Source organism: Athene noctua, chromosome 23 (assembly GCF_965140245.1).
Source record: "Athene noctua chromosome 23, bAthNoc1.hap1.1, whole genome shotgun sequence".
Taxonomy (NCBI): domain Eukaryota; kingdom Metazoa; phylum Chordata; class Aves; order Strigiformes; family Strigidae; genus Athene; species Athene noctua.
Genome location: NC_134059.1, coordinates 5,254,203 through 5,365,480, shown reverse-complemented (window position 1 = coordinate 5,365,480; position 111,278 = coordinate 5,254,203). Strand labels below are relative to the sequence as shown.

Sequence of the window (111,278 nt, the reverse complement as noted above, 5' to 3'; positions counted from 1 at the left end):
AATTAAAAGAAAAAAAAAAGGCTGCGAGAACAAACAAACAACCACCCGCGGCCGCGGCGCTCCGCGCAGCAGGAGGGGGAGGAAAAGTTTCTTTTGGGGGCTGGAGCAGAGCCGGGGAGGGGAGAGGCGCAGGGCAGGCAGAGGTTGCTTGGCTCCCAGGGCCCGCCGCGAAACCGGGATTTCTCAGCTTTGCTCAGGGTTTGTTTCCCGCCCCCCCCCCAAAAAAAAAAAACAAACCAAAAAACAAAACCTTTTTTAGGGGAAGTAGTGGGGATTTGTGAGTCTGGGAGCCCCCCCGGCACCACGCTCAGGCCCCTCGAGTGGGTGCTCCAGCCTGTCCCCTCAGCACCCACCCGGGTGCTTTTGTTCCTGACTCTGCTGGTGCGTCCTGGGGGAAACCTCTGCCTCCCCCACCCCGCCCTGCCTCAGTTTCCCCAACTGGTAAATGAGGTTGGGCTCCCTGGGGCGATGCTGGGAGGTGCTGGGATCGGAGGTGACAGCGTCACTGGTGCCACCAGCCCCGAGAGGGACGGCATGAACCCCAGATTCCCGAGCAGGCCAGCCCGGGGTTTGCTGTGTTCGTGTCCCTGCAGGGTCCCCACGAGGATTCAGCCTCGTACATAACGTCATGTAGGACCCGGCGGGACATTTTCAAAGTTGTTTTTTTTAATAACACCGCTCTGTTTTCCTGCATTTAAAAAAAACCAGCATCGCACAAGCCTGCAAAAAGACACTGAGATCACTCCGGAGCTGGGCTGGAGCCACGCTGCCGACAGCCTGAGCCTGGAGCTGACCCAGCTGCCCTGGGGGGGTCACCGCAAGCTGCCCCCTTCCCTCGGTCACCGCTTCCCGGACACACTGGGGATCTGGGCAACAGCTCGATTTTGCCATCCAGAGCTACGGCTCCAGGTTCCCAGAGGAGGGCTGAACCCACGGGACAGCCCCGGGTGTCTCCCCCCCACTCCACGTCTAGCTTCTTTCCTGCCCAGTGATGCCGTAACCCCGCTGCCATCGGGGGGGTCTCCTACGCTGAGGTGCAGCATTTAGTGTGGCGAGGGATGAGGGGAAGGCGCTGAGACGTCACCGCTGCGGCCACATGTAAAGGAAACAAGGTTGGGAGGGGGGAAAGAGGCAGCCTGGGGCATGGAGAGGGACTGGAAGTGCTCAGGATCCTTCTGAAAGCTCCAGCCTGAAGCCAGGGAGATGGAGAGGATCGTGCAAGACCTGAAGAATCGGTCTGTTTTAAAACCAGCTTGTCGCTACGGTTTGTGCCTTTTAAATAATCCTTCCGGGAGGAGGATTTGTGCCTGCAACCTGCAGTGGCCCTAAAATCCTGCTGCTGGAGCTGCATCCTCCCGAGAGCCAGCCAGCACCATCCTGCCCATCACGGAAAACAAGGACCCTGATCCGGACAGAGCCCCGAGCGCTCCCTGCCCAGTGGTGGGTGTGTGGGGAGAGCAGCGTGGGGCCAGGCACCCTCCTTCCCGGCCACAGGGACCCTTTTTCTGTGCATTGTTGTTACTGAGGGTGAAGCATCAATTGACACCGTGACATCTTGCCCCCAGTGGGGCCACCCCAGCGCAGGTCACCCCACCAGGAGCCGGCGGCTGGATCATTTCCTTCACCTGACAGCTCTCCGCTGCCCGCAGCCCCAGCAGGACCCAGCCAGCTTTCCACAAGGGTTCATTAAAAGCAGCGTCCAAGCGCAGAGCTGGCCGTGCTGGTGACGGCGAGCGGGGCCGTGGGGTGTGCCGGCACTGCCGGCCTCTGAGGCAGTGTCTGTGAGTCACACCGGGAACACGCCAGCCCCACGCGCTGCCGCCGCACATTCCTCCCTGTTTACCTGCTCAGACACCCGTGAGCCCGGCCCTGCCGAGGCAGAGGCACCCTCGCTCCTCCTGGGCAGTCCCGAGGGCCTTCGTCCCACAGGACAAAGGTGCTTGATGCAAGAAGGACCCAGCAGCCCTGGGCTTGCCTTGAACCTGGGGAAGGAGGAGGGTGGCTGCCTGGGCGGGTGATGCTCGGCCTTGGGGAGGATGGAGCCGGGAATCCGGGTGCCACGTGCTCAGCTCAGGCCATGAGGCTTCACAGCCAGAGGGGGATTAGCTGCACTTTTCCTCTATGCTGACAGCTTGGCTTGATAACCCTCAAAAAAAAAAAAAATTAAAGTGTATTTGGGAAGCTGAGGCATGACTTTGGCGACCCAGGATCTCCCCCTGTGCTTCCTTGGCTTTGGAGGGGGAAAAAGGTCTCCCCAGGGCCCCCGGGCTGGCAGGCACCCAGGCAGGAAAGTGCTTTGCAGGGTGTTTGGGGCTGGAGGGCAGCAGGGCTCTACCCACAGCAACGCCGGGGCCATGGGACTGCCTGTCCATGGGCCACCCTGCGCCCCGAGAGGGGACAGCCCTGGCCTCAAGGTCAAAGCACCGCTCCCCCTCCGCCGGAAAGGGATTACCCCGAAGCCAAAGGCAGGATCCAACCCTGCAAAATGGGTCTGCGCCCTCCTTTCTTTCACCACCCGTGTCCTTTTGCTGTAAGGCAAAACGCAGCCCCTTTCCCTGCTCCTGGTGTCCTGGGGGTCTGCGAGCCTGGGCAAGATACATCCCCTCTGGGCACAGCATGGCGAGGGCTGACAGCGAGCCTCCTTTCTGCTGCCAAACACCTCTTAGCCCTCCTCCGCTGTCCCCTTGCCACCTCCTCCCGTTGGGGTTTCCCTCCTGCCGCGTCCCACGTTCATTCAGAAGCAGGAGGTGAAGTTTGACAAGCGCAGACCCAGCCTGCCCCGACCTCTCCTTCGCGCTCTGCGTCGCGGGGACGGTTCGAGCACGTCACGGGCAGCATCCAGCGGGGCGAGCGGCTCAGCCGAGCCCGCCGGTGCTCTCCCATAAAAAGTCTCTGGAAAAAAAACTGCTGGTGCTTTGCATCGCTGTTGCCCCATGTGATGAACCAACCTCCAACGCCCTCCCTCGTTGCGGGGCTGCTGGGCATGAGGGTCCCACGGGGGCTCCAGCCCCATCCCTGTACTGGAAATCTCCAGGGATGGAGGCGAGCAGGGAGGTGAGAACAAGGCCAGTGAGGTCTCTCATGGGGGTTACAATTTGCTCAGCTATGCTGGGTACCCAGCATGCCGATGAGAGTGTGTTTTCCACAAAAACAAGTATTTTTTTTCCCCAAAGCGTTGTCCCCTCTAAAGAAAACTCCCCCCAAACAGTTTTAGCAGGGTGCTGGGGTGGGCAGGAGAGGGGCTGGGCACATCCTGCAGCGGACAAGTTAATCCTGCAGTGATTACACCCGGATTAATCCTGCGACAGACACGGGACTGCTGCACCCCGAGGAACACTGTGGGAGCCGGCTGTATTTTGGAAAACAAGGCCATTTCTGTAGGTGTGTGACTGCACTGACCCACATTCACAAACCCTGGCATCAGCCACCGCTCTGAGCTCCTCTGCCGCCAAAGTAAATCCACCCGAGTCCTCCCAGCTCCCGGCTGGCCTCGGGCTCCTCGGGGGGAGCAGGGTCTGCACCCCATCTCCTCCCCAGGTCTGCTGCTCCCCCTGTACCCCATAGCTCCCCACCGCCTGGGCTGGGTGCTGTGCGGAAAAGGGGGGGGTGCAGAGATTAAAACCTCCCTGACCTTTCCGACTCCGGCGAGGATTTAGTACTAAAGCCTCGACTTTGCAGTTCAAAGAGTGTTTTGCAATATTCCCGGCATCTATCCCTCGGCAAGCCCTTTGCCGTTTTAAAAGAAAAATAAATAAATAAGAGAAAATGCATGCCATCCGAAAACAAAAAAATAAAACCACCCCAAACCCTCCAACCCCGAGCCGCAGCATGCGGTTAACCTGCCATGAATGGGACTGTAGATTTCGGCTGTGTCTCAGCACAGAGCCGGGCTGTGCAGGCTGAGCTGTGTTTGCTTAGGGTCCGAGCCATAACCCCCTGATCTGTCTAGTATAATTACCAGTCGCTGGTCGCACACAAAATCTCTAAACAAAATAACCTTCTCAAATCCTTCTGTGTGAAGCAGGCGGGGAGGGGGGGGGGGGGGAGGAGAGGCGCTGGCTCGCTGGGTTTGCAGTGAATGACCCCACTGTTTTAGATTTTCTGCTAAAAGATTTTGATGAGTCACGAGCTATTTCTGTAAATAATAAAAAAAAAAGAAAAAAAAAAAGGAAATGGACTTTTAAAAAAAAAAAAGGGGGGGGCCCCCATGAACATTCGTCTTTTTGAAGATGGAAAAATTAAAGACTTCCCCCCCCTCCCCTCCGCGCCACGCTCTGTCCCCGGGGGGGTTGTGTGCAAGTGTTGTTACTGGGGGGGGTAGAGGCACATGAGCAGTGGTGGGAGCATCGGGCTGTGCACGTCAGAGCAGCCCCACTGCTGCCACCCCCCCACAGCTGGGGACCATGGCCTGGGGGGGCTCGCCAGCCCCCCCAGAGCTGGGGGGTGAGTGAGCCACGTCCCACCATGCAGGGGACTGAGCATCGCCACGGCCTTTGGCGAGGAAGGAAACTGAGGCTGAGGGGGATACGGGTGCACCCAGGGATGGTGACGCTCGGCAGCACCGTCCGTGCGCGGGGCTGGGGTCAGCGTGTCTCTGGGGCTCACGCCGAACACGTTTCTGGGCAGAGGCAGCAAAGCAGATTTGGATTTGGGGTGACTGCCCTGCTTCGGCTGCCCTGGCCCGAGCTGTGCCGGGGCTCCCCGCCACCCCCGGGGCACCGCAGGCAGCCGGATCCCCCCGCGGGCAGCGATGCCGTGCGCTCACGCTGCCAACAAAGTCCCCTTTGTCCTCCCTCCCCGTCCTGTGCCGGGGGGACCTGCAGGCCTGGAGTTGATGTTCCAGATTTCTGCACAGACCAAGGCTTTTGGAGAGGCTGGGGTGGCAAAAGCGGGTGCTTACACCCAGCCAGCACCCGCTCCCCCCATTCCTGGTCTTTTCCTTCTTGCTATGAAAGCTGCAGTTACTCTTCCTACCATTTTTTGAGACCCCCAGTGCAAGGGGCTCAGAACCCCAGGCCGCAGCATGTCACAGCTTGTGCCTTGCTCCGGGCACAATGTGGCGCTGGTATTAAATCAGCCACGGTCTCTCCGCAGGGAATACATCACTGTCTGAGTGGTAAGAGAAAAATAAATCAGCTGCACACAGTTGAAGGGCTGTTCTTACAGGAATTCATCTCTATCCAGGCCGTAGGTGGGACGGGACCCCCCGGGTGCTGCCCCTCCTGCTGCAACCTCCAGTTCCATGAACAAACTGGAGAAGCAAAATGGGTGCAAGAAGGGAGACTAACGCAGGGAGCAAACCCACAGCGGGCCATGGGTGGGGGCCACTGCAGAGCTGAGGGCTCTGTGGGTGCCCTCTGCCTGCACGTGCTGTTTCAGGACCCCTTCTCAGACCTGGTCCTGGGGGGGGGATACAGCCACATGGGCCAGAGACCTCCTGAGACAACAGCAGCTCAGGAAGGGGAACAGATCTTGGAGCAAGAACGCTTTGGCCACATCCCTTTCTGGCCCCAGTTGCTGCAATTCCTTAATGCTCATTTCAGAAAAAAAAAAAAAAAAAAAATCCAAAACAACCAAAAGCACTCCCTCTTTTTTTTTTTTTTTTTTTTTTTGTTCTTTTTAACTATTTGAAAGTCACGCTGGCTGTGTGCATCTGAGGCAGCCACTTGCCCCCAGTCAGGGGCTCTGCTCCCAGCAGCAAACCCCACATCGTGCTTCAGGGGTGTGCAAAACTCCCACCAATTTGGGGCAAAACATTGAGCTAGTCAGAGAGGAGAGTGGTATCCTCATGGGTGCGGGCTCCAGAGCACCCAGAAGGGAAGAGGAGAGGGGTGGGTGCCTCCTGCTGCCGTTTTCTGGGTGTATGAAGATGCTCTGCACCCCAGAGCGGAGGGAAGGGAGGGACTGGTCCCAGTCTGTTTCCCCATCCACATACTGGTTTAGCAATCAAACCAAGAAAGCTTTCATGTCCATAGCACAAAAAAAGAAAAAGAAAAAAGGTTTCTAGTTTAAAAGTTAAAAGCTCTTTCTCCAAGTGTTAAATCAATCAAAGCCACATGCTCCCCCAAGTGATCGACAGCCTGCGCCCAGCCGCGAGCCCCCACGCCCTCCCCGTGGGAGCTGAGGGGCCGGGAGAACGGGGACACCGGCCGCTCTGCACGGCTCAGGCACCCATGGGTGATGGCTTGGGTCCCCCAGGTGGACGGTGAGGGGCTGCTGGAGGCACGTTCAGTGCTCCCCGGGAAGCCACTGGCAAGCTGGCCGCGGTTCAAAGAGCCCTGGAAAAGGGCCACTGGAAAAAAGATTAAGCAAGTTTGGCTGAGACAGAGCAGCAGAGGGAAAGGGGATATAACAGTCTATTAATATTGGCAGGGTCTAGACACAGATGGGAGCCAGCCATTTCACTGGGCTGCGAACCGCGGGGCTGCGAGGCGGCTGGGGGCCGCAGCGGCGGCCGAAATCTGCTCTCTGCCCTCTCCCGTCCTCATCCCTGTCCCCTTTGCTGCTGCAGCTCTGGCCGGGACTCAGAGGGAGGATATTCAGGAAAAAAAATAATGCAATGGCCAAAAATCCCTGATGGCGAAGCCCTGATGGCCTGGGAAGTCGATTCTCAGAGGGGAGTGCCAAAGCCTCGCTTTTTTGTTTTTAAAGAACAGATATCAAAGCTGCAAACCTGGCCTTGCTTTCAGAGCCTCGATGAGCACCGAGAGCTTCTGACTAAACCTCCAGTGCTCCGGCTGCGGGTGCCGAGCCGCCGGGAAGCCGCCTCCTCGCTCGCCGCTGTGCCGGGAGAGCCGGGCTTTGACCGGGGCTGAGCCGTGGGCTCGATGGTGCCGGGTCTCCGGCTGCCCGTGGGCCCCACGGCACGAGGGAACGCAGGTGGCTGCTGCTGGATTAAGAGGCCTCTGAAGAACAAGGACACGGAGGTGTTAAATGTGCCGTGGAGGGGCTGCCCTGCAGAACTGGTCTGAAAAAATAAAAATATAAATATAGAGGGAGGAGAAAAAAATCCCTAAGAGCAGTGGCAAAAATTGTCTTACGTACTAATCACTAACTTCTTAATAATTAACTTCCTTTTGTACAAGCAGATCTCCTACTGCAGTCACTCCAGCGAACAGCCAGCAGCTCCTCTTCACCGCAGCTTTTAGGAAAACCCATCCCATAAGGATGGAGCAGGGGCTGTTTGGTGAGGAAGAGGAGGGATGGTCCTGTCTGAGCTGCTGTTGCGCTTTTCCAGGGGTCACTGCCACCCCATCCCACCCCACCCCATCCCATCCCACCCCATCCCATCCCATCCCATCCCATCCCATCCCATCCCAGCTGCAGGAGTCCACCAGCCGGTGCTGCGGGGGGCTGGCAGGGCTCTGCCCTGCAATCAGCACATCCAGGGAAATTCAGGCACTTCCCAGGTTTCTGGGATGCAGGGAGCAACGTGTCAGCGCCCGGGGAGGTTTTGGGCACTGGGTGGGTGCTCCCAGTCTTCTCTCTGTGCCTCTGCCCCTCTGAGGCTCAGAGGGGATTGAATTTAGAGGAAAAAAATGAGCATCTCCCAGCTCCCCATCAGCCAACGCAGGTCTACAGTGTCTGCTGGTGCTGGCAACAGAACCCCTGGGTTTGGCAGCTTATGATGACTCTACAGCTCCCAGCACCACAACCGTACAGCTCCTAGCACCCACAGACACGGGGCTCCGCTGCTGGGACACCACCAGCAGCATCAGCAACACCCCACGGGCAGGATGTGACCCCAAGGCTGGCCAGCTCAGCAAACCCACCCGAATGAGGAATTTCAGCCAGTCCCCCGAGTTCACGTGGTGGTGCTGGAAGGCACGAGCTGGTGAGGGGTAGATATAAGCCCCCCCCCTCAGCTACCCCAACACTGACAGAGCAGAGCAAGTCACTTCTCTCCCCTCTGACACCCAGGCTGACCATCGCTCCCTCATGCTGAAGAGCCTACAAGGATTAAAAATGCAGATTTAAAAAATAAAACCAATAATCATAACAAAGCAGCCAGCACAGCAGCATGATAGGTAATTTATTTTATTGCATTTTATAATGCCATTGTCCATACAGATTACATGCAGCTAGATCTACTGTACAAGGGTTTACCGTCTGCCAAAGCAGACACACGGAAGTTCAGAGTACAAATACACAGCAATGCTATTTCCTTTATACAGCACGAGGGATGCGGCAGCGAAGGCGGCGGCGGGAGAGAAAGGGTCACTTTATACACATCCTCCCTCCCCTCCACCCTCCGGCCCCCTCGGACCTCGTCTCACCTCCCCAGCATCACCTTCCCACCCAACGCCAAAGAGGATGGAAAAAAAAAAAATAAAAAAAAAATAAAGGGGTAAATAGGAAAAGATTGTGGCAGGGCAGGGGATGGGGATGTCCCCAGCCTGGGTACCCACCTGGGTTCCCCCAAGGCCACCGTGGGCAGCTCTGGGGAGTGGAGAGTCCCCGAGTCCCTGGCTCTGGCCTGTCCCTACCTTCCCCAACGCTTCCAGGACAAAAACCTAGATCCAGGGACATCCTCTCGGGCGGTGAGGCTGGCCAGGCGTGTAAACAAAGCAAAGAAACCCTTTGGTTTAATGCAGGTTCAGCTGCTGCTTTCCCTTCGCCTCCGCTGGCTTCCCCAGCAGCCCCCCAGTGCTACCAGCACCCCTTCCCTTCAAGCACCCGTTTCTGACCCTGCCGGCTCCACCCATGCTAGTTATTTTTTGGAGGGGGAAATCTTTGACCAAAAAAAAAAAAAGGAAAACACGGAAAACTGAGTAATTCCTTCAGTGAGAGATACCAGAAAAATGCCTTTACTTACAGAGAGGTGCCCACACCTTCCCCTTGCAGAACTGCCCCGGGGAGAAAAGAAACAGAAAATAAAACAAACAAACAAACAAAAAATCCAGAAAAAAAAAAAACCAAAAGAACAATTCGTGTTGGTAGGTTTAAACCCAGTATATATATATCTCAATATATACAGACATACAGTTCTGCCACACATTGCGTTTGGTCCTTTATCCTTCTTTCTCCCCCTCCCCACCTCTGGTGTGTGTTTGAGGTAAGACACGCAGAATTTTGTAAAATTCAAACCAGCAAAAGATAAACCAGAGAGGTGAGAGGGGCGGGTGCAGGCGAGGCTAGGAGGGGACAAGGTACCTGGGTTTGGATGGGACCCTGCAGAGGTGGCCGGGCTGGGCGGGGGGTAAGAGAATGAATTAAATTTACCCCTGAGTATCAAACCGGGCACGTTTCCCGTGAAATCACCCACCGTGATTCCCGCGTCAGCAACGGCCGGGGAAGAGGCATCACCTGGAGCCACAGGACTTTCCAAACCTGTGCATGTGTTTAAAGAAAAAAACTCCTTTATATTTATATATTTATTTTTATATATATAATATATATATATAGTGCTCTTCGGAGCCAGGATGGTGGCTAAAGACCTATAGGAATATACGGCGCAGAGGGGAAGGCGCCAGGTTGTCCTCGTGGGGCCTGGGGGTTTTGGTTGGACCCCTGGGGAATCTGGAGGCACGTGGCTCGCCCTGGCCCTGGGAGGCATTTCGGGGATGTCTGTACCTCTGGAAAAGCTTAAAAAAAAAAAAAAAAAAAAAAAAATCACACCCCGAACAGGAACCGCAGCGGGCACTGGAGGCCTCGCCAAGGCTGGGCACGCTTCGTGCCTTGGATTTTGCTGAACCAAATGGAGAAACCAGGGGGTTGCAGAGCTGCTAAAAAATAAAATCTGAAGAGCACAAGGAAGGTGAGGGGAAACGCCCCAGGAAAAGCAAAGGAAGGGGGAGCAGCTGCTGAAAGATCCCCCCTGAAGCAGCGAGGGGGTCTGAACCTGCGCCGAGCTCTCAGCCTCGTGGATGCAGGGCAGGACCCGCCAGCAGATCAGCCCCAGCAGCGGGGGGGTGCCGGGGCCCGCAGCACCCACCGCCCGCCGGCACAGCGGCTCCCAGCCCCCCCGCACCCCGGGGAGCCCCCGCGCGTCCCGGCTGCAAAACCTCCCCCTCTGAGCAAAGGACAAACTACACCAATACGAGGCCAGGTCGTTCCCAGTACAAGGCCAGGTCGTTCCCAGTACAAGGTTGCTCCCTCCCCAGGGACACTGGGGTGTCCTGGATACGCTGGAGCAGCACTGAGGGGTGACACTGGGTGCTGGTGCTGCTCTACCCCCCCCCCCCCCCACACCCCAGGGAGATGCAAACCAAAAACCCAAAAGCCTGGATGGAGGGAGGCGATTCCCTGCCGAGGGTGAACCGTGGCCGAGCAGCAGCGGAGGAGGACCAGGGGCTGCACCCCAACATCCACCCCACCCCTCCCGTACAAGTAAAACAGCAACGTGCAACGTCGGCCGCCCTCCAGCAACACCCGCCTGCAGCAGCTGTAAACTTGTTTAAAACAATAACTTAAAATTGGAAGACTGAAAAATAAAAAAGCAAAAAAGAAAAAAAGAAGAAAAAAGAAAAAAAAAAAAGAAAAAAAAGAAAAAAGGGAAAAAGAAAAAAGAGAAAATTAAGAAAGAAAAAAAATTCTTAAAAAAAGCAAGCGGATGGGAAAAATACATGGGGACTCTGGCCTCGCAGCTCCTTTGGAGGTACAGAGTGGGGACGGGGCTGCACCCACACAGCAAGAGAACGGGTTTGGTTTGTGCCCCCCCAGCCCGGGCAGGGTCTTTGGTGTCCGGCAGAGCCCCATGGGAGCCGGCGGCGGCGAGGACGAGCCAGGAGAGGCCGGAGGGCGAGGGGAAGCAGCGACCTGGCAAAGCTCCTTGTTCTGCTGTTTCAGCAGCAACGAGGGAGCGAGCGAGGCGGCGGCGCGGGGAGAAACACGGGTCGAGTGGAGACACCTAGCGAAGGCCGGCACGGCACGGCACGGCGAGCACCCCTGGGGCTGGGGAGGGCAGCTTTGGTGGCATTTTCTGGGGTTTTAGGGAGGGGAAAGGGCCCCTCTGCAATGCCAGCCAGGGGGGGGATGCTGGTGACCCGTTAATAGCCCCACCAGGCTGTGCATCCCTCATCCTGGGCGGCTGAGGCTCCCCGAGGGTCTTGGCATCCCCTGGGTGGTGCTGGGGTGGCCCAGGAAAACAGGGTCAGGGTCGGGGGGGTTCACTCAGCTGCACCGATGGCTGCAGGGGGGAGCCAGGGACCCCCCATCTCTGCAGACACTTGGGTATCGAGGATGCAACAGGCAGCAAAATGGATTAGCCGAGGCACGGGCTCTCCCCGGGGACAATGCCACAGTGCCAAGAGCCCCTTGGGGATGTCACAGAAGTGATGCACAGGGACAAAAAAGCCCCCCCTGCCCCGCCCCACAGTCGTGTGTTGCATTTACAACCCGAAATACACCTCCCAGGGTGCTGACACCAGGACCCTGGCATGGGGCTGGGGGCCATGTGCTGTGACACAGCCCCCACCGGCGCCTCAACTCGGGGTACAGGGGACAGGGAGGGACGCAGCAGCACTCAGGGTTGCTTCGGGAGAGCCCGGAGCTGGGCTCAAAAATGAGAGCAGCTCCACGTCCATCACAGCAAGTCCCCCAAGACCCTGCTGCGTGCCTGGACAGCCAGTGCCAGCCCGGCTGTGCCGGGGAAGGTGATGGTCCCCAAGGAAGGTGCTGGTCCCCGAAGCCAGCACGGGGCACCGGGGAGGCTGCGCTGGGTACCCACATCACCACCACAGAAAGAAAGAGCAGGGAGAAGAGGGGTGTTTGGTTGTGTTGTTCTCGTTATTATTAATATTTCTTTTTGTTTCTTTTTTTTTTTTTTTGGCATTAATACCATCTGTTCACCTGAACTACGGACCTTCTGTCTCTAGAAATCTTTTGGTATCTTCCCATCTGGATGCACACAAAAGGATAACAAAAAGAAAAGAGGAAAGCGGGAGCTGCGGCGGCAGCAGGCTCGGCTCACTGGCCACAGCCAGGTTTGGCTACCACGGGGGTTCACCCGGGTTGGCTTTGCTACCAGCAGGACGGCCGAGCAGTGGGTCACTGCGGATGCCCCCCAGGAGGAGGCTCGGTGGTGCTGGATGTTGCCTTCCCGCACCACTGCCTGTCCTTGGAGACCCTGCCCCGGTTTTGAGGAGGAACCGGAGTGCGCAGGGGGCCAGGAGACTTTCCCTGAAGTTGAAGTGGGGCCACTGGCCATCCCGGCGTGGGCTGGCAGAGGTGTCACCCACCGCAGCCGACGTCAAGAAGGAAGCGGGAAGCCCTGTCCTCGCTGCCCGGCGCTGGTGGTCGGCTGGGGACGGTCATCACTGCTGGGTGCCACCAGCCCCCTCCTCCAGCAGGGATTGGGGGGCTCGGGGAGGGCAGCTGCTCTGCTCGCCAGGCAGTTTAGCAACTTGCCAGAGGTGACAAGGCAAAGGGGACACAGTCCCACCAACACGCCGGTTCTCGTCCTTCCCCAGCTGCAAGACAACGGTGCAAACCCGACATCCAGATGACGGCAGAGGATTTGCCTCCATTTCTGCTGTTTCTTCCCCCAAAGCTGAGCAAAGGCAGCACATGCGCAGGGTTCACGGTCCCTCCTAGTGCAAAACCCGCTGGGGGACGGAGAGCTGACAGCGGGTTCCTGCCATCGCCTCCCCTCCCCGGGGCGGTCGCTGGCGGAGGCTCGAGCATCGCTGGGCGGCAGAACACCGCAGGAGAAGAGGGGACGGAGGTGCCTTCCCTGTGCCCACTGCGCACGGGGAAGGCAGGAGGGACCATTTCGGACAGAAACAACCTACCATCCTCGTTCACCAGTCACTAACCAAGGGAGGAAGGGAGAAAAAAGTCCAGCTCTTGGGTTTTTTGCTTCTCGTGTCGCGGGATGTCCCCCACGGCAGAGGTCGGTCAGTCACCGGGGCTGCAGCGCGGGGCAGTGGGGAGCGTGAGGGACGCGCCGTCAGCAAGTTGTTGCACCAAGGAAACCCTTTTGCTTTGTGGAAGTGCCTTTAAGAAAGAGGTTAACGCCGAAGGTCACCTTGGGGAGGTGGGAGCCCATCGCTTGGTCTCCGGCTGGGAGGGTGGGAAGGGTTTGCCCCTCGGTGGGGAGGAGGAAGGTGTCCTTAGGACAAGTCTTCCACCGGCAGCTCCTCCTCCAGGTCCCTGTCATCGGGAATCGTCACATTCTGGTTGGTGGTGGCCATCAGCGAGACGGGTCTGCTGTCGTCCTCCGCTTCGGCTGGTTCCTCCTTCACGTGCACTGGATGGCTGCGGGGAGGGAAGCCTTCAGCCTCGCGGAGCTGGGCCCGCTGGATGCAACCCCAGGAAGCTCTTGGTCCAAACCCCCTCCATCCCTGCGTGGTCCCTCGCCACAGGAGGCAACGAGCAGCTCCCAGTGCCCCATGTGCCACCATCCCTTAGCCCCAAACCCTCCAGCAGCCCAGTAACACCCACCAGCACCATCCCTCGTCCCCTCGCCCCCGGCCAGGCTGACCTGTACTGCTGCGGGGACAGGCGCGGGCTGTTGCTGCCGTTGCTGTTGACCTGCTCCACGGTGCTGCTCACGTCGTCGTGGCCCACGTGCAGCATCCCGCTGGCGGAGCTGGTGTTGATCATGGTGGGGCTGTTCAGCAGCGGGAAGCTGCTCTCCGCCAGCGCAGCCTGCAACAGAGAGAGGCTTGAGGCACGGCGGACGCGAGACCGCGATGGGAAACGCGAGTGCAGGATGTAGTGCCCCCACATCCCTGTCGGGGACGGGACTGGCTCCTTACCTGGTAACTTGCGTTAAGTGCTCCATAACCGAGTCCTGAAATCATGTTTTTGACTAAAGTCGGACTCCTGCAGAAAGAGAAAGCAGAATGATGCACGGCTGAGCGCTCCCGGCCTGAGGACGGGGGGTCTGGCAGCAGAGCCAGGTCCCGTGGGAAGGGAGGACCCACCCTGTCATCTTTGGTGGCCTTCGCTTTTGGTACTCGTGCTCGTCGACGGTCCAGACGGCTCCCTTGACGTTCTCCACGCGCACGAAGCACTTGTGCAGGCTCAGGTTGTGGCGGACGGCGTTCTGTGGGCAGAGCGGGCAGGAGAGCTCAGCGGCACGGCCCTCGCCCCGCTGCCTGGACCCCTCCTCTTCCTCCTCATCCTCCTCCTCGCCCAGCCCCTGCAGGTCCCCACGGCTCCGGGCTGTCCCCGTCGCGCTCGGCTTGTCTACATCCGCCCAGGGATGCTGCAAGTGCTCACTCGCCCCATCAGCACCGAGAGGGTTTAGGAGCCGAGCCCCCAAGCCGCACGTGGGACATGACCCCATTTCGTGGGCCTTGGCCAGATGCCGAGGAAGATGAGGACAAGGGACAAGTCACACCAGCAAGGACCCAGGAGCAGAGCCACCCTCGCCGCCGCAGCTCACTCAGCGATGCTCAGCAAAGCCAGCTAATCTTTTTCTTTCTTTTTCTTTCCCCCCACCCTCCCTTTTTGGTCCTTTCCCTCCCTTTCTTCTTTACATCGACCATCTTTACATTTCTAAATGTAAAATAAAGAGACACACACGTAGGCAGACAGCGCAGCCCCGAGAGATACCAGCTCCCTTTTCCCCTTCCAACTCCCTGCCATTTGCTACTGCCCCTATTTCATTACCAATTTTAATTTGCCTCTAATTAAATCCTGTGTATTTTTCCGACTCACTTGCTAATCCATGAGGGAGGCAGGAGGCTGGAGTGGAATCTCTCCGAGCTATAATTACAAAGGGCCTAATCACGCCGGGGCTCTGCCTTTGAATAAATTTCCTTGCATTAAGGTTCTCAGATTCTCTGCCTTGCAAATGAGAATGACCCCAATTTCAGGAAGTTGGCCTCGGAGGGTTTTTTTTTATATATTTTTTTTTTTTATTTCGAGTCCTGATTCGTGATGAGAGACTAATTCGTTACGCTAAAACATTAACAGCAATTTAAAAGGTCGAACGGGGGCTGTATAAACAAAGGAGCTGGCCAACACAACAAGGCAAAAGGAGACACAAGGACTGAACCCCCCCACGCTGGAAAGTGTTAAGAGTTTCTGGAAACTCATCATATTGCACTGTCCCCCTTTTTGCTTTTTAATTTAAGGACAAAACCAAACAATGCTAGGGTCCTTCCCTTATCCTCCATCCATCCATCATCCATCCATCCATCCATCATCCATCCATCCATCCATCCATCCATCCATCCATCCATCCATCCTCCAGGTGGTGGGGACAGGCAGGCTCCTGCTCCTCTTGCCATTTGGCAGAGCCAGCCCGAAGGGGAAACTTTGCAAGTGGCTCCCAGGAGCCAGTTCCTGGAGATTCAGGCACAGTTGGTGCTGTTTGATGTGTTGGGGGGAACTGGGAACCCCTGGGTCTCAGCAGGAACGTGCTGGTGAGCAGCTGGCCCAGCTCCTCAGGTGATGCTTGGTGCAGAGCCAGGTCCCTGGGTGCCAGATCGGTGCCATCGCCGCTCTCACCCAAAGGATACGCTTCGTTTGGGAGATGCCCTGCCTGAGGGCTGAGCCACCCCTCATCCTCAAACCCCGTGCTGGCACCACGCAGAGCGGAGGGTCCAGCTGTGCTCAGCCCCACGCAGAGAGATGTCCAAGGGGGACTCCAGACACCGCCGTGCTCGTGGGCCAGCAAGGAGCAGGAGGAGCCCCCAGCCCCCGCTCTGTCCTTGCACCAGCTCTGCAAATACCCGGCTCCCTGCCCCAGGTCCGGCCGGGGCTGGGTCCTGCTGCTGCCCTTGAACCCCTGTCCCTTGGCGAGCAAACACAGGACTTCCTCCCCTGGCTGGGGCCGGATCCTGCCCCGCACTCCCCTTCCTCCTTCCTGTGGGCACAGGGGACTCCTCATTCAAACAAAGCCCTGATTAAAGGCAAGAAGCGTGGCAAAGCCGAAACCTTTCCTGCACACGGAGCCGCAGCCCCGGCCCAGCAGTGGCCACATCCCCCCTCTTCCCCACTGGTGACTCCCCCCTGCTTCGAGGCACCGGCAGGTATGTGTTTGCAAAGGCAAAAGTGGATAAAATAAATCCTGGCACCGGGCAGGATGTGATCCAGCATCACCAGAGCCTGGGATGCCCCGTCCCCAGTGCTGGGTGGCGGGCAGGGTGCTGGTCCCGGGACACCCCCGCCATGGGAATCCTCCTACCAGGAAGGGGGGGTGGGTCCCCTGCCTCATCCTAACGTGGCTTTTGCATTTTGACAGAGTATTTGTTCAGTGCCAGACTTGGCTGCTCTGTTTGCTTCTCATCTTTGTCTATTCTAATGATGTTTGCTTTACGCCCCCAGCCCTGCTCCCCATGCTGGGGGGTCTCTCCGTGGACCCCCACACTACACCATGGTTCTGCCCCACTGTGGGGATGGGGTACCCACTTTGGCCCCCAGCACCCCTGTCCCGTCCTGGGGGGGAGCTACAGCTGGAGACGAGGGAGAAGCCACAGCAGAAAACAGTTGTTTTCCAAAGAGCGGAAATACATTATTTTTTCCTGCGTATCCCCCCTCCTTCAAAAGAAGCCTGGCCTTGGACACTGAAAGTTGTGAAGGGAATAATCCCCCCCTGGCTTTTTTTAATCCCCTGCCATCCCTTCTGGTGGTGAAACAGGAAAAAATAAAGAGCAGCAAAAAGGGAACCAGAAGGGCTGGGGGATGCCCCTCTGAGACATCAACTCTGCCCCTGGGTAACACGGGGTGTGGGGGAGTCGCAAAGAAAAAACTTCAAAACATTTATTCCTGCCAGCTAGTAAAAGGGAAGCAAAAAGGTATTTTCACGTGTCATCTCATTGCTCAGATGGGGAAACTGAGGCACGGAGCAGCTAAAGTGCTGCCCTGGACAGCCCCTGCTCTGCCCTGGATGGCAAAAAATCCATCCTGGGAGCAGTGATGGCCACACTGGGATCTCTGCCCCAGGGCTCCCCACCACTCCCCAAACGCGGGGTGTCCCCGTGGGCCTGGCCGTGGCGGGGGCCAGCGATGCTCCCAGCGCCGTGGTGCCGGCTTGCAGTGCTGCTCGTGTGCCGTGAGGGGGACTCCAGACCGACGCCGGGCCACTGCCAGCACCAAAAATGGCCCAGACACCTCCGACTGCCCTTGTCCTGCTCCTTCCCGCTGCCACCCTCCCGCTCGGCGCGCGGGGATGTTCGGGATGGGCCGTGCCGAAGCCTGGGGCCACCCAGAAAGCTTTGGAACCAAAATGCAACTTATTCACCCAAAGTTTGCAGCAGAGAAGCGAAACCCTGCTGCGGTCAGCTCTGATCTGCAGCAGCAACACACGGGGGCCCTGGGCTCCAGAGTAACCGATTCCTCTTTAACTCTTTCAAAATGCACCATCTCGCTGGCAACTCGCTCATTCTCATTTTTTCTTTTTTTTTTTTTTAAGTGTTAGCCTCCCTCTGTCACTCCACTTCTTGCTGCCCTGAGCAGGAGGAAGCTCTGTCTCAGTAAATACACGCAGCAGCAGGAAACAACAAATAAATCTGCCCCGGTTGGGGCAATACCTGCTCCTTCTCACAACCTCTGAGACGCATTTTCTCACTTCTCAATTTCTAAATAACCACGAGGGGAGCAGCCATGGCACCCGCGCGCTGCCCCAAAATTCATACTCATCAGCCTAGACCAGTGACAAACCGCTCTGGGGTGCCAAAAATTTTCAATACCTGCCTGTGCAGCACCGTGCACCGGGTGGGGGGAGCCACTGGGCACAGGCCGAGGGTCCCCCCAGCCACCACCGTCCCCACGGACCACCCCCAGCCACCACTGAGACAGGGCTGCTGTGGCTGCAGCCCCCCCTGCTCGCAGCGTGGCACCCAGCCCCAGGTTATCATTAACCTTATTTGCTATTATTTTGCTCTTTTCTCTGCCCTTCTCTCGGCGCTGCTCCAGCCCCAGCTCCACAGAAAGCCCCAGGTTTCTACAGCGCAGCCCTTTGCCACACCCGATGGCATGAACAATGTACCCCCAGAGCCCACAGATGCATTTTGGGGGGAAAAGATGTGGGATTTATCCACAAAATCATTTCCTGCACCATCTCAGAGCTTTGCAATGAACTGGTTCTTTACCATAGCTGCCCATATAAACTGGAGCATCTCCCGCAGCAGGTAGCCCCGAGTGGGCTGGGGTGAGCCCCGCGGTGCTGAGCAGGGCTGCTCTCACCTTCCAGGTGGCCGTGTTCCTCCGGAAGTAGGCAAACATCCGCGTGAACCAGTTATAGATTTCGTTCAACGTTAGCTGCCTGTCGGGGGTCTCCAGGATGGCCTGAGAAACCAGAGAGGGGCCAAAAGCATCACTCGCGCCGCCCCGGCAGGGTTCAGTGCAAGGCAGGAGGGGAAGAAATGGGGTTTCATTGAGTGCAGGGGCTCCCCCAGGACCAAGAAAGTGGAGGAGAGCGTGGTTTTGCCTCAGGTACCCCACAGGCAGGTCTTGGGGTGCAGAGCTGAACCCCACGGCGCGGGGAGTCACTCACCTGCCGGATGAGCGAGGCGTACGTGAAGGGCGGCCGGACGTCTGCGTTTTTGTAAAACTCGTGATTCTGTGCAAGTTCTGAAAGAGAGACAAGAAACGGAGGGGGTGGGGGGGGGTGAAGAGATCCTCTTTGGGTCCTGGAGACCGCACGATGGAGGGTGATGAGCCCCATCCCGGAGCTCACCTGAAGATATTGGGGTGCAGAACTTCTCCGAGTTTCTCCTGCGGATGGGCCCCACGTTGTGTAAAGTGGAAGAGCTGATGACGGAGGGGCCCTGCCGCAGGGGGGTGATGGGCGCCGTGGCGGAGGTGGGGGGATGAGGTAAGCCGTCGGGGAACGTGTCGGAAGTGCTCTTGGAGAGGGTGGCACTGGAGACCAGGTTCAGCTGCACAGAGAGGCGGGAGGGAGGACGGGAGGTTGGGGACTGGCGTGGGGAAGGTTGGAGCTGGGAGAGCCCCCGGCACACCGGCAGCTGCGCCGGATTGTGTCACTGGGCTTGGCAGGGATGGGATGCACCCACGGGATGGGATGTAACTGCAGGAGAGGATGCAACCACAGACCGGGCTGCGGCCACGGGATGGGATGTACCCACTCCCTGCCCGAGCTGGCGCAGCAGCACCATGTGCCGACCCAGGCTGCGTTTCACTCCTGCCTGACGCACGGGGACCAGGCTGCGTGTGCCGGAGTGTGGCCAGGGCGTGCCCATCCCAGGGAGCCCGTCCAGCCGGCAGGGAGGGGACAGCAGCCAGTGGCGAGGGGACAGGGGAGGAGAGGGGGCGGATGAGGGGACATACAAGGGCAGGAGGGGGACGCACGCTTACAGGTTGGCTGAAAGGCTTTGGCTCTGAAGGTCTCATGTGGAGATGGGCCATCATTGCTTGGAGACGCTCGCTCTCCTTTGCCAGCTGCAGGAGGCAAGAAGCAGAAGGGAGACGGTCAGGCCGTGCTGGCAGTCACTGCAGAGGTGCTCATGGCAGGGAGGAGCTGCCCACTGAGCCCTCAGCCCTGGCTCTAGGCTGGCAGCATCCTCCAGTGTCCCTGCAGGAGCCACCTCCAGCCTGGTGCTGAGCCCTCCCAGGGCCCCCAGTGGGGCCGTGGCTCTGTGGGGGGCTGCGACACCCATCGTGGGGGGCACAGGGGCTGCCGCTGCTCCGGCTCCGTGTGTGCAGTCAGATGAAAAATCTATGGTGAAACGGAGTCATTTCCCACGCCTTCAGGCTGCCAGCCACCAGCACGGCCCCGGCCCGACCACCCACCGCAGCACTCGCTCTCCTTCCCGGGTGCTCCTGTCCCTGTGCCTGCCGTCCCCGTCCCCTTCGCCCTCCTCCAGCCCCTGCTGCCTCCCGCTCACCAGCAGCTCCCTGCCCATCTACCCATCCCTCCGCCCGTCCACCCATCCACCTGGACACACAACATCGCTTTAATTGCCCACTCCGGCCTGTTTACTCCCCGGAGTGCGGAGAAGGGTGAAATATTCACTGTGGCACCAGGAGAGACTTTGAGCCCGGCGGAGGCGATGGGATGTGACACCCGCTCTCTTCCCGTCACCTTCCCTTTCCACCACGACCCCTCAATCTCGGGGCTCGGGCACATCCCGATGTGCTGCCCGCTCCCCACCAGCCGAGCCCCCTCCCCGGGCAGGCGCCCAGAGCCAGGAGTCAGGCGAGGAAGGAGTTAAAGGCAGGAGCCAGAGCGGAGTTTGCTGCAAGTTTGGAGCAGCTCAGATGCTTTTGCGCTGTCGTGGTGCTCATTAGAGCTGACAGGTCTCCCCTCGTGATGCAGACGCTCTCCGCCGGCACAGCGGGAGCTCCGCGCTGAAAACTTTATAATTGGTAGCTCCGGTGGCAGGTTCTCCTCTCTGCACACGCAGCTTTCTGCTCGCCCTTCAGCTTTTTTTTTTTTTTTTTCCCCCCCCCCTTCCTTTCCCTCCCCTCTTTAAGCCCCAGTAATTGCTTTCAACCTCTCTCTTTAGCGAGGGCTGGGGAGCAGGATGTGATCACACTGCTTCGCCCAGTCGGCTCTGCAGCCTGCCCAGCTGGGAAGGTTTTGTTGTGTCCCCCCTACCCCACAGCCCCCATTATTCTAACTCTGGGCAGAGGCTCCCAAAGCTCCCCCGGGGCCGGCGTCCCCCGCGATGACACTCACCACCACGCACCGCGATGGGCACAGACCATGTGGAGCTCCAGCCAGCCCCTGGCCCAACAGCCGGGCCCCCAGGTCTCTGACAGAGACCCCTGCCCCATCCTGCTTTCCCCCTCAACCACTTTCAAGTCTCAAGGTAAAAATCCTCCTTTTCCTCCCATTGCCCCCCTCCCCCATCTCTTCTTTATTAACTGAATTACGCACAACACGCTGGGGAGTCGAAGATGCTGGGAAAGGCACTATATAAAGAACTGCCTTTCCAAAAATAGCACCCCAAAGTTGGGCTCCAAAGACCACGTTCAGCCACCAAAATAAGTGGCCTGATTTCCAAGGAGCCTGGTAGCCCTGTGGCTCTCGCTGCGGTGGCGTGGCTGGTCTGCAGCATCCCCTTGTACCCACAGGGACCCTCTGGGCAGGAAGGATGGCTCATCCTTTCCTCCAGCCCCATCATAACCAGTCAAGGATGCTGGTATTGGAGGGGGAACCAGTTTGAGGGTCTCCCAGGTCTTGATCTCCACTAGGACACAGCCTAGGGCCATCACTTTTTGGCTTAAAATGAGCCCTTGGGGTGGCTGGTTATGTCACTACAGTGCCCGACCTCACTAACACCCTCCTGCAGAGAGCAGCCAAGCCACAGCACAGCAGAATTGGGGAGGAGTTGGCTTTCTAACCCCGTGTTTTTTGAGGCTGGGGCGATACCCACCTGTATTTCCAGCTGCTGTACCACTTGCATCTGGACTCGACACTGGGCCGTGCTTCGGTCATCAAGTGCATGTTCTGTATTGAGGTGTCTGGGGAGGAGAACACGGGGGTTTATGGCTGGACGTGCCCAAAATACGGCCCCTCTGCCGGGACCACACCTGGGATCAGCAACCTGCAAACTGCTCTGTACTGCAGCAACACCCGGGGACACCCGCGAGGTGCTGCCCGCGCCGGGGCTGCTCCGGCACTGCCCAAAGCTCGGCGAGCAGGAGGGAAACTGAGGCACAAAGGTGGTCAGATGAACTGGGCTGGGCCTCCTCCCCAAACCCAGGCTGGAGGGCGGCTGTGGACACCCAGCCCTGCCCGGGACAGCCCTGTGGTGTTGAGGAGCAGCCCGGGGCTGATGGAAAGTCCTTGCAAAGGCTGCTGGCAGGAGGCACCCAGGAGGACCTGAGGAGCAGGTTTCCAGCACAAAGGTGGCATTATGGAGGTTGACTTACACCCTCTAAGGAAACCCCCGAAGGCAGAGGTGACATTTCCAGGGTGCTCACCATCCTACTGCTTTTGTGCCTTATGTTTATGTTTATAAAGCACAAGGACCAACCGTCCCTCCTTCTCAGGGAGGGGAAGGGCTCCCGCCAGAGGCAAGTGGCCAGTGACAGGGACATCACTTGCTGCAGAGCTGGGGACATCCCAGCATTGCTTTTTGGGGGTCCTCACCCCCCAGATACAGCAAAGCAGCAGCCTGGGGACCTAGGCCCAAAGATGTCACATGGCCAGGCCACGTCCTTGCTGGGGTGGGTGCAAACCCGGGTGGTCCTCACTGGAGGAGTGGCACAGGTCACACGGGGGATGCTGGGCAGCAGGGCAAACTGTCCCAGGGTCAGTCACCCTGGGAACGCCCCAAAAAGTGGCATCTGATACTGGGAAACACACAAGCATCCCAGGGCCATGGGCCAATGCTCTCCAGGACCAAGGCTGAGATATTTCTGCTGAGACATCCCAAGGAGAAGATGCCTCAGGAGTATCTACCCTTGGTCTGGATGGGGAAGACAGCGAGAGTCTCACCCGGCTGTTTGTGAGAGACTTCCAGCCCCAACTTGCAAAAACAAGTTAGGTAACTGGGACCGGCTGCCAAGCCCAAATGTGAGCAAACCCTGATGGTGTCTCAGCTCCGCTCTGCAGGGCTGCAGCTGGACCCGGCCACCCGCTCCTCTCCCCGCACGGCAGACTGAGGGCACGGCTGTTTCTCCAGGGAAAAAGCTTATCGAGAGCCCAGGCTGTGCTGAGCGGGGACAGACATCTCCCACCGACCCTCACAGGCTTTTTATAAACCACTGCTCAAAGGACGCGCTGCCCCTTCCCACCCCAACGCTGAGGCTTTCTGAGCTGCTCCATGGAGGTGATGCTGGGAGGAGGCTCAGAGCCAAAGCAAGGTCCACGCTGCAGCTGGGCTCAGCCTTTGGGAGCTGGAAGTGTCTGTCCCACACCCCGACACATGCTCATGTTGACACAGAGGGGACAGAAACACTGCACTAGTGCTGTCGGGGAGGCTGCCCCTTGGGAAGTTTGCTCCTGTGAGCACCAGGTGTGCTATGGGGGGCAGGCCGGGGGGACACAGGGACCCTACAGCCCCGGTCGGTGCAGCAAGGCTGTCCCAGCACCGCGACCCAACCCTGGCCATCCCCTGCCAACCCCAGCTCCAGCTTCCAAAGTGGAGCTTGCTGATCTGCCCCGTGCCATGGAAACATGCCCGGAGATGGGAGGAGATGCCTTATCGAGGTTCACCCCATGAGTCAGAGGAAAGAGGACGCAGGAGCCTGACTCAGTCACTCTATCACCACCCGGCAACACTCCCCCGGCCTCCCCAGGCTGCCTTCGCACCTCCTCATCCTCCCGAGCAAGGCCTCTGCCCAGCTCCTTCCCTGGGAATGAGGAAGCTGGGGCATCTGAAGGATGTTCCTACCGGAGCCGGCCCTGAGTGCGTGGCAGCGGACAGGATCGGTTTGTAAAAAACCCAAAACTCATCAATGCAGAGCAAAGCGTGCGCCGGCGCGTCTCGGCCGCTGCGCCAAGCAGACAGCCGGAGAGGCGGGGGGGGAAGGAGCAAGCAAGCCCGTCAGTTCCTTCTGATGTCTTTGCTAAAAATCCTGGCTACAAAGAGATCTAATTGCAAATGAACTAATTAAGTAAACCTCTGACGAAGCGTGAAAACAATTTGTTTGACCCTGACGCTAGCAGAGGGCTCTTCGACAGCGGAGTTAATCAGTCAGCGCCGGAGCCCACAAGCAGTGTCAGCGGGCTGCCGCGCCGCCATCTGCTTCCTCCCCTCCTCTCGCCCCCCAGGAGGGGAGCTGCAAACTCCCCTCGTCTGCTGCCTGCGCCTGCCCGCTCCTGCCCACTGCACTGGGTCTCTTCTCCTCTAGCAGCAATCTCTGGTGTTTCCTCCTTGTGCATGGAGCCCCCCTGGCTCTGGGCAGACAGACTTTGGGGTGTCCAGACCCATTTCCAAGGGCTCCCCCTCTGGCAGCCCGAGAACATAGGCTCTCCGCTCCTCCAGGAAAATCTCCCCCAAAGAAGGGGGGCACTTACTTGACAAACTGTCCCAAGTCCTCACAGAGGGTTTCGCAGCCGGGCCACTTGCACTCTCCGTGGCCGTAGAGTGGGTGGGAGCCGGGGGTCTCTTCATGGGAAGAGCTGCAGAAGAGGGAAAGGAACTGTCAGACAGGGCAACCGTGATGTTCCAGCATTCCCGTGCACGGGGCCAGCTCTGGGACCCGTGGGGCACCCCACAGTGACAACTCCCTCTCCTCCATGGGCACGTGGGCACAGCAAAACAGCAACAGGACTTGTTTATAGGATGGGCAGAAACCCCCCCCAACCCTCCCAACCCTGTTGCCAGCCCTTCAGGTGACAGATCCTGGCCCCTTCCACCTCTCCGGGGGTAAAAACACAAAGTGCCAAGGCCCGACCCAGCCCTACCTGTCCCTTCTCGGCGTGTGCATGGTGCTCTGTCCATTGGGCAGAGGGTGATGGGAAATGGGAGGCGAGACCTTGGCGGCGGAAAACGAGGTAGAGTTGGAGGTGTTGGTGGTGAGGTCGAGACCTTCTTGCTTAATGCTGTCCTCAACGGGCTGGGCAGCCGTGACCTCCTTCCAAAGCTGCTGGAGGTCCGAGGGGCACACAGCTACAGCACGGGGAGAAAGCGCCCGCTGTCAGCAGGGAGAAGGAGCAGCACCCGCTGGCACCCATGCACCAGGCTGGCGTGGGACCCCATGGGCTCCCTCCCTGACTGGTGGGCACAGCCCAGCTCCCCCAAACTCAGGAAATCATCACCCCAAGGTGGGCAGAGCCCTCTGTGACAACACCCGGGAAGGAGAGGCTGCCCAGCCCCATCGGGAGGCCCAAAACAAGGCACCCGCAGCACCCAGGGAGCCCTGCAGAGCTGTCCCCGGAGGGGAGGAGACCCCGGCTCCCCGCACCCTGGCACCCCTCTGCAAGAGGAAGCTGGGGGCCCAATCCCGCGCTTCAACCCAGCTCAAACTCTCCCAGGCTGCTCTGGCTGTTAACACCATCAGGCCCCAAACTTTAGATGGGTGCATTAGGAAAAGCAAGTCCCCAGCCCCCTCCCCAGCCCTCCCTCGCTAGGAGCAAGGAGAAGCTGCAGCGTGGGGGCCCCTCAGTGCTCTCCCCACCCTCGGGAGGGGTCCTTACCTTGGGGCAGGGTCTGGAGGGGCACGGTGCCCTGCCCCGGCGGGAGGCTCACCAGCCCCTGGCGCTGCAGGTTTAACAGGTGCTGCTGCTGGAGCTGCTGCATCTGCAAGAGCTGCTGCTGGAAGGCCAGCTGCTTGTTCCCCAACGGCTGCTGGGAGACAAAAGGGAGAAATCAAAGCGTGTTATTTCCAGCCTCACAGCAGAAAAACCCTTTGCAGGGGAGGCAGGGGCCCGGTGGCAATGAGGGATGCCCGCGGCGACAGGCCCACGGCTGTGGGTGCCTCCGTCCTGCTGCTGGGCCTGCTCAGCTCACGGCGGAGCCGGACGGAGGCTTTGATCTGTCGGAAGAGGAGGGGAAGGAAAGGAAAGGGGAAGGGAAAAATAAAGCACTGAAAAAGAGGGAGTGAGCGGAGCTGGGGGCTTGCTCGCAGCAGAGACCCAGCTCTGCCTGCGAGGTGGGTGAACCCACAAACCCGAGCCGCGGGGTGTCCCACATGGGGAGGCTCAGCCGCAGGGTGAGCTCCCACAGGCATGGAGAATCACCCAAAAAAGGGGGCTCCCGGCACCCAAACAGCATCCTGGATGCACAAGACCCTCCTTTAAGCAGGGAAATGGTCCCTATTTGCCAAAAATTACCATTTCAAGCCCCTTCTTGTTGGGGGGCACAAAACAACTGTCCGAAGGGAAGCAGGTGCCCAGTGTCAGTACAGGTGCCCCCACCCTGACCATGAGCATCCCCCAGGTAGGCAACTCTCCCACCTGTCCCCAGGAGCTGGCCACGCTCTGACAGGCATAGCCAGCCCTAAACTAGTTAGGCAGGACGGGTCCCTGGGGAGGCACCAAGAAATCCATGAGAATTAACTGAAGGGGAGAGAATTCAATTAGGGATGGGGACAAGCAGCTGCTAATCCGAGTCGGCCACAAGAGGGGAGCTGCCCCGGGCCTGCCCAGCCTCATTAGCAGGGCAGGCATCTCTGTAACCCCTTGAACCCCTCTGTTTGTGCAGACATTGTTTGTGGGCTGTGAGGAGCCGGGCTGGCAGGCAGCGTGAGGCGGCTGTGCCACGCTGACCAGCGCCGGCAGCAGCCCGGCCCCTCCACGCCAGCGCCCTTATCGTGAGCAAGAAAAGTGCCGGAGCCCCTCTGGGCAGAGCAAACCCCCTGATCTCACCGCGCTCCTGAGTGGGGGCACTTTGCAGCGCCATTGCTTGGCCCCAAAAGAAGCATTTTCATGTCCATGTGCTTACTGATGAGCACAGGAGCTTTGCAATAGGAAATGTCCTTTTTTTAATCACCTGGCTGGGTCTGAGAATCGTGGGGATTCAGGCTCCTGGTGCACTGGGCATCCCAGAGACCTGGCACAGACCCTCCTTGCTCTCAGTGATCCCCGAGGCTCCCTCTCACTCTCTGCTCAGCAGGGCACAGCAGACAGACTCTGTGGCAAACCCAGTTCACAGCTTAGTCTGCAATCAGAACTGCTGTAACCCAAAGCAGCACCCCAGGCCTTGCGGGACACAGACTGTCCCCTGCAGATGCTGATGATGCTCAGCCGTGGCTTTGTGAAATGGAGGGTGAGGATGAGCTCCAGGCACTGCCCAGCAAAATCCTTGTGGTCTGCAACATCAGGGACAACTGTGAGTTCTGTCTAGGGCACAGGGAGAGTTTAAATTTGGTTTCTCAGCCTCAGAGGGATGTGCAGACTCCTCCCTGTCCTGTTCACCTCACAGCCATGGCAGAATTGTCCCCGCAGAGTCAGGTCTGCATCCTCTCTGGCTCTGCCTGTCCTGCACCTCTGATGCATGAAGATAAAGGCACAGATCAAAGCGATTTCTGCTCAGTGAAGAGAAATCCCTGTGCTTGCCTTCGCTCCTGAGCAAGGTGCTGAGCCAGGAGGGCTTCAGGTCACGGGATCTGAACAGACCATGGACCACGATGGAGGAAAAAATGCAGGACCAGGCTGCGCACCCGAGGGCCTTAGCGGAGGCAGCGCTGTCCCCCATGGTGTCCTGGTCCCCTGTGAGGGAAAGCTCTGCACGATGGACATGCATGTCCTCGCCTTGGTTAGAAATAGCAGCTGGGACGGGACAGGATGGGATGGGACGGGATGGGACGGGCTTCTCCTCCTCTTCCCAGCCCCGCCACCGCCCTCCCCGGGGGCCCCAGGGCGAGCCCGGGCTCTGTGTGAACACAGCCTCATTCATGGCACTTCCAGGCTGCGGAGCAGGCGGAAATTGGGAGTGGATGAAGTCATGAGGATCCCCAGGGCACGTTGCCTGTGCCTCCTAGCCCAGCTGGGCTCTCCCAACCCGGCCTCCCCAGAGCTGCGGCCGGCAGAGTCAGACCCCCCCGTGGCAGCAGCCCAGCCCTGCCCCGTGTGTGGTTCTGGCACGGACCACGCTGTCCACGTCGAAGCTGCTCCTTCACATGCTTCAAACCCACGTGCACATCCTTCCAGCTTCACCAGACTGTGAACACAGGGACCAGCCCTGGGAACACAAGCCCTGGTTCCTGGTGGATACACAAACGCGTGGGCTAAGCCAAAACATGGACCAGTTCTCTGCGGGGAAGCCAATCTGCCAGTCCCTAGACAGCAACCGCTGCGCCGCAGAGCCAACGAACCGCACAGCTCAGACCCACCGAGTGCGATGGGCGAAGAGGGACACCCACCTGCACACCCACCCAACAGCACCCACCAGCCCGGGGGCTCCGAGCCCAATTTGCCCTGGAGGAAGCAGGGTGGTGATTTCAGCCTGGATTTCAGTCCCAGCCTTACTGAAAACCTCTCTCCTCAGCCATCCCCCCACAAGCTTCGCTCAGCTCCTCTCCCCTCGGCAAACCTCAGCCCCACAATCACCAGCCAAGTCCCTCCCAGAGGGGACCCCCCAGCACCCGCCAAAGGAGCTTGCTCTGCGTTAGGGCCAGATCCTGCGTTTGGCCCCCACACCCCCCCATCCCAGCGCGGGGGCTCGGGGTCCGGAGCTTCGCCTACTCTTGGCGTACATTAGACGCAGATGACTGGGTGCAGCTACCGGGGTAAGAGCTGCCGTCACTTTGATTTATGAGCACATCAGGAGGAGTTTCGGCGTGACACACGGGACTGACAGGAGCAGTTCATTAAGCTGACACTGAGGTTAGGAGGCAGGCAGCCCCCTTCCCGCGCCACCCCCCTCCCCTGCCCCACCAGACTCAGGAGAGGGCAACCCCCCACTGCCACCCCAGCAGCTCTGGGGGCACACGGAGACCCACTGGCCTCACCCCCAGGGGATACTGGGGTCTCTGCACCTGGATGCCACTTGCAGCAGCTGGGCTTAGAGGGGCAAAGTGGCTGGGGAAAGAGCAGGACAGCAGACACCAGCTTCGCTGCCTCTTGCCACGAGGGCGAGGAGCTGCCCGGAGCCATCCCAGCCCTGCGCTGGCAGCTCCTCGCTCCCCCTGTGCCCAGGATGCTGATGGGGGTTCACCCTGACACCCTAATTCAGGAAAATGCTCTGGGCTGGGCTGTGCTGCAGCTCAGCCCCATCCCAGCGGGACGCATGGACGCTCGGATCAGCCTCCTTGCTCGGCCCCTTCCTCGTGCCTCCCCGCGGCAGCGCAGCCCCTCGCAGCCCGCGGACACAAAGCACCCCCCGCATCCTCTGGGACAGGATGCTGCCGACAGGCGCTTCCGACACGTTTCCATCCTCCACGCTTCCTTTTTTTTCCCTGCTCTCCCCTTCCCTGCAGCCGCCGGGGGACCTCCAGCCGCGCTGCTTCTCCTGGGGAGATCTGAGCCGCTCCTCCACGAGATGCTGCTCCCTGCTCCCGGCACCGCGGCGGCACAAAGCCGTCCCCACCTGCTGATCCCCCTCTGCGCTCGCAGACGAGCCGCTGACTTACAACCACACCGAGGCGAGTCCTTGAAATCAAGCAGAGGGAAAGCAGAAGGCGCTCGGTTTACAAACCTTGCAGCGGGGCCGTAATTAAATACCGCCGTGGATTTCCATGAAGGAGACGACGCTGGCCAAGAGCGGCTCTGTGGCGGCATCCCAGACACGCCAGCTATTCCCCGCGCCGTCGGGGGAAGCGACGGCATCGCCATTCCCGGCAGGCAAGCGCCTGCCTTATTAATAGCAGCCGCCCAAATTCATGGGGTGAAGCCAACACCACAAAGCCTGGCCGAGGGTTTTAGGGAGGGGAATATACTGGTGGCATCCCCTCGCAGGGACCCCCTCGCTGGTTTTCCCGGCCATGGGTTGGTGATGCTGCCAGGAGCTGGATGCACACCCCTGCAGCAGCATCTAATGCCCTTTCCCACCCACCCCCCGCTGGCCACTCAGACTTTCTTAGTGGATAAATTTCTCATCTCCTCTGTACCATTTAATTAAAAGTTAACACGCGCTTTTTAAACCAGAAGCCCGCTAAGCAAGCCCTTTGTTAAAGCTTAATTATATCCCCATTCGTTGTCGCAATATAACATTGCCACGGCCAAGAGGAAAGTCCTTGAGGAAGCTCAGATTTATGCCTCCCCCGTTCCTGGTGCACGAGCAGCTACTCCAGCTCCTGGAGATGGCTCTGATAAAGCCTGACCCTGCACACGCTGCGTAAATACGCCGACATCCCGCAATGAAAGCCCGGGTCAAAGTCTATTGAAGGCTCGAGTGGGTGCCGGCCTGACCCCGAGCTGCTCCAGCTGCCCTATTCCCCCAGCGCCGGCGGGTGCTTTGCTGTCGAGCCCCCACTGCAGCCACCCAACTGCACAGTCTGGGCTTAAATGCTTTCTCGTTCAAAAGAAAGCTGAAGTGCTGAGAAGTGCTGTAAATCAGGGTGATGGATTTCGGGAGGGGTGACTGCAACAAACACCCCCAGCACCCCATTTTTCTATCATCAGCTATCAGCTACTGATGCTCGGCCGGGGACAGGGACTGAGCAGCTCAGCTCCACGTCCCTCTGTGCCGGGAGCCTACGGAAGGACAGCAGTGATGCCAGACATAAAGCAGCAACGTGCAATGCAAAATACGCCCCCCGTGCACTGATCTGGGAAGATTGAGGGGCAAAAATATATTTTAAAAAAAATGGGAGTGATGCTGTCTGCCTGATGCTGGTCGGGGTTGACCCTCAGCCTCCGTGTGACCAGCACATCCCCAAAATTAAGCATTGTACGCCTCCGAGTGTGTTACTATGGGAAAGGACAGTAAAAACTGTTGGGTAAAGGGAGTTATACAAGACTGATGCAATCACACCAGCATAAACACTTCACCATGCAGCCACCTCCCCAGCAAAGGACCCACCACTGCTGACCCGGTCGCGGGGGGCAGACAGCATCCCCTGCCTGAGCAGCTCCCATTGGAAAAGTCCTTTTCCTGCATTGCTGCTATTTCACACAGTTTGGGTTTTGCAGAACCACCTTTCCAGGCAGGAAAAGTCCCGGTTTGGGTTTCCACCTGCCTGCCTCCTTGCCAGACTGGGCTGCCCGATCCGAGCTGTGCCGAGAGCCTGGCAGGGCCAGCGAGTCAGGCAAGGGCTGAGCCAAGCCCCCGCTGCGAGGAGGATTTGGGGAGCCCTCGCTCTGTGCCAGGGGAGCCAGCGACCTGTCCCTCCCACTGGGGAGGGTCCGGCAGCGCTGCCAGCCCACACCCAGCACCCTCACTGCTCCCCACACCCGCCCCAAGTTTCTAGATGCGCCGACAAGGACGCGGCGCTGAGAACGATGCAGCTCGGTGCATGTGCCAGATCGCAAATAGGGAGGAGAAACAACAACTCCCAGCGCCCTGACTGGCCACCCTGGCACCCCCCCAGGAGCAGGATGCCCCCGTGTCCCATCCCTGCTGGCTCCCAGCCGGCTGCCCTGGGTGCTGGGATTCACACACACCTTGTTTTGTGCTGGTCCCCCTTTTATTTGCTGCCAGATCTGATGGCCCAGAACCCATCTGCGTGAGCTCACCTCTTTGGGTTGCTGCTTTCCGGCTTGCTGCTGTGTCAATAGCTGCAGGTGAAGCTGCTCCTGTTGCTTCTTGTAGTATTCCTGCAACTGGGAGGGAGGGAGGGAGGGACGGGAGGGGAGAGAGAAGCCAGATTAGCAGCAGAAACACCCCGTTCGCATCTCCCTGCCCAGCACTACCCCGTGCCCAGCACCGGGCTTTGCCACAGCCATGCCAGCTCCTGACACCGTGCCACCAGGGCAGGCTCTTGGCTGCAGGTTAAGAGGAAAAACACCCGCTGAAGGTGTCACGGCTGTAGAAGAAACCTTGGGCACACAATCCAAAGGGCCCTGGATCCCCACAGCAAGTAAAATCTCCAGACATCACCAATGCCAAACCTGCTGTTCGTTTTCACACCGACACCCTGCCCTGACTTTTTACCACCAGCCGGTCCGGGAGCTTCTGCCCTGCCCAGCCCCAGGAAGGAGGGTCACAACCCCCCGGCTCAGTAATTCCTGTGTATCCTGGGGATTTTGCAGCTGCACTGGCGGAGGTTTTGTTCAAGAGGGGGATATGAAACACCAGGAGGTGGGTGAGCCCCTTGAGCGAAACAGGCCCAGGCGCTCTGGCACGTAACACAGCGTTTCAGCCGCAGACAAACCCCATTTTCAGTATGGTGGGACCCCAAAACACTCCTGGAAAGTGTTGTGAGAGCCGGGGGGCTCCCAGCTGGGAAAGGGCCAGGAGCAGCCCCAGCCCCTGGTCTGGCCGGTGCAGCACCACGATCACCGGGGGCTCAGACTGGCACCCCCCTTCACTGGCACCCCGGGAAAGCGCAGGCAACCCGGCTCCTCACAGCACCCCAGCCAGAACAGAGGGGTCACGAAAACAGAGAGAAACACCCCAGGGCCGCGATGAGCCACCAGAGAGGGTCCCAGTCTGCAGAAGGCAGCGCCGGGACCTGCTGGCGTTTGACGCCAGCTCTCGCTCCAGCCCCTAAATAAACTGTTGGTGATGGATTTGCTGCACGCGGGGGGGGCAGAGGCACGGGGAGGTCAGCGAGACCCAGCAGCCCCCTCCCACCCGGCCCGTACCCCTGCGCAGGGGCGACGGCGGCGGCTCAGGAATGCCCCTTTGGATGCCGGGAAGCCTTTATCAGCTCGGGGCTGACAGCGCTGACAGCAGCAACTTTGCTTTTTCTGTCGGCGAACAGGTTTGGAAAGCCTGGGTGTTTACCCGAAAGCCAATCAAAGCCAGGTCTCTGCAACATGGTCGAGCGGGGCTGCGGGAACATTGGGTCAGGGGTGAGAGGTGTGATGTTTGGTTTTCTTCTGGTGGAGAATGCGAGCTATTCCGGCCTGGGTTGTTTAATTTGCAGTCAAACGTGTTTCTTTATCCGGCTCCAAAGAGGCTTGGAGAAGGACCCACCCAGGGTAGTGTTTACCCTTTGTTCTTTCCCTGGGGCCAACCTTGAATCCTTATCAGCCTGTTTGGAGTAAACAGGTACTGGGGGCAGGAGGAAGGGTGTGGAGGATGCTTGTGGGATTTCTCCTTCTCTCCCTCCCGCCGGCGGGAGGTGTTTACCCAAGCAGACCTGTTTTGTTTCGGAGTTGAGGTTTGTTTTTTTTCTTCTCCTCCTTTTTCTTCCCTCCCTGTTCGTTTTACATTTGACAGAGCGCTCCGGAAAAGCTGAGCAGGGCCGTGAGAAACAAACCCACGCGCTCAGGTCTGGAGCCGGACCCAGGCACCTGCCCCAAAGCCCAGGCAGCGGCTGTGAGCCGTCGAGCCAAGAGCATCCACCCCTGACCCCAGCTCTCCCCAAAAGCTGGGCAGCCCCAAAGCAGCCCTTAGGCAGGAGCCTTCTGAGCTCCGAGACCCTGACTCAGGGCAGCAGCATCTGGCTTTGCCGGCACCGTTAGCACCCTCAGCTCTTTTCATCTCTTGGTGTGGACGTGCTGGGAATCCCCAAGGAAATAAATGTCGGGGGAAGCCAGGAGCTCGGGGAGGAAAGGACACGTCTGCCTGCCCACAACATGCTCCAGCGGGAAAGGATCGAGCTGGGCTGGATCCAGCCCACGCACAGCCAGCCCGGGACCAGCGTTACCTGTTGCAGCATTATCGCCTGCTGCTGCTGCAGGAGGGCCTGGAGCTGGGGCGGCGAGAGGATCTGCTGCATCTGCTGTGGCGTGATCATCTGCGGGGACATCATGGCCACGGACACGGGGACCTGCGGAGAGGAGGGACACATCACCACTCCCAGTTCCAACCCCGGAGAACCCTTCTACAAATACTGACAGCCTCCAAGTGCCTCCCACCCCCCAGGCTCTCCCCAGGTATCGCCTGTGCCCCCTCAATCCCTGCGTCACCTTTGGGTGAAGCCCTTGGCCACTGGTCTGTCCTGGCATGCTGAGGCCACCGCTGGGGACACGGTGATGGCAGGGAGGTGCCCTCCAATGCTGCCGGCACTGGGGTGGAGCTTTCTAAAAGCACGAGCTCCCCAACCCTGTGAGCAGGATGATCTCTGCCCGTGGGGTCTTCTTTAAACGCCGCTTAGCTGGGGGAATTAGGCATCGAGAGGAGCCAGCGGTGCATGGGCAGCCAGCTCCAAACCACAGCTCCCTCCCCTCCTGCGAGGATGGGAAAGGTGCCGGGCACCCCTCCTTCCCTCAGGGTCCCGGAGGATGCAGGGAGGAGGGAAACACCAAGGGAAGCCGGGAAGATACCGATCACCCAAATAACTCTGCAAAGCAGAGCACGGAGGAAGAGGTTACCAGGTTTTCCATAGACACATCAAAGCTTTACCTCCAGATGACACCAGTAACTCACATAATTACCATGCCAAGTGGAGGGAGGGCTGAGAAAACCTGCCAACCCCTGCCTTTGGTTATCATAACACGGGTCCACACCCCCACAGCACAGCGCCAGAGAGCCGGGGAAGGTGTCAGTGATGGATCCCAGCCCCGGTCCTGCCCAGGTGGAGCAGTGCCGCCTTCCCAAGCACGGCCATCAAGAGCTGCCCTGTGCCAGCCCTCTGCCCACCCCTTCCCCAGGCTCTGGGCAGGGTTGTGCCTCTGTTGTAATTAAATAACCCTTCCTAGATGCTCCCTTATCCTACTGCTGCTAGCTGGGGGCAGGAGAGTCAGTGGGCCACCAGCAGCCTCCTGCTGGCCCCTGCCTGGCACCCTCAGGCTCCTCAAGGGGACCCCAAGGAGGAGGGAACTCCTTGGTGTGTGGGACACGGCAAAGCCCAGGCCAGGCTCCTGGTGCAAGCCAAGGACCCAGTTTCAATCCAGAGTAGATCGACTTCTCATGCCCTCACTCCAGGGTCTTGGGACCTCAGAGACCAAGGGACAGAGAAACAAAGCAACCGGCCTCAGAGCACCTGGCAAAGTCCAAATGAGAGCACGGAACCCGCCAGCCCCTCCTGCTCAGGACCCCCAGCAATGCCCAGACTCCCAGTCCGGACCTGCTGCCCACCCTGAGGGCTGTCTCCCCGCCACCAGCCACCCTCAGTGGGACACAGAGCGGTGACAGGACCCCGGGGGTGGCCCCACGCAGTCCCTCCCATCCATGGTGGGCGTCCGGCCGGGCTGGAGCACGCTGACCTTCAAGGGAGATTGCAACGGCTTATCTGTTTACTCAGGCATTTTGCTGGAGGGAGGCGTCGCAAGCGGCCCGAGTTTTATTTGTCGCCGGCGATCCCCTCTCAGCTGCCTTCGTGTCAGAGTTATTGATTAATTGCTGCGTGTTCACACCCAAGGGCTGCTGCTGGGGCGCCTGCACCAGCCTGGCTGGCGGTGGAGGGCCCGGGAGGCTGCGGGAGCATCTCCAGCAAAGACCTGCAAAGCTCCCGCAAGAGAACCCCAAGCTCCCCCCCAGCAGCACCAGCACCGGTGAAGAGCTGCTGTTTCAGAGCTCAGGTGCTCGCAACCAGCTGTGCAAAGCCCTCGGCGAACATCTGGGAAGGAGGGAAGCTCGCGAAGATGGCAAGACGAGAGCGAGCGGGGTGCGCGCCCGCTCGCTGGGAGCTAAGCATCCTGCTAATTTCCCTTTGCCAATTCATCAGCTGGCAACGTGCTCGGAATGAGAGCCCCTAATTAATTGCTCATCCGCATCCCCCATCCGGGCGGCCTCCCCGCCCCCACTGCCGCCGTGCGGCCTCTCGTACACGTTTGCTGGCATTTTCAAATCGGAGGCATCCTAATTACCGGAGAGTTATAACACCTTCCATTTCTCGCCCAGCGGACTGACACCCTGTCAAGAGCAAAGAGAATTGCCAGAGGTTTTGACAACACTAATTGCCCCTATAATCTAAAAACACAAAGGAGAGGCGATTAGTCGAGAGGGCCCCAGCTCTCGATCCGACACGAGGTTTTCACAATGTTACAAGAAAACAAAAGCGACGCTTTTTAGAGTTTGATGGCTGCTAACAAAAGCAGAATTATATTTTCATACAACCTTTGTCTGCATTAAATGGCTTTTTCTTCCGCGCTCGGATGCGGAGCTGACACGGGGAAATGGCGACGGCTTTGCGAGGGGATGAGGTGTGAACGGGGTGAAGCGGTGCCGGCCCTTGCGAGGGGCATCTGGGCTTTGCTGCCTGCCCAAGCCTTGACGGACGCCAAAGTCCTATGAAGAATTTCCCCCCAGCACGGAAAACATCCCCCTCTTAGCTAAGGTTTCCAGGGAGGGCAGGAACTTTGGAGAAATGCCCATTTAGAGCAAGTTTTGCTCCCACTGTGGCCATTCATCCCACGCTGGTGCCAGGGAGGCTGCAGTGCTGCCCTGGTCACGGGGCATCCCCCGATAACAGGGGGGCAACGGTCACCTCAAAAGCTCAAATCCAGGTGCTCACAGCGGTCAACACCCCAAGCACGAGCAAAGCAGCCCAGGGAGGTGACGAGGGGTTAGCTGCCTCCTCTCCATCCCATGCACCCCGCAGCAAAGACCCTCCCCAGGTGCCAGCGCAGCTGGGGACCGTCCCGCAGCGCAGGCAACAAACCCCTGGGGAAGCAGGTCCCGGCAGCCGGCCCCGCAGCAGCGGCTGGTCCCCGGCCGACGCGTCACGAGCTGGCATCTGCCAGACACCGAGTCAGGAAGGGTTTGACTCACTCCTTGGCCGGCTGCCACTCCGCAAAACTGCTTACTAACAGCTCCGGCTGCCTCCCAGAAAGCCCCGGCGCTGCGGCTCCGACCGGCGAGCGGGATCTCGAGGGGGTGATTTTCCAGGCGGTCCCGGTTGTAATCCCTCCGTGCCAGAGGACGGGGCGGACGCGGATCATCAGGCAGCGGGTGGAAAACGAGACGGGTATTACAGGGGAAACTCGGCGCTCAGCGTAAGCGTGGAGCAACTCTGCCAAAGCTGGCTGAGCGAAACAGGATTTGGCCAGGCGTAACGCAGCAGGATGGGGGAGCGATGCTTTTATTTAAATTTTTCTTAGATTTTTTCTTTTTTTCTTTTTTTTTTTTTTACGGGAAGCACAATGCAACTCCCAGCCACGAGGCAGAGCGGGGAAAGCCACGGCCTGACGGCCCGTCTTGGCTCTCGGGGCTGCGGGGCTGCCATCAGAGGGACGGCCGCCCTCCTGACCCCTGAGACAGCTGGCTTGGCACAGCGTGGGAGCCGGGACATCCCTCATCAGCCTGGGGCGTGTGAGCAAGCCTGTGGTTTGCTCAGCCTCAAAGCATCCCTGCACCGACCTTCACCTCCCCGCTGCGCCATCACCCACGCCGGGACGTTGCCGCAGGAGCCGCCGTGTCCCTGGGGAGCTGGGGGCAGCATGCCACAGCCGCTACGGGAAGGAGGATCTCCATGTCCCCACCTAAAACCCCACGTCCAAGCTCCTGCGTGAGGGCAGGCGCAGCCCACACATCGTCCTTCCCCATCCCCACTGACTTGGGGGGGGACTCTGGGATGGGCAAACCTCTCCCCGTGGTGGGTGCCCGCCAGCTCCTGGGGTGTTCGATGCTTCCCGCAGGGCCCGAGGCACTGTGCGTCCTTGTCTCTGATCTAATCTCGGGTTTTAACTCCCGATTAAAAACAACAGCAAACATGTTTGCGCTGTTTTTCTTTTTCTTTTTTTCTTTTTTTTTTTTTAAACACCTTTTTCAAATCCAAAACCAACAGAAACAAACCGAGGTTGGCAAAGGAGGCCGGGAGCCGAAAACAGAAGTGGGGAAACAGCCACCACCAAGAGCAGCTTCAGGTCTGCTGTTTTTAGGGGCAGGGGTGAGCAAATCCCCCCCTCCAAAGCACCCACTTCTAGCTGCCGCAGCTGGAGCAGAGCAAACCCTTCCCTTTGCGTCCAGCCAAAGCGTGCAGGCACCTCCACGTGTCCCTCCCTGTGCTCAGCATCCCCCGGCGAGCTCAGAGATTCGTCTGGCTCAGAGCGTCTGCAAGAGCTTCCAACGCCCGGGGCCAGGCAGCAATGCCACTGACACCAGTGGAGCCCCAGCCAGGGTTACATGTGCCTTGATGGGTGGCCCAGGGCCACCCAAAAACTGCCCAGGCTCTACTCCCCGCTCACCCCACACCATGTCTGGACCTTACCAACACACGACGGAGACGACGGACCAAAATCTACCCGGGGTCAGAGGAAAAACCAAACCTAGCTCTGCAAGGGAGCTCCTGCTCCATGTGCCAGGCTGGGTTTTGAGGCTGTGGGGTTATTTTATGAATAATTTGAACAGCTTTAAAACCAAAGGATTAATTGCCCTGGGTGGTGGTGTCGGGAGGAGGGCAGCAGCACAGGGTGAGCAGGTGAAGGGGCACCAGCGTAGCTGCGTGGAGGACAACCAGCCCCTGATGTTCAGCTCCACGCAGAGAAAAGGGGGAATCAATCCCCTGCGTGTTCAACCCAAGGTGCCTCCTCGTTAGCGCAGCGCGCCCCGCCGGGGAGGCACTAATCATGCATAATCGGGCTGCCAGGCGCTAAAAGTGGAAAGGGAACTGGCTGGGGGATGCTCGTGGTGGAGGAGAGGGCTGGAGTGCTCAGTGCCTGGCAGCCCCTTCCTCAGCACGGCCCTGCCGCGGCGTGGGGTGAGCTGCTGCCCCCCAGCATCGCTCGGGCAGGACCCTCGGGGGGGCACGTCTCCTCCACAGGCACAGGGTGCTGGCACAGCTCATCACGCCAATGAAACCTGCAGGGATTGAAGTGACTTTTTCACGCTGAGGCGAATCCTTTGCTCCCCCGTTAATCCAAACCACCGTTGCGGGGATGGTGGTGGTGGCAACGGGCTGGCAGAGTTGGGGGCTCCGGGAGGAGGAGGGGGAGCAGCAGGAGGAGATGGGGGACGGACAGCGGTGCTGCAAGTTCAAATAGAAAAATCTAGCACCGCGTGAGCCGAGACGGACAGGCTGCTGTATTTTTTCCTGGAGAGGGAACGTAGAAGGGCTGGTATTGATCTGTCTTCATTACCCATTTCACTCAAGTTTCAAATCAACAAAATACACTTTTCTGCTCCGCTGCCCTCCCCGCCGCAGCAGACAAAAGAAAAGCAATTTCCCGCAGTTTGCTCCAAACTCCTCTCCCCTTCCCTCAGCGCCCTTCAGCCCCTCTCCCATTTCAGAGGCTTTTTAACCTCAGCAAGTCGCTCCCGCTGGAGGCTGGGAAACCTCCAGCTCTGGGGGCCGAGCTGGGGAAGGGACCCCGAAGGGGCCACCCCATGATTCAGCTGTTCCTCCAAGCCAGAAATGCCCCAACACTGAAAACACGGGCTGCTGCCTTTCCAAACACGCTCCAGCACCTCGTACCGTGGCAGATACCGGCAGCATCTCCCCACGCTGGCAGGATCCCGGGGGGGGAATCCACTGCTCCCAACCAGCCTAACGGAGAGGAGCACCCTGCAGACCATCTGCGGCAAAAGGCCTCAAATGCAACACTTTTTCGGCAAGTTTCTAATAGTTTTAAAGATGCAAAGAAGTAAAATCATTCTGAAATGTTTCAGGGAGGGTTTTTTTGGTGGGTTTTTTTACATGCAGCTGTAATTCCGAGTGTCAGCTGTGAGGCTCTCCACACGCACCTCCAGGCATTTGGGGGGGTGAGAGGGTTTCATACTCAAAAAAAAAAAGAACCCCAAGATCCCTACCAAGCCCAGCAGCTCCTTGTTTGTTTTTACGAGCGTGCTGTCACCCACTGTTGTTAATATTCGCACTGGCTTGGTGGCCCACAAACGTCCCATCCCCATCAGCAAGGTGGCAGGGAGCTGCTCACCACAAACCCAAGTGGGTGGTGTTGGCAAGGCCGGGGAATTTGCAGCGCTCCTGGGTGTCGGGTGCTGGGTGAGGGGGAGTCCTGCTCTCTCTGCCAATGCTGGGACCCTCCTGCTCCTTTGTCTGGGACTGGGGGCCGGGAACCGGCTGGCAGGGAGCTGAGAGAGGCCACTGAAATGGCTTCTCCCAGCCCAAAATGAGGGGGGGAGCATGTTTGGAAAGGCAGCACCCTGTGTTTTTGGTGCTGAGGGATGTGGAAATCCAGCCCCCAGCCGTGGGGGGCTGCGGTGCAGCTGGTGGGGGTCCGGGCTGGCACAGCGAGGGCACCCCAGTTCCAAAACACTGCAGTGAGTCCCCCAGTCCTGGTGCGCTTCCCCCTCCCTCCCCAGCCAGCGGCTGCTGCACTGGGACTCAGCCTTTCTCCTCCTCCTCCTCCTCCTCCAGCCGGCCTGGCCAGTCTCATCCACACCACTCTGCCGTTAGATAAACTTCCTTTCAAAGGAGTCTGCTTAATCCTCTATCTCCCCTCGGTCAGATCCCGCTCCAGCTGCCGGCCGGCCGGCGGGGCCGGGGGGAGGAAGAGGCCGGTTGCTGCTGAGTTATGAGCTATTTCTGACTCACGTCTACAACTTTCACAAGTCCTTTTGCAACACAGAAAGGGAGGAGGGGAGAGGAAGGCAGATCCAGTTCACTCCGGCAAAGCCGCCGGCCAGATGGGCAGGGAGGGGAGGCGAGAGAAAGCAGAGAAGGGGGGAACGGGATGTTGAGCGAGCGGCGAGCGAGCGCAGCCCGTGAGCATCGCAGCCAGGGAAGCAGCAAGGGATAGGCAGGAGAAGTGCAGGCAGGAGAAGAAGCGCAGGCAGGGACACACACCCATGGAGGGGAACGAGGCGCCGGTTACCGGAATCTGACTTCACCCTCGCTGCCTTTGTCCTTCGCAGACATTTTCCATGCAGTGACTGCATTTCCTTCCTGCAAGCACCACTGGAAAAAGCCGCCTGTTTGTGCCGCAGAAGCCCTGACTAATTCCCACTGCTCGTACCCGGCTGCTGCTTCCCAACCTGATGGAGCAGCTTGGGGGGGCTCTGGGCTCCCCCTCAGCCCCCCCCGGTGCCACCAGCACCGGGATGGCACTTGCTGCCAGCTGAGGCTCAGCCGTGCCCTGGCCATGTGGCTCGCCAAGCCGGGAGAGGAGCCACCGATTGCCCATCCCAGTCCCGGCTCTCGCCACCCTCACGTTGCCACACCGGCTCAGCCTGGCATAGGGAGGACCTCCAGCTCTGAGAGCGCTTGTGCTAATTACTTTCCTTTGTTAATTAAACCCACGTGGCTCTAATAAGGTAACCTGCTGTTCTCCGATAAATTTAATTAGCCTGAAGGGAGAGCCCCTCCGCACAGCTATTTAAATTGTCACTTTCCATCGCTTGGGCTTTGCTTCTTTCTGCTTCCCCCTCTCCCCAGGTTCACAGCCCTCTTCTGCCCCTTTCCTTCCTATTTTCTGCCCCTTCCCTTTAGCAGAGGAGAAGAGCAAAGGGGAGGTCCCCCCTCCCTTATGGGAGCAGGGTGCTGTACCCACCCAAAGCCCCGTTTTCCTGCCCGTGCCACACACACCCCCACCCCAGATGGGCCTTTATCCTGTCCCAGCGGTTGTCCCATGCTGGAGGACCTGCCCCGGCTCCAGCCCCAAAGGACTGTCCCTTATCCAGCCCCTGCACCCTGCTCACAGCACCCGCCATCAATCCTGGGGTGCCCTGACCCTGGAAAACAGCAGCTCCCTACCCAAAATGCTGTCCCCAAGGTACAGTGGCACACAGTGACCTTCTCTCCCTTACCCCGCCTGGAGCCAGCCCTCCCCTTTCCCACCACACCAGCACACAATGGGGACCACACCCCCCCAACACCCCAAAAAACCCCCAAGAAATTTCTGGAGGTTTACAGGGGATTTAACTCTTTATGGGCTCCTGGTGTGCTTTCATCATCCCGGAGATGGAGGCGACGTGCGTTTGCACGTGCACTTTCCCACAGCATCAGTTTACAGCCGAGCCCTTCCCAAAAAGGGGGTGACGGGGGGGGGGACACACATCTTTGGGGCTCACCTGCACCGCCGGCTGCTTGCCCTCATTGCTGCTGGGGGAGCTCAGCCCCGTGGCCTGCTGCAGCAGGAACTGGCGTGCCACCTGGAGAGCCTGCAAAAGAGAGACAGCAGGGTGGGCAGGAGGAAGGCTGCCCCTCTTACTCCTCCTCCCTCCTCAGGGCACCACTGCCCCTCCAGCTCCCCAGAGCAGCACCCAGACGTGGGGCCGGCCGGCCTGGTTCTCTGTGGGCTTGATTCAGGGGGGAAGGGCAGCGCTCCCTGATGCTCTGTCCTGCCACACCAGTACGACCAGTACACCCCGTTACAGACCACTGCTCTCCCTAACCCCTGGAAGACCATGGGGACTTGGGGGCAATCCTATCCTCTTCCACAAACCCTCACCCCACCTTCAGCAAGTCACCAGCTCCAGCAACTTTGTGCCTTTGGCAGCTTTTCACGGGGGTCACCCCCAGCCTCTCCCAGTCCTGGCACAGGCGTCCCCCAGCTGGGCACAACCAGCACCCGACCGAAGGTCCGGCGGAGGGGCCGGCTCCCGGCTGATTTATTCCACCCTTGCACGGAGCCACCGCTACGTTTCTGCTGCAGCTGACATCCCTTGTGGCCAAAGCTACCGTGTATATTTAATTTTACATCTGATTGTTACGCCAGAGCACCAAAAAGTCCCAGTCACCGCCCAGATTCGGGTCAGGCCAAGTGCAGGCTGACACCCTGAATTAATAATCCATGGACACGTCTGCACGGAGTTTATGGTGATGCAGGAGGAGTTCAGCAACTTGCACAAGCGACCAAGATGAAACCTGCTTGGTTTTATGGGTGTTTGCCTAGAAAGAGTTATGGGTTCCCTTGAGTGCAGGGATGAAGGTGTCTCTCTGGGATGTCACACAACGGGCAGAAGTGGGAGAAACCGATGTAAATTGATAAAAAACACTTGTGGAAACACACGCGGGCACAAGCAGCCGTGAGTGAGCACAGCAGTGCCGGCAGCCAAAGCAAGCAGGTGAAATGAAGGAAAAACCTGCAAAGAGACAAGGAAGAGAGAGGAGCAAGTGCGAGCCAGCAGAAGAGCTGGCTGGTCACAGGCGAGCGTGGCCGAGGGCGAGAAAAGGAGCTTCATTCAGGAGCAGAGAGCCAGGAGAGGGAAGAAAGCTCTAAGGAAAACAACCCTGCGGTACCCGGCTGCTGCTCCCAGACCTGCTTCCTCGTACACTCCTTATTTTTGCTTTTAAAGAATTTTTTTCTTTTTTTTTGGGTACATTTCTGAACAACCAAGTCATTGTAGCCCTGCCTGCAGGACAGGTTTGCATTAGGGCCCGGCGCGGGGTCAGGGCCCGGCTCGGCGGTGCCGCGGGTTCCCCCGGCTGTCATCACCCCGGCCGTAAATCACCGCCCCGGCTTCCAGGAGGTGGCCGCACGCCCCAAGAAAGGGCCGCTTGTTAATTCTCCGCATTTCCAGCTATAAAGAAGAAAGCCCCCAGCCCGCACGCCGCCTCTCCATCCCTCCCTGCCAAACCCGCTTGCCAACCGGCGCGGCATCGCCCATGGTGTGGATGCACCTCAACGCACCGCTCCAGCCCACTCGCTATTTATTTAACGTCTGCGAAACAAGGAGCACCCACAGCACCCTTAAAGAGCTGCTCGACAGAGCACCCACAAAGACTCACCACCTGCATTTAATCAAGCGGTGCCATTTCACGCACAGGGGGTTGCTCGGGAAGAGTGTGCGTAACAGATCTGAAGCAAAGGGTGTCCGAGCCGCGTCACCTTTTTTTTTGTGGATAAATCTGACCCACTCCTTGCATGTGGACAGGTATTAGAAGCGCACTTACAAAATAAGAGGTAATTTTAAAGTTGCTGCAGAATCTGGAGCCTGTGAGCAGATGGTTTAGCAGACGCAGCCTTACTTTTTTTATTAAAAAAACCATTATCATTTCCTAGCAAGGGACGCAAACCCAACAGCTGTGCCCCAGATGCAGTGCAGGGCACTCTCTGCCTTGCCCGGCTGCATTTTTTGTCACCATGTGCGTGAAACAAACGGCCCCAAGAAAGTCAAAAGCCCAGGAATTTCAAAAGCAGATGGGATCCTAACATCATGAATCGCTGGGGCTGCACCCAGGAGCAGCCAGAACCCAGCGTGCCCAGAGCTGCCCTGTCCCACTGCCTCTCCCCGAGCACCCCAGCTGCTGGGGATGCTCAAAAACTGCGTGACCCCCAGCTTTGCAAACTCACTTTATCCAAACGATTAAAAAAATAAAATCCTTGAGGACAAACGTGGCGATTTGCTGCTGGGAATCACTGTTGGTATGAACCCGTGGTCCAAGCCCCAGAGCTGATGCAGCCAGCACAAGGCAACGCTTCTCTGTGTGCATGTTATTTCCCTGTTATTAACAGTAATAGATGTGCATCGGTAATGTGAACACAAAAACCATGTGACAGTTATGACAGCTCAAGGTCTGATATTTTAATTACTTTTTGAAATGAAAACAGTAATTCCAGTTAAAAGCCAAGGGTGGAGGAATTCAATCGATGGCTGCTCAGCACCAGCGTGTAGCAGAGCTGGCAGGTCCACAGCACCCACCCGAGGATGGGTGCTGGACCACTGGCTGCGTCCCGTGTGTGCACACAGGCTGCCTGAGCTTTACCTCATTTTCCACGTGTTTGACAGAGGTTTGCAGGGATTTGGTCCTTCCATCTGCACCACGTGAAATTCCTCTGGTGTTTGTAAGGACCATCTCACGGAGGTCAGGCAAGTCCCTGCCCCAGCCCAACAAAAATCTCTGCAGCAGGTATGGAAAATACAGCCAAGAGGGGAAAAACAGAAGAGACATCATGCCAGCACCCAAGCAAAGCGCTAGGCAGGACCTCTCCCAGAATCTCTCTTTCTAAACCCAAATCCTGGCTGGCCCATGGGTGCCACTGAATCCCCAGTGCCCAGCTGGCTCAGCCCCACCGCTGGCCGCCCACCCCGCGCTGCCTCTCAGGGGGGAATTTAATTCACTCCCCGCTGGCTCTCTCACTTTGTTGTGCTCTGAAGCACGAAATTACAAGATTTACAGGAAAAAAAAAAAAAAAAAAAAATGACACGGCCTTACAATTGCTCACAGGGGCCTCTCTGCCAGCGCCCCGGAGCTGCCCCCTCCCTTCCTCCCCACCACCCAGCAGCGATTTCCACTTAAGCCTAAATTCAGCTCAGCCTGCAAACGAAGGACGACTTGGCTGGCAGCACCCAGGCCTGCAAACCTGTTGCACAGCTGCACAAGGCAGGTGGAGCCCCCGGAATTGAATTTCTGGATGCAGAGCCCTGTGTTATATTTGTTACCCCCATCCCAGAGGGCAGGAGGACCAGCCCAGTGCTGGGGGGATAAAGCCTTTCCGCAGGGTTGAGCGAGGGAGGCAGCACCCACAACCTCTCCTTAGTGAGAGGCGAAAGCAGAAGGGAGAAAATCTCCCCCTGTGGGAGTGGACTTCTACCTCCTGGCTCTGCGAACCGCAGAAAAAATGATTTAAAAAAAAAATATAAAATTGTATCCTGCTGCATGGTGTTATTCAAGAGTCATTAGCACGTTACTCGTAATTAGGAACGAATGAGTTGTGTCAAATTCATCATGCTCCTGGATGGCTCCCTTTGATCAGCAAATTATCCCATAAAAAAGTTTTGTAATGTCTCAGACACTTACATCAAGAGCTGATGCTGTTTGGCTTTGCCTTCCCCAAGAGCAGCGGCAGCAACACGTTTCAAAGCTGAGGAAGAGGATGGTGACCCAGATTTAGCTGGAGGTGGCCCACAACTACCCCAGGCTGCGTGGGGACACATCACACACCAGGTTTTTGCAAGGAGAGATGTTGGAAGGTGTGTTCTGGGACAGGGTCAATAAATAAACCCCGCTGGGACGAATCCCAGGCGTGGGGAAGGCTCTGTCCAGGCAGCACACACTGCCAGGACCAGCTCCGAGCTGCTCCCGTGGCAGCAGAGGTTTCCCTGCCATGGAAGGGGGCTCCTGGGGTACCCAGCCTGTGGGGATGTTCGTCTCTCCCTGGAGACACCAAATCTCTCCAGTTTGCTGGATAAACCAAGGCTGGATCCTCCCCTGCCCTGACTTCTCATCCTCCAGCGGGGAATCAGCCCGTCATCCCGGCTTCTGCCCAACGTACCTGGCGATCATCACTAATTCTTCCCCCAAAGGCCTGGGGGGTTCCACACCTCCACTCCTGTACGTGATGGAGGTGTTCCAGGACGGCTTTTGGCTGCCTGCCCCACAGCAAATGCCACAAACTTCCCTTTCTCCCACGGGGAACACCAGGTCCCATCAGGCCCCAGCGATGGAGAAGCCTCGGGAGAGGCGACAGCGGCTCCCATCCCACTTCAGCCCCTACGTTAAGCCCTCACCCGTGTCTGGCAACTGCCTTTTCCTCCTCAAAACCTGCCCGAGCTGCGTCTCTGCGAAGCCTCCCATTTCCTGGTCGAGTTGGGAAGAAATAGGTCAAGAGGTTCAAAAAAGTTTGGCAAGGATGGAGACATCCATGGGTCCTTCTAAAAGCACAAGCCCCAGCCTCCCGAAGAAATCAAAAAGGGCAATGGAAAATCTTGCCTGGGGTATTTGAAAACTACCTTATTCTACCAGGTATTTTATTTTACGAGGGTGTACTTTTTAATTATGCCCGGACGCTCCAGCTGCCGGAGCCAAAAGCAGCGTGGTGGCTGCCTGCCGCGCAGGGGGAGCGGGTTCACCCGGCCCACGATGGGAACCGCTGCCCAAAAATAGCCAAGGGATTTTCCACCTGGACAGGATCAAAGCTTTGCATGGGGTTTTAACCTCCACTGAGCGAAAAGCCACCCTAAAAATGATAGTAAACCAAGAATTTTGCAAGGAAGGGGGCAGAAAGAGGATCTACAAAGAGAGTCTGTATCTTCCCTTTTCCCTCTGTTCCATTTGGAGGGTAAGAAAGAGGTTGGGAAGGGATGAAAAAATGTTTTTAAAAAAAAGAAAAAGATTTTTTACACTAACCTCATAAAAATGACATCGTCACATTCCAGAATTAGAGCTATTAAAACAACACACACACACGGATATTTTTAGATGGATATTAATGGTAAATGATGCCATATTGAGAAGCACTTCCACCCAGCCCAGCCCCAGTCTTGCTTAACCAGAACCAAATGGCTCAAAGAGATCAAAATTAACAAAAATGACACAATTCTTCACAGGAAAAAAAAAAGAAAAAAAAAGAAAAAAAAAGTCCTTTTTACAATCGGCTCTGTGCCTCTCTCGGCCCCAGCTGTTCACCCTTTTGCTGCACACACTAATGCTTCTGGACTTTACTCCTCCACTCTTGACTCTTCAATCCTCGCAGGCGAGGGGTTAAACCCATTTCCACTAATGAAGAACACAAGGAACAAGCTCCTGACAATCCCACCCCATGGAAAAAAAAAAAAAAAGGAAAAAAAAAGAAAAAAAAAAAAAAGGAGAAAACCCCTCCTGCATTTGTACTCAGTAAAATATGAAATATAAATCAAGGAACCTAATAGAGAGATGAGTTTCACTTAAGTGCTCTGGTCTCATTTTTATCTTAAATACCCTAATAATAGCGGATTACACAATATATTTGAGATGTGATCACATGTTTTATGGAACGGTATCTTTCCTATGGCAGAGAAGTGCCTCTCTCCCCCATCCACACCCTTCTTTAACTACCAAAAAAGTCTGATTTGCTTCTTTTTTTTTTTAAAAAAAAAGTCTTATTTTTGTTTAATAACTTAACATTTCTTTGACATGTGTCTGCCATAAACGGCAATATTTTTTTTCTTTTGCATAATAAAAAAACCCGAACAACACTACAGCAGCTGGATTTTCCAGATGGCTCCTTTTCCATGGGATTGCAAGTTGGAAAGAGCTACCGTGCGGCTGCCGGGCTCGGGGAACTTTCCCCACGATTCCCCCAGCACATCCCTACTACGAGCACCTCTGAGCTTTCACCCTCTGCACCCCAAAGCTGTAACGATCCCCAAAACCCAGCCCCTCCGCACCCCACGGCTTTAAACCCCGTTTAAAGATAAGAGTTAGAGATAAGAATTGGAGACCCAGGATTTTTTGCAGGAATTCAAGGGAACTCTGGAGAGACCCAAATCACGGGGGAGCAGCACCCGTTCAGCACGCAGCCCTGCACCCCAATACCCAAGCTGGACATCCCCCATCCTTCTCCCATGGCAGGGATGTGACGCCCCCATCACCCCGCTGCCCCCATTTCCTGCCCAACCTTCCTCCACCGAGGATTACGGGGAGGGGGAGGCCCCAGCGTGGCGGGGGGGGGGGAGAGGAGCCGGCCCCCACGTTAAAAACTCATTAATGTGCAAAGGCGGCAGGGCCCTTTGGAGCCCGGTTAGAGGATGTCAGCGCGCTGGAGGTCTCGCCACGTTCCCACAGCAACGGCGGTGGGAGACCCCGGCCGGCGGGCAGCCCTCCCATGCCCCCGGCCGACCTCTCCCCTCCGCCAACCCCGGCACAATGCGGGCGCGCGCTATTCAAGCTTTTCAACCGAATCCCACCATTGAAATCCAGGGATTTAACCCAAACGCCATCCCCTGGGCTGGGGGGAGAGGGAGAGAAGGGAGGGAGGGAAGGGAAGGGAGGAGGATGCTCCAGCCCCGCTGAGGAGGGGGATGTCCTTTCCCCATCCCATCCCACTGGGCTCCCGCTCTCCCGCCAGACTCTCCGGGCCACGGGATGCTCTGAAGTCGTGTAGATCAGGGTGGACAGACGGACCAGGCACAGCTGAGGGTGGTGACAGAAAGCCGTGCTCTGCGGTGAAGCAGAGCCAGCGCTGCAGCTGGCAACCCCAGTCTGGGCAACGCCAGCCTGGTGCAGCTGGACACCAGCATCCTCTTGCTCTGGGGATTCCTCAGAGGCCAGCAAAGAGCCTCGGGGGGGTCCCTGAGCACCCTATAATACACACACCTCCCCTCAAGCTCTCACCCAGGGCACTCCCCTCCGCAAAGCCTCCTCAGAGAGTTTTAACTCAAGCAGTCCCTGCAAACAAGCCCCTCAAGGGCTGTCTGAGTTCACCCTTTCAAAAGCAGAGAGACTGCAGGCACGGAATAAAGTCAAAACCTTTCACCAAAAGGTGCAAATCCAGACAAAATCAAGGTCAGAGCACGGGCCCCTGGGGAGCTGCATCAACCAAGCAAACCCCTAGGACACAAAGTTTTAAGCCACCAGTGGCCCTTCAAGCCCAGGTTGGGTGGTTGAGGGGTGGATTTCCACCCCTCCGGGCTTCCTAATGTTTCTTAGGAATTTCATAGAGTTAAATAAGGATTGAGTGCCGACATTTCAGGAGCTGCGGTGGAGCTGGGACGGAGGAGCTGTCAGACGGGAATAGCCCAGTGGTCCGAGAGCCTGCCTGCAACAAGGGGCGAATGCTGGATGCTCCCGAGGATGGTGTAAAGCCTTCATAAAGCACCTAATTGTGCAAAACTCTATATATGGGGACATTTATTCCTGACCCCAGCTGGTGCTCAGCCTGTTCCCTGAAGCATGAAGATTGATAGTCCTTGGGATGGTTCCTTTTTTTCCCCCCAAGGTGCTGTCATTGCAGATGTCATTTGTTTTTGGAAGTTTACCAAACCCTCTGCCTTAATAATTCCACGTGCCGGCAAGTTTCCCAGGGGAATTACACCAGGAATCCAAAAGAAAAAATGCAAAAGGGTGAAATTAAACATCACCTGTGCTTCGGGCAGGGCAGGAGTTACCGGGTTTGCTCAGGGAGCAGCATCCACAGGGATGTGCCAACAGCAGCAGCGCTCTGCATCGCCTAAAGCCCCTTTATTCCTTATTTTCTGGAGGAGATAACCCCGTTTCACAACCACGCTTGCCCACCCTCTGGTTTGCACCGTTTTGGCCATGCAGGAACAAGCATCTCCTATTCACCCCCGGCTCCGGCTGCCGCTCAGCGAAATTCGGGGCCGCCCTCGGCGCGGGGAGGGGAGCGAGCGGCGGCTCCTTCGGCAGGGGTGACTCGCAGCAGCATTACACGCATGATTACCCTTCAGATCAGGGGAACAGGGGCTTAACTGCGTGAGAAACGGCTGTTATTCAGGTAATGGATTTACAGCACTCACTACTAAAGTATCAGACACAGCAATTTTTTACAGCTTTCACGCTGGAATTTATGGCTCAGGGAGGCGATCTCCATACGAGGCAGGGATCATTGCCTTATTTAGTATCCGAGGAGGAAAATTTATGTTTTTGCCAAAGTTTGTTTTGAAAGGTAACCTGCAAGCACGCACACATGTCCCCCCTCCCCACGGCCGCCCGGGCGTGCATGGTGCAAGGAGAGACGTGTGCCACGCAGCTCCCGGGCACAGGCTCCCTGAGGGGCACAGCCAAGGACAGAGCTGCTGCATGCACCTCACGGTCACACGTGTTTTTGGCCACGTGTGTGAGGTTAATTCTTCAGCTGAAGGCACCAGGAGCCCCAGAAAATGGGGGACCACTGACGGTCACGCACCTGGATAACCAAACACAGACTCAGAGAAAACCTGCTCCTCGTTTTACAGCCGACAGGTCTTTGCCCTCACAGCCCTCTCCTTTCCCTGCACCACCTTCCCAACCCTGATGGGGGACAGAGCGGGCAGACCCCACAAGCACAGGCAGGACACCCCCCCCAAAACACAGCCACCTCTGGGGCAGCAGGCACCACGCACGAGCTGCATGGATAGATGGGCTCCATCTCCAGAGGGCTGTGCACCCCAAAGGACAGGCACCTGCTTTTTGGGGCAGCACTTACACCCCAGCTTCGAGAGGGATGACCAAGCCTGGCACAACCCATCTCCTGGGCCAGCCCCAAGGGCGAGGGGAAGGTTAAAATGGGGTGTTTCCCCAAAACCAAATCCTCAAATGACCCAGTTCTGTGTTGCCTTGTGTAAGAGAAGGAAACGGGGTGTCCCTCCTACCTGCTGCTGCTGGAAGTGCAGGAGCTCCACGGGGCTCATCTCGCCGTTGGTCTCCCCGCTCGTGGCTCCTTCGCGCCCTCCACCCCCTCCGCCGCCGCCCGCGCCGCCCCCACCGCCATCGGGCTGGTTGCTGAGGCTGCTGACCCCGTTTTGGCTGGAGGGAGTGGACCGTATCGTCTCCGAGGCAGATTCAACCATCATGACTTGCTAGCAGGACCTAAGGAGGAGGAAGGAGAAGAGAGCAGAGGTTGAGAAAAGAGTCTGAAATCCCTGGCTGGCACCCCCACCACCGCCTGTCCCACACCCCATCCTCAGCCTGCCCCATCTCCGAACCCTGTGAGGTCCGGCAGGGAGATGTAGGGATGGGATGTCAAACCCCAAACAGTTTTAGCTGCGTTGAATTTACTCCCAAAAAAAAAAAAAAAAACGTGCAGCAGCGTGAGCTACCATGAACACGCTGCCAGCCCTATACAGCACCAGGGCAAGGCAAGCACAGCCCATGTCCATTCGGAAAACACCGTATTTCCAGCTTTCTCCCAGCCTGATTCAAGACATAAAACCCCTAAATCCAGGCATTTTTGACAGAACCCAAAAATATTTCACTGGGAGATGCTGGAGACAGCAAAGCTGAAGTTTCAGTGAGGCTGCACCAGCGTGGAGCCTGTGCCATATATTTCACCGTGAAAATCTCAACAAAGTTGACACGTTTCCACAAAGCGCTTCGGCTCCCAGCAAACCAGCACTTCCCAGCAGGAAAAACCACCCGGCAGAAAGTTTGCTGCCAGGTCGAGGAAGCCCAAAGGTACCGCGGAGCCGTGACACGGCAAAACGAGAGCGCGGCGCCACTCCAGAAAACATCACTCAGAAAATCCTCTTTCTCCCAGACATTTCCATGCACCCCCTCCTTCTGTTATACCCCTCGGATGCCCTCGAAGGACCAAGCCGGGCGCTTCGCCCTTCAACACAGCGCAGGGGCTACAACACGGCGTGTTTCCAGCCCCGCACAAGCCCCTGGCAGCTGCGTTTTGCAGCTCTTGCAACTTCATTTCAGGCGATCACGGGCTTCCCTCCCGCAAGGCAACAGCGCAACCCTTTGCCTCCGCGGATGGGTTTCATCCCTGTGAATTCTCCCTGCCTGTCGCCCCGTTACACCAGGGCAGAACTGCCCGGAGCTCCCCGGGCCCCGGCTGCAGGGCTGGTGTTGGTAAGGGTGCCCGTGGGCCCTGCTCCCATCCCAGGAGCAGCCGTGGGATGCCGGGAGCCTCAGGGCAGCCGCCCGGAGCTCTGCTGGGCCAAGGCAAAGCTCCTGGGCCACCACTCTGAGCTGGGGGAAAGCACTGAGCACTGGGAGAGCCACCGGGAAAGCTCCTTGCACCCCAACATGCAGCTGGCTGCACGAGAGCTGGGAGCTAAGTGCAACCCTTACCTCCCTGATCTTAAATACTATTTAAATTAAGGCAGACTGGCTCAGGGAGGGACTCCCAAGGAGTTACAAGGTTTGGTTTCAGAGCGATAAGACGAAGAGTCTTTGCTCAGTCGGGTTTGATTAGCGGGCAGCGTGTTTGCTGTGAACCTGAGGGTCCCCTTTTTTGGGAAAAACTCCGGGATCTGAGCAGGCACTGGAGGGAACGCAACCACCGCATCCAGCATCAAATGCTGCCGCTCCAGCCAGCAACCGCCAAGCTCCCAGGGCTGCATGCAGCCCTGACACACACACACAGAAATCGGGGGCACGGGAAGCCCCACCGAATCTGAGGGTCTCTCCCTCCACCCCAACACACACTTTGCTCTGTGGAAAAGCAGAGGAGACAGTTTTATCTCATTCAATCCGGCTCCTTCCCCACCGGCGGGTGCCGGAGCGGGATCAGCATTCACCCACCACCATTCGCTGGTGAGTTTGAAACAGGAGAGTAATAAAAAAAGAAGGACAGGGAGAAGAAATACTGTTTCTCCCTTTTTCTTCTCTTTTCTCCCCCGTCTTCCCCCCCTCCCACCCCAAAAGACAGAAAGACAAACCGCGAACAACATAATTGCTGAAATGTGGCGTGTAATAATAGCTATTCAGAAGCTGATCATTCATATTAAACAGGGTGAAGCAAGCTTCTCATTTGCATGTTTGAGATTATATGCATTTCAAAAGTCATTTCCGCAGGGTATATGACTGACATTAATTCCCATGTGGAGCTGCCGGCTCCCTCCCGCCGTCCTGGTGCTACCAAACCCGCGCAGGGTGACACACCAGTGGCTGCGGGAGAGTTCAAGGTTAACGGGATTACTGGGCTTTGGTTTTATCTGAAGAACAGGAGCTGGGGGAAGAGTGTGGCACGGTCGGAGCAGCGTCCCGAGAAAGGACCAGGGAGGGATGGGATGCTCACCTACGAACGATGTGTTAGGAGCAAAAAAGCTGGAAGAAAGAAAACACCTTTTGCCCTCGAAAACTACATTTGCTCCTTCTCCCTTGCTAACGTCAAGCAAGAGCCTAAAGAAATATTAAATTATTGCTGTTTCTTTTCTCATTTTCCTTGTGAAATCCGCTGCCTGCTCCGCATTTCGACCAGGCAAGCAGCCCCACGGGGAAAGCCGGGCTCTGCCCATGTCCGGCAGTCACAAGGCATCACCACGGCCAGAAACTCGGCAGGATTCAAAAAGGGATTTGACTTTTATACGGAGAACAAGAATATCCAGAGTTACAACAGGAAGTATTAAAAAAGGAAAAAAAAAAAAGTTTTTGGAAAGGATATAAAACTTTCCTGGCTTCGGGGCATAAATTGAAGCTTAACTATTGGGAATTAGGAGGAAATCTCTTCTGGTGGAGGAGCTGTAACCATGGGCTTGCTCTGTCATCCCTGGCCCCTGCCAGAGGCGGGATGCTGGAGCAGATGAACCGGCGCTGGGGTCCAGCTGGGTGATTCCCGCAGCCCGGGACACCAGGCCAGTTGGGTTCTCTCTCCAAGTCTAGTAAAACTCAACTTCCCGTTCGCAAACCCTACTGGGATGCTGGTGTGTCTGGGTTCCCAACACTGCAAGGGAAGTAATAAAAGAAAGTAATCATAATAATAATGAAAATATTTCCATTCATATAAAAGTTTCACAAAACCTTAAAGAAAAAAAAAAAATGAAGCCAGTGTCTGCAACGTTATAAAGTCGATTTAAATTAGGAACGAGTGCTTTTCCAGCCAGGACTGATCCGGGACGACTGAAGCTGCATTAGGATGAGCAAAACCCAGCTGCACGACCGGCTGCGAGTGCTGAAGCACACGTGCATCCCCGCACATGGACGGATGGCTCTGCAGCATCCCAGCTCCCGCTCTTCATCTAGGTTTTTTAGTTCAAACACATCCAATAATTTAGGGATTCTCCATACGCTGGCATCCAAAGGGCCTAATCGGGATCAGACCTTCCCCCAGGCATAAAGGCAGGGCCCCTGTCCAGACAGTCACCGCAGAAGATACAACACCCAGATAAAGTAGAAAAGGATGGTTTTACTTAAAAGGGGAGGGGGAGGAGACCCCTCTAATGGCAATGAGCAAGAGAAGCTGTGCAAATGGATTGCTAATTACCATTTCAGACACAAAATCACTTCACCGAATAAGCACTCTGCTTTTTTTTTTTTTTTCCCCCCCTTTTACTTAAACGCACACCTTGCGCAGGACAAAGGAAAGGAAACGGAGAACTACATACGGAGTAAAGAATCCCCCTGCCTTTAGCAGTACCATATGGCAATGAGAGTATATTAATTACCGTTGCTTTTTAATTAACAATTGCTTCATCTGAGCAGTAACATTTCCTTGACATCCCCTGACTCGCCGCTAACCTGTAAAGTGCACACGCCATGCCAAGTCATCAATTCATTTTTATTGACATCCCCCCCCCTCCAAACAGGCACGATACCAGGGTTTTCCAATTAACACCTCCACACTCTCTAATTAGCACAATTAACAGACTGATGGATGCCCAGAGCTTCCCTGCAAGGGAGGGTGCAGATCAGCTGGCCAGGCTGTCGGACACGGCTCCCGTCGTGTGCACGTGTGCCCGACACGCGTGTGCCACGCTCCCCGGGGTCCCCCGGGAGCACCACGTGTGTGCCGTGACACGGAGCTCGGCATCGCCACGGAGCCTTTCTAAACCTCAGCAGAAAAGGGAGGATGAACATGGAAGCGAGCGAGCCGGCAGACTCAAAGCAAAGATTTGCACCAAAGGACGTGGCATCTTTAAGAAAAGGCAGAGCAGGTGAAGCATTTACAGAGTGATTTCTCCCCAGAAGCTCCTAACAGATTTTGGGGCATCCAGACCCACCCGAAGCGATGTTGCTTCTCCACCTAATTCAGCTCCACGGACGTGAAAATTAAACAGCGCTCCACAGCCCTCGGGACCTGCAGAAACAGGTACAGCCAAGACCACGAGCTCCTAAGAAGCCTCAACACCTATTTTAGCTGCTTCTTCTATTTTTAAATATCCTCAATACCACGATCCTCAGGGGCTCTGTAACTTTGGGCTGCCCTTCGTGGGCTGCTGGCAGGACCAGAGCCACACACAGACCTGGGCACCTCCTCCCCGCTGCCAGCGGGTCCCTGTCCCCATCCCCACGCTGACAACCTCGCTTTCCCCAGATTCAAACCCAAAAAGCACCCCCAGCTCAAAACCACCACCCGGGAGGGTTGAGGAGGAACAGTGGGGAACACCAGCAGGAAAACGCTCCCCACCACGTCTCCGTGAGCAGAGCAAGTCCCCGGCACCGAACCACATTTTGCAAGGGACAGCAGAGGTGACACCACACATGCACAAGTGGCCCAATACTGTGATGCTCTGGAGGCTTTTTCCACCTTTCCCACCACATCCCGGCCGCAAAGCTGTTCTGCAGACCCTTCCTCCTAACTCTGGCCTCTCCAGGCCCCAGAGGGGAGCTGCCCCACGGCTCCCCCCCCGACAGCAGGAGCCAGGCGTGCTGGCAGCCTCTTCAGCGGGTACTGGCAGATGATGGAGGAGCACGGACTGAGCAAATTCCCCCCGCTAAGCTGACGGAAGTCCTGCGGGATGCGCCCCTGCTCGTCTGAGAGATGAGGACTCGATCCCAGGCACAGGATCTGCTCTGAGCTACGGAAAGTTGAGCAACCTGACCGTCTGGATCCGCCACTCCGAGGCTTTAGGAAGTGGCTCACTAATCTTAAAAGGCTTTGGCTTGAAGAGAAGCAGCAGCCCAGATTGCTCGGAGAGTGGCTTTTTACCCTTTAATTAACACATAAACACATGGAAATGTGGAAAGGGGATTAAAATAAAAGTCTGGGGGAGCTGAAACGAATCTAGAGCATTACTGTAAATTAGAAGAGATTTAAGGAACCAAGGACTGGCTAAGCCTGGGCACCGCTTTAATGGGATCTCACCTCTGGGCACTTTCATCTCCCACTTTCATCTCGCTTCCAGCAACTTCTTTGGGAAGAACCGACCTCCAGGCACTCTTGCCCTTGCTGGTGGGCAGACCTTCCGCCCTGGAGCTCTCCTCACCTGCCCGGCACGATGTCATCACCACCCGGCCATCCCCGCGGGCACCGTCAGGCAACGGACAGCGTTTGCTGCTCCACAGAAATCAAGCAACAACGACCACAACGAAGGTTTTTTTCTCCCCCAAAAAAGGTGGGGTCATCTCACTCGAAGAGCCGGGAGCACACGTGGAAGCGTGAGCACCACCAACAGAAGAAACCCCAGGACCGTGCCGTGCACTACTCCTGCCCGGGTGCTGGTGAGCCCACCTGCCTCTCCAAAACACGTCTCCCTCGGAGCATCCTCTGCCCTCCAGAGCTCGCACCCACGCAGCGCCGAGGATGCCCCGACCAGCACCAACCCCACGGGAGATCCTCTGCCCGGCGCCCACCCCAGTGAGCCATCCCGCACGGGGACACGGGGCATCCCTGGAGACGCCGATGGCTGGTTTGGCACGTCTCCCACTCCCTGCCAAGCTTCAAGGCAAATAAAATCCCTTCGGGCGCGGACGTGGGGCTGGCGGGACGCGGGCTGGGCCGGTGCCGGGCACGTGCCGGGTGCCAGGGCTGCTGCTCCATCCTGCGCTTCCCTCGCTGCGCTCTTGAAAAGATTAAAAAAAAAGAGCCCCACTCCATCTCATTAAGAAAGTAAACACAAGAGCCGTCTAAGTGTCTAATTAAGCTTCTAATTAGTCCCTGCTTGTTACTAATGCAAATTAGATTACGCCGCTTAACTACAGCATGTCCACAACACCCTTGTTAATTGCGGCCTTTTGAAATTAAATTACTCCCTAATTAGCATATCAAAGCCATTGATTCGGAGCCAGGAAAGATGAGGGCAGGAGGAAGCCGAACGCCAAGTTTTGTTAATCAGGGACGTCTAATTAAATAGTGACGTGGTGCACGGGGGCTCCTGCCTCGCTGCTCAGGAGCTGCATGTGTGGGCCCAGGGGGACCCCAAGCGGGGCAGCACCCTCGGTGGGTGCCAGCCGGGTGGGTGCTGGTGGTCTGCACCCAGCCGTGGTTCACCGCTGCCATGCCGGAGCGTCCCGGTGAGTCGGGGTGCAGGTCCCGTATCCGCGCCCCGAGTGATGCACGCTGCAGCGAGCAAGGCTGCGGGGTAAAACCCGAGCTCTGGGAAGCCCCCATGGAGCTACATCTGGTGCCACGGTGCCAGGATCCGGCCCTGGCAGGAGGGAGGAAGGTTAAAGCACACCCCAATTTCTCATCCCCCCAAAAAAACTTGCTTTCCTTCTACCCGATGTGTTCCAAATGGGAATACAAAGGGAAAAACATCCCGAAACGCAGACACAGACCTGCAGCCCCTCGCACCCTTGGGTCTCCCCCTTCTCCAGCCCCCCACAGAGCACCCCTAAAATCCCCAGCAACCCACAGAGGAGCACAAGAGGCACCCAAGTGAGGACAGGCAGGGCTGGAAACAGGCAACCGCGTCTCTCTGCAGGACCCCAAACCCAGCTTGGCACAAAACCCGCTCGCTGGGACGGGACGGATGGCACCAGATCGCCCAGGGCACGGGACCCGCCGCGAGGAGCCCACGGAGAAAACACCCCCACCCACATCCCCCATGCCAGCACCCCGCGGGCACCGAGGAGTGTCTGGCACAGATCCCTTCTTCGGACACAACAAAACCACCTCCCCAGCCCCAAACGGGGACACCCTCGGTGCTCAGTTACGGCCAAACTCCTCCAAAACCTCCAGCCCCAAATTCACGATGGGACATAAATAACAAAGGCACCAGGGAGGAGTCTGGATCTAAAAGTAACCAGGTAGATTTGCTCCAAGGAGAGTAAAAATGAAGCGAACACCTAATTTTTAAGTTATTTCAATAACTTCCTGAATGACCCAGTTCTTTAACTTTTATAACTTTTCCTCTCTTTTTATTTTTTTTTTTTTGTTTAAAGAGGTGGGAAGGAAAAAAAAATAAAGAGAGGAAGATTGGAAAAGTTTAATAGAGGGAGAAAAAAGTCTATTAAAAAAAAAAATGCAGGCAGCCCATCTCAGGGGAAGAGTTGAAATATTAAAGAAAGGAAAATCGCTTCTCCGGCTGCCGAGACAGAGGAGGAGAATAGAGCAGCTTTAAGAGAAGGAGCTGTGCACTTTTTAATTGAAAAGAGGGAGATTCAAATGAAATATCCAATATCCCCCATTAAAGAAAGGAAGAAAGACGGACCCTGGCCGCTTTGCTACGCCAAGAAATTGCTAAAGCCCCAACTTTCTTTCTCTCCCCCTGCCTTGGAAGTTATAGGAAAGAGGGAAGAGAGAAAGGAATAAAAAAAAAAAAAAAAAAAGGGTCTTTCATACGAAAGGAACTCAAGGGAATGGGGAGGAGGGTGGGAAGAGAGACCAAGTTTTATTCATTTATTTTATTTTATGAGATGAGTAAAAATAATATTAAAAAAAAAAAAAAGGCAGAGTTTTATAATGTCACAGTGTTTGGAAGCAGCAGCAGAAGGGAGAAGAGAGGGGGGAAAGCAACTAAGAACAGAAGGGCCAGCTCCAACCACCCGCCGTACAAGCCTCTCTCCCAACGAGATTCAATTAATTGATAACAAGAGGCATCAAATTAATTTTTCAAGGATGTTAGATTTTGATGAAGGAAAAAATCTCTCTGATTTTAATCGGGGCGGCGTTTAAAAGGCATAAATGAATATCCCTTTCTAATCATCTGAGGCGCCGAGGAAGCACCAAGCGGTTAACGTGAAAATTCAAATCGTTTAATTAGGGGGGGCCGAGGGGAGGTGGCCATGGTGGGGGAAGGGGATCTGGGTTTCTCTTTTTTAAAGAGCTTTATGAAGAAATTATTTTAAAATTTATTTCTTTCAAGCATCTTTGCTCTCCCCCCCCTCCCCAAAACACACACACAGTTGTAAAAACACATCTCAGAGGTTTTTCTTTTGAATAGAGACCATTCCCCATCACAATCTAATTAACAAAAATGATAATGAATAGGGTGGGGAAAAAAATTCATAGGGAACAAAAAAAATACTCTAAACTCACAGGGAAAAAAAAAAAAACAAAAACCAACCAACCCAGGAGGAAGAATGTGTCATTTCCCAACACACAGAGTCACTGTCAAGAGCCACTCTGCGCTTCCACATGGGACGGAGTTTTTAAGACACGGGGGATTTTCAGCACAACTCCCCCCTCCAAAAAAATCCTAGGAAAAGAATTAAAAGCATCTCCCACTGCTACTGTGCCTTCGGGTGCACCTGCAGCCAAAGCAGGGCCCGAGCCCCAAGGCAGCGGCTGCACGTGGGCCGTGGTGCACGAGTGTGCGTTCACACGCGTGTGCTCATGTGTGGGTTCACCCACAGCCCCGGGGACGCGGCCGGCACGGCACCAGCACTTTGCAAAGGCTCCTCTGGCATCTCCCTGTAAATCCAATTATTTTTTACCCCCTCAGCAGGGACATACACCCACGGCACACGTCTCGCCCAGCCTTCCCGCTGCAGCATCCCGTGGCAGAGCCCCGATACCCACCCGGGACACGCAACATGCCCCGCACATGCCTTGCACACGCAACACACCCCGTACATGCAATGTCACCTCCATCCCTTTGGCATGCAGACAGCCCGAACACGGCCCCATGCTTGCGGGTGTCCCCATGGAGGCACCTGCCTACCAGAGCCTCAGGCACCTTGAGGAAGAGGAGGGCTCTTCCTCACTGCAGAGCCACCCAGGGCATCGCCCCGTACGAGCTGAGGAAGAGGAGGGCTGCGGGGAAGTGTCCGACTGGCCCAGGAGAAAGGTGCCCACTGCCCACAGGAATGGCAAGGGCAGCGCTGGGGTGGAGGAAGGCTCCCAGCAAGGCTGTGTGTACGGGGGAAGCTCTTAAATAAAAATGAAAATCAAACTGCAGGAGCTCCCCCCACCCCGTCCTTTCAGGGGAGGCTGCAAAAGGCAACGGCAGAGCTGGGGAGGAAGAAAACGACCTGGGGCAGGTGAGGGACAAACCGGACCAGGATGAAGAGCGATGGAGAGGCCATCGGCGTGAGGGACCCGGTGCTGGGGGACACGTTCCCATGTCAGACCCCAAGTGACATTTTCCAGCTGAGTTTGCATGAAGTCAGACTGGAGGTTGCTAAAAGTCTCTTCCGGCCTTTAAATAATCCAGAAGGGAGGGGAAAAAAAAAAAAAAAAAAGTCACGGTGCCTATTGAACAGGAGGGAGGAACTCGGATGCCGCAAGTTTTCCCAGACTCCGTCATGTTTGTGCAAAAATTCATCCAGAAAACGCTCTATTTAATGTGCTCCCTGCCGCACATTGATGCTTTCCACTGCAAATCCCATTTCTATGCGGGAAGAGGCCTGGTTTCCATCCAGAAATTATGCTGCTCACGAGGAGGGAGAAGAAAAAAGGCAGTGGGGGGGAGAACTATCCTTGGGCATTTTCAAACTCCTGGTCTGAAGTCCATTTTTTTGCATCCAAATCAAGAGGCAAGCGTGACCCAAGGCCGGCTCTGTCTCGCAGCCACTGTCAGAGCCGGTCTCGGCACTTTCAAACAACCTTCCTGATTTGATTTTGGCACAGCTCGGCTCCATCTCGCACGGACACAACATCTCCTGGGCCACCCGGGCACCCAGCACCCCCGCGGCAGCCTCAGCCCCCGCGCGGAGCAAACCGCAGCCCGAAGACAAACACGGCACCCGCCGGCCCCAGCATCTCCCCTCAGAGCAGCGACTGGAATCACACGAGCAATTTCTCCAGCGTTTTCTTAAGCGCTGGGAAGCGGCGTCGCTCAAAGAGGCTGCGCTGTCGTGGGGTCTGGCACCAGGAACAGCCACACCGCCCAGGGAGGGCATTGGGAAGGTGTATTTAATATTTCAGGCGCTCGGGAGGAGGACAAGGCATAGCGGAGAGGCACGGAGCATCCCTTCAACTGGGGGAAGCGTTTCCCCACGCTGACCCTGTGCCGAAGCCCAGAGAGTTCCCCGTGTTCCTTCCCCGTGTGACTGGGATGAGCCACATTCAGCCGCCACGTCCTCTTCCAGGGGAGAGCATCCCCCTCCAGCACCCTCCGCCGGGGAGTCCGGGCGGGTGACGCTTCTCCCAGAGCACCCACAGCTGCGGATGCAGTGAGAGCTTCTCCCCTCCGCTCCCGGCAGGATGGCAGCACACCTCTGCCGTTTCAGCATCCCTCCGGATCGCTGCCAGGCTGACAACACGGGAAAGGTGATCTGGTCCCACAGCATCGCTTTGGTGTCACCCACAGCACTCCCAGGTCACAGGGATCCATCCAGGCTCCCGAGCCCCTGTGCATCCCCAGAGCTCAGCCCTTACCAGACGGCACATCGGGACGCAGCTTCTTCCCAAATCCGGGCTTTATGGGTTGGGACAGAGCTATGGAAGGACAAAGTGAATCGAGGTGATCTGCACCTTCCGAATCCCTGCTCATCCCAGGCAGCGGGTGATGCTTCCTCCTGAGAACAGTGAGGCCCCTGAACAAGCCTGGTTTTGGGGCGCAGGGACACCCAAGAGCAGCACGCAGGTGGCTACTGATACTCCAGGCCAGAAGAGGCCGTGCTGCAGTGGCCAAGGAAGCCACCGGAGCCTTCCCACTGGTGTGGGCCAGACAGCACCGTGCAAATCTCGGGATTATTACCGTTAATGTGGCGTTAGATACATCCTCACTACAGAGCACACTTGAAAAATTGTGTGGTTTTCCCCTCCCTCCACCCCTCTGCAAAATAATCCTCATTCTTTAAAATATTAGTTTGTGATTCACCAATTGCAAGCTCTAACACCCCGCACCCTGCCCAGGCCTGCAGCTCTTGGCTGCCAAGTCCCAGGGGCCCTGAGAGCACCCATGGGTGCTGGGGCACAAATGGGTGTGAGGTACCCAGTGGCCCACCAGCTCCTGACGTGCCCCCCTGGCCAGGGAGGACTCACCATGGGCTAACAGGACCCGCAGCAAGGCACCCCAGCAGCATCGGGCATCGCTTTGGTGGGGAACCCAGAAACCCCCATCCCGGGGTACACACAGGCTCCTGCAGGGGGAGAGGGCGAGGGTGCCCACCGCGGGCTGGGTGCCCACAGGGGAAGCTTTGGTGTGAGCCCCACCGCAGCCACACCACGGCCCCAGGCTCCCGGCCGGCACCGCTCCTCCACAATCAGGTCACACCATCTTCCAGCATCTCCCGCTGAGACAGAGCCACCGACAACCCTCTCCTCACACCCCCCCAAAGCGCATCCCCCCGGGCGGGAAGCCAGAGGTGAGACGGACTCCATCACAGGCCACCCCAGGCAGGGCACCAACCCTGGGGACATCCCCCACCTTCCTCCCCAGACCAAAAATCATCACCTCACGGTAACACCATCAGGATACAGCATCAGGCGAGGCATGAAGTGGACACAGTCTGGGTCACCAACTCCCCCAAGAACGTGACCCACCTCCCTGCCCTGTCCATGAGGTCCCCCCCTGGTCCCTGCCTGCACCAGCAGCCCTGGCCCTGCACCCCCAGCCAGCCCCAACGCAGAGCACAGCTCCTGCTTGCATCCAGGAATTTTAAAACACTAATTACTATTTTAAACCTTTAGCTAAAACCATTGGGGCTGCTCATTTCCAGTCCCAGGGTGATGTATTTGCCACAGAGAGGACCAGCGGAGATGTCCACAACGAAAGGAGATGCATATCCCCTCTGAGGGCAGGGGACAGGGCTCTGTCCCTCTCCCAGACAGACGGGCATTGCCATTGTCTCCTCCTGCAGGAGCCCAAATCTACAGCTGGAAATCCAGCAGCACCGACACTCCCCACTGCAGCATCCACCGCTCCGGTACAGTGACACACAAGCGACCAGATGGCACCGACCTTCCCCAAAGCCAGCATCAACCCCTGAACGATCCCCCTCGCCTTGTTAAACTTCATCTCACTGCGTTTCTAACCGGACTGGCCTTTTCATCAGGGTGTATTTTAAAACCACCAGCTCTAGAACCCCAGGGGAATGGCTCTGGCCCTGCTCTTGCCCAGCTACGCGGCCGGCGATGCCGGTGTCAGCACCGGTGCCGATACCTGCGTGGTGCAGGAACAAGGGGTTTGATCTGCAGGTGGGGCTGCTCCGACAGCCCCAAAGTTTGACCCAGATTCAGAGCCACAGCTCCACTTCCAGGGAAAAGGACGTTTGTTCAGGGCTTGAGCCCACCAGCATCATGGGAAAGACTTCAAGGGATTCTGAAACAGGTTCTAAAAGCACACTCTGCTATGCTAGGTATAAATAAAAACCTGGTTTAAAAGGGGAAGCACAAGTAACCTGAACAGAGCCAGGCCGAGCAGGGAATGACCCCGACCCGCCCGCTGCACCCGGAGAGCCCCGAGCATCTTCCAGGGCAGGCAGAGACCCGCTGCGAGGAGCTGGGCTGGCCCCCACAGCACCGGGTGCCTCTGCCAGAGCGAGCAGAGGAGCCGAGGAAACTCAAACCCGAATTTCAGCACAAATCTTCCACCTGTCACTACGGCAAAAGAGGGATGAAACGAACCCCGTGTCGCACCACGAGAGCGCAGCTCAGCCAGAAATCCCTCACCAGGGCTTCTCCAGCATGCTCACACCCCCACCTCTCATCGGGGTGGATTTTAGGACATTTTCCTTTACCTATTTCTCTTGGGAGCACACTGACTGGGCATCTCCCCTCCCCAACGTACACAACCACCCCCAAATTTGGGGAGATTTTTCCTGAGACTGTACAGATGCCTCTGCAGGCTGGACAAGCCCCTGAGGGGCCCTTGGGTACTGGCACTCACCCACCCACCCGTACACAGCAGCGATGCCCCACACTCAGCAGCCCCCACGTCCCTGCCCCAGCCAGAAACGCTGCTCAGCGAGGCCAGAAAGTGAGAAAACCCACCCAGAGCACACCAGGAACCTTTTCTCTCCCTCCTTGCGTGCCCCCCAACCCTCCTGAGCAACCCTCCCGGGATTCCCTCAGCAAAACCACATCCTGAACCCCCCACTGAAGCAACGTGGGATCTGTTGCAGCTTTGCAGGTGCTTGAGAAGGGACCACCTGACCCTGAGCCCCTCCCAGGAGGTGACCGAGCCCAGCTCTGAGGACAGAGGGGACCCCATGCCCCAAGTGCCAGCACCCCCCGATGCAGCTTTGGAGCCTTTCCCAGAGCACAGAGTGCTCTCAGTGGGTTTGCCCCCATCCAGGGGGCAAATGCAGGATCCAGGATAGTTCTGACCCCAGTTGGGTTTACACGGGTGCAGGATCCGGCCCCACACACCCCAGCCTGCTCCGTCCTCGCCTTCACCTGCTTCTCACCTCACACCCGCACACAGGACTGACAGCTCCGCTCTCAACCCCCGACCCCGCTGCAAGCAGCACCCTACAAACCCAGCACCCCCAGTGCTGGGGGGATCGGAGGGATGGGACCAGGACCTGCTGGGGGTAGAGGAGCAAGGCACAAGACTGAGACAAACCGGGAGCAACAGGACAACGGGACACGCACCCTCCTCCTCCTCCTCTCCCCAGCCCCAGATTTACCCGCGCAGCAGGGGACAAATGCCCCTTTTGTTTTCCAAATGAGAAATCACGTTGATTTTGAGGTTTTAATTTATTAATGGTGAACATCTGTGTCAGGCAGAGCAGTCGCAGCCTGGATCCCCAAACCCCACTCCCGGCCGAGCCAAAGGCAAGCACAGGGCACTGCAACATGAGCAGGAGATGGGGAGGGGGAGACCCTCCCCTACCCGTAAAACAAACCACATCCTGCTGGGACCCCGCTGCAGAAATGCAGAGTAAAAGTGGCACCGCTCCGGTTGGGAAGCAGCTTCACTGCAGGGAAAGCAGGTTGGGGAGTAAAAGCAAAAAGCATAAATACTTTGGAAACAACCTCAGAGAAGGGCAAAGCAGGGGATGGCACTTCACAAAAGCTGTGGCTTTGCCCCCACTCAACCCATCTCAGCAAAATACGGGGTTTCTTTGAAGCTAGCCTGGCACAGTGCATTTTAAAAATCCACATCTCCTGCCACAAAAGTTATGGGACACTTTCCCCTCTGCTCCACCTTTATTTTCTTTCCTTCCGTCTTTTAATAGGCCCAATGATGTTGTATTTGTATTCCAGATCTGAGTTACCCCGCGCTCCGGGGAATTTCCCTCCTGCCATCAGGTCTGTTGCATCCAGGAGGGATTGGCCGAGGGACTTTGGACTCTGGAGGAAGGACCCACCTCACTGGGTGACAGCCACCCGCCGGGAAACCCTCTCGGTGGCACAAAGCATCTCACCACCTCCTCCTGTCCCTCCCAGCAGGGATGTGGGGCCACGGGATGCTCAGCAGCGCTGGCCCCTTGCCGGGTGCATGGAGCTCCCATGGGAGAAGAGGGAGGTGTCCAAGAACAAAACTCACAGGTTGTTAAAGGGTGTTTTGGTTTTGTTCAAGGCACCGGTGTTCTGTTCTGCTTCCACACTGTGCTTGGGAACAGCCGGAGCTGCCCAAAAGGCAACACAGGGCTCCGTGGCAAGGTGGCTGCCAGGACACAGCCAGAGGGGACACGACACCATACGGGAAGCCCCAGGCCATGGGAGAGGGTTCTTCCCTCCCCAGCACAAGGTCTCTGCCCACCACCCTGGCCCAAACCCCAGGCCAGTTCAGCCGAAAACTCCCGACGCTCAACAAGAAACATCATCTCTGCCAGGTATTTCATGCCATAAGTTGTCCCCTCAGCCCAGGGTGGCTCCTCCAACAACCTCGTGACCACCCCGAGCCACAAAGAGCCCCAAGGCCCTTTGCCAGTGCTACATGGGGCATCTTCCCCCACCTTGGGAGGCAGCGAGACGCCTCCCACCACCCTCTGCCACCCCAGCCAGGCGCTTCCTCCCCCCAGGAGCTGGGGGTGAAGCCAACAGACAAGCCAGGAGCTGAGACACCCCTGAAGCCTCATGTCCCAGTGGGGTTTGGGGACAGTCCTGCAGCCAGGGAGCATCATCCCAGCAGCACCCAGGACCGCGCGGCCAAAGCGGGATCACCCGTGCCGGAACCCCCATCCCGCGGTGGCCAACCCAACCGATGTGCCGTGATCCCGGCACGTGACGGGTGGCACCCAACCGAGCCGTGAGCCCAGCGCGAGCTCCAGCACACGGGCGAGCCACCCCCCGCGCCCAGAAGCGCCGGCACAAAGTCACTGGGCAAACAACACTCCTGCTAACGGGCAGCAGCGGACAACTTGCAGGCAGAGAACCAACGCCGAGGGGCCACCAGGAGAAGGAGATGCTCCTGGGCAGATGGGATCCTTTGCTCACAAGCACAAGTTCTGGCCTTATATTTTGCATTAAGCAACCTACCTCGAGCCTTCCTCCGCTGTCCCTTTTTTTCTAAGGCTGAAGACATCTCTTACCAAGCCCACGACAGCTTCTCCTAGGTGGTCCCCATCCAGACCTTGCTACAGGCAAACAAATAAAAGACAGTCCCCGGCTCGCACATTCACAATAAGCAGGCAAAAAGAAAATCACTCACCTAAAAATCTACAGTTTGCGGAATAAACCAAGACTCGGAGGAAGCAAGTGAACAGCCAGAGCCTTCGGGGTCAGGGCTTCGACAGCTCCTGGCCCCCGAGGTGACTCCGCGGCGCGATGCTCGGCTCGCCCTGCCCAAGCACAGGGGAAGCACTCGCTGCCCCGGACGGCACCGTTGGTGTTTTATGTCTTTATTAGCCTCGGTGCAGTTAAATCCCAGTAGATAAACCCAGCTCCTCCAGCGACCTGGCAAAGGTGTGTTGAAATAAGTTGTTTCAACACCCACCCGCTCCGGGTGAGCGGCTCATCCCAGCCGACCCCGGGCGCAGCCCCGTGTTTGTTTAAACGGGAGCATCGGTGCCTGAGCAAAAACAACCCCGGGGACGGCATCTCCCCGAGCCTCGGGAGCTGCCAAACAGCCCGCACAGCACACACGGAGCACGTACCCATCACACGAGGGGGTCTTCCTCCTCTTCCTCCTCCCCGGGGGTCTGCAGCTCCCCGCCAGCCCCACGGCCCAGCCCAGCACTCCCCAGCCCCGGCCGCGGTTTCCCGGCCGCCTGGTGCCAGCTCCCCACCGAAGCCGGTCACGTGGAGGAGGTTTGCCAATGAAGCAGAATAAACAGCTTCCAAATCATCTCCAAATCCGGGCCCCCAATGGGATTTTTTTCCTCCTCTAATACTTTCAAAAGAAATTTTTTTTTTTTTCCTGCACCTTTCCATGGTTTTGAAAGGAATCTTCCAAAAAGAAGTTTCACCAACGCACCTTTCGCCTCCGATAAACGCACCCAGGAGCCCCCGGCAGAGTTGGGACCAGGTGAAATTTCCTCCCACAGCCACCCTCCGCTCCCTATTTTTCCTAAAAAATAAGCACGTTTTGGCTGCTAATCTGGACCCAGCAGCACAGGAGGAGGGTTTCCGCTGGCACACGCCGCAAAAGACTTTTCACCAACTTGCCAGGGCACCAGAGCCAGGCGACAAGTGTCGCCAGGGGCCGGCGAACACCGACACCAGCTCGCTTTACCCCAGATCACATTGCAAACACAGGTTTGGTTTTTTTTTTTCTTTTTCCCCTTAAAAAAAAAAACAAAAAGAGAGAATCCCAACTCCCTGTGCAAGCGCTTCGCACACGCAGGGCTTGTTTGCCCAGGTATCCAGGTACCGTCAGAGCCAGCCCCGTGCCCACGTCTACGCTGCCAGCGCAAGGCATCGTAATCCCTTAATGACTTCCCTCCAGCTCCATCCCCAGATCTAATCTCTCCTCCAGCAGGATCTTTATAAAATATAACGTGGCGGACGGATGGGTTGTGTTTTCCTCCGCAGCATCACATTGCCGACCTCTGAAGGGAGCAGCTCTCCTCCTCCGCTGCTTCTGCCTCTCAATTCTTCCCCTTCCCTGATGCTGTTCCACTTGCAAACACGGTTTTGTCACGGGCAGTCTGATTACCAGCAACATGTTTTATCAGAGACTCGCCTATGCGATTGCCAAAAGGGGTTTAAATTAGGAAAAGTTAGAAAAAAAAAACCCTCAACAACCCTCAAGCAGCGTCTCCGCTGTATTTTATACAACAAACACTTGCAGCGGGGGGGAAAAAAAAAATTAGGAAGTTTTTCAAGCTGCGCCCAGCCCCATCTTGATCTACAAGTTCTATTTGACTTTAAAAGGTGCAGCATAGCGAGCAGGGGGAGGGGGAAGGTTTTGCAAGATGATAAAATGGGTGCGAGTCCTTCCCCACGCTGCTCTCCCATCAGCTGGCGGAGGAGCGAGGCTTTACCGGCCAAAGCCCCCACGGCTGCTCGGAGGAGCGAGCAGGGCCAGCCTGAAAGGGCAACTCGCTGCCAAACTGATGTCATGGCCCTTAGTTTTATTTTCAAGCAAGAAGCTACCCCTGCGTTTCTCTCAGGTGCATCGGGCTCTCCACAAGTGGCACGCGGAGGATTTTTACATCTTCCGAGGCAAACACACGCGTTTCCAAGCTCTGAGTGCATTTGCAGTTTTATTTCCCCTCTTTTTCCTTCCCTCTAACTAAGCTGACACAGCGCTCGTCCCTCCATGGGGGAGATGCCCACGGCACATCCCTCTCGGGGTAGGACCGAGCCACCCCCCTGCCCCACATAACCCCCGTGGCCACGCCGGAGGAGCTGGAAATCAAAGAAAGACGGGACAGGAAATTTCAAGTTTCCACTTCCAGAAGTGGCAGGTGACACCGAGGTGGTGGCAGGGTCATTTTGGGAGCCCCGGTGCAGAGCGGGGGATAAACCCAGAACGGCCCCTGAGGAGGAGGTGGGGACCCCCCCGATGCATCCAGGGAGACGCTGGGGTGCGAGCAGCGGGGAGCATCCCCACGAGACCTCCACAAACCACCTGCCAGCCACAACCCAGGGGCCCTCCCGTGCTTCAAAACCACCATCCCACCACGGGGGATGAAGGGGGAAAACCTCCCCAGCTCTCCTTTCCACAAATTAGAGAATTTCCCTAAATACTAGGGGCTACCAAACCCCACTCTGCAGCGGGAAACGCGACGCGAAGAGCCACACATGTGTGTTTACTTTTAAACGAGCTAAAAGAAAAGCTGGGGACCTCGGGGCTCTCCCGCCTTTCTCCGGATGGAAGAATGAGCCCCGTCCCCGGCTGGGGGCACAGCTTGCCCCCCACCTTGCTGCTACAAAGGCAAACTCAGCACCGCACCTCTCCTCCTCCGGCCTCGCTCCCCCCTTCCACCCTCCCCGCCGGAGCAACAAGAAAAGAGTAAAGGGGGGGGGGAAAAAAAATAAAATAAAAGGAGAGAAAAACCTGAAAGGCAGAGCCTTGCCGCCCCCCTTTCCCCCAGCCCCACAGCGAGACACAAACATCAGCAGACTCAAAGCATCCCCCTCTCCAGCGGCAGAAAAGAAAAGCTCCCGGGCTCTCCGGGCAGCAACTTCACAACTGAGTGCACTCGCATTCCTGCCGGGTTATTAGGAGAGAAAGGGCGAGGGCCCGGACTAGATATTTTAGTGTCACTTGATTTTATACATTGCACAGATTTTTATTTTTTTTAATTTTTTTTTTTAAAAAAAACGCACCCTGCTCTTCCCTTCCCAAAGGAGGATGTAAAACCTGTGGTCACTCATCTCTCAGGAAGGTGACCAGGGCTGGATGTGGCGCTTACAGAGATTTTTTTTTTATATTATTTTTTCTCAGGTCTGAGTATCAGCCCTCTCCCTGCCTCCCCCCAGCAGCAACTTTAATCCGTTTTATTTCATTTCTCTCTGTTTGCTCAGCCTTCTGCCCCCCCCCCCCCCCCCCAGCACCAAAGTCCCAGCCCTCCCCTCGCCCCCCCATCGCCTCCTCCTTCCCCAAAGCAGTGAGCGGGGGGCACCCGCCGCACCCCCGGACCCCGCTGGGCGAAGCATTCCCGGGGTGCACAGGTGAAGGAGGGGGGGGGGGGATTTTTTCCACACCGATCACGTTCTCCCGCACTTTTCGCCCCCCCCCCCAGAGTCCAACTTCACGCTGCGTGACGGGGCCAGTTTCTCGGAGCCAGTTTCTTGGAACGATTTGGCTTTTATCACAGGAACGATGCTCGACCCGGGCTCGGAGCGGCAGCATCTCCATCCCCACACCAAACACTCCAGCAAAAGGAGCTTGGGATGGCAGAGGCAGGGGAAAAAAAACACAAGAACTAATAAATTAAAATTAAAAAAAAAAAAAAAGTAGCATCTCAAAACAGGGGCTCTTGACCATTATTTGAAGCAGAGGGAGCGGGAGGGCTCGGGAAGGCTCTTCCCTGCCTCGCCCCCACAAAGGGCAGAAGAAAGGCAGGAGCCAGAGCCAGCGAGGGCTTCACAGCCCTCACAAAAGCTCCCTGGCTCAGCCCAGGAAATTTTGTCCCTTCTCCCCCACGTATCCCCCCTCCTCAGTTTGATTTCAGCGACCTGAAGGGGGAAAAAAAAAAAAAAAAAAAAAAAAAAATAGAAAAAGAGGGGGGGAACGATGGGGTAATTTTTCTGAATCTGATTATCTTCTCCAACCACCCACCCCTGGAGGCTTGTTGGATTTTTTTTTGGATGGACTTTAAGGTGAGGTGGAAATTAAAGAAAAAATTAGAAATTAAAAGAGTTAGATTTCACAAGAGCCCGAGACTTTGCTCTATTTAACTGAGAATACGGGAAAGCATGAAAGGGAACACGTCCACGCAAACACACAAGGACCAGGGTCACGCCGCCTGTGCAAGACACATGTTGGGTTGATTTAACATCAAATGCCTGTTTCTCCAGCGTAACACATTTCTCGTGTAAATTTTTAACACACAAGGAGAAATTTGTAAAAGTAAATCCTACTTCTGGTTTGGGTTAAAAACAACCCAACCTTTTAATACAGAAACTAATAACATTTTTATTGTATGCCCCACAGCTTTACAATGCTTGCGGAAAAGTGAGGTCTTAATCCGATGCTAAGTTGGTTCTGAGTGTGGTAAAAGGCAAATCTCTGGGTATCGCGGTCTCCCAGTAAGATCGATGGGGATGGAAGAGCTGCCTGAAGCCGACGAGCAATCCCGGGGAGGAATCTGGACACAAATTCCTCTAGGACTATATTAAGAAGAGAAAAAAAAAATAAAAAATCCCAGCGCAAGTTTTCAAAGCGGGCGCTCCCCGACCACTACTCCGAGCAAAGTGGAGTTTGCAGATGCCTGTGAATTATTCCCGCTCTCCCCTACGCACATTTTTCATTTGTATTAAAAAGTGCACAGGAGGGGATAGAGGGAGAAAGACAGCCCTTTGCTTATTTTTTTTTTTTTAAAAAAAAAGAGGAAAGAAAAAAAAAAAGCAGAATCACTCCCAAATGGAAAAAGAAAAACCAATTACACTCCACTTGTTCTCTCTTATACACACCTTCGAAACGCGCCTGCCAACTCAAAACAGATTTCCTACCACCAAAAGAAATATTCAGAGCAATCCGCTGCTAACGCAGCACTTTCTGAAGTGCCTTTCTTTTTTAGCGGGAGAGAGGGGGAGAGGGGAGAAGAGACAGAGGCGCGTTTGTTTATCACACAGACGAGGGAGATGGATCAGGGAAGAATAGAAATATCTGAACTTTGCCAGCGCCGGGGCTGGGAGAGCATCTTGCAACGACGGCGGACACCGGGGTGGGAACGGGATGAAAGAGGCTGGTCCGGGGCTCCCAGCGACCCGCCGCCAGCTTCGTCAAACGATATTTGCCCGGGAATTTCTTAACTCCCAGAAGACGACAGCTCCATAATAAAAACTCTTTCCAAACACGTTATTATTGCTGATATTATTAATAGCCGCTGTCGGCAGGGTCCCAGCCAGCCCGCCGAGCCCTCCCGCAGGCAGCGTGGCGAGGTTCTAAAGACCCCCCCAAACCCCTGAAAAAAAAAAAAAAAAACCCACCACAAAACCCCACAACTACCAAACACCCCAACCTCGCTCTCCCCTTTCAAACAAAGACACACCAAAGCCTCGCAAAACTTTGCAACCGGGTGAAACGCAGGCAGGGGCGAAACGCGGGGCAGAGCTTCGCCGCGCAGCCGTAACCCCCCGTCCGGAATCCAAACCTGCAGGAATTTCTCGGGAATATTCTCCAGCTCCATCCGAAGCCGTGCATTTGTTCCTTCTCTCCCCTCACCTTGCAGTTTGGGATATTAATTTTTTTTTTTTTTTTTTTTTTTTAAGACACCGCGGATTTCCCAGGGCGCTGCCGGAGCGACGGCCGGTCTGGCTGCAGGTTGACGGGGACGGCGGCGGCTGCTTCTCCCAGGAATTTCAAAACTTGGGGTTGACTTTTATGATTTATCCCAAAGGAGGGAATCGCACCCGCTGGGCCGCTCCTCGGCACGGAGCAACGGGGCTGGGGCCGAGTTAAAATGCAGTGGGGGGGGGTGGAACGGGAAAAAAAAAAAAAAAAGCAACACCCAAGTCTCCCCCCCCCCCCCACTCCAAGCGGCCGGAATTAGAACAAAACTGCCGGAGAGAAAAGGAACATGGGGGGAAAAATGGGAAGCACCAACAAAGGGAGCTCAGGGGCGGCTGGCAGGGCAGGGGCTGCCGTGCTCCCCCCGGAGCTGAGCCCCCCCGGGGCTGCGGGACCCCCAGGCGCCGGAGCAGAGGCAAGTCTGGAGCCGGCACCGGCTGCGCGGTTCTCCCGGCGGCAGCGCAAGTTTCTCGGTGCCCGACCAGCCCCCCCGCCCCAAACACCCCTCCCCGAGGGGGGCTGCCCCCCCCTCCCCTCCACCGAAACGCTTCGGGGGGTGAAGGGGGCGGCGGAGACCCCCGCGCCCGCCGCCGGGGCTGCCCCGGGCGCACCGAGGACCCCGCATGCACCGCGACCCCCCCCCTCCCTCCTCGGTGCGCACCGAGCCCCAACCCCTGGGGGGGGGGACAAGACACCCCACGCCCCCCCCTCCCTCCCTCCCGGTCCCGCTCCCTTTGTCCGGGCGCCGCAACAAACTTCCGAGCGCGGAGGAACGGACCCGCCACGCTCCGGGGTGGAGAGGGGGGGGGGACACGGGACACACACGACACGGCCAGCACACCCCCCCCCACTCCCCCCCCGGGGTGGAGAGGAATTAGGGGGGGTGGGGGGCGCCCCGAAATCCCTCCCGGTACGGCGGGGACAGCGCGCACCCCCCCGCGGGGCCCCACCCGGACCCTCCCGCTCCGCTCTCACCCACCTGGTCACGCCGAGCTCCGCGGCGGGCATGCGGCCGCGCCGCCTTCTTTTTTTCCCCCCACCCCCCCCCACCCCCCGGAAAAAAAAAAAAAAACACCAAAAAACAAACAACAGAAAAAAAAAACCCAACACTAAAAAAAACCCCAACAAACAAACTTCCGACGGGGCGGCCGCGGCGGTGGAGACTTGCGGGGTTAGAAGCGGCGGGACATGGTGGCGGGGGGGGGGGGGGGGGGGGCACCGGCGCCCTGCGGCGGGTGCGGGGCGGCGCCGGGCCGTGGGCAGCCCCGGGGCCGGGCCGGGGCCGTTCCGCGCCGCGCTCAGGTCCGGCTCGGCGCGGCGGCGGCGGCGGCAGCGCGGGCGCGGCGGCGCGGGGCGGGCACCGGCCGCCCTACCATAGTTCCTCTAAAACAGGTGCAGCCGCTTTCCCCGCCCGCCCCCCCCATTCTTCTTCCTTCCCCCCCCCCCACCTCCGGCGGTGGGGAGAGGGGTGCACACCCCCTCCCCGCCCTTTTTTGCCTTTTTTTTTTTTTTTTTTGGTTCCCACCCCCTGCACACCACCCCCCCCCCCCTTCATTCCGGTTTATTCCCCCTCCCAGCCCCACGCTTCACCCTTGCTCATTAATGGCTGTGCTAATTGGTTTTTACCGTGCCCTGCAGCGGGGTGTAGGGGGGGTGTGGGGGTTCGCGGGAGGGAAACTGAGGCACGAGGGAAAGGGTGACTGCGGGGGGGCGGGGGGGGGCACGCCTCCACCTGCACCACATACGGGGCAGAGCCCTGACCCCATTTTACAGCTGGGAACATCAAGGCACGGAGCTGGTGACCCCAGCAGCCCCCAGCCCGGCTCTGTCACACCCCGACATCCCATCCTGCTGCCAGGCAGAGGGTCCCCAGCACCCCTGGGTGGGGGCAGAAGGACCCAAACCATCACCCGGACACTGGACCCAAACATCTGGATGGAGGCTCCAAACCTCCACGAGGATTCTGGACCCGCAGCATCACCCGAGCGCTGGGGCCACCTCTGAGCCGGTCAGGGAGATGCTGCTGGCTAAACCCGTCCTAAAACCTGTCTGCTAAAACCATCTCGGAGTCACCGTTTGGGAGCCGTTGCTCCCACCTGGGCGGGTTGGGGACAGATGGATGGAATCTCATGTGGAAGGAGTGAAATAAAGTTTGTCATGGCGCGTCGCAGCCAGAACGTTTCAGCAGGCCACTCTACAGTCTCCTTTTTTTTACTTCGAAAGTAGCTTTTTTGAAATTTCTATTTTATAGACAGATAAAATAGTTTTAAAAGGTGAAATTGGAATGAAAAGTATTTCAGCCCACCTGGATTTTTTTTCCCCTATAATTTCAATATTTTTTTTTTAACAGGAAAACTGTTTTTAAAAAAATAATCTGTTCTTGAATGAAAAGCCTGTATCTGGGAATTTCGGTGCGATGGAAAATCTGGTTCCCTGAGCGACAAACTCAGCAAAGATCCCAGCAGACCCATCAGTTTCCCCCCTCCCAATCTTCCCTCAAGGGGACGAACAGGCCGAGGGTGCTCCTAGGCTGCGCCTAGCCTTAAACCCAAGTCTTAACTCAACCCTTTTGGAGGCCTGGGATTTTCCAGAGGGCTAGGCTTGTTTTCAGGCAGCTCTGGGGCTCCCATCGGATGAAAGTTTGCTGCACACCCACTTCTGCAGAATCAGGAGCCCAATTTTCTTGGAAGAGGCCCCCCAGGACCCGTTTCTCGGAAGCGCCGATGCCCGGTGCTGCGGGCAGAGGAGGGCTCCGCTTCCTGCCACCGCGCTTTCCTTTGGAGAGGGACAGCTTTCCCCTCTCCCTTGTGAGGAAAAATCAGGTGAAAAAAAAATTCTAGCCAGCTCTCTCTGTGCTCCCTGGCCTTGATGGTATTTTCTCCGTCGCAGGCAGGGGATTCCCTGCAAAGGTTCTCAGCACGATGCTGAACGTTCAGAGCCCCTCCTGTGCCCAGGATTTGGAGGTACAGGACACCCCAACCCATTTCAGGGCTGGGTACCACATGGGAAGCGGAGCGGCTCCGATTCCCCCCCCAGCTCAGAGCAGATCCCTCCCCACCCTGCAGACCCATGAAGCGTCGGTAGCTCTGAGACCTGTGTGATGAGTTTGCTCCCCACACGCAGAAGGGCAGCCCCGCAGAGCGTCGCTGCCCTCCCCAGCCCCACCGACATTCCCAGGGGTGGCCTTGACCCACAGGAGCCAAACGAAGGCACTGCAAGTCACTGCCTGCCCCTGGCTCGGCCGGGATGTTTCTCTTCAGGCATTTTTGTGAGTTCAAGGAGTTTTATTTCCCTCCTAGATACATACAAGCTGTTTTTCCATTCACCTCCCCAAATTTGTACTCTAATACCCAGGGTTCTGATTTCAATATGTTATACACCCAAGTATCAGCCTATGAAAAACAGAATATATTTTTTTAATCCCAAACTGGCACTTTTCTGAGTGAAAACCAGCTTTGAGTGACGAGCCTTGTCAAACCTGCCCTTGCCCTCTTTTCTCAACTTAAGAATAGCCCCTTTGAAGACATCAAATAGCATCTGAGCAGGAAGGATTTGCACAAAAAGACAAGGGCAGCCATCCACCAAGGGGAGCTTGTGAATTGAGCACGGCCCAAAGATCCCTCTTTGTTCATCTGTGTCAGCCAGGAAAAAAAAAAAAAAATAGTGGTGAGCAGGAATCTGGGTGAGGAAACATGGCCCGACCAGTCTTCAGCCATGGTTTTGTACAGCACCTTGCTCAGTGGGGTTTGGTCTCCGAGGAACCATCTTGCTCCTGCCAGAGCTGGAAGCTGATGGGATCATCATCAGGGATGCTGCAGGGGTGGCCGGGAGATTCCCAGGAGGACAAGAGCAAGAGAGACCACGGGTGCTCGTGCTACAGCACTAGACTCCCACGAGAGAGAGGGAAAAATGGAAGCGCAAAACTGTAACAGGGAAAGCTTTGGGCATGTATCACCTCCAAAAGGGTGTAACAGAGGCAGCAGGATTTATAGCTCTTGGATTAGACATTTTGCATAATGTCTGGTTATAAAGCACTGAGACACACGGCTGGAGGACCAGGGCTAAGTGGTGGGTCCCAAACGTCGTGTCCTCCTGGGAAAATTCCACATTCCAGCTCTTCCAAGCATGATGCTCATCCTCGCTCTCTTCTGCCTCTGCCATTGATCCCTAAACTTATCTGTGGGAAACTGTTTTTCTTGGCAAACTGTTTTTTGGTTTGTTTTTTTTTTTTTCCTCCTCCAGAAAGTGTCTTCTCTTCTAAACGCGATATTGAAAATCCTTAAAAAGTGAAAATTTTCAACCAAAGGTTTTCGATCCCGTGCTTGCCTGGAATGGAAGCATTCTCAGTTTGCCATAAGGTTGACAGAAAGCTGAAATCTTCCATGGAAAAGGTCAGTTTGGGTTTGTCATAAATCCCACTCAGGGCAAGGCAGCTCCAAAGCGAGCAGCATCCTCATCCTTCCAGGAAAGTCCTCTCCGAGCTGGCTCCAAAGCCTGTTTGCCACAGGTTATGGATCGGCTGTTTCTGGCAAATGGGTGTTGGAGAACAATCGTGGGGTTGTTTTCTATTTTTTTTTTTAATGGGAAGAGTAACTTAAAAAAAAAATAATCCTGACTTTTCTAAAGATGCTCATTTGAAAAATCTGTATTTGATGACGTGAACAAGTCCCCTGGACTCCTCTGCTTCTTGCCTTGTCTCGGATTCTCTCCCTCCTTCTTTCAAGGCAAAATAAAGAAAAAAACATATGGAAAGAAGAGAAAGAAGAAAATTGGGAATGAGAAAATAGAACAAGGGAAGAAAGTTCATTTTTCCCTTTCCAATCATGTTTTGGGGAGGGAGCTGTGCATTGACACAGCTAAGCCCCAAATTCTCAACCCTCCCAGGGTGGAAATTTCAACAGACGAGCAGAAAAGCTGGTTTTCCACCCAAAATACATCAGCCTTTTCATGCAGCTCTTGTAGCACCCAGAGCCCAGCAGCACCCAGAGCCCAGCCCTCCACCCTTTCCCTCGCCTCCCCCAGGGTCTGGGGCTGAACCACCCTGGGGTTCATTTCGGTGGCGTTTGAACCCATCTGCCCCCCCCCCGGGCACCACCCGCGAGGCAGCGACCAGCGGGCGAGGGGCGAAGGGGTCAGGATCAGGATCCGTCCTCCCCAGGACAAGGCCACAGCTGCAGGCAGCACAGGGCTGGCCAAGCCGGGGGTCCCAAGGAGCCCCCCCAGAGCCCCCCCGGGAGGATGCTGCCGTGGCCGCCCTCCCCGCTCAGCCCACGCTCGCAGGCCGAGGAGTGCCCGGGGGAATCTGGCTTTGCCCGGACGTGCTGGCGGGGCCGTGGCCGACGCTGGGATCTTGGACCCCACTCGCCTCTTGCGTAAGGCAAAGAAATGATGCACTGAGTTACTGTAAGTGATGAGAGGCTCCTGGCTCCCTTTTAAAGCGACAGGCTGCTGTCTGCCCGGGGTCCGGCATCGCTCCCCCCCCTGCCCCGGCCAGCGTGACCCCGTTGCCCTTGGCCAGAAAGCCTCGCGGTGTTTGCCCAGGTGAGCAGCCCCCCGAGGAGGGGGGATCCTGAGCCTGTGGGGGCTGGCGGCCCCGCTTCGGAGCTGTGCACAGAGGGGAAATGTTGGGGAGGGGGGGGTGCAGCAACCCAGGCACAGCCTCAGAGCCCAGGCGGGGGCTTTGCACCCCTCTGGCTTGCAGCTGTGCCGTGCCTCAGTTTCCCCTATTGCACAGACAGAGAAGGGTCAGACAGGCCGGGCTCAGCTGGGCTTTAGTGAGCTGAAGCTGACGCTTAGAGGAGAAACAGTGGAGAGGTGAAAACACCAGCGCCTGGGTGTGCTGCTCCCACACGCGGAGAAAAGGATGTGGTGTGGGGGGTCTCCAGACAGCGACCAATTTTCCTCCGTGCCTGCAAAGCCTCAGTGCAGGAGAAGAAGGAGCCTGTGAGCAGAGGGGCTGCAGATCGTGCTGCTGCGGGGCGCCGTGGCACCCCCGATGGAGCTGAACCCCCCTCTCAGAAGCCGCTGTGCCGTGCCGTGCCACCAGCACGCCGAGACACAGGGACACAGGACACCTGGCTTCTCTCTCCCTACTGGCATGTGCTGTGCTTTGGTTTTGTTATTTTTCCTTTCCCCTCTCCTCTCTTTTTTTTTTTTTTTTTTTTTTTCATTTATCTGCTTTTCAAATAACGTTACTCATCCAGAGCAGGACGTCTGCATTCACCACTCACCGTGTTTGTCTGCATTGTTTCCTTCAGGGAGATGCTTACCCGCACGTTGTGACTACTTGTCTGAGTGCTCACAGAGCCGAGCGGCGGGGATTACTCATGGTGTAAGGTTTGAGAAAGGAGGGGGGAGGCCAGATTTGGCGCTTTGTCTGCAGTTGTTCATTTCTCACTCTTTGATATATTTTTTTCCCTCCTCTCTTTCTTCTTCTGCCAATGCTCTCCATCCTGGCTCTCTGAGCTCCCTCCTCCTTGCTCTTACACCGGGAAAGGAGCATCTGGCTCAGTCCCTGCGGGGTGTAAAAAGGCCTTTGCTGTGTTGCCCCATGGGTGCAAAGGGGTTCCCCGTCCCCCCGCACCCAGCCAGGAGAACCAGTCCCTCCCTTTGGGACCCCCCCTCTTCCCACCACTGCCAGCTCTGCCTGCTCAGCCGTTGCCCATTTCTGCTCACTCTTGGCCCAACTTTCCCCCCATCTCTGCCACAATGTGGCACCCAGCCACCACGGCACAATCTGCTCTGCCCAAGCCAGACCAGAGCTGACCACAACATCCCCCCATTTGCTTACTCCAAAGAAGACCCAAACATGATGTGTAAAACCTCAGCCATCATTAAACATAATAATGTGATGGAAAGGGGGAAGAAATAACCCCCAGAACACCCTAAATCCTTGTTTCAGCCCAGGGACTCAGCCGGGCTGATGTGTGAATGATCGTGTTTGCAATGCCGGGGCACAGCCCCCTGTTTTAAGCACGTGCTTGGGAAGACTCAACAGAAAAGCATTTGGGACACGGTCCTTCCCTTTCTCCCTGCAAAATCGAGGCAGATCAATGAATATTTTAACAAAGAAATATTTCATTAAAAGAGTTGATTGCTTAATGAACTGTCCCTGTGAGCCATCAAAATGCAATGTGTGTGTGTTGGGGTTTTGTTTTTTTTTTTTTTTCTCCCTTTAACGAAGGCGAAGATTCATATCACGAAGAACTGGCTTATCAAATTACCGTAATAGCCTGTGTAGACCAAGCCCACGGAGCAGCACGGGGAGGCCGGGGGCTGCTTTGCACCAGGGATGTGACTCCACGTACTCCACGGGGGTGTTTAGACGATGCCAAACAAGATGAGCCCAGACCAGGGTCCCTGTGTGCTACTGCAATGTGATCCGTAAATAACAGTGGTTGGGATAGTGTGAGGCAGGTCTGTTTTCCTTTGGGCTGCCAATATTTGAAGGGAAAGAAAACTAACCATCTTTTTTTTTTTCCCCATCCCAAGTATATTGTGACAAAGGGACGGCGTCTTGTTCATTAAAAGCCAGTTCTGATGTCTGAGTCCACGAATTCAGCAAAGCTCTGTCAGATTTGCACCAGGGCTGCAGCCCCGTTTATCTGGCTCTCTTCTTGGGTGATTAAAACAGAAAGGCATCCAAAAATGTGATCGGCTCTCTCTTATCAACAGTGTTTGCTTCCTTGTGTGCCCTGATGAAAACAGCCAAGTGTGCCCTGATGAAAACAGCCAAGTGCTCCCCACCACTCCCTGATGCTTCCCCCGGCGCTGCCGGGCAGGACAATGGCTCATCTTCCTCGCTTCTTTTTGAAGTTTCCGTTGCATTGGCCTTTGAAAGTTTATTAATGAAAATATTCCTCGTTAGCTGAGGTTCCATAACGGTTCTGCTTAGGGCGAGAGCTGCCGGGGCTGCCCTGCTGCTTGCAGGGCTCCTGGGCCTGGCAGGGCTGGCGGGAGAAGAGTCATTAGCGGGCAGGAAATGAACAATAACCTGACAAGAAGCGACCAATTTTCCATCAATTAGAGCGAAGCCTCTTTTTGTAAAATTAAGTTTTGCTGACTGGTGATTACTTTAGTCTGATGACAATTCATTAAAATTTACATGGGAAGGATGCTAACGGAGCGGCCGGGAGGAGGAGGAGGAGAGGGAAAGGTGGCGAAGCAGCCGGTGCTGGGGTTAAGATGCACTCGGATGGAAACGTGGGTCTGGAGGTCAGGATCTGGCCTGTTTAATGCTCCGGCAGGAGGACAGGACACAGAAGAAGTGGGAAGCAGTCCCCAAGCCATCCCCACTCGTGCCCCAGCGGGAGCACAAAAGCGCTTTGTTCGGGGCTGGAGTTGGGCTTCTCACGCCGCTTCCCCCACCGAGGGCTCTGCCGCCGCCTCACTCCAGCTTAACGCTGCTGCAGCGCCCCTGGGTCCAACACCAGGATCCCGGCTCTCATGAGCTTGGGGACAGGAGAGACACGTGCCATGAGCCCTCGTGCAGCCCGTGCCCAGGCTTGCTGTGCCCTCGGGCTGGCTCCCCAGCCCCTGCAGAGGTGCCACGGGTGGGGATGGGACGGCAGCACGGCTCTGAGTTGGGCACCAGCGGGCCCAGGGCTGGGCAGGAGGGAGCTGGTCCTGCAAGACCAGATGGGGAAGTCACCACCAGCACCTTGAGTAACCGCCCAAACCAGATGCAATCGAGACCAAACTTCTGTTAAAGAGTGAGGGGAAAATGCGCACCCAGATTTGCACTTGCAGCAACGTATATATGTGTGCGTACGCACACAGGCGCAGGAGGCTTTAAAAATCCAGTCAAACAATGGATTTCAGCTCTGAATCAGGCCTCCTCATCCCCCAGCTCATTCCCAAAACCGAAGACAGAAGTTTCTGAGGCTGCTGCTCCATCCACACACACCTGGCGATGGGATGCATTTGTGCTTGAGCAGGTATTGGGGAGCCCTAATCCTACAGGAGCCCCCCTCAGCTATCCTCCGCACTTTGGAAAACTTCCCTGGGTGAGCCTAACCGCCAACTTTCACTTTTATTTACTTATTTGTAAATGTTTCCCAACGATTTCCAATCTGGCACTCCTCCGCGCTGGCCTTCTGCAGAAAGGAGCTGCTTCTGCATTCCCTTCCCAGGGAAATGGGCAGGGATTAGATCATCAGATGGCGATTGTGAAAGCTGAGTGAGTATTTACTGTAAGAGGGCTTTGATTCAGCAAGGCGGGTGTTTAAGTGCTAAGTCAATGGGATGGGAATACATGCTCCTGTGCTGGGCTGAATCAGAGGCGCAGCCGAGCCCTCCCTGGCCACAGCCCTGGAGTTCCCAGGGCTCTGGGGACATCCACCCAAACCCCCATCCTGCAGGAGGGCAGCAATGGCCAGGTTTGAAGGTTTAAGTCGGAAAAAAAGTCAAGATCTCACCAAGTTCTTTTCTTTTCCTTCCCCAAACTCCCTGCAAGTTCAGAAGGGGTGAAATCTGCAGTTGGTTCAAGCTGGATTTTTTAACAGTGCCCAGCTGGGCATAACAGGTAAATACAGGGATGATCTGCCTCACGCACTTTTTTGTCACTCTATTTATAATTTTATTTGGGAGGGGTTTTCCACAAAAATGTCATAAAAACTGGGGTTTCCCATTGAAAAGCTTTTCATGTTCTTTCATGACCTTTGTTCAACAATGACCTAATTTCACTCAAACTCTGGCACAGACTATTCCTGAGGTGGGAGGAGAAGTGGCATTCAAAATTGGGTCAGTTTTCATTAAAAATGCTTCCGTTTACTAATAGTTTTTCATTTGTTGGAAGGACTCGGCTCGGCTCAAAGCACCACTGGGCACAGAGGGGATGGCTGCCATTCCTGACTTGAGAAATGTGTTAATCTTCATGGGAAATCACTCGTCACTGCTGTTGATGCTCAAGGACTTTCTGGCTCTTAGCTAAGACCTTCCTTTCCCCGAAAGGCTCAAGATGGATGCGGTGTCCTCGACGGCTGCACCTTCCCGAGGGTCCTGCGCTGGGTGCTGGGTGCTGAGTACAAGGATCAGGGAGGGGACAGGGGATGCTCGAAGCTGGGCTGTGGTGGCTGCACCCACGTCGAGTGTGTAACTCGCCCTCTGGTTCATGGCCACGAGCTGTGTGTTGGCCAGGATGGCTCGAGTTCCGCTGTGCCCCAGGAAAGATGTAGGAGGGAAAGACGAAAGCAACTGGGAGGCTGAAACACCCTGTACCCTGACCTAATTCAGAGTCTAATCCAAAATCTGCCCTAATCGGAGGGATCTGAATCTTAAAGATTGATCTTACCCTGGTAAAGCAAATGGGAAACGCAGTGGGATTCGGGAGACGGGGCCCAGCTGCTGTGCACCCACAGAGGCTCCTCGCTGGGGCTCCCGGGGACAAACCAGGGCTCGGGGCGTGAGAAGAGACCGTGGCCTCGGGCCTCTGGAAAGGCGAGAGCTGCAAAACTTCACTTTTTGGAGCTGTTCAAGATGGGACAGGAGGGCAGATCCATTCCAAGAGCTGCAGAGCCCACGGACCCCGCGATTAAACCCGGTGAGAGCCACGGGGTGGGCGAAGGCTGGCGCTCAAACCAGCTAAAAAATAAAAAGCGAGTGAGGTGGGGAAGGAAGCAAAGCAAAGCACCCAGCTCTCAGACACGTTCCTGCCGCCGCTTCTCAAATGTACAAATTATGCAGCCATTTCACGGGACACTTAGGAGTCAATTTGCAACGCGGCTCAGGGGGGAAATTGGGCACATAATTCCCCCGAACAATAACCGGGAGCAGCCCGCTTAATTTACCTCCAAGCCTGCACCGAGTTAGCGCTTGCCGAGGGGAGGATGCTGCGGGTGCCGCGGCCACGTGTCCGCATCCCGCTGGCCCCCTCGGTGCTGGCGGCGAGGCCACGAGGCCCGAGGCGCAGTGGGGGTGAGCGGGGGGCCGGTGTCCTTGGCGAGGCAGCGGCTGGCGTGTAGCAGGCCGGCTCGCACACTCGCACACCGGCTTGCACACGCACCGCGCACCATCGGGCTCCGGCAGCCCTGAGCACAGTGGCAGCAGGCTGTTCTCATTACAGCCCAATGAGGCTGTTTACTCACCCAGCTGGAGACAGTTAGAGAGTGATAAATAATGAAAGAGAAAACATGATTTTCCCCTCTGTGGTTTCTATTTGTGTAACCATATGTCACAGCTCAATACGGCAGCATTTTTTTCTGCTTTATTCAGGAAAGAGTTGATTTTTTCCATAGAGCGGCTATTTTTTTCCCCAACTTTTCTTTCTTTCTTTTTTTTTTTTTTTTTTTTTTTCTGGTGAAGTGACAAAAGTATTTCTGTTTGTTTGCCTGTGGAACTCGCTCATATTCAACCTCCTTAAAGTCTGGCTTGTCCCAATAACTGCGAAGGTTTGATAGGACTATTCTCAGCTTCTTTTCAAATACCTGTCACGGGGCTGCGGGGAGAAGAAACAGCTGAAAAGAGACTGGTGAAGGAACAGCACCCTGGGTGAGGTCTGTGAGAAGAGCTGAGCCCACATCTCTCTCAGGCTGCAGCAACTTTGTACCCGAGGATAAAACATATCAGAGGTTTCCCTGGGAAGCGACGGGAGGGTTGGATGAGGGGTAACTGATGTTTTTTCAGGCGAGGCTCTCTGAGCGCTTTGCCAGGGTAACAGAGCATCGCTCCTGCTGTTTTGCAAGCAGGGAAACTGAGGCACGGCAGCAAACCTGCAGCAGCAAAGCCCAGCACCCCTGATCTGTGCTGATCTGTCCCGGAGTGGCAGCAGAGGTTTTATCCAGGAGAGAAGGAGTAGATCCCTGTGGAAAAGCCCTTGCTTGGCGTCGGGGAGGGCTCGGCGTGTGTACCCCGCTCTGCCCGCCCGCTGTGCGAGCCCTGGGGCGGGCAGGTCCCTGCAAGGCCCCTCTCCCTTCCCGCCAGGTACCGCACATCTTCCTCCTGCAATTACCCCCCCCGGCTTCTCCCAGCGCTGCATCTCGGCTCCCGGTGTCTCTTCTCCTGCCATGCCCCCAGAGCCTGCAGTCTATTGTTCCGAGGTCTTGGCACGCTCTGCTGATGAGTTTCCCCTCGGAGCGCTCTCGGCCAGGGGCGTGCAATGTATTTTTTTGCCCTAGCAAGTTCTCCGGCTTCATAACATCCTCTTCCCGCAAGATACATCGTTTTGGGAGAGCAATTATCCGAGTGACCTCATCCATGTCTGCGGCATGAGGTCACCAACGTTCGGGGAGGTGCACACCTAGCCCTGTCCAAACGGGGTGTGCCGGGGAGCTCGGCTCATCCCGACCCGGCAGCTGGGCTCGTTCCAGAGCCCGATCCGATCGCCGAGGAAACTGGCAATTAATTGTGGCACAATTCCCAGAGGCCAAATCAGGTCCCCGGGCGTAGATGCAGCAGTTGTTGGATGGGTGTAAGAGCCGGAGTGGCACTGATGACCAGCACCCCGGCCCGATACGCTGCCGTGGGCTTCGGAGGAAGCTGCGCCAGGGCTGAATGTGCCCCTTTGTCCTGAAATAACACCGAGTATCGTATCTCCCTCTCACAGCCCTCCTGAAACGAGACCCACTGACCCATCGCTCCACCTGCTTCGCCAGGGTCCAGGTCCTGTTACTTAGTGTGTAATCACGGCGCGTACACGATGTTTAGCTACGATACCTAATCTCTACAACCAGCACCCCAAAGCCTTCTCTGTGTTTGAATTACAGCAATTAAATTTAGCAAACACACCTCCTCGTGTGGCTGATCAGTTTTTAAAAACGTATGAAAACCCTTTCTCCAGAGGTTTTGTGTGAAATAATCCCAGCGTGCCTGAAAGGGAGAAGATCATCCTCTGCTCCCCCAGCCCTACACACACACACACACACACACTGCACAGGCGTTTGAACAACACTTTGCTTCTCTGGTTCCTACATCTGCTCTAGTGATTCACAGCAGCGACTGGTTTGGGGTGAGACTGGCATTTCGCCAGCTTCACCAACATCCTCCAGGTCTCAGAGATGAGGTCTCACCAGCGAGACTGTTGTCAAAAATGGGCTCAAATTCACCCAGATGTTGAAAAGCCAGACTGGAGCCACCATATCCCAGCAAAAATACCCCAGCTCCAAGTCTGAACCATATGCTGAGTGTTTGAAAACCTTTAGTGCTGAGGGAGTTGTCCTTTTTTAAAACAGTTTAACTGGGTAAAATCACTACCTTCTTGCTCCAGGTCACACTTCATTGCTGGGCTGGTGCTGGAGACTGGGAGAAGATGGACCGTGCTGGTTCCCCAGACACCCTTTCTGCCCCAGAAATTTTTACAGCCTTCCACAAGCAGCCCAAACCTGCTCCTCAGGCCTCCAGGTCCTGCTCCTCTCTCCCCGCAAGCATCAAAAAATTAGGGCTGGGAATTTGTTGCAGGTTAATTGGGGTTATTTCATATTAAAGCCGCTTTGCCTCTGTAAACTGAACCTTTGCTGCACAGCGTCGGTGGTTTCCACGTTCCTTATTACACCTCCCAGCGCAGAGGGGGTTTGCGCTCTGCAAAGGAGATGTGGATGCTTCCCTCACCAGCTCCTGTGGCCCCAGGTGGCTTTCCTGACAGATTTGGGACATGCCACCTCTTTACCAGTGTCACCTCCTGCTGTGGGTCACATCAGCCAGAGGTGATGAACCCCCAATCCTCGTGGAACACCAGTGCAGATGCCACTCCTGAGACCACCTAGATGGCATCTGGAGGGGGTCTGCAGCCTCTGGAGAAGATGCCCATCAGCTGGGAACCGAATCTACTGCAACTGCACAGGAACACCAACCCAGGTCCCTCCAGGTAACGTTTCTACCCACAGATGTCACATCCCCAGGCTTCCAGCCCCCACCTCTACAGCCACACCAGGAAGCGTAAAGGCTCTCCGTTTTTTTTTCTGCTCCTGGCTGTGCAAACACCCAGCCCTTGCTCCCACGGGCTGCGTTTGCCTCGGCACCCCCCTCCACCTCCCTGGTGTCCATGCTTCTGCCACCCGGCCCAGCACCTCCTGGGTTAATGGGAGGCAGTTGGATGGAAAAGGCCCTTTTTTATTGTAACAGCAGATACAGAGAAGAAAAAGCGCTAGAATCATTTATCTGGCTCACAGTTTCACTAATGCCCTCGGCTTTAGGCCAACGTGAGATATTATGAGGTAAATCGGCCAAGTCATGCTATACAAACATTTCAAAAAAGAAAGATATTTTCAGGCTCTTGCAGGAATCCAGCCTCCCCCTGCCCCCCGCGTTGGGTTACCGCAGGATTCATCCAGGTTTGTAGCCCACTTCACCTTCATCCACGGGCGTTCAAAAAAACAGGAGAACTTAAGCCAAAAGGCAGCGCTTGAATTTGGCACGGGGCTTGCTCAGAGATGCAACCACCTTGGCACCGGCCGGGCACCTCGCAGAGCATCCCCCGGTGCCAGAGCATCCCCGGCTGCCCCGTGTGCCCGAACCGGCCGGGGGGCTCTGCCCTCACCCCCCGCCTGCCTGCGGGGAAAAGGGAGGGAAGAAAAGAAGGGAAAAGCAGAGGGCACGGCTGGAGTGGAGCAGCAGTGGAGAAAAGGCCGTTATGGTTGTGGATAGACGGTACTTTCCTCTTAACATCCCTGGACTTGCCGTACGGGGTGCTCCAAGATGAACTTCTCCAGCCACACCACGTTGCTGGGCTGCTCCAAAGAGTGTGGTGGGCACAGGCAGCCCCTCCACCCCCTCCGTGCAGTGGCGAGGGACCGACCCTCCCACTGCTCTGTCCTGCCCTGGGTGTGCAGGAGCCTCCTGCATCGTGCACTGGCAACCCCAAAAGCAAAAATAGTCCTGTCTGGGTAGTGGGCACAGTAAGCTTTTTAGGTTAATAATGGATTTTAACTTCACAGGAACTATGTATGTTCAACAATACATACATATTTTTTATTGCTTACAACATTTAAATGGATGACTTCTTTGTTATTTATTAAAGGGCCATTGAAAATGACTTTTCATTCTTGTTCCTGTGTTTTGAGCAGTTCATTAAAATGCCCACCTTTCCTGTCATAAAACCCACGTACGCAGGCTAATAAAATCCAAACATGTACTATTAAAGTCCCCACATACAGAATAAAAAAAAAAACCCACCCACGGCCTGTATTGCAAGTGCCCACATAAAACACAGTAAAAGCTTTATGCCGCCGCACTGACACCCGCTCAGCTGCGTGCAGCAATGGTGACTAAAGTGTGGAGAGAGGGTGCCACTGTCTGGGGGTGTCCCAGCTGCTCCAGTGGGGGTTTAGTGGGGGGAGAGACCCTCCCCGCAGGCATCAGTGGTGGGGCAGATGCTACCCGTGGCCCTATAACTGGGCTCTGCCTTTTTTCCAGCTTGAAGGTCCTCAAGACACTGCTCCCTTCCTTACTGCAACGCACAACGGGGTTGAGTTTGGGGTATCCTGGGGGATTTGCAACACCAGGATCACCAGGGGCTGCTAGTCTTGCTCCTACTCCACCACTTGGCTGCCAGGAGATGATGGGGAGAGGGGATGGGGGCGCAGAGCCCGAGGGTGGGTGGGAGAAATCGTCATTGCTCCCAAAGCCAAGGGGAATGCCTGCTGGGGAGTTTGCAGTTTGGCTTGGCTGGTTTTTATTGAGGAAACCTGCCTGAACGGGGAGCCTGTGACTCGCAGTCATGGAACAATCTTGGTTTTCCACCCGCTCAGAGGCAGAGGTGTTTGGATCCAGGATTTGGTGCCACCTGAGCTCTGGAGATGCAGAAATCCCCAAACCCTGCAGCAATCCGGGCCCCGTGCTGTTGCTGTGAACGGATGTAGCCAAGATTTCAGCCTACAGACTTTTGCCCTTTCCTTCCCCCTTCTCAGAGGGTCAAAGCAAGACAGGTTTTGCCCAGGCCCCTGTACTATCACCGAGAGCATCTGCTCCCAGCATCACACAAGTAGGGGAGAGCTCACAGCACCTGCCCGTCCCTCCGAGTGCAGGGCTGGGACACCCACCCCAGAGAAGCCCCTTTGCTCTCCTGCCCACCCCAGCCGGGCCGTGGTTTGCTCACACCAAGGCTGGCCGTGTGGGTGGGCGAGGGGAAAGGCAGAGAGGCTCCTCGAGAGCCGCTCTCACACGGCAGCCCCCGGCCTGGTGATGTGTCTATCACTGAGCGTTTACAGCCTCCGATCGATGGCGGGTTGGGCAAAACACTCCGGTGCATCATTATTGTAACAACCGAACAGCAAAATCGGTGTACGCTGTCGGGGGTGACGGTTTCATCTCTCCCACTGAGCATTGGTGGCAGCACTAGCAAGAGGCAGCAGCACCCTTTCCCTGCCCATCCTTTGCTTTTGGCTGAGCCCCACAAGATGGTCAGAGCCCGCAGCCACCACACACCGGCCCCGAGCCCCGGTGGAGCATCCACCAGCGGAGCAGCACAACCCCCGTCCCCCCTCTGCCTGGGTCCTCCCCCGGGGACCCCCGGCGCTTTGCTGGAGGGCACGGAGTGAATCATCCAGTAACACAGAAATCTCGGAGTCCTCTTTAGATGTCCCAGGAGGCAGCAGATCTGAGGGAAGGCAGCGGAGAAGATGCCTGCAGCAATGTCAGTGCTAGAACAGCCAGGCTGACAGGATTCAGAGCGGGGATTAAGGTTGGGATCAGGGATGCGGGGAAAATGAAAAAAAGACTCCGGCTTTCAGGCGCGTCTCCGCTGTGTTTGTCTTGTTGTTTGCTTGGGAGGAGGACTGGCTTCTGGCTTTAAAAGGCCCCCGATCACCTTCCTGAATAGGCCAGGGTTCACCTCGATGCTGCATAGGGAGATTTTTGTGAGGGGAGTGAAGATGCTGTCCCTGGTGCAGCGGGGAGAGTCTGGGCCAGCCAAACTCTGTCCCTTAGGAGGATGCGTTAAGCAACACCAAGCAGCCAGGGGTGCCTGGGGAATATCTGCCTTTTCACAGGGATTTCTGAAATTCCACTTCCTGAGCAAACTGTCCCCACTTCCATTCTCCAAGCGCATCTCAGCCAGGATAGGGGCAGCAGGCACACTGGGGTGGTGACAACTTTCCTTACCAGCTGCAAATCCCTTTGCTCTAAGGTGGCATTTTATTGCGCATGGGAAAGCAAAGGGGCTGCCTCTGCCCATGCTCCAGCCTGTGCTACAAGCAGGGCCACAGGTCATGGGAACCTCAAGGAGGAGGAAACGCCAGGCCAATTGTGCAGCTCGTTTTGGTGCAGGAAACTAAGATCCAGTGTAGGCAGGGAGCACCTCACTCCCCACGCCTGCTGGCTGTCCCCTGCTTGCTTTCCACTGTGTCCCCAAGAAGTAGACCCAGCTACTTGTCACCCCGTGTCACAACTTTACTCTGCTTCCCCTAACGTTTGCCCAGAAAGGGGCTGCTGTGCCTTCGCACCCTGGCGAGCAGGACTGGAGGATGCTCTGGGGTTCTCCTCCCCCATTTACAGCCCTGCCAAAGGGCCAGCGCTGCTGCATTTCTCCTGGGGGAGAGAGGAGACAGTGGAAGTGTGATGCTAGGGCAAGCAAAACCTACCTAAAGCTGCATGTCCAAGAAGAAAAAGTCCCACCCGCTTCTGACTCGGATGGAGCAGGCTGAGGGCCCCTGGCCTGGCTCAGGGCTGGTCTCAGCCCCCCATCTCCCCCAGCCCTCCCCGTAGCTGAGCGATCCCAGGCCCCAGAGCAGGGTGCCCCCACACCCCCACCCTCTCCTCCTGCTCTTATCTCTGGGGGAAGGGGGGGGCTGCAGGGTCCCTCCACACCACCCAGCCAGCAGCAGGCTCCGAACACTCTCCAGAGCACCAGTGGGGGCTGCTTTAATCCACAGGCTCTGCAATCAGCCACCGTCCAGGCAATATTTCCAGTCAAAGCAAATCTGGACTCTCTTCCCTTCAGCCTATTCCTCTCCCTCTTCCTTGCCTATCTCTTTTTTTATTCCTTCTCTTATCTCCACACAGACCATTAACTTTCTCCCCAGTGCTGCTCACTCTCCTTCCTCTCTTCCTCAGGGCTCCTTCACGTGCCTTTTACATGGTTTACACCAACAGCCCTGTGCACACCCCTTGTTCGTGCAGTCAGTCGAGGATACAGAGCCCCACGCAGACCTGGAGCTGCTCACGAGACATCTGGATGGTTTATATTCTCAGACATCCTTCTCTGCTTTGCCACGCTGACTCTCTCATTTCGAAGCTCCCTCTTTTTCGCCCGTCAAGATACAAAAGGCACCAAGTTTTTCCTTCACATCCCTCTCTCCCCTTCTCCCCTCCCCTTGATTCATAGTACCCAACCCTCTGTTTTCAAGGATTTTTTTTCCTTCTTTCCTACCCCTCTCTTTTTTTTTATTTAAGTTTTTCTTTTAACTTTCAAGGTCAACACGGACAGACAATGCCACCAGTGCCTGTTTGATATGTGAGCGCTATTGGCGTCCATTGCCACGGTTTCCGTGGTAACACAGTAACCATTAATTTTCAATTAAAGTAGACAAAAAGCCCGATGACAGCTCCAGGTCTGCTGAAGATGTCAAGAATCCGTATTAATATACAGCAAGAGAGCATAATTGTGTGTCCATCTTCCCGAGCAACGAAAATGGAGGGATAATTACCAGCTAGAAAGCCACTCTGTAATTTTGTTCTTACTGTCACCACAACCCTACATATTAGCATAAATTAAAAGCAGGGTTTATTGTTACCAAAGTGCATTGATATTTCCAGCCTATTTTCTTCCTTTTAACTGTTTGTTGTTGATGAGTGACTCCTGGACACATGGTGGGTGAGCCCACAGGAGCAATCGAGATGCCAGAAAGTAATGGCTGAAGCCTTGCGATGCCACCCAGGTGGAAGGAAGGGAAGAAGAGCACGATGGTGAGTGGAGGTGGGCAGAGAAATCCCAGATCCGTCAGCAGCCCTCTTCCATCCTCTGGATCCACGATGGGCTCCTGTCCCCAGCGTGGTTCATCCCAGTTCAGCTCCTCCACGGGTGATGTGGTGGGGACTCTGCCACGTGTCCCCATTGCCACCTCCTCAGGCTTCGCCTTGGAGCTGGAAGGGGTGTAAGTCCCTGACTGCTGCACGCTTGGTGACAGCCGCTGAATTCATGAATTTAAGTGAATGGAAAAAAGCAGGTTCCTTGTATCATATCCAGAGAAAGCTGTCCTTCAAAAGGAAATTTAGTGTAATTACCCTTAAGGGAGCGATCCTCACTCAGTCAGTCACAACACTGACCTGCTGCTAGGATCTGACAGGGAAATTACAGGCTGTGTACTCAACAAAAGGGGCTTCCTTCCTTCTTAGAGGAAAGATGAAATGCTGAGGTTTGAAAAGAAAAGTATTGGCTTCTGGGTTTTAAATCAGTATCTCACAGAGGGCTTTCCTTTGCACAGAAATTAGAAGGGGGTGGAGGAGAACTAAGCCAGGGAGGGGAATGGGCGTTTTATGGGCTGGAAAAAGAACCGAGAAGCTCCGAATTCCCACTGAGCAAAGAAAGTGGTTTCTCAGGATTTGCTTTCATGCTGTGCAGCGAGGCGATGGACATGGCAAAGGGAAGTGAGACGGCCCTGCAAAGGGGTCTGCTGCAAGCAAGGTTGGCACATGGTCCTTCTGCAGGAGCAGTGTCACCATACCGATGTCATGACAAGCCCCGTGCCCCCCCCCCCCCCTCCAGCTGCTGCTGCCCCAGTATCAGACCTGGTGGCTTTTCCTGCAGAGCCCCACAGCTGGGAGGGTCACAAACTCCCCGTCAGATGCCTCCACCACTACAAGTGGGGACGGGTTTGGAGAAACCTCCGAGGTTCCCACTCATACGTAAGGAGGGATAAAGCCCTCTCTGATCCATTGGTTTTGCATCTACAGGAACTCAGACGGTGAATTCCCAGAGGGCTGGAAAGACAATCATAACATCTATGATTAAAGGGGGGGGGGGGATTAGTCAGAATAAATTGATACTCAGAAAAATACACAAATAGATTATTAAGCAATCAATTTGTAAGGAGCTAAAGAATAACGGTGAGGAGATGGGTTTGCCTAGAATACTGCATCAAGGCAATTTCTCTCTGCGCCGAGGCAGCTGCCCGGGCTGAAGTGCAGCGAGAGGCAGACGCAGCACGGGCTGCCTGCACGAAGGCTTTAATGCAGCCTCCCCCGATATTCTCAGAAGCAAATAAAGGTAACACGGTCTCAAGATGAAATCATCATCCTCCAGAGGCACAGCCGGGTGGGAAACCACACTAGGAGTTATCAGCAGCTTGCTGTCCAACTGAAAGGACTTTTTTTTTTTTTTAGGGGTGGGGCAGCAGGGATTGTCCCCAGCCCAGACCTGGTTAATATTTTGGGTTGTAAGTCAGGCTGCATGCAGATAGTACATGAGCAATGCCTGCCAGAGCACCCTGGAGAGGGGCTGCCATCTGTGGGGACAGGACTGGTGTTCAAAACCATCTTGATAAAACGAGTGAATGACCTAATGAGTTACAGTCAGGCCAAAGGGACGGGGAACAAGAAGCAAAAAGCTGAACTATAACTTTTTTGCAAAAGGCTGATGAGCCAGCGGTGCAAAGAAAAGATTTAGATTTGATCACGAGCTCAGTATGAAGCAACCAACTGCCTGATGCAGACAGAGCCTGCAGCGGGGTGCTGGGGGATGCTGAGGGGCTTTGCTGGGTACCCAGCCAGTGTTGCTTGTCGGAGGGGAGATCAGCAAACTGGAGGGAGTTCAAAGCCAAGCAGAGCGGCAGTGATAAGAGGTTTAGAAAACACAGCCCATGAGGAGGGATTGGGGGAGCTGTGTCTGTTTAGTCTAGGCTGGAGAAGGCCAAGGAGGGCAGATGATAACGGCCTTACAGTATGGAGAGCTGCTGCGATGAGGACAGGGATCAACCACTCCCCGTGTTCCCAGCACAGGAGGGCCTGAAAGGGGCTTCGCTTGCGGTTTGACGATAGGGAAAACTTGGTACGAAGTTTCTGCAATGTGTGACCAAGGGAGGTCACAATCTTTTTCATAACTAGACTTAAGAGATTTGAGAGAGGTGTCGATGCAGCACTGCCCTGATTTGCAGGGAAGTGCAGGCTCCAAACTCTGGCAGAGCAGTGCTGGGCGCTCACTCCAAACTTGTCTTGAATGTTAATGTCTGTGGTGAGACTAAAATGAGAATTTCCATAAAAAAACCCACCAACTTTGAGGTGCTTCAATAGCCAGGTGATCTGAACAGGCAGCTCAGTGAGTAATGAGGGTAAACGCAACACAAATTGCTGGTTTTGGCCAAATTGAAACACTTCAAAGGCAGGTCAGCTTCAGCAATCTTTTCAGAGTGGAAATAAGGCAACAGGAGCAGGCTGAGAACATCTCATTCATGCAGTTCAGAAACGGGGGATAGCTTTGAACAATTTGTTTGGAGAACATTTAGTGCCTCTAACACTTAAAAATATGACAACAGTTTTAAAAGCTCAAAACAGGATCATCCAATTTTCTGTAAACAAAACTCTTGGTGAGCAGAAGGGCTGTGGTTTTTTTCTTCCAAACTCCAATTTGTGCTAATTAAAAAAAAATTCTTTCCTATCTGTGGATAGATTTTCTTTTTAAATTGTGGGATTTGCACTGATTATGAATCTATATGATGCCTGCAAGAGCTGGGGGCTCCAACACTTTGAATACTCAAAACACAGCAGGTTAGGAGAGCAGCCTCGCTACTTTTCTGGCTATAAAACATCACATACACACAACTGAACTTGCTACCTAAGTCAAGACTCACCTTCCAGATCAAATGCTCCGGCAATATGCCCACGAACCTCATCCATCACATGAGAAGGTATGAACCACAGTGCCAACACACTGCCCTAGAGGGTGTAAATACCACAGCAGGGAGAGAGGCTCCATCCTTCTGGGGAAACACAGCATTAAGACTGAGCCCCTTTTATCCAGGTGCCCCTGGGCTGCCTGTGGTGGAAGCTGCGAGCATTGGCTGGATTTCAAAACACTCTGGGCCAAATCAGCCAGCGTAAATTGGTGCTACTCCACCCGCACCAGTGTTAAGATTTAAACCAGCTGAGCTCTCAGTGTTTAATTTCCACCTGACAGCGTCAGCTGTTTGCAGCATTTTCCCTTTGCTTCCCACGTCCAGCAGATGTGTAGGACACTGATCCTGACCCCAGGATCTGTCCTAGAAGTGGCAAGAAGGAGCACTGAGTGCACCTGGAAGATGTGTATGTGCTATTGGGGTCCCTCAGGTCGAGGGAAGATGCTATAAGCGTTATTCATGTGCCCAGCTCAGCTGATGGATATTGCATACCCTCCCAGTCCAGGAAACAGGCCAAATTCTGCTTCTGGTTACACAAGGGTAAATCTAGAGCAAGTCCCGTCTGACTACACCTCCTTCCCAGAGACAGGCTGCTAAGCATCCACATTTTGTTTAGTTTAGGGGGGGAAAAAGCCGTCCAGATGATTTACAGGGGCAGGTCTGAAAGGGAAGGTGACAGAACCGGCTTGTCGCCAGGAAAGTCTCTGCTCCCCTCTTTGCTGGAGCACTCTGGCAGGCAGGGGCAGACCGACCCCCCCCAAACCTCTTCCGTGCAGGAGGGGCCCCGGCGGGGACCCCGCAGGTGCTGAGCTCCTGTGCTTGGGTGCAGACGTGTCTGGGATGGATCGGGGGTAAAGCTGGCTCTCGGGCCTCGATGGGGCCAGCACAGCCCAAAGCAGGGAGGGGGAAGGCACCTCCCCAGCCTGGTGCTGCTGCTCCTCTGGGGGGGTACAAGGACCCTCCGTCCCCTCGGTTCTCGCGGGACGCCCCGTCTTTGGGGTCAGGGTGGTGCTCCCCGCCTCTGGCTCTGTCACCCCGCAGCCAGTGGGGGACTTGAGATACAACACACTTTTATTCAACTCGCCTTTTGCTAAGCTGCCGAGAGGGCATTTCCAGCTCCAGCTGAAGGCACCGAACGGGGCTCAGGCGATGACTTTGAGCTCCCGTGTCAGCCCCAGGCTGCCGCACGGCCAAGGGCAATCCGGGCCGTCCTTCGCCAGTCTGCTGCCTGGAGTTGTGCATCCTTCCTTCCTCCCCTTCCCTCCGTGGGGCTTATTTAGCCTGCAGGCTGTCCAAGGCAGGGGAATCCCTCAGCAGACATTTATCTACCCAGTGCCTGGCACGGCGATCTCAGCCAGCACTCTGCACAGCAGAGAAATGCTGACGCTCCCCCAAAGCCCGCGCACAGCCTCGCACACCCGCCTGGCTTTGTCCCCAGCTGCAGCCCAGGGCCCTGCGTGACACCCAGCCCAGCCTCAGCCCCTCCAGCTCTCAAAACACCCCAGCTCATGCAGCCGTAGCTAGCAAAGGGTCAAAAAGATCCTAGCCCTCCTTCCCCCCCCTTGATATAAATACCAGCCTACCAGTCGACACAGAGTACATACATCTTAAACAAACACTTGGCCGGGCTGTTTATCTCCACAGCCTTTAAACAAACTCTTTCAAAGGTTTCTGCTGATATGAGAGATTTACCGAAAACCATTCGCCCTTCTTAAAAGCCTCTCAGTTTATGCTGCTATGGGTGAAACGAATAGTGTTTTAGCCTGGAGTTTTCTGTCTTCTGACCGCATGTTTATCCTAGGGGCCACTGCTGGCTTTGATACGAGAGCAGCACGGACACAAATCTTTACAAGGGAAAATATATAAAATAAACCCAGAAACTTTGTGTGTGTGTGTGTGTATCACGGGTGAAGGGGACCAGGCAGGGAGGAGTGAATGAAAAGTTTTGTCCTTCTTAGTGTCACGCACAGCGTCTCCGGTCTGTGGCTCCACTATCCCACGCTGTTATCACATGGGGTACATTATTCCCATGAAATTTTTCATCCCAGCAATCGGTGTGAGGGTCCCTGAGATTATATCTTTCTCGCAGGTCTCAGCAGTGCCGGTGACAGACAGCTCAGCACCTCCACGGGGCACGCCGCCGTCACGCCGATCGGTTCACGGAGCAGGTTACATTAAACCACTGGCAAAAAAATGAGAGACATCAGAGTAACTGCCAGAGCAGCGAGGATGTCTGTACAGCCCGAGGCACTTTATATTGTCTCGGTGTGTTTTCAGCCCCATTTCACAGGTGGGGAACCTGAGGCAGAGGGAAATGATGTGCTCAAGGACACTTGGGAAGTAAATGGGAGGAACTGGACCTGGGTTTAAATACTAGATGATCCAACTTCGAGTAAGGCTGATCTACTTCTGACTCCAGCATGAGAAGAAGAAATGGGAGAAGACAGACTGAAAGTGCTTGCGGAGGAGCTGAACCATTGAGTGGGAAGAGCATTTGCCCACGGTGCTGCGAAATCACACCTTGATTTTAACTGGGGCCTTTTGCATCGCACCCATGGCTTTGCGGTGACTGCTCCAGGTTTCAGCCAAATCCAGACCAAATCCCAGCACAAGTTGGGAGGGTTTGCCAAGCTGGTCTGCAATGGGCAGAGCTGAGGCCTCCTGAGAGCTGCCGTCACCCCAGGGATGGTTTCATGTCCTCGGTCCTCGGGTCCCCTCCTGCAAGTAGCAGAACAGCCCGTGCCATGCAGAAGAGCAGCATGGGGGGGGGCACAGGGCTGTCTCCCGGGGTCCTGCCAGCGGGAAGGGCTGGGGGTGTCGGAGAGGGAAGCTGGATGCAGCGGGACGTGCTTGGAGATGCCTGGGGAAGGGGGGAATCAGACCTGGCAGCCTGCACGCTGTCTCTGGGCACCACGGCTGGGGCAGCCCACAGGAGAAGGGGCAGTTTCTGGCCTCACTTGTACCCCTGTATATCCAGGATAGCTGCTTCAGTGAGGCTTTTTCTACAGACTCGAGGGGCTTTCTGCTGAAGGCCAGGCTCATTTCACCAAAGCCTTTGCCTGGCACCCACAGCAGAGTAATTAGGAGATTCTGGCACAGCTGTAATTACCGCTCGTTGGATGTAGCGCAGGCGAGGATGCAGCGAGGCACAATCCGGGCTCCTGCCACAGCCCCAGGCACAGGGGGGACCTTGACCAGCCAGCTTGGGTGTCCCAGATCACCGTCCATGTGCCAGCAGCTACGGCACGGGGGCTGCTCCAAGGGGGGGTTGCACAAGGTGGCTCTGCCCCAGGGCAGCACCGTCTGGCCGGGTACATCGTGCCCAAGCAGACCTGTCTCGGCAGCCCTGGCGCAATGCCCCTGTGTGCTGGGCAAACTCTGAATAAAAACAGTCTCTGCCCCAAAGACCCTGCAATCTAATGACAGGGTGAAATAATTTTTCTCCCTGTTTTGAGTAGTTTACATCGTTTTTGCTGGTGTTTTCCAAGGAGATGACCAAGCCTTCGATTTCCTTCTGCCGCAACGTGCCACACAGAGGAGGAATCTGCTCCCTTGTTTCCAGCAGCCCCAGGCTTTGCAGCATTACGTGTCATTTCTTATTTACCGTCCTCCTTTTCTTATGACACACTCAGGTAGAGACCTGTTTGTTGTCAGTATGACACCCACGTTGGTAAACAAGGCGAGTTTACCCAGCCATCAATCAGGGACTTATCGATAGCAGGCACTGCTTCCCAACGGCAAGAACAACCTCAGGGTGGGTGAGAGCTTGGAGCCAGCACAGACAATCTCCATCATCCAATATCCTTGGGGTCTCTGCCACACAGCCAGAGGACAAGGGTCTCTTCTTGCACTGCCGAAAATCAGCGACCTCTGTTGCAGGCTCTGCAGGGAGAAGGTTTCAATCAGGTCTAGGCTCCTAAAGGTTTTATTTTCTCTTATTGCTATATGAATATTTTGTTCTCCTCTCTAGCTCCTTAGATCTCCCAGTGTTTTAGCAAGCCGGAGGGAACAAAGCCACACGACAGGTTTCAGAGTAAACACCGGCTGCCATGAGACTCCTGATACAATTGCAAAAGCTCTGGCCACCCAGCCACGCTTGGAGATATGACCTTGCTACTCCAGCAGGCCTGGAAAGCAGAAGGGAAATAAAGAAAACCCCAACCAATTTATTGGGGACTGCCATTACAGCGTCATGGCATGGGTTTTCAGCCTGTTTCGGAAAAAGCTGGAGGCCTCACATGGGATTTGTGAATGCTGGCATTGATGGTACTGCTTTTCCATCCCTTCTCCGGCCCCTCAGCTCAAGGCAGGAGAAGCTCAGATGCTTCTGGGTCTCCCATGAGCCCAAGTTCCGAGGCTGTGGGGAGGGAGGAGGATGAAGAAGACGGTTCCCAGATGTCTCTCTGCACCACCGTGCACACAGAGACACGGAGACGGGGTGACTCAGGCTTCTGTGGGGATAAAAGGCGGTTTCGTATGCTCTGCATTTAGAAGAAACCCGGCAAAAGAGCAAAGGTCAGGAGAGAAATGCTGGTATTTATTTATACAGGAGAGCTTTGCGAACAACATGTATTTGGGAGCCTTTCGAAACAACAAAACTCGCCCTGCAGAGCTGCTAAACCAGTTTGGTAGCGACACTCCTGCACATACCCGGGCAGAGGCGCGGGCAGCACCGGGGACACCGGCGAGAGCGTGCGGAGGGGCAGCTGGAAAAGCTCCAGACTCCAGCGGCTCACCTCAAACCCTGGGGGGCATCCCCCCGGGGGATTCCCCCAGTCTTGTTTTTTGGGTGCTGGCAAACGTGGGCTGAGCAAAGGCCAAGCAGCGTGGCTTGACACAGGGGTAAGGGGCAGGATAAGCTTAGCTCTGGGTGGAAACCAAGGGAAAAAGGCAAAAAGCTGCTTTCCCAGAGTGGGAACCTCGGAGCGTTTCTCTCAGGCTTTTCAGACCTTGGACTTAGGGTATTTGCTTTAATGGGGTAGGTAGGTTTTTCTCCATGGGAATCCATGAACCTGGGGTGCTCAGGATCTCTGCACCCGACTGTGCCCACCCTCCAAATCAGTAGCCACTTTTGAAAACTCGTGGCTGTAACATGGAGCAGCTTTGGTGCGGTCGGCGTGGGTCTGAGAACTGGTCCAGGTGGCAGCGGAGGCCCCCAGCCCGTCACAACCACCTCCCTTCAAATGGAAACTTTCCCTTATTTTATCACCGTTTTCATCCCTTATTTTATCACCGTTTTGTTCATCAGCAGCATGCACATGAACACCGCAGAGCGCAGCTGGGCAACAGGAGGGACAAGAGCAGGAGCCAGGCAAGATGCTGCTACCGCAGTTGTGCTAGTGCCTCTGGTAGCATGGAGGGAAGTCGTTCAGGATTAAAAGGGCTTCTGAAGCCCCTCGCTGCTGAATCGGTCCTGCAGGAGGATGGGACATGCACCCATGGGACGTGCACCCACCCCGATGGGCTCGCCCGGCAGCATTTTGGCAAGCAGGGCTCACCACGGCGGCTGGACTGTGCTGGCACAGCGGCTGCCTTGGTGCCACCCAGGCACCAGCTCCTGGGCCAGCCCCGCTCCGTTTGCTGTTTGCCCTCGCTCCTGGGATGGCAAAACCCCACTGGTGGGGCTCAGGGTGTGAACAAACGGAAGGTAGTGATGGCAGCCTGGTCAGCGGCCTTTCCTGAGCTGTGTCTATAAAAGCTCAGATTTCCCCTCCCCATTCCTTTTTTTCGGGGGGGAATCTGCCTGCTGAGTGAATGGCCAACACCCTGACGTCTCAACCACAGCCAGGGCTTCGGAGTTAAAAAGTAAACGCAGGCAAAACTTTGGCCAAAACATGGCGAGGCTGACTTGGAAGCGCTCCAGCAGTGCCGCTTGGGATCGGTAGCTCATTTTTTTGCATACCCCTGCCCTCCCCGTTGGGCTGCGCGCCCCGATGGGCAGCTCAACCCCAAAGCCACCCCAGCCCCTCTCATGCCACCGCCCGTGGTTCACAGCTGGCTATGAGGGTAGCGGTGAGGTGGCCGCAGAGGTCCCCACGCCGGGCAGCCACGGCGAGAGCGCGACAGAGCCCCGCTGCCGGCGAAACGTGGGTAGCACAGACGGGCCCTCGAGCACAAACCGAAGAGAAGACTTTTTGTTCACATGTGTTGGCTCAGCTCAAATAACTCATCGGGGACCCGAGCTGCAGGCTGGAAAGGGAAGAAACTCTCTCCAGATGAAAGGATGTCAGAAAATTGTATTTAGTCAACTGCGTGTGTGTGTTAGAAAGGGGCGGAGGGAGGAAGGGGCCGCGGAGGCTGTTACTGTGACTGACTTTCTGACTTCTTAACTTGTCAGCATATCCTAAAGTTAAAAATGCACATGCACACAGGACTGCAGCCAAAGAGGCTGTCTAGCCGCAAATCCAGATGTGGGGGCCACTGCACAGCCAGCCAGCCCCGCTCTCCCTGAAACGACTTTCAGACTAAACAATTGTGACTTGGCTGTGAGAGGCAGCGCAATTCCAGATGCTGCTTTCCTTTCACGTTGTTTTAATTGGGCTGGCAGGCGCAAGGGCTCTTTCACTGAGAGGAAAGCTTCCCCACGGGACCGCAATGTTTTGGCAAAGCTCCCACGCTGCTACCTTAAGAGAGAGAGAGAGGGAAGGAGAGGGAGAGGAAGGGAGGCAGGGAGGTGGTGGTGGGGAGAAAAATTGAGAGCGACTTTCCAAGGTGTTTACTGCTGCAAATGGCTGCCGCTTTGCATTTTTATCTGCTGAAATTCTCACCTTTTTTTTTTTTTTTTTTTGGGTTCGGTTTGTTTAACGTCACCCTGGACGCACAGGACATGGGGCTGTGCTGGGGAGATTTGTCCCATCGCAGCCTGGGGCATGGCCAGACGGGCCAGCAGTGATGCCATCCTGGGAAGGGGGTACCCAGGCTCTGTGCCTCAACCTGGGGCAGAATCCAAGAGCCACAGCAGGTTTCTGTGCTGGCCATCCTCACGGCACTGCCGTAGGGATGTTTCCTCATCCCTTCCCAGATGTTTACAGTCACAACAACCCCAGCACCGGAGCCAGCGGGTTTGTCCTTCGCCTTGCACTGGCAGAGTGATAAGGGCTGTTAAAGTCACTGCAAATCTATCAAAGTAATATAGGTGCTGACATTGTGCTCCGATCCAAGCTGGAAAACCCCATGTTTGGGTGGCGAACACCCTTGATTTGTCCTGTCCTAACTCCCTCCATTTATCCCAATAACTGGGTTAAACCAACCTATTTATACCAATAAAATGGGTTAAACCAACCCATTTTGATACCTCTCTTTTTACATCCATGCTGCTCCCCTATTTATCCCCCTTTGCCCAAAGCGCACCCAAGGAGAGGGCTTCACCCCCAGGGCAGCAGGGCTCTGCCCTCTCAGGGTTAAGCCAGCGTGGTCCTTCCTCCATGGTGGTGAGACCCCAAATGCTCTTTTAACTGCCTTGAAGTGGTGTGCCGGCCTCGCAGCCTGCTGCCAGCGGGTGAGTCAATAGCACAATTTTAGCCTGGGCCGGGCTCCTCTCCCGAAGCCAGGCTAAGCCAAGGGAGGCACAGCCGCCGCCGAGATGGGGTTTTAAGGTGGACTCTGGAAAAAAAACAAAAAACAACTGGGAGCCCCATGGGGAGCACTGGAGGTGAGAGGGGAGCGTGGAACTGGGGTGCCATCCCCACCGGAGAAGCCGCCGCGGTGGGATAAAGCACCCGGCCACTTGCAAAACACCCAGCGGGTGGGGATGAAGAAATACGGCTTTGCCATTTTGAGGGGGAGGCTGAAATCCTGGGGAGCACTGCGTAGCCGTGGGGAAGGGGTTGGCAACCTCATCCCCTTCAGCGGGGTCCCCGGGATGGCTGCCCCGTGGCTGCGCAGCTCTGCGGGCGCTGCCCTCGCCACCTTCCCCCGGCCTGTTTTGCTGGGGATCGGGAGGTCTGAATTCCTGCTGGATGCTGTCGTCTGAGATTCAGGAAAGGCCAGTCAGTGGCTTCCTCCATCCAGCACTTCCAGGAGCGGCAGGTACTTCCGATTCATGAAACGCAAAGCAAAAAAAAAGTGCTTTTGGGGTCGGGGGGCTCTGACAATGCAAACAGAGCGAGGAACTGAAATTGCTGTCCCAAACCCAGCCTGGCTGCTGGGCCAAGTGCACTGGGAATGTTAAAAAATAATCAGGAAGGTTTTCTAGACAGGAAAAAAAAAAAAAAGTCCCAAACACATCCTTAGCCTGCGCCCTTACAAGTCCCTTAACTCTTTTTCCCCCCCCCCTCTAAATGGGGAGGGAAATAGTGTGTTTTTTTGCTTTGGTTTGTTTGGGGGGGTTGTTTGTTTTGTTTGTTTTAAAACTTTGGCCTCATTAATTTCCAAAAAAAATTTCCCCCCAATAAAAGGAAAACATGGAAAGAAAAACAAACTATTAGAAAAGAGAGGAGGGAGGAAATGTTATTTAAAAGGTTACCAGACCACATCATTTTCCAATGATATTATATACTCCCTGCAGTATCCAAAATATATATGGGCCTTAGTCCAAGAATGTAAAAAAAAAAAAAAAAGAAGAAGCAGAAAAAAAAACGAAAAAAAAAACACCCAGCGTAGACACAACATCTGGACAGAGGCTGAACAAAACCTCCATTTATCACACTTAATCCTGCAATGAAGCAGTCAACAGTTTACTTCTGTTTTGCTAATTTAGCTGCTTTCATGCTTCCGAGGTGGAAAAGCCAAAGTAAAAGCTTTGAATTAAGTGTCACTTTGTGAAGCTACTTCTCATTTTTCTCTTTTTTTTTTTTTCATAAATCTTTCTTCTCCATTCTTTTTTTAATCCTGTTCTTTTATTAATTCCACCTTCCCTGCCCCCTCCTGCTTTTTTTTTTCCCCCTTTTTTTTTTTTTTTGTTTTGTTTTTGTTTTTGCTAGGATCAGCTAGAAATTCTGGTGTCACAGCCCATATGGTCAAACCCACTGAATCCTGCCCCTGTTTCCACCCAGACTCACACAAACCCCACGAGGGTGGGTGCCAACCTGCCCAGAACGCGTCCAGCATTGATGGGATTTGCGGCTCTTCAGTTCCTCTGAAAATCAGGCTACTGGTTTAGCTGCCCAAACCCAGATGTTGTGTGCCCAGAGCCAGGCCCCCAGGTTGGAAAATGTTGAGCCATGCAGTTCGTACGGTCCAAGAGGTGTGTGCGTGTAAAGCTGCTCAGCTGGAACCTGCCTCGGAGGGGGTTTTTTTGATGGAATATTGATGTTCTCCCATGCCAATATGGATAGCGAGGGCTTCTGTGTGTCAAAATGTGCCTTTTTCCCTAGGAATCGTTCAACTTTTCATTGAAAACCAAACCATACTGGGGCCATGTGGCCCCCCCCTTCCCTTCCAAAAAAGCAGTGGCCATCCTGGGGAATTCAGAGACCGGGGTCCTGGTGCATCCCCCCCGCTTTCCCCCCACTGCTGCGTTCTGGGGTAGCTCTGAGGCTGATTTGTCTTCTCTCCTGAAAAGCTCATGTTTTCAGTAGAAAAAAAAAAAACATTTCCTGACCTACTGTGGAGCAAATATGAGTACGTACATGTGTCTGCCTGCTATCTTCCACACCCACAGCTCCTACAATTAATTACAGAGGCAGATTTCGTTGTCCTTGGAGAAGAGACTCTTCCTTCCGACTAGCTATAAAGTACCCGACACCCTGTTTGGGAGTTGGTGATGATAACAACAACCACAACATTAACCACAGCACATCTCCATTCCTCCAGGAGTTACAAACTCTGGAGGATTCTTGATCAGCTGCTTAAATAGGGATTTGTGAGCCCAAATTCAGGCTCAGGTTGGAAAAATTTTGGCTGTTGAAGCTGTATGGCCCAAAGGATATGTGGTTCGGGGCTGCCGAGGAGGAGGCTGGTTTGTCTTATCCCAATGTTTATTAAAGTTAAAGAGCAAAACGTAGTTTTTGTTGGAAATCTGGCTGTTTCCATCGCTGTGACAGCATTATGCGGCGTGCAGCCGAGCCAGCCTTTGCAGGAGAGGAGGGCAAAACATCCCTCTGTATCTAGTTGGGCTGGGGTATCGCACATATTTAGTGAACACAGCTATTTGTCTGCTCTTGTAGCTTCTTCATATTGTTTTTGTTGTGTCAAGAGCAAAAGATACAACAAATATCCATCCTCAGAGGCTTAATTAATATTTGTTAAGACTGAAATAGCCTACATCTCAGGAACTGCGGGGTGTCCTGCCTGTTTGGAGCTGAACATTATCAGGCAACGCTTAATGCAGCGTGGGGAATTCGGTTTATTTTGGGGGCTGTCTGGTTCTCTGCTATTGTTCTATGTATGGTATTGCCATCCTTTCCCTTGACTTGACGTGGTTTCATGTATGTGTCAAAGGCTGGCTTGTCTCTATAGACACTACTTATTACTGTTTTATAAACTGGAAGGAAGAATAATGAACTAACTAACTAACTGAGTGCTTTAAGATCTGCAGAGAAAAAGCCTTGTGCAATGTGAAATGCAAAAAATATTAATAGCTTATCCAGAGAGGCTTGCCGGTCCTGAATGCCGGTATTCAGAAGTGACACATGCTGCATACCTTGTCTAACAGACACATCAATACAAGATTAGATAAGGAACAGCACATTCAGGCTGTCTGGAGAAAAAAAAAAAAAAAAAAGTACCTAGCTTTGAAAAACAGGAGTGGAAAATTGCCGGCATGCATGATATTGTTATGGCCTCCATCCCTGCTTCAGTGGACTAATTTTATGAAAACACACATCGGTTTGAAACTAAGCAACAAGTCACCCTTCCACGTCTGACTTAGTAAGAGCGATGGGATCACCCGTGCCCTTTTGGGACAGATGTCCCCTACGCAGAGCCAGCGTCCGCAGATATTTAGTGCTCAATACCTCGTAGCGTGGGGCTTTTGATATTAATACGATGAATTTTCTTTGTCTGTAGGAGGGCAAAGTCATATAACTGAGTTAAGCTGTTCGAAATGGGAGTCACAAGTGATAACGGCCAGGATTTTTCTTGTTGGAGGTGTCAATCTCTGTTCACAGGGTGGCAAGTGGCAAGCTGCGGGCTCCCTCCCATGTGTGGAGTTTAGTCCTCACTTCTTGTTCCGGACCCAAACAGGCGGTAAATCAGCCTGTGCTGGTCGGTGTGCTCTGGCTTCCCTTCGTGTTGGTGTGGTAATGCCACCAACATGTCACCCCCAGCATGCAACCCCCCAGGCTCCTGCCTCCTTCAGAGCACGGCTACATCCATCTGCTTTTGGTGCAAAGTGTAAAAAACTGCTCAGAGGCCTTCGGGCTCCTGGATCTGCCATCTTAAAACCCCACAAAATATTAAAGTGTAACAGAATGAGCTCTATTTGTCCCCCTCTGAACCTGCCTGAAGAACAGGCGTTCCCCGTTTTGCTCCATCCTAGCAAACTTTTGCAAAGCTATTTCCCCGCAGGGATTTTTCCCAGCTCTTTCCAGAAGTTTGTCTCATGGAAAGAAGAAAGCCACCCTGCCATGTAAAAGCTGTTCCCTTACACATCCTGTGCAATTCTGCCAGCTGTAGATGTTGAGGGATGAGTTATATTTTGATATAACTTAGCTGACGCATCTTAGCATCCTGTCGCGAGCGTAGCCATTGTCAATTCAATACATCCTAGCCAGCTGATGATAATAAATAATCACATTATCTTTTCCTCCTTGCACGTGTTTGTCACCCAGGGCACGGCCAGACCAGAGACCCCCCAGCCCCGACCCGCGGAGGCCACGGCTGCGCCCGCAGTCCCCGAGGCCACGCCGTCTCCCCAGCGTGACGTAACCGCCGCTGCATTCCCACGGCTCTCCAGTGCACAGACAGACTATTTCAACCCTAGCATGTCGCTCTGGGGTCATCCGTTCATGTTTACTGTAGGGGAAGGAGGCCGCGGCAAACATTCCTCCTTGGTGCCTCACCCGGGCGGGAGCTCTCCCACCGCGTCGGGCAGCCCCGGTGCCCTGGGAAAGGCGACCGGCTGCGGCGCCCAGCTCTGCCCGCCTCACGCAGGTGCAGCTGGGGGGGAAAGGGCCCCGGACAGCCTTTCAGAGGCCCTTTTGTTGTCATGAGGTTGGTGGGGTTCAGGATCAGACCCGTGAGCCTTTGGGTGAGGGGTCTGACCATGCTGGCCCCCTCCTACGACAGAGTGGGCTGCGTTTCCCCGCAGGCACAGCCACGCCAGGAGCTCTGATCCCTTTTGCATCCTCACTCTCGGTGCAACAGCAGTGCTAGGCAGGGGGTTACGGCGTCCAGCTCCCTCCTCAAATCAGCAGGCAAAACCCCTCCTGGGGGCTTTCTCCCCCCTTGGTACCTCCTGCCCCAGCATGGTTAATAAATGACAGTCCAGCAAGTGCTGCGAGCTGCGGCACTGCTGCCCGGCCCTTGACATCCCTTCCCCAGGGCGGCCAAGGCCCCCCTGAAACTTTCCAGCAGGGAAACCCCCAGACATCTGGCAGGAGCCACTGCCCGTCCCCACTGTCCCCCCCCCCTTCTGCTGCACCACAGAGGCGCTGCTGAGGGAGGGCAGGAGGTGGCCGGGAGAGGTCAGTGGGAAGAGCAAACATCCCGCCTGTGCCAGCCAAGCCGCCTGCTCGTGCTCCTGCTGCCGCACAAAGAGCCCGCTCGGAGCCACCTTCACTAGTTGCTGCCTCGGCAGGGTTTTTGGCAGGAGGGGCTGTGCTCATCGGGAAGCTTTGGGGAGTGAGTTTGGCCCTACCTGGGAGAGGAGCTCAGTCCCTGAGCCAGGCTGGGGGCACTGCTCCTTGGGCTGGTGCAAAAGGGATGCGCAGTTGACATTTTGGTAACCTCCCGACACGGAGAATAAACAGCCCAGTTCCCAAATCCACCCATTCCCCTCCATGCACAAAAAAGCATCGGCGCCCCAGAAACAGGTTCTGTCAAATTACGGCAAAAAGAAGCCCTCTGCTCAGCTGGGAAGCTCCTCTCTCCCGTGCTGGGAGGGGAATCGCTTCCCCTTTTGCTCAGCCAGGACTCCTGGTGGGAGAGGGACCTCCGGAGCTGCCCGGCTGCTGTCTGCGCTGCACGGCTGGTATTTACAGAGGCAGCGCGGGGCTGCTGGGGCGAACACTGTGCAAACAGGCTCCGGGAGGATCCCCCGCCCTGGAGAGCCTACGGACTAATTGGAACAAAGGAAACCTTCACAGAGGGGGAAAGGGGACAAAGAGCCGCCAAGTGCTTTTCCCAAGGCCACCTGTGGCAAGGCCGGAGCTGGGGGGACACTCCGAGACCAAGTTGCGGGTGCTTCGTGGTGGGCTCGGGGTCACCTTCCCCCAGGCAGCCCCGTGACACGGCGGGGAGTTGGCAGCCCTTGGCTGAGCGAGGTCTGGGGAGGCGCTCGGTGAGCAGAAGGCACGTGTAGGGGTGGAAGCGGGGAGTGAGTTTCTCCACGTGCCCGTTTTCTTCCCGGATCCCCCCTTCCCTCCGCTGCGCCGCGCCGTGCCAGGCTGTGCAGACACACCACCCCCTCCTTTTTGGCTTCCCTTATAAAACATCTCAGCTGGGGGAGACACCGCTCAGCCCAGCCGCCAGCCCTACGGACTCATCCAGCAAAGCCCCCCCCTCCGAGCAAGCAAACCTCAGCTCCAGCTCCTCTGCTCCCTTACACGCCCCCACGTATGCCAAAAACCCCCCCAGTTTTGCTGCCTTCTGCTAAGAAAAGAAGAGAGCCTCTGGCTCTGATAGTTTTGTTGCATCAAATGCTTTGGCCCAAAGGGGTGACTTGCAGCCAGCCAAACTCCTCCGCTGGCAAACACCGGCTGAGCATCCCCGGAGAAACTCCTCCTGCACCCCGGCTGCCAATCTGGCCCAAGCCACCGGCTTTACCTCCGTGTCTGCTGATGCTTTAAAGCAGCCTCTTTAAGGTTGTTGTCTCATGCAGTTTTCTTTTTTCGTATTTAATATTAATAGTAATGACTGTGGCAGTAAGATAATAAGCTTCAGTCAGATTAGAAGGGGGTCGGCTCTTATCTGTGACTGCTGAAGACGCATGTCTTTCACCTGCTCCTTTAATATCCCCCATCTTTCATTCCTACCGCCGAGCCCCCTCCCACTGTCCTAGAACAAAAGGGGTATTATTGTCCGGGGTCTTTTCAGGCTGGAGCCAGGAAGACCTCCTCCTCCCCCAGCCGCTCCCCGAATGTGCAGCAGTTTGAAATGAGCCTTTTTCCTTCCCCGGCAGGAGATTAGCTCGGTTTGACAAGGCGGTGAACTTTAGGCAGGGTGAAATAGGGTCTCCTTGGGGAGTGGAGGCAGTTCAGCCCTGACTAATTCTGACAAAGAGAGGCACCAAAAAAAAAAAAAAAATCCCTGGAAAAAAAAAAAAAAATTAAAATAAGAAAAACAACCGAGCTGGAGAGGAGGCAGGGAGGGGGAGGCTCTGGGGGAAGGAGGGAACGCGGAGGCTGCGGGGAGGAAGGAGGGACGGGAGGCCAGAGGGCACGTTCCCGAGCGGGGCTGGGCTGGAACTCTGGGATTTGCTTCCTTGGGTCTGGCCTAGGAGGAGGGAATCGCCTCCCCGACCAGCCCCGACACAGCACGGTGTGAACGGCCGCCGGGATCCACGGGGATCCTACTGCTCGGTGTTCACCTCCTCTTGAAATCCCCTTTCTTTATGTTTTTAAAAGTTCTTCTGAATCCCCTTAAAATGAACACTGCGGAAGCGGTACCCAAGATGCTCAGCTTTCTTTTAAAAAGCAAAGTAAAGTGTCAAGCTGCTGTGGCCAAGCTAGATGGTTTAAACAAAAAAAAAAACCCAACAAACAACACCCCATGCCCCACAAAATGGAAAACAGGATTTGAAAGGCAAGAAACCAAATTGATTTCATTTCAAAATGCTGTTTGTGTGTCAGAAGCCTGAGTTTGTGCAGAGACTTGTGATTGTGACGTGCCCAGGGTGGAGAGGGTGTGGATGGAGCCGGGGAGTGACGTAGGTACGGGATTAAAGGAGAGACGTTAGCAGAGGAAAAAGCAAACTGTTTCGTACTGCGGTATCTAGTCCAGAGGTGTCTTTCATCACAAAAAAAAAGGCTTTAAAGTGATGCAGAAAATGGTCACAGTCACTGAAAGATGGGAACACAACCTGCAGGGTTTGGGAGGTGGGGGGGCTGGCAGAAGGCTGAGGCACTGCGTCTCTCGGGTGCTCAGGGCAGAGATAAGGGAAGATTTTTTCTGTGGCCTTGCACCAGCACAGCAGCAGTGCCCTGTGCAGGTGGTGCCTCACAGACTGGTTCATGTAATATGGATGGAGAATCAACTTGGAAGTCCTGGAGTGTTTTCCTGGGGCAGGGGGGCATGGGGAAGGCACCGTGTTTGTCTGCAGCTGAGAAACTTTTCTATTTATTCAGGCTTTTAAGTAGCAAATGTTTGCAGGTGAAAAGTTCTGTGTCAGTCTTCCCCACTCTGCATATAAATACACACAAATATTACATACATATATATACCTGTATGTCTGCTCACACACATGAGCATGTACATCTACCCTAAGTAGGAAAAGCAAGCACATGACACGAGGTTTTGGCACTCTGAAATCCACCATCAAAGAGGAAAAGAGGAGAAAGAGGCTGTGCAGACAAGCCTGTGCACAGGAAAGGTCTGATGCAGCAGCAGAAACCAGGACAAATCTCATGTTGTGGGGTAACTCATCTCTCAAAATGCTTTTTGAGCCCCGCAGAAAAGGGACTGCCACCCCAACTTGTTCCCAAACACACCAGTGAGCTGTCCCTCGGGATGTTCCTATCTGTGCTCTGAGTTTGGTTTCAGGACCCAAACAGCAAACCAAGGCTGCTGTCATGTGTTTTTGCTGATGTCCCGGCCCCTTTGTGCACAAAGGTGTGTTTTCCTTAGCACCAGCCTTCCTCCCAGCCCTGGTGTCCCCTTGCTGCAGGCTGCAGGAACCTCCAGCAACGCATCCCTGCAGGCATCACCCCTCCATCCCTCCCTTTGCTCCCGGTGTCCCAGCCCCTGTCCTGCAGGACATGCTGCATTGTGCAGGACATTTCCTGCCAGTGGCTCGGCAAACCCCTGAAATCTCCCCGTCCTGCCAGGAGATTCCTCCCTAATACTCATTAAGCCGCTTGCAAATCCCTGGCTGAACATGGCTGCACAAGTTTAATAAAGCAAAAGACAGATGCCATCAATCATGTGGGCCCGCCACACATCTGGGGGAAATCCAGGGCCATTACTCTCCTTTCTTCTCCCCACCTTCGTGTCCCAGCAGTCAATATCCCAGGAATTACGCAGGGCAGGTCTGCTCCCCTCCCGACTTACTGCACCCCCTCTGCTCCTCCGTCCCCCGGGGTCCTCTCCCTGCCCCAGCTCCCCGTCACCCGAGGCCCAAACCCTTCGCAAGTGCTAAAGGGGCTTTATGCATTGCATAAGCTGTTTTCCTCTGGGCAGTGGGATTTCCGTCTCGCAGTCAACTTTTTTGGCTCTTTGAAATGGCCATGGAGGTCCTGACAAAAGGCCAAGCACAGAGGAAGGATCTCACCACCCCGTTTTGGAGGTGCAAAGCAAGACTGGCGCTGGGGGAGAAGGAGAGCAGGGAAAAGGCACAGGAGGCAGGAGAGGAGAGCAGAGGTTGGCGCTTCACCCTTTCACCTTCACATTGTACTCTCATTTTTGGCATTGCCTCCTGCTTGGAAGTGGTGGGAGCGGCGAGGAAAAGGATCCCTTCAGCAGGGCTCAACATGTAGATTTTTGGTCTTAATTCAGACGATGGCACCTACGTTCCTCATCTGGAACAAATCCACACCTTTACTCAACTGCTTCCATCAAGTGGGAGACAACATTTATTGAGCAGATGTTCACTTCGGAGGAGTCAGGACCTCACTGGTGTGTCTGAGCAACACACAGCCCGAGTATGAGCTTCAGGAAACACGGCTTTCTTCTGGCACAGCAATCCTCTGCTCTGCCTCAGACACAGATTCGCTAAAAAGAGTTCCTATTTATTTGTCTCACAAGTTCCTGTCTTTCTAAAATCTTTATTTAAAAACGTCACAGCTATCCAATTCATCACAGTGCAGTGGAGCTCACCCGCACCTTAGTCCTCCAACAGACCTCTGGTTTCTTTTTGCGTTTGCAGCCCCGATAGTAAGGCGAGAGGCAGGTGAGAGAGGCATGGCTGACAGACGGATTGACTGATCCATCTGCCCCACTTTCTTTTTGGGCAATCAGAGTTAACTTGTCCTCTGCAGAGGTCGCAGTGTTGGTGTGTGCACGTGCGTGGATGTGGTTTTCACAGGATGGTGGGAGATTAGTGAAGAGCCAGGGGTCACTTGGTTTGGGATAGGTACGGTGCTTATCTCCTTAGATCTCCAGGTTGAGCTGGTGTCACCAGGAGGACACGGCCTCCCTGAGGTCCTTCCTATTTCCAAGTGTGGGTGGAAGCACAGCTTGGGCGAGGAAAACCTGCCTGGGATGGAGAATAGTGGGGCAAAGGGGCATGTAAAGATCCTCATGAGCCTAAAATCAGACCAAGCCACATGGTCAGATGGACAGAACTTCCAGAGAGCCTCGAGGCCACATCGAGGATGGCAGTTAGGGCTACAGGACAACGGGCATGTCCCTCTTCTGCCTCAAAGCTGCTTGAAAGCGAGGATTATACCTCTCCTCTTGCCACATCCCTGGGCTGGGAAATTCCTGTCTATTTGCTTGGTGTTGAGACCACAGGGAAGCCAGGAAAATAGCCCAGCAGGAACCACTGCTTAACTAAAGCTATCTGTTAAATAAAGTGGTCTTTAAAGGT

The 111,278-nt window shown here is 55.7% G+C and overlaps 1 protein-coding gene across 15 annotated transcripts; it reads right to left on the bottom strand.

The window, feature by feature from the left end:
* Positions 1–10,440: 10,440 nt before the first annotated feature.
* FOXP4 (forkhead box P4) lies at positions 10,441–72,882 on the bottom strand. 15 transcript variants are annotated; one of them, XM_074925368.1, is made up of 17 exons: positions 50,097–50,395; positions 41,154–41,243; positions 32,950–33,072; positions 30,869–30,955; positions 24,950–25,097; positions 24,474–24,476; positions 24,218–24,422; positions 23,828–23,932; positions 21,237–21,324; positions 19,207–19,296; positions 18,575–18,743; positions 18,392–18,468; positions 18,082–18,183; positions 13,869–13,990; positions 13,701–13,767; positions 13,424–13,590; positions 10,442–13,197 (listed from the first exon to the last, which is right to left on the bottom strand). In XM_074925368.1, exons 1-17 carry the CDS (start codon positions 50,295–50,297, stop codon positions 13,053–13,055), a joined length of 1,989 nt encoding a protein of 662 aa, XP_074781469.1. In that variant the 5' UTR covers positions 50,298–50,395; the 3' UTR covers positions 10,442–13,052. The 15 variants fall into 15 exon arrangements, with proteins under 15 accessions (XP_074781472.1, XP_074781469.1, XP_074781466.1 ...); XM_074925365.1 differs by having other exon boundaries at positions 10,443–13,197; positions 18,575–18,776; positions 19,213–19,296; XM_074925366.1 differs by having other exon boundaries at positions 10,443–13,197; positions 18,575–18,776; positions 19,213–19,296; positions 30,869–30,949.
* Positions 72,883–111,278: the final 38,396 nt, after the last annotated feature.

Coding starts and splice junctions, on each gene's coding strand:
- FOXP4 (XM_074925364.1), bottom strand. CDS start 50,297: ATGATGGTTGAATCTGCCTCGGAGACGATACGGTCCACTCCCTCCAGC. Junction 30,956..32,949: donor AGGCGATAATGCTGCAACAG/GTAACGCTGGTC, acceptor CCTCCCTCCCAG/TTGCAGGAATACTACAAGAA. Junction 13,198..13,423: donor CTGTCCCCGCAGCAGTACAG/GTCAGCCTGGCC, acceptor CCCTCCCCGCAG/CCATCCAGTGCACGTGAAGG.